Source organism: Nerophis ophidion, linkage group LG01 (genome assembly GCF_033978795.1).
Source record: "Nerophis ophidion isolate RoL-2023_Sa linkage group LG01, RoL_Noph_v1.0, whole genome shotgun sequence".
Classification (NCBI taxonomy): domain Eukaryota; kingdom Metazoa; phylum Chordata; class Actinopteri; order Syngnathiformes; family Syngnathidae; genus Nerophis; species Nerophis ophidion.
Genome location: NC_084611.1, coordinates 21,824,985 through 21,969,163, shown reverse-complemented (window position 1 = coordinate 21,969,163; position 144,179 = coordinate 21,824,985). Strand labels below are relative to the sequence as shown.

Genomic DNA, 144,179 nt, shown 5'->3' with positions numbered 1-144,179 from the left:
GCAGCGCAGAGATGTCCCCAGCCGATACACAGGCAAGCAGTACTTGGCCACCGGATCGGACCAGACCCCCTCCACAAGGGAGAGTGGGACATAGGAGAAAAAGAAAAGAAACGGCAGATCAACTGGTCTAAAAAGGGAGTCTATTTAAAGGCTAGAGTATACAAATGAGTTTTAAGGTGAGACTTTAATGCTTCTATTGATTTTACATGGCCTTTCCTTTTAACAACACTCAGTAAACTTTTGGGACCTGAGGAGACCAATTTTTGAAGCTTTTCAGGTGGAATTATTTCCCATTCTTGCTTGATGTTCTGCTTAAGTTGTTCAACAGTCCGGGGTGTCCGTTGTGGTATTTTAGGCTTCTAATTGCGCCACGCATTTTCAATGGGTCTGGACTACAAACAGGCCAGTCTAGTACCCACACTCTTTTACTATGAAGCCACGCTGTTGTAACACGTGGCTTGGCATTATCTTGCTGAAATAAGCAGGGGCGTCCATGATAACATGGCTTGGATGGCAACAAATGTTGCTACAAAACCCGTATGTACCTTTCAATGTTAATGGTGCCTTCACAGATGTGTAAGTTACCCATGCCTTGGGCCATACTTGCCAACCCTCCCGGATTTTCCGGGAGACTCCCGAAATTCAGCGCCTCTCCCGAAAACCTCCCGGGACAAATTTTCTCCCGAAAATTTCCGGAAATCAGGCGCAGCTGGAGGCCACGCCGCCTCCAGCTCCATGCGGACCCGAGTGACGTGTCGACCACCTGTTTTCACGTCCGCTTTCCCACAATATAAACAGAGTGCCTGCCCAATGACGTTATAACTGTAATCGAGGGTGAGTTTTTGGTTTCTTATGTGGGTTCATTGTTAGGCAGTCTCATTAATGTCAACACACAACAGTAGTCACGTTTTCGTTGACCGTAAAGCAGTTAGTCTGCCGTAAACAGCAATGTTGTGACACTCTTAAACAGGACAATACTGTCATCAACTGTGCATGCATATGTGACAATAACATCTATGGCTTTTAGAGCAGTGGTTCTCAACCTTTTTACAGAGATGTACCCCCTGTGAACATTTTTTTAATTCAAATACCCCCTAATCAGAGCAAAGCATTTTTGGTTGAAAAAAAAAGATACAGTTTTAAAATACAGAACAATGTCATCAGTTTCTGATTTATTAAATTGTATAACAGTGCAAAATATTGCTCATTTGTAGTGGTCTTTCTTGAACTATTTGGAAAAAAAGATATAAAAATAACTAAAAACTTGTTGAAAAATAAACAAGTGATTCAATTATAAATAAAAATTCCTACACATACTGCGATGAGGGGGAAACTTGTCCAGGGTGTACGCGCCTTCCGCCCGATTGTAGCTGAGATAGGCACCAGCGCCCCCCTTGACCCCAAAGGGAATAAGCGGTAGAAAATGGATGGATGGATGGATAGCTGTAAATATACTCCTCCCCTCTTAACCACGCCCCCAACCACGCCCCCACCCCTCGAAATCGGAGGTCTCAGGTTGGCAAGTATGCCTTGGGCACTAAAACACCCCCATACCAATACATGCACATTGTTCACAAAGTGGTGAACAATTGCATTAGCTCTTGCTAGTGCAGGATAAAAGAGCAATAAGGTGCAGATATTAATAAATAGAATACTGTACAGATATATATATATATATATATATATATATATATATATATATATATATATATATATATATATATATATATATATATATATATATATATATATATATTGCACTTTTGCATATGCATCCACGTTTATGGATGTATGTTTTATTGTCTTTAAATTTCAGCAAGTTAATCCATTTTGGGGGAAATTAAGGGGAATATTATGATCCGTTCAAGAGTCTTACGGCCTGAGGGAAGAAGCTGTTACAGAACCTGGAGGTTCTGCTACGGAGGCTGCGGAACCTCTTTCTAGAGTCCATCAGTGAAAACAGTCCTTGGTGGGGGTGGGAGGAGTCTCTGCAGATTTTCTGAGCCCTGGTCAGGCAGCGGCTTGTTGCGATCTCCTGAATAGGAGGAAGAGGAGTCCTGATGATCTTTTCTGCTGTCCTCACCACTCCCTGCAGAGACTACCAGTCCGAGGCACTGCAGGTTCCAGTCCAGACAGAGATGCAGTTGGTCAGTGGGCTCACCATAGTGCCTCTGATTAGCATCCCTCAACTTTGTCAGTCTCTTTTGCCATTTGTGCCAACTTTTTTTAAAACGTGTAGGAGTCATCAATTTCCAAATGAGCTAATATTTGCAAAAATAACTACATTTTCCCGTTTGAGTGTTAAGTATCTTGTCTTTGCAGTCTATTCAATTGAATATAGGTTGAAAAGGATTTGCAAATCATTGTATTCTGTTTGTCATTCACACATTTTTTACATCCGTACATAACACAGTATTTTGTATTTCTATAGTGTTTTGTATATTGTACAGGAGTGCTTATTATTTTTATTGGATAGTAGTCTGTTAGTTTCTTCCTTTATTACCTCTTGTGTTATTTATTTCACCCCATATTCGTTCCCACTACCGCACCTTAAGTTGGAGTCTTTAATCTCGTTATATGCAAATATAATGACAATAAAGTCCATTCTATTCCATTCTCTATTCTAACATGTGCATGCGCATTAGTATTGGGTGTAGTTACCTAATGACAGTGATTTGGATATTTAGCATAAGCTATCATTAAATATATATTCCATCATAACGACAATAATCAAGTTGCCTCCCTTCGACTGTTTTTGTATATGTGCACGCGCTTCCTGCGCGCACCTGTGGACGGGACAGGGTGAGTGACCACCATGAACACCAATCATTATTTGCAGGCCTCCGAAAAATTGCATTACATAAACTTTGAAAAAATATAAACAGTTTTAAAACTAATGTGTTATATTCAACTAGTCAACTGTGTTCATGTCGTATTTTTTTGCTTTGAAAAATGTAACTTTTAAGCGTTTTTTTTTTTTTCACAATTGAGTGCCAGAAATATACTTTAATACTGCTTATGCGAAATAAAGTGAACGAGAATGACAATTATGACAGTGAACAAGGATATGTTAATTATTATGTTTTGGTATTATATTTAATATCCATCCATCCATCCATTTTCTACCGCTTATTCCCTTTAGGGGTCGCGGGGGGCGCTGGCGCCTATCTCAGCTACAATCGGGCGGAAGGCGGTGTACACCCTGGACAAGTCGCCAACTTATCGCAGAAGTTTAATTTTCCATCCATCCATTTTCTACCGCTTATTCCCTTTTGGGGTCGCGGGGGGCACTGGCGCCTATCTCCGCTACAATCGGGCGGAAGGCGGTGTACACCCTAGACAAGTCGCCACCTCATCGCATAAGTTTAATTTTAGCATGAATAATTATACTTTTTCTATTCTAAGTCGCCACCTCATCGCAGAAGTTTAATTTTAGCATGGATAATTATACTTTTTCTATTCTAGTTTAAAAATTGAGAAAATACCTACACACACAATTTTGTTTCCATGATACTAAAGTTAAAATATATTGTAATTTTACAAGAATACAAAAAAGTCACGATGATACTGTATTATGATATTAATAATAATGTAAATATCCATCCATCCATTTTCTACCGCTTATTGCCTTTTTGGGTCGCGGGGGGCGCTGGCGCCTATCTCCGCTACAATCGGGCGGAAGGCGGTGTACACCCTGGACAAGTCGCCACCTCATCGCATAAGTTTAATTTTAGCATGAATAATTCTACTTGTTCTATTCTAAGTCGCCACCTCATCGCAGAAGTTTAATTTTAGCATGGATAATTATACTTTTTCTATTCTAGTTTAAAAATTGAGAAAATACCTACACACACAATTTTGTTTCCATGATACTAAAGTTAAAATATATTGTAATTTTACAAGAATACAAAAAAGTCACAATGAGACTGTATTATGATATTAATAATAATGTAAATATCCATCCATCCATTTTCTACCGCTTATTCCCTTTTGAGGTCGCGGGGGGCGCTGGCGCCGATCTCCGCTACAATCGGGCGGAAGGCGGTGTACACCCTGGACAAGTCCCCAACTTATCGCAGAAGTTTAATTTTCCATCCATCCATTTCCTACCGCGTATTCCCTTTTGGGGTGGCGGGGGGCGCTGGCGCCTATCTCCGCTACAATCGGGCGGAAGGCGGTGTACACCCTGGACAAGTCGCCATCTCATCGCATAAGTTTAATTTTAGCATGAATAATTATACTTTTTCTATTCTAAGTCGCCACCTCATCGAAGAAGTTTAATTTTAGCACGGATAATTATACTTTTTCTATTCTAGTTTAAAAATTGAGAAAATACCTACACACACAATGTTGTTTCCATGATACTAAAGTTAAAATATATTGTAATTTTACAAGAACACAAAAAAGTCACAATGATACTGTATTATGATATTAATAATAATGTAAATATTCTGAGAATATTTGTATACCTATGGTCATGGCAAGTTACACTTTTACATAGCTTTTTAGCAATAGCAGTAGAAATATTATTCGAATAAAGTCATTATACGAACAGAACAACGTTTTTATCTGTATTTAAATGTAATGGCAAGAAAAAATAGGTTCACGCTTTAAGGACGTTCATCAAAAATGTTGCCTTTTTGAACATAATACAGTGGTAGCATGGGATGCGAGTTGAATTGCTTCTTCAATGACCAGCTGCACTGAAGCGGACAAACAGGCGATTCAGAGGGTCATAAAGTCTGCACAAAAAATCATCGGCTGCCCCCTCCTCTCCCTGAAGGATTTACATAACGCTCGTTGCCTCGAGAAAGCAAAAACCATCACCAAAGACAGCACACACCCTGGCTACCACCTGTTTGACCTGCTACCATCGGGCAGGCGCTACAGGTGCATCAGAGCCAGTACAAACAGGCTCAGAGACAGCTTTTTTCCCAGAGCTGTCACCATGTTGAACTGTAACTTTTAATAATAATATTTCACCTCTGTACAATGTCATGCCCTAATACCCTACTCCATCTTTCAACTTTGACTTCTCCATTATTAATTGAACAAATTGCTAAAAATTCAGCACCACAGATGTCCAGAATACTGTTTGATTGCGCGATGAAAAGAGACGACTTTTAGCCACAAATAGTGCTGCACAAATATTTCCTGACAGTCCGTGACATCACGCGCCAAGTCATCATTCCGCGACGTTTTCAACAAGAAACTCTGCGGGAAATTTAAAATTGCAATTCAGTAAACTAAAAAAAAAAAAGGCCGTATTGGCATGTGTTGCAATGTTAATATTTCATAATTGATATATAAACTAGGGCTTCACGGTGGCTGAGGGGTTAGTGCGTCTGCCTCACAATACAGAGGTCCTGCAGTCCTGGGTTCAAATCCAGGCTCGGGATCTTTCTGTGTGGAGTTTGCATGTTCTCCCCGTGAATGCGTGGGTTCCCTACGGGTACTCCGGCTTCTTCCCACTTCCAAAGACATGCACCTGGGGATAGGTTGATTGGCAACACTAAAATTGGCCCTAGTGTGTGAATGTGAGTGTGAATGTTGTCTGTCTATCTGTGTTGGCCCTGCGATGAGGTGGTGACTTGTCCAGGGTGTACCCCGCCTTCCGCCCGATTGTAGCTGAGATAGGCGCCAGCGCCCCCCGCGACCCCGAACAGGAATAAGCGGCAGAAAATGGATGGATGGATATATAAACTATCAGACTGCGTGGTCGGTAGTAGTGGGTTCCAGTAGGTCTTTAAGCTGCATGCAAACACTAGGAATAAGAGCTAAATATTTATATTGTGTGTCCTTGCAAAAAAAAAAAGAATACAATCTACTGTACTGGTTCAGCAATGAAGAAAAATAAAATGGATGTAGTTTCACAGATCAAACACCCAATGGGGATGGTGTTTTTGTCACAGATGACTGAATGAGAGACAAAACAAATATTTTGGAAGTACAAAGCATCTGCCGGAGACAATGTTATTATTGTCTGTGGAGCGCAGTCGGAGCTGTGTTGATATTAAGATATGCTGCAGGTGACATGACACTGCTGGATCGTCTTCAAATGAGGCTGCTCGTGTTATCTGAGCCTTGATTGGTCTTTTGTCTGGCTCCAGGCGCTATTCAACACAGTTTGATTCCCCCATCTGTAGAGCCGAGTTCACCTCAAGCTCACGTTGGTCGGTGGCTTTAGTCGGCATTTGTTCAAACACGACTGATCTCAGTGGTCCTTTTTTTATTTTTTTGCAGCTACTGCGTGTATTTGAGGGTGAAACAAGCAAGCGCGCCGTGCAAACTCCAACTGTGGAGTGCTCAGCTGGTGAGAGAGAGGCTGGTGTGTGCCGAGTGCCAGAGTGACGCCATGTCCAAGTCAGACCGATGTGGAGGAGGCGGCTTTGAAGGCACCAGGTAATCTAAAACAATTTAATCAAACCATGACAAGAAATGGGACATCTTTTTGTCTAATTACATACACACGTATACAATGTTGCTCCTGGAGTGACCACACAATGAATGGTAAATGGGTTATACTTGTATAGCGCTTTTCTACCTTCAAGGTACTCAAAGCCCTTTGACACTATTTCCACATTCACCCATTCACACACACATTCACACACTGATGGCTGGAGCTGCCATGCAAGACCCAAACCACGACCCATCAGGAGCAAGGGTGAAGTGTCTTGTTCAGGGCCACAACGGACGTGACAAGATTGGTAGAAGGTGGGGATTGAACCAGGAACCCTCAGGTTGCTGGTACGGCCACTCTCCCAACTGCGCCACGCTGTGCCAATGAAATAAGTAATTAAAGCACCTTGGATATTAAACAGGAGTCATGTTATTTTCTTGTATGTACTGCAAGACATACTGTATTTGGTCGTCTTCTTTCTACAAACCCCGTTTCCATATGAGTTGGGAAATTGTGTTTGATGTAAATATCAACAGAATACAATGATTTGCAAATCCTTTTCAACCCATATTCAGTTAAATATGCTACAAAGACAACATATTTGATGTTCAAACTCATAAACATTTTTTTGTGCAAATAATCATTAACTTCAGAATTTGATGCCAGCAACACGTGACAAAGAAGTTGGGAAAGGTGGCAAGAAATACTGATAAAAGTTGAGGAATGCTCATCAAACATTTATTTGGAACATCCCACAGGTGTGCAGGCTAATTGGGAACAGGTGGGTGCCATGATTGGGTATAAAAACAGCTTCCCAAAAAATGCTCAGTCTTTCACAAGAGAGGTTGGGGCGAGGTACACCCCTTTGTCCACAACTGCGTGAGCAAATAGTCAAAGAGTTTAAGAACAACGTTTCTCAAAGTGCAATTGCAAGGAATTTAGGGATTTCAACATCTACGGTCCATAATATCATCAAAAGGTTCAGAGAATATGGAGAAATCCCTCCACGTAAGCGGCATGGCCGGAACCAACATTGAATGACCGTGACCTTCGATACCCGCACTGTATCAAAAACCGACATCAGTTCGTCGCTACATCTGCAAGTGCAAGTTAAAGCTCTACTATGCAAAGCGAAAGCCATTTATCAACAACATCCAGAAACGCCGCCGGCTTCTCTGGGCCCGAGATCATCTTAGATTGACTGATGCAAAGTGGAAAAGTGATCCATGGTCTGACGAGTCCACATTTCAAATTGTTTTTGGAAATATTCGACATTCTGTCATCCGGACCAAAGGGTAAGCGAACCATCCAGACTGTTATCCACGCAAAGTTCAAAAGCCAGCATCTGTGATGGTATGGGGGTGCATTAGTGCCCAAGGCATGGGTAACTTACACATCTGTGAAGGCACCATTAATGCTGAAAGGTACATACAGGTTTTGGAACAACATACGCTGCCATCTAAGCGCCGTCTTTTTCCTGGACGCCCCTGTTTATTTCAGCAAGACAATGCCAAGCCACATTCAGCACGTGTTACAACAGCGTGGCTTCGTAAAAAAAGAGTGCGGGTACTTTCCTGGCCCGCCTGCAGTCCAGACCTGTCTCTTATCGAAAATGTGTGGCCCATTATGAAGCGTAAAATACGACAGCAGAGACCCCGGACTGTTGAACGACTGAAGCTCTACATAAAACAAGAATGGGAAGAATTCCACTTTCAAAGCTTCAACAATTAGTTTCCTCAGTTCCCAGACGTTTATTGAGTGTTGTTAAAAGAAAAGGTGATGTAACACAGTGGTGAACATGCCCTTTCTCAACTACTTTGACACAAGTTGCAGTCATGATTTAAATATTTCACCTTTGAATTTAATTGTATACCCTCTTTGTTGAATTACAAGCCATCCTGCTGCCACATGGAAAATTATTTGTCCAAGTAGATGCCTCGAGATACGGCATATATTACAAACCCCGTTTCCGTATGAGTTGGGAAATTGTGTTAGAGGTAAATAAAAACAGATCACAATGATTTGGAAAACCTTTTCAACCCATATTCAATTGAATGCACTACAAAGACAAGATATTTGATGTTCAAACTCACAATTTTTTTTTTTTTTTTGCAACTAATAAGTAACTTGATTTTCATGGCTGCAACACGTGCCAAAGTAGTTGGGAAAGGGCATGTTCACCACTGTGTTACATCACCTTTTCTTTTAACAACACTCAATAAACGTTTGGGAACTGAGGAAACTAATTGTTGAAGCTTTGAAAGTGGAATTCTTTCCCATTCTTGTTTTATGTAGAGCTTCAGTCGTTCAACAGTCCGGGGTCTCCGCTGTCGTATTTTACGCTTCGTAATGCGCCACACATTTTTGATGGGAGACAGGTCTGGACTGCAGGCGGGCCAGGAAAGTACACGCACTCTTTTTTTACGAAGCCACGCTGTTGTAACATGTGCTGAATGTGGCTTGGCATTGTCTTGTTGAAATAAGCAGCAATAATAACCATGAAAAAGACGGCACTTAGATGGCAGCATATGTTGTTCCAAAATCTGTATGTACCTTTCAGCATTAATGGTGCCTTCACAGATGTGTAAGTTACCCATGCCTTGGGTAACTTAACTTTGAATATTTCCAAAAATAATTTGAAATGTGGACTCGACCGGGATCTTCAGCTCTCGCTGGATCGGTTCGCAGCCGAGTGTGAAGCGACCGGAATGAGAATCAGCACCTCCAAGTCCGAGTCCATGGTTCTCGCCCGGAAAAGGGTGGAATGCCATCTCTGGGTTGGGGAGGAGACCCTGCCCCAAGTGGAGGAGTTCAAGTACCTAGGAGTCTTGTTCACGAGTGAGGGAAGAGTGGATCGTGAGATCGACAGGCGGATCGGTGGGGCGTCTTCAGTAATGCGGACGTTGTACCGATCCGTTGTGGTGAAGAAGGAGCTGAGCCGGAAGACAAAGCTCTCAATTTACCGGTCGATCTACGTTCCCATCCTCACCTATGGTCATGAGCTTTGGGTCATGACCGAAAGGATAAAATCACGGGTACAAGCGGCCAAAATGAGTTTCCTCCGCCGTGTGGCGGGGCTCTCCCTTAGAGATAGGGTGAGAAGCTCTGCCATCCGGGAGGAACTCAAAGTAAAGCTGCTCCTCCTTCACATCGAGAGGAGCCAGATGAGGTGGTTCGGGCATCTGGTCAGGATGCCACCCGAACGCCTCCCTAGGGAGGTGTTTAGGGCACGTCCAGCTGGTAGGAGGCCACGGGGAAGACCCAGGACACGTTGAGAAGATTATGTCTCCCGGCTGGCCTGGGAACGCCTCGGGATCCCCCGGGAAGAGCTAGACGAAGTGGCTGGGGAGAGGGAAGTCTGGGTTTCCCTGCTGAGGCTGTTGCCCCCGCGACATCGACCCCGGATAAGCGGAAGATGATGGATGGATGGATGGATGGACTCATCAGACCACAGAACACTTTTCCACTTTGCATCAGTCCATCTTAGATGATCTTGTGCCAAGAGAAGCCGGCGTCGTTTCTGGATGTTGTTGATAAATGGCTTTCGCTTTGCATAGTAGAGCTTTAACTTGCACTTGCAGATGTAGCGACGAACTGTATTTTGTGACAGTGGTTTTCTGAATTGTTCCTGAGCCCATATCCTTTAGAGATTGATGTCGGTTTTTGATACAGTGCCGTCTGAGGGATCGAAGGTCACAGTCATTCAATGTTACTTTCCGGCCATGCCGCTTACGTGGAGTGATTTCTCCATATTCTCTGAACCTTTTGATGATATTATGGACCGTAGATGTTGAAATCCCTAAATTTCTTGCAATTGCACTTTGAGAAACTTTGTTATTAAACTGTTTGACTATTTGCTCCTGCGATGAGGTGGCGACTTGTCCAGGGTGTACCCCGCCTTCCGCCCAATTGTAGCTGAGATAAGCGCCAGCGCCCCCCGCGATCCCAAAAAGGGAATAAGCGGTAGAAAATGGATGGATGGATGGACTATTTGCTCACGCAGTTGTGGACAAAGGGGTGTACCTCGCCCCATCCTTTTTTGTGAAAGACTGAGCATTTTTTGGGAAGCTGTTTTTATACCCAATGATGGCACCCACCTGTTCCCAATTAGCCTGCACACCTGTAGGATGTTCCAAATAAGTGTTTAAAGAGCATTCCTCAACTTTATCAGTATTTATTGCCACCTTTGCCAACTTTTTTGTCACGTGTTGCTGAAATCAAATTCTAAAGTGAATGATTATATTGTCTTTGTAGCATTCAACTGAATATGGGTTGAAAATGATTTGCAAATCATTGTATTCCATTTATATTTACATCCAACACAATTTCCCAACTATATGGAAACCGGTTTTGTATGTAAAAACACTGTTTAAACATCTCAAAATGCCACAAATTCAGTCAGCCATTTTGAATATTCCGCTCCGAATACTTTCGTCTATTTTTGGAGATTGACATCACGGTTGTTACATTTCTCCGACCATGTTATCAGATCTGTCAGTCTAAAATATGCAAAAATTTTAAAAAGATCTGGTAGTGTTTATTATTCAGAATCCCTATTTAAAACAAGAACACACATGCTTGGCTTTTTTTATGCATTAGAAATCGAAAATGAATGATTGAGTAAACAGATCGAGGGTCCTCTTTTGCGCTCATCAATACTCTCTCTAAAAACATTCAGAAAGCGCTAACAATACTCCATTTACATGTCATGACTAAAAATCTAACCAAATATGAGTGATATTGTTATTATAAGCACAAATGCAGACAAACTATTGTAGCCGCGCAGCGATAGCCGTGAGCTAATGCGAGCTGTGGCTGCTATTGTTGACACACGACTGCTTCTGCTTGGTCTCAAACTTGCCAAAAATAAATTCAAGATTAAAATTCATGCATCTCTCGCCTGGTAGTAGACAAATGTGGCCATGGATCAACAGGCAAGACGACTTGCCTGTCCCTAAGATGGTGAAATAGACTTCAAAAGACGTTTCCTACAGGAAAAAATGTTAACCCTCCGTGAGGATTGTGATTGATCTGGAATTATGTGATTGTCCCGTCGGTCGGCAACTCAGCGCGAGTGGACATATTACAGTGTTTGTTTTATTTTGGTTTGTTATGCTTATTTTGTATGTTTAACACTTGCAATGCTGCGGATGCTATAGTGTCACAAGGGAACTGCCTCCATCACTCGGTTTATAAAACATATTGCTCGTCCTCATTGTGTTCGCGCTCAAAAATATAAGGTCCTGGATCATAGAATAAAATTCCTTTTATTACCCTATACACAGGTACAATGAGATTAAAATAAACTCCAATATCAGTGCGCCAGTCTACAAAATATGCAAAACATAAGACCCAGGACACGTTGGGAAGACTATGTCTCCCGGCTGGCCTGGGAACGCCTCGGGATCCCCCGGGAAGAGCTAGACGAAGTGGCTGGAGAGAGGGAAGTCTGGGCTTCCCTGCTTAGGCTGCTGCCCCCGCGACCCGACCTTAGATAAGCGGAAGATGATGGATGGATGGATGGATGGATGGAAAATAAAAATAAAAATAGTGCAAAAGAAGGTAAGGTGCACAGTCCAGTCCTGAGAATGATTTATGTTCAATGTGTTGTTTACAGGAAATAAATATTATATTATATACACGGCGTGGCACAGTGGGAGAGTGACCGTGCCGAACCAGAGGGTCCCTGGTTCAATCCCCACCAAGTACCAGCCTCGTCACGTCCGTTGTGTCCTTGAGCAAGACACTTCACCCTTGCTCCTGATGGGTACTGGTTAGCGCCTTGCATGGCAGCTCCCTCCATCAGTGTGTGAATGTGTGTGTGAATGGGTAAATGTGGAAGTAATGTAAAAGCGCTTTGAGTACCTTGAAGGTAGAAAGCGCTATACAAATACAACCCATTTATCATTTATATATACAGAAGCATTGAGATTGTGGGTGGAAAGTAAAAATTGCACACATGATCATAATTTTTCCAGACGTAATGGTTGTTGTGTTATGTTTAGACTAAGGTGAGGTGACGGCAACTGACACCAGAGGACTGTATGTTCAATAATTTATTATATGTATAGTCAATATATATATAATAATAATCAATACTATCCAATAAACTAAGGAAATGAAGTGTGACAAAACTTAAGAGTGTGTGGTGTAAGACTATGTGTAGAATTTAACTGAAGTGTATGTTACCAAGTGTTGTGTTGGGCGAGAGGAGGAACAAGGCAGGAAGACAGTCCGTTGAGCAGGCAGATGATCCAGGGCAGGAGCGAAAAGACAAGATCAGTTTCCAAGCGGGAGGTCAAGATCCCAGGGGGCAGTCCAAGTAGCAGGGGAACGACGACGAGGAATGACAAGACACACATAGACGTCAAACACGGGAACGGAGGGAGAATGGAAACTGAATACTATACTCCGGCGAGCGATGGCAGGTTGCCCAGGCTTAAGAAGAAAAGCATGATAATCCCCGGCAGGTGTGCTGATTATCGGTGAATGCTTGCAGCTGGTGGATGCTACAGGGCGGAGACGCGCGGCTGCGGACATGTCCCGAGGTGCTTTCACTTGAGCGCACAAAAAGATGAGCAGCGTTGGCAGGAGTCTGAGCCGTAACATGTTGTCTCTCACAAAGTCTGCTTGATTAGCATTGTTGTTGTTGGGTAAGTGCTCTATGGTTCCTAGCGCGATGTCCCGCGATCACGTGACCGGCTTCGTCATTATCTCTCAAAATGGCCCGGGAATCTCCGTGAGATTGACTTTGTAAGACTTGTGGTGTCATAAATCAAAAATACATGATCATAGCTTCAATATAGAGGAAACTTGTTTTTCCGCTCTACTGGTACTTTAAAGGGTACTGAAACCCACTACTACCGACCGACCACGCAGTCTGATAGTTTATATATCAATGATGAAATATTAACATTGCAACACTTGCCAATACGGCCTTTTTAGTTTACTAAAGTGTAATTTTAAATTTCCCGCGAGTTTCTTGTTGAAAACGTTGCGGAATGATGACGTGTATGCGTGATGTCACGGACTGTAAGGAAATATTAGCGCTGCACCAAACACGGCTAAAAGTCGTCTCGGTTCATGGCGTAATTACACAGTATTTTGAACATCTGTGTTGCTGAATCTTTTGCAATTTGTTCATTTAATAATGGAGACTATAAAGAACAATGCTGTTGGTGGAAAAAGGTGGATTGCAGCTGTCTTTAGCACCGAGACACAGCCGGTGTTTCTTTGTTTGTTGTGAAGCGGAGCGCTCAAGCGAGCATGTTTTCTCTACGTCAACCAGCATGTTTTTGGATGGGGAAATTGTGATGTATATATCTTACCGGAGACATCAATAGATTATTCGTCGTCCTGCAGCAGCTGTCATTACAAAAAAGACAGCTGTGAGCTTGGCTCCTCGGCTTCTCTCTGAGACACTTCGTGTTCACCCCAGCCATCCGACCTCGAGGTATGTCTTTACAATCTTTAAAATCTCACTAAAACACTATTGAAACAATAAGCAGATAAGGGATCTTCCAGAATTATCCTAGTAAATGTGCCTAAAAACATCTGAATCGCTTACAATGCAATCGCCTTTTTTTTTTTTTACTTTATTGAATTTTTTTTTTTTTTCTAGTCCTTCGCTATCAATATCCTCAGCCACGAATCTTTCATCCTCGCTCAAATTAATGGGGGAATTGTCGTTTTCTCTGTCCGAATAGCTCTTTTTGTTGGATGCTCCCATTATAAACAATGTGAGGACGTGAGGAGCCCTCACACGGGTGACGTCATCGTCTGTGACTTCCGGTACAGGCAGGGCTTTTTTATTAGCGACCAAAAGTTGCGAACTTTATCGTCGATGTTCTCTACTAAATCCTTTCAGCAAAAATATGGCAATATTGCGAAATGATCAAGTATGACACATAGAATGGACCTGCTATCCCCGTTTGAATAAGAAAATCAAATTTCAGTAGGCCTTTATCCTTAGTGATATTTTAACCAAAATGTCATTGACGTGGGCTAAAAAAAACACAAATCACCTAATTGATTACAGTCGTGTGGCAAGTAAGAGGCTGGAGACGTGAGGGTGCAGCTCACATATTAATCAGTGTGATGATTAAAAAAAATGCCTCATATTTTGTTTACTACAGTTAACTTCCGATACAAAATGTCCCCGCAGTTCCTTTCAATGCCTTACAACGCATCGTACTCTCTGCAGCTACAGTGGGGCAAAAAAGTATTTAGTCAGCCACCGATTGTGCAAGTTCTCCCACTTAAAATGATTACAGAGGTCTGTAATTTTCATCATAGGTACACTTCAACTGTGAGAGACAGAATGTGAAGAAAAAATATAGGAATTCACATTGTAGGAATTTTAAATAATTTATTTATAAATTATGGTGGAAAATAAGTATTTTGTCACTTCAAACAAGGAAGATCTCTGGCTCTCACAGACCTGTAACTTCTTCTTCAAGAAGGTCTTCTGTCCTCCACTCGTTACCTGTATTAATGACACCTGTTTGAACTTATCTGTACAAAAGACACCTGTCCACAGCCTCAAACAGTCAGACTCCAAACTCCACTATGGCCAAGACCAAAGAGCTGTCGAAGGACACCAGGGAAAGAATTGTAGACCTGCACCAGACTGGAAAGAGTGAATCTACAATAGGCAAGCAGCTTGGCGTGAAAAAAGCAACTGTGGGAGCAATTATCAGAAAATGGAAGACATACAAGACCACTGATAATCTTCCTCGATCTGGGGCTCCACGCAAGATCTCATCCCGTGGGGTCAAAATGATCATGAGAACGGTGAGCAAAAATCCCAGAACCACACGGGGGGAACTGGTGAATGACCTGCAGAGAGCTGGGACCAAAGTCATAAAGGTTACCATCAGTAACACACTACGCCGACAGGGAATCAAATCCTGCAGTGCCAGACGTGTCAGTGCATGTCCAGGCCCATCTGAAGTTTGCCAGAGAGCACATGGATGATACAGCAGAGGATTGGGATATTGTCATGTGGTCAGATGAAACCAAAATAGAACTTTTTGGTATAAACTCAACTTGTCGTGTTTGGAGGAAGAAGAATACTGAGTTGCATCCCAAGAACACCATACCTACTGTGAAGCATGGGGGTGAAAACATCATACTTTGGGGCTGTTTTTCTGCTAAGGGGACAGGACAATTGATCCGTGTAAAGGAAAGAATGAATGGGGCCATGTATCGTGAGATTTTGAGCCAAAACCTCCTTCCATCAGTGAGAGCTTTGAATGGTTGACCAAATACTTATTTTCCACCATAATTTACAAATAAATTCTTTAAAATTCCTACAATGTGAATTCCTGGGTTTTTTCACATTCTGTCTCTCACAGTTGAAGTGTACCTATGATGACAATTTCAGACCTCTGTCATCATTTTAAGTGGGAGAACTTGCACAATGGTGGCTGACTAAATACTTTTTTGCCCCACTGTAAGTGACTTAAAGCCCCTCATTCTTAGCCACAGTAAATAATTGGTGCCTCACCTCTGTTTTATCCCTTGTTCTAGAACTTTCTGGGCAGCAGCTTCAGTCATAGGCTGCCATGGCTCGTGGGTGCGAGAGTCGTCGTCCGAAGGCTGCCGATGTCCACCTTACTCTGTCCTCTTTGTGTGATCGGCCACACGGCCTAAGCACATCACCACTTCGAAGGACCAGTTTGTCCACAATCAGCTCCTGCAAAACTCTTGCAGGGCCTTTGTCAGTCAAGCCCCCAGATCCAGAATCTCTGGATGGATGGCTTCACTCAAGGAGATCAGCAGCATCCTGCCACTTGTATTCGTATTTTTCAGCTCATACTCGATTGTACTGCATTACTTAGTACGCACGCAGCGACCCGTGGTTCAGTTTTGACTGACACCTTGTTGTTACTTTCTTTCCTCCAAGCACAGCAAGCTTCATATGCATTGTTACCTCTTCTGCTATCTACCTCTATAAACGACATTGCCTAATATGCAAAAACAACAAAAAAAGATTTTGCTTTATGCATTTTCTACCCTTGATCGTTATGTTTATTGTGATATAGCTACAGTATATGTTTTTGTATCCTCACCTTTTTTACAGTTTAAGGCCTGATTGAAAGTTGTTTTTGTTTTTTATTACAAATGGGACACAGTCTGGTCCTTTTTTTGTCCATTTTAAACAGTGGAACCTCTAAAGTTTATTTCAAAGAAGCTACACCAGAATCCACAGACTTTCACCTCGACAATGACAATAGAACAAGAAATGAACCTTAAAGGGAAACATTATCACCAAACCTATGCAAGCGGCAATATATACCTTGATGTTGCAGAAAAAAGACCATGTATTTTTTTTAAACTGATTTCTGAACTCTAAAGGGGTGAATTTTGGCAAATTAAACACCTTTCTGTTTATCGGTCTTTTAGCGATGACGTCAGAACGTGACGTTACCGAGGTAATACAGCCGCCATTTTCATTTTCACATTACAAACACCGGGTCTCTGCTCTGTAATTTTCTGTTTTTTCGACTTTTTTGGAACCTTGGAGACATCATGCCTCGTCGGTGTGTTGTCGGAGGGTGTAACAACACTAACAGGGAGGGATTCAAGTTGCACCATTGGCAAGAAATCTGCTGCCAGACCCCCATTGAATTTGCCAGAGTGTCTGCACATTTTACCGGCGATGCTAAGACAGACATGGCACAGAGATGTATGGATAACCTGCAGATGCATTTGCAACGATTAAGTCAACGAAATCACAAAGGTGAGTTTTGTTAATGTTGTTGACTTATGTGCTAATCAGACATATTTGGTCGCAGCATGACTGCCAGCTAATCGATGCTAACATGCTACGCTAATCGATGCTAACATGCTATTTACGCTAGCTATAGGTACATTTGAAACTAGATACCCACATTTAATGCGAAACAAACACTTACCAATCAACGGATTCAAGTTGATCCAGTGTCACAAGATGCGAAAGTCCTGATCGTTTGGTCCGCACATTTTACCGGCGATGCTAATATTGCAGCCATGCTATGGGCCACTTCATTAGGTACACCCATGCTATGGCCGAATAGCGTCAATAGCTATTCGCTCAATAGCTTCAATTTCTTCTTCAATTTCGTTTTCGCTATCTGCCTCCATATTCCGACTATCTGTTTCAATACATGCGTAATCTGTTGAATCGCTTAAGCAGCTGAAATCCGAGTCTGAATCCGAGCTAATGTCGCTATATCTTGCTGTGGTAACCGCCATGTTGTTTGTATTGGCAGCCCTGTATGACGTCACAGGGAAATGGACAGTCGCATTGCAAATAGCGAAAATCAAGAACTTTAAAGCTTTTTTAGGGATATTCCGGGAGGTGTAAAATTTTGAAAAAAACTTTGAAAGATAAATCAAGCCACTGGTATCTGATTTTTATTATTTTTAAGCCTTTTGAAATTGTGATAATGTTCCCCTTTAAGAGACGCCGTAGAAAAGCGGTACACGCTGCTCAGTACAATATAGCTAAGTCGACACTTGTAGAAAAGAACGGAACAAAGTGCGATAGTTTTAAGTGAAGACACCAGCATGTTAGCATGTCTGTCATCAGTGGTCATCAAGGGTGGTTTTTATTGATTGGAAACTGTTAACTTCTTTTTACACATGTATGATAACGTCAAACAAAAAAATCTATGGCATTTTTATGACAATAATGGGTACTTCAACTTTAACTTTTTAAGCAGTCATCCTTTCTACCTCCATAAGCACGCGTACCGATTGCAATATTTTTCCTTTAATATTACAATCTAGTCATATTATAATATTGTTTTGAGCAAAATGTAAACTTTTTGGCAAAATTGATCTTTATTCATACTGTTATAGTTTGGCCCAAATGCTGTATTGACCTGAATATAAGACAACCACTTTTTCAAGCCCTATCTTGAATAGATTGAAGATTATTCTTTATGACAAAAATCAAATACTTTTTTTACAATCATATTTGTATATCAGTGAAATAACAGTATTCAAAATGGTTGTATTTCATATCATCCCTCCCCCATTTTGCTAACTTGCGTACAGCGGGCATCTCTCCAAGTTGTTGGGGTGTGCGTGAGTGCCAGTAAGAAAAGCTTCGCCTGGCTTTGTTGTTTGGTACTACCTGTTGGGTTCCATATTTACATATATACAGTAAACACAAAACTCAAAACCAGTGAAGTGGGCACGTTGTGTAAATCGTAAATACAAACATAATACAATAATTTGCAAATCCTTTTTAACCCATTTTCAATTGAATAGACTTCAAAGACAAAATATTTAACATTCGAACTTGAAAACGTAGTTATTTTTTGCAAATATTAGTTCATTTGTAATTTGATTCCTGCAACAAAAGCTGGCACAAGTGGCAAAAAAAGACTGACAAAGTGGAGGAATGCGCATCAAACACTCATTTGAAAGATCCCACAGGTGAACTGGCTAATTGGGAACAGGTGGGACCCATGATTGGGTATAAAAGCAGCTTCCATGAAATGCTCAGTCATTCACAAACAAGGATGGGGCGAGGGTCACCACTTTGAACAAACACTTTGAAATTGTTTAAGAACAACATTTCTCTACCAGCAAGGAATTTAGGGATTGCACCATCTACGGTCCGTAGTATCATCAAAATGTTCAGAGAATGTGGAGAAATCACTGCACTTAAGCACCAAGGCTGAAAACCAACATTGAATGCCTGCGACCTTCGATCCCTCAGGCGGTACTGCATCAAAAAGCCACATCAGTGTGTAAAGCCACATGGGCTGAGAAACACTTCAGAAAACCACTGTCAGTGACTACAGTTTTTTGCTACATTTGTAAGTGCAAGTTAAGACTATATGCAAAGCGGAAAGCCATTTATCAACAACACCCAGAAACGCAGCCGGCTTCGCTGGACCCGAGCTCATCTAAAATGGACTGATGCAAAGTTTAAAGGTGCTCTGTAGTTTGACGAGTTCACATTTTATATTGTTTTTAGAAGCTGTGGACATTGTGAACTCTGGACCAAAGAGGAAAAGAACCATCGGGATTGTTAGACGTGCAAAGTTTAAAAGCTGTGATGGTATGGGGGTGTATTAGTTGCCAGGGCATGGGAAACCTGCACATCTGTGGAGGCACCATTAATGCTAAAAGGAACATACAGGTTTTGGAGCAACATATCATGGACGCCCCTGCTTATTTCAGCCAGACAATGCCAAGCCAAGTGTTACAACAGCGTGCCTTCATAGTAAAAGAGTGCGGGTACCAGACTGGCCTACCTGTAGTCCAGACCTGTCTCCCATTGAAAATGTGTGGCACAATATGAAGCTTAAAACACCACAATGGAAACCCCGGACTGTTGAACAAATTAAGCTGTACATCAAGCAAGAATGGGAAAGAATTCCACCTAAAAAGCTTAAAAAAATTTGGTCTCTTCAGCTCCAAAACGTTTACTAATTGTTGTTTGAAGGAAAGGCCATGTCCCAACTTTTTTGCAATGTGTTGCTGCCATTAAATTCTAAGTTAATGATTATTTGCATAAAAAATAAATAAGTTTCTCAGTTTGAAAATTAAATAGTTTGTCTTTGTGGTCTATTCAATTGAATATAAGTTGTATTCTGTTTTATTTACGAATTACACATTGTGCCAACTTCACTGGTTTTAGGTTTTGTAAATGTATTATTATATTGAAATATCTGTTCTGTTTATAAGACGTTTTATCTTCGAAAACAATATTACATTTAGGTCAATACAGTACTTCTTTGTATTTCAAAAGTTAGGTTTGAGAACACGCCCTGCGATGAGGTGGCGACTTGTCCAGGGTGTACCCCGCCTTCCGCCCGATTGTAGCTGAGATAGGCGCCAGCGCCCCCCGCGACCCCAAAAGGGAATAAGTGGTAGAAAATGGATGGATGGGTTTGAGAACACTTTTTTTTTTTTACATCGAAAACGTGTGGCGCATAAAGAAGCATAAAATACGACAGCGGAGACCCCGGACGGTTGAACGACTAAAGCTCTACATAAAACAAGAATGAGAAAGAATTCCACTTTCAAAGCTTCAACAATTAGTTTCCTCAGTTCCCAAACATTTATTGAGTGTTGTTAAAAGAACAGGTGATGTAACACAGTGGTGAACATGCCCTTTCCCAACTACTTTAGCACATGTTGCAGCCATGAAATTCTAAGTTAATTATTATTTGCAAAAAAAAATTAAGTTTATGAGTTTTAACATAAAGTATATTGTCTTTGTAGTGCATTCAACTGAGTATATGTGTTGAAAAGGATTTGCAAATCATCGTTTACATTTACATCTAACACAATTTCCCAACTCATATGGAAACGCGGTTTGTACATTTCATATCGGCGGTAACTTCTTTTTACACATGTTGATTGTTAAAACTTTACTTAAAATACATGTCTGTACAGTTAATCCACTTTTTATGATGGTGACAGCTTGACCCTGAAATAAGTTATTTTTAATAACATTATTGCCCATGAGAAAATGTTGTTTTAAATAACCAAATATTTGATCTTAGAGGTTCCACAAGTGTTTCCGTTCAGTTAAATCCCATTATCAGGAATAATCGACTACTCAGGAGCTTACAGTAGATTTATTAGTCTTGGCTAAAATAAATCCAACAACTTTTTAGGCAGAATCTTGTAGGAGTGGGGAAAAAAAAGCCATTTAAAGGGGAACATTATCACCAGACCTATGTAAGCGCCAATATATACCTTGATGTTGCAGAAAAAAGACCAAATGTTTTTTTTAACCGATTTCCGAACTATAAAAGGGTGAATTTGGCGATGTAAACGCCTTTCAATTGTTTGCTGTCAGAGCAATGACCTTTCACCCGTGACGTCACATCATGAAGCGACCCGCCATTTTCTCAAACACATTACACACACCAAGTCAAATCAGCTCTGTTATTTTCCGTTTTATCGACTATTTTCCATACCTTGGAGAAATCATGCCTCGTCGGTGTGTTGTCGGAGGGTGTAACAACACGAACAGAAACAGATTCAAGTTGCACCAGTGGTTAAAAGATGCGGAAGTCCCTCGTTTGTTCTGCACACTGTACCGACGACAGCTATGCTACGACAGAAATGGCAAGAATGTGTGGATATCCTGCGACACTCAAAGCAGATGCATTTCCAACGATAAAGTCAACGAAATCACAAAGGTGAGTTTTGTTGATGTTATTGACTTATGTGGAGTGTGCTAATCAGACATATTTGGTCACGGCATTACTGCAAGCTAATCGATGCTAACATGTATTGAGGCTAGCTGTATGTACATATTGCATCATTATGCCTCATTTGTAGCTATATTTGCATCCAACCTTTCCCTCCACCCACATTTAATGCCAAACAAACACATACCAATCGTTGGTTAGAAGGCGATCGCCGAATTCGTCCGGCCTTCCTCACGTGCCACTGTCTGTCGTGATATGGCACAAAAGCTTCTGTTTCTTCTTTAATTTCGTTTTCTGTACCTGCCTCCACACTCCAACCATCCATGTCAATACATGCGTAATCCGTTGAATCGCTTACGGCGCTGAAATCCGAGTTACTATGCTATACATTTCTGTGTTAGTTTCTGGTGGCTTCACGCAGTGACGTCACAGAACAATAGACGGGTGGATATAGCGATGGTGTAAATCAGGCACTTTGAAGCAGTTTTTCGGGATATTGCGTGATGGGTAAAATTTTTGGAAAAACTTCGAAAAATTAAATAAGCCACTGGGAACTGATTTTTATTGGTTTTAACCCTTCAGAAATTGTGATAATTTTCCCCTTTAACAAAATGTCAACATCCTTAAAGGGGAACATTATCACCAGACCTATGTAAGCGTCAATATATACCATGATGTTGCAGAAAAAAGACCATATGTTTTTTTAACCGATTTCCGAACTCTAAAAGGGTGAATTTGGCGATTTAAACACCTTTCAATTGTTTGCTGTCAGAGCAATGACCTTTCACCCGTGACGTTACAACGGGAAGCAATCCGCCATTTTCTCGAACACATTACACACACAAGTCAAATCAGATTTGTTATTTTCCGTTTTTTCGACTGTTTTCTGTAGCTTGGAGACATCATGCCTCGTCGGTGTGTTGTCGGAGGCTGTTTCAAGTTGACTTACGTGGAGTGTGCTAATCAGACATATCAATGGTCACGACATGCTAGTCGATGCTAACATGCTATTTAGGCTAGCTCTATGTACATATTGGATCATTATGCCTCATTTGTAGCTATATTTGCAACCAGCCTTTCCCTCCACCCACATTTAATGCCAAACAAACACATACCAATCGACAGATTCAAGTACACCAGTGATCAAAAGATGCGAAAGTCCCTCGTTTGTTCTGCACATTTTACCGACGACAGCTATGTTATGACAGATGGCACAGAGATGTGTGGATATCCCGCGACACTCAAAGCAGATGCATTTCCAACGATAAAGTCAACAAAATCACGAAGGTGAGTTTTGTTGATGTTATTGACTTATGTGCTAATCAGACATATTTGGTCACGGCATGACTGCCAGCTAATCGATGCTAACATGCTATTTAGGCTAGCTGTATGTACATTTGTAGCTATTTCCCTCCACCCACATTGAATGCCAAACAAACACTTACCAATCGACGGATTCAAGTTGCACCAGTGGTCAAAAGATGCAATCGTTGGTTAGAAGGCGATCGTTGACTTCGTCCTCGTTACCATTGTATGTCGTGATATGGCTCAATAGCTATCAGTTTTTTCTTCAATTTCGTTTTCGCTATCTGCCTCCACACTCCAACCATCCGTTTCAATACATGCGTAATCTGTTCAATCGCTTAAGCCACTGAAATCCGAGTCTGAATCCGAGCTAATGTCACTATATCTTTCTGTTCTATCCGCCATGTTTGTTTGTATTGGCATCACTATGTGACGTCACAGGAAAATGGACGGGTGGAAATACAGATAGCGAAAATCAGGCACTTCATAGCCTTTTTTCGGGATATTCCACGATGGGTAAAATTTTGAAAAAAATTTTAAAAAATAAAATAAGCCACTGGGAACTGATTTTTATTGGTTTTAACCCTTCAGAAATTGTGATAATGTTCCCCTTTGAAGAATTTTCCCTCCCTTCCTCATTACACATTCAGTTACCGTCACATGGGACTTTTATCAATAACAATCCTGTTTTTTTTGTCCCTTTTTACTCCCAGTTTGTATTCATTAATGGCCCAAAAAGGTCAGACACGGCACTTCTTCATGTGTGTTTCTTCCTGCCAAAAAACAGCAGATTAACGTAACATTCTTGACTTGGACAACACAGCTCATTCAAGCGCACGAATCCCAGATACCACACACACATACCAGAACGTTCCTTTAAGTGCCAAAGCCGTGACTTGTTATCCCCCTCCCCACCACATGTCTGTGTTTGTGTGTATATATTATTATTAAACATTGCATTTATTGGTGCCGAGCATAATCCTCATGTTCACTCTCCATTAGTGAAAAAATAAACTATTTTATTGTCAACCCTCCTCTTCCTGTCATATTTTCTGATATCAGAGATAAAGTCTTCTAATTGAGGATTACAATGACTATTCTTTTTTATTTGTCACACACCACTGGCCAAGAACGATGTTGATTATATCCCTTACTTTGTGTTTACTTGCAGCAGTTAAAAAAAGAATGCAGTGGAGTGAATGTGTGGAAACATAGAGCCATCAATATGATTTTACTGCATTCTCTGCATTCTGGTTCCTAGCGTAAATGGAATGATGACAGGCCAAATGACACACTTGATTATATAATCATGTTTTAAAGGCCTACTAAAACCCACTACTACCGAGCACGCAGTCTGATAGTTTATATATCAATGATGAAATATTAACATTGCAACACATGCCAATATGGCCGGTTTAGTTTACAAAATTGCAATTTTAAATTTCCCGCGGAGTTTCTTATTGGAAACGTCGCGACATGATGACGCGTGCACGTGACGTCACGGACTGTGAGGAAATATTAGCCAGCACCATTTGCGGCTAAAAGTCGTCTCTTTTCATTGCGCAATTCTGGACATCTGTGTTGCTGAATCTTTTGCAATTTGTTCAATTAATAATGGAGAAGTCAAATTAGAAAGATGGAGTTGGGAAGCTTTAGCCTTTAGCCACACAAACACACGGTGATTCCTTGTTTAAAATTCCCGGAGGTGAAGCTTTACTATGAACCAGAGCAGTCAAGCGAACATGGCTCCCGACCACTTGTCAACCGGCAGGTTTCAGTGAGAAAATTGTGGTAAAAAGTCGCCTCTTACTGGAGATCAGCTGAGCTTGCGCCGTTCATGCAGCTGCAGTCGACTTCCCTCAGAGACTGGCCTCAAGACACCCGTGGACACACCCCTCCGACTATCAGGTACTATTTAATCTCACTAAAACACTAGCAACGCAATGTGTCTAAAAACACCTGAATCCGTCCCAACGCAGTCGCCTTTTTTTTTTTCTTTCTTTCTAGTCATTCGCTATCAATATCATCATCCACGAATCTTTCATCCTCGCTCAAATTAATGAAGAAATTGTCGTTTTCTCGGTCCGAATAGCTGTTTTTGTTGGAGGCTCCCATTATAAACAATGTGAGGACGTGAGGAGCCCTCACCCTTGTGACATCATCGTCTGCGACTTCCGGTAAAGGCAAGGCTTTTTTATTAGCGACCAAAAGTTGCGAACTTTATCGTCGATGTTCTCTACTAAATCCTTTCAGCAAAAATATGGCAATATCTCAAAATGATCGAGTGTGACACATAGAATGGACCTGCTATCCCCGTTTAAATAAGAAAAATCTCATTTCAGTAGGCTTTTAACAAATTATAGGAACTGTTTTAACAACCAAAGACATCATGTACCCCGCCTTCCGCCCGATTGTAGCTGAGATAGGCGCCAGCGTTCCGCCCAATTGTAGCTGAGATAGGCGCCAGCGCCCCCCGCGACCCCGAAAGGGAATAAGCGGTAGAAAATGGATGGATGGACAACATGAGGAAAGCACAGGCTAATTTAACACAAATTAAAAATGTTTTACGTGACAGGAAACTGGCCTATGTAACGCAAAATGATATTGTCCCATCCAACATATCCCAAAGTCTCATAACTGCTATTAATGTCTGTTCTGTTTAGTTTTGAATTCCCTAAGTTCCTGTCTTGAGCACCCCTTGGTTTGTGTTTTGGTTACCATGGGTGCTGATTAGTTTCACCTGCCTCTGATTGGTGTTCAGCATGCTCACCTGCTGCCGGGCACTAATCACAGAGCTACTTATTCACGTTGTTTGCCACACACTGTCTGGCTTCCCTATTTGCTTTCATGCATTTGGATTTCTGAGCTAAGCTTTGTCATGTGCTAAGCGTTTTTTATTTCTATTCCGTTAGCTTCCTGTGCTATCGGCACGCTGGTGCTCCTTATAGTCTTTGGTATGACTCGGCCGGGGTTTGAACTCCCAACCTACCGATCTCAAGGCGGACACTCAAACCACTACGCCACTAAGTAGGTGAGTAAATGCCAAAACGCCACCAGTTCATTACAATAAAAAAAGTACTGTGTTTTTTATTTAAAGAAAAATGCTGTAAAAACCACAGTTAATTTCACTATTTTGCCATCAAATCTATTGCTGCTTGTCAAGTCAAAAGACAGAGCAGAAAAAACTCCACTGATTTGCAAAGCACACTCCAGGCCTGAAGGGGCAACAGTGAGAGCTGAGGGCTGAACATCTCCTACTGCTTCCACCAGATTGGCTTGATTGAGTTCACCGGTTCACCTGCCCAGAGCACACGCTTAAAATGTTTGAGCTTCAGTCAGTCACCCCTTTTAGACATCCTGATAAGAGGAAGGAAGACATTTCTTGTGTGGACTCAGAAGACGCAACTGGTTAGAAAACCAAAGGAAAGAAGTGTTGGTTTGGACTGAGGGGAATGTTTAAAGAAAATAATTTCACTGGGGAAAATGTTTAAAGGAAATAATTTCACTGATGTTTACAAATTGTTTAAGTTGCTGAAAGTACATTTAAAAGTTATCAGTGATGTTTAAGTTTATTCTTGGATAGTTTGAATTTAATTTCATTCATATTATTGGAAATGTTTAAGTTTATTCTTAAACCTAGTCCCTATCAGTGGAAATTAATTGTTTGGATTGACGTTGTATCGATCCGTTGTGGTGGAGGAGCTGAGCCGGAAGGCAAAGCTCTCAATTTACCGGTCGATCTACGTTCCCATCCTCACCTGTGGTCATGAGCTTTGGGTCATGACCGAAAGGATAAGATCACGGGTACAAGCGGCCGAAATGAGTTTCCTCCGCCGTGTGGCGGGGCTCTCCCTTAGAGATAGGGTGAGAAGCTCTTCCATCCGGGAGGAGCTCAACGTAAATCCGCTGCTCCTCCACATCGAGAGGAGCCAGATGAGGTGGTTCGGGCATCTGGTCAGGATGCCACCCGAACGCCTCCCTAGGGATGTGTTTAGGGCACGTCCAGCTGGTAAGAGGCCACGGGGAAGACCCAGGACACGTTGGGAAGACTATGTCTCCCGGCTGGCCTGGGAACGCCTCGGGATCCCCCGGGAAGAGCTAGACGAAGTGGCTGGAGATAGGGAAGTCTGGGCTTCCCTGCTTAGGCTGCTCCCCCCGCGACCCGACCTCGGATAAGCGGAAGATGATGGATGGATGGATGGATGGATGGATTGATTTAAAAAGAAAGCAAAGCATGTATTTTGATGTTTATGAAACACTAATGTGTTTTTTTTTTCTGTTTGATTAAGGTTATCAACCTAATCGCCTAATCAACCCACCACTAATCGGCGATTTTAATCGGCTAATCAACCCACCACTAATCAACTATTCTACTATTTAACTACCGACTATTCGTTCGTTTCATCCATTCATTTACGCCGATAACCCAGTTTATTTGATTGCTTCAAATCAAATATCAATAAATCACAAGGAAAGAGGATTGAGTTGTCCCTTTGTGTCCTTTTTGAGTCCCACTGGCCCTTTCAAGTTTGGGCAGAGCTGCGAAAAAACCTGAAGAACTTGACACTGCTCTTACATTGCACAACTTGATGGATAACTTGCTTTGAAATCATTATTATTAGTATTTTATTTCCATTTTAAAAAATAGCTTCAATGTGTGATAATATATTTTTGCATAATTAGACAATATTTAAGTTCACATAATTTGCGACTACATGGAGTACATTTTTTTTCTCCTAAAATTATAAGGAAGAATAATTTTAGTAAGAAAAGTTACAGTAGTTTGATACATATTTGTGACGGATCTCCTGCCGTCCTTGTGCGGGTTGCAGTGACGATCGATACATGACGCATCATAGCAGGTTTGACTATGATTGATTATTTCAATACACCTTTCGTCTGGCCAGTCTGTCGCGCCAATTTCTGGCTTGCTGGCTCTTCCTGCTGGTCGCGGCACACCTTTCGGTGTCCGATAGTTGCGTCTGTTGCGGGGACTCATCTTGCTCGGGGTCGTTCGTGTCGGGTTGTTATTCTCCTACCTCTGCCCCGAATGTTCCTCCTTCGCCCCTTTTTATGCTGCAGCAGAAGGTGATGGGATTGAGCGCAGGTGTGTGGTATACGCACCTGACGCTGATGGCTGCAGTGTCGCTCCAGGCGTGCCCCGCCTCTCTGCTTCGCTGCATGCTCCGCCTTCTAGCCGCCATCTTGGGCCGGACTATTGTTTGTCCGAGTCCGCTGTCTGCTCCGTCTCTCCACAATATTATTTCCAGGCGTTTGAGGGCCAAATAAAATGAAGTGGCAGACCACATCAGGCCCCCAGGCCTTGAGTTTGACACCATGTTCTAAATGAATGTTTTCTACTTTTGCTTGTTTTGATGTTCATCTTGAACTTCACCTCCATCAATCTATTCAGCTGTCCTCCCCTCTTTTCCTCACATCCTCCCTCCCCTTACACAACTCCCCTCAGTCAGCACATCCTTTTCTTTTTTTCCCACTACAGTATATGCCGTTGTCCCAACTGTCTGTTTTCTCTGAAGCACCCTCTCCCCGCCCGAGCCAACTCCCCTGCTACTGCTGCTAACCTGATTTTCAAAGGAGCAGGAAGGCCCGTGTCTCTGGCATGGTGCCTAATGGGACTGACAACAGTGTGTTCTAGGATTAGGCCCAGTGAAAGGGGGGGCATACCAGTAGCGGCGGCTTTTGTCACAGGCGAGCCACTGTTTTCTTTCAACAAGACAGCTGTTCACAACCCTACCGCCAACTCCCGTAAAGGGATCGGACCCAAGGGTAACTTCCGTTTTTTGCTTTTGTTGCTGGTGGATAAGCAAGGAAGCTTCTGTACCTGACAAATTATTTGTCTCACCTCGGCTTCCAATGTGTAGTTTTAGAAAAAACACTTCTTGTTTAAAGTGGAATGTTGAGCCCCCCCCAGAGAAGTATATAATGTAAAAATATTAGGGTTGTTAAAGGCCTATTGAAATGAGATTTTCTTATTAAAACTGGGAAAGCAGGTCCATTCTATGTGTCATACTTGATCATTTTGCGATATTGCCATATTTTTGCTGAAAGGATTTAGTAGAAAACATCGACGATAACGTTCGCAACTTTTGTTGCTGATAAAAAAGCCTTGCCTTTACCGGAAGTCGCAGGCGATGACGTCACATGGGTGAGAGCTCCTCACGTCCTCACATTGTTTATAATGGGAGCCTCCAGCAGCAAGAGCTATTCGGACCGAGAAAACGACATTTTCCCCATTTAATTTGAGCGAGGATGAAAGATTCATGGATGATATTGGTAGCAAAGGACTAGAAAAAAAAAAAAAGGGCGATTGCATTGGGACGGATTCAGATGTTTTTAGACACATTTACTAGGATAATTCTGGGAGATCCCTTATCTATCTATTCTGTTGCTAGTGTTTTAGTGAGATTAAATAGTACCTGATAGTCGGAGGGGTGTGTCCACGGGTGTCTTGAGGCCAGTTTCTGAGGGAAGTGGACGGCAGACACAAGGACGGCGCAAACTCCACAGAGCTCCGGTAAGAGGCGACTTTTTACCACAATTTTCTCACCGAAAACTGCCAGTTCACAAGTGGTGGGGATCCATGTTCGCTTGACCGCTCTGATCCATAGTAAAGCTTCAGCTCCGGGAATTTTTAAACAAGGAATCACCGTGTGTTTGTGTGGCTGAAGCCTAAAGCTTCCCACCTCCATCTTTCTACTTTGACTTCTCCATTATTAATTGAACAAATTGCAAAAGATTCAGCAACACAGATGTCCAGAATACTGTTTAATTGCGCGATGAAAAGAGACGACTCTTAGCCGCAAATGGTGCTGCGCTTATATGTCCCCTGCAACCCGGACGTCATCATTCCGCGACGTTTTCAACAAGAAACCCAGCGGGAAATTTAAAATAGTAAGTTAGTAAACTAAACCGGCCGTATTGGCATGTGTTGCAATGTTAATATTTCATCATTGATATATAAACTATCAGACTGCGTGGTCGGTAGTAGTGGGTTTCAGTAGGCCTTTAAGTAAGGACCAGCGATCAATATCTCCCTGGATTCTGGACAACAGTGGAACAAACTTGGCTTTATAAAGCTCTGCAAGCATATGTGTCACTTGGACGCCCAAGTATTTGAAACTTTGCGAGGCAATTTTAAAGGAAACATTGTGCAGAGGAAATATTTCACTTTTATATAAGTTTAATTTGGGACCAGACACATGTCCAAAAGCTTGAATAATAATACTTAAAACAGCCGGGACTGAGATAGGGTTGTCCAAGACACATAAAAGGAGGTGATCTGCATGGAGTAAGGTTTTCACCTGCACATTGGGTCTACATATTACTGTAATATGCGGGTTAGTACAATTTGATATTGACAGAAACTCAATGGCAAAAACAAACATCAATGGGCTAAGGGGGCAGCCCTGCTGCTTTGAACGGTAAAGGCGAAAATATTTCAATTGAACTCTATGTCCTCATCAAGGCCTCAAGGGAATCCCTCTAGTACAGGGGTCACCAACCTTTTTGAAACCAAGAGCTACTTCTTGGGTACTGATTAATGTGAAGGGCTACCAGTTTGATACACACTTAAATTGCCAGAAATAGCCAATTTGCTCAATTTACCTTTAATAAAGAAATATATATTTAATAAAAGGGTATTTCTGTCTGTCATTCCGTCGTACATTTTTTTTCCTTTTATGGAAGGTTTTTTGTACAGAATAAATGATGAAAAAAACACTTAATTGCACAATTTAAAAGACTAAACACGAAAAAATTAAAATTTAATTTTGAAACATAGTTTATCTTCAATTTCGACTCTTTTTAAAATTCTAACTTCTACCGAAAAAAAATGAAAGGAAAAACTAGCTAATTCGAATCGTTTTGAAAAAATTAAAAAAAATAATTTTTGGAACATTAGTAATTTTTCCTGATTAAGATTAATTTTAGAATTTTGATGACATGTTTTAAATAGGTTAAAATCCAATCTGCACTTTGTTAGAATATATGACAAATTGGACCAAGCTATATTTCTAACAAAGACAAATCATTATTTCTTCTAAATTTTCCAGAACAAAAATTTTAAAAGAAACTCAAAAGACTTTTTGAAATAAGATTTAAATTTGATTCTACATATTTTCTAGATTTGCCAGAATAATTTTAATCATAAGTTTGAAGAAATATTTCACAAATATTCATCGAAAAAACAGAAGCTAAAATGAAGAATTAAATTAAAATGTATTTATTATTCTTTACAATAAAAAATAAATAAAAATACTTGAACATTGATGTGAATTGTCAGGAAAGAAGAGGAAGGAATTTAAAAGGTAAAAAGCTATGTGTTTAAAAATCCTAAAATCATTTTAAGGTTGTAATTTTTTTCTCTAAAATTGTCTTTCTGAAAGTTATAAGAAGCAAAGTAAAAAAATTTATGAATTTATTTAAACAATTGGAAGACCAAGTCTTTAAAATATTTTCTTGGATTTTCAAATTGTATTTGAGTTTTGTCTCTCTTAGAATTAAAAATGTCAAGCAAAGCGAGACCAGCTTGCTAGTAAGTACATTTTTTTTTTAAAAAGAGGCAGCTCACTGGTAAGTGCTGCAATTTGAGCTATTTTTAGAACAGGCCAGCGGGCGGCGACTCTGGTCCTTACAGGCTACCTGGTGCCCGTGGGCACCGCGTTGGAGACCCCTGCTCTGGGATATAACATTGAATATCCATTTGACTCAGTCAAATACCTTTTCAACATCCATAAATATCACTGCCTCTTCGATGTTAAGAGTTGCATCCCAAGAACACCAAACCTAGTGTGAAGCATGGGGGTGGAAACATCATGCTTTGGGGCTGTTTTTCTGCTAAGGGGACAGGACGATTGATCCGTGTTGAGGAAAGAATGAATGGGGCCATGTATCGTGAGATTTTGAGCCAAAACCTCCTTCAATCAGTGAGAGCTTTGAATGGTTGACCAAATACTTGTTTTCCACCATAATTTACAAATAAATTCTATAAAATTCCTACAATGTGAATTCCTGGATGTTTTTTTCACATTCTGTCTCTCACAGTTGAAGTGTACCTATGATGAAAATTACAGACCTCGGTCAACATTTTAAGTGGGAGAACTTGCACACTTTTTTGCCCCACTGTATGTATGTAAAACGCCGTGTTTTGATGTCCAATACACTTTTTTTCCTCAGAGACAATAAAGCTAAATATTATTATTATTATTAAAGTAAGGTGAGAACACCGTCCCTTGGGGAGCTCCTGTGATGCAAACTACTAGGATTAAGAGCGTAAAATCCACTCCATCCCATTTTAAGTATTGTTTTCATAATCGCTTATATAATTGCCTCTAAACCTTTTAAAACAAGCTTAAAACTGCACGGAGTCAGGTAAATAAACAGTAGCCTAATGTAGCTTGGCCATCGCCTGAAACTCTGAGGTGCCTCTAGGTCAGGTGATTGCAATCCACCAAATAAATAATCTGATCTAATACCATGTTACTATCGATGTGGTTTTCAAGCAAAAGGCTTGATTTAGATTACATAACATCAGAATTTTCTCTTTTTTTCGTGCAGCTCCATGCTCCACTCTGTTGGGTCTATGTGTGTTTGGGGAGTACTCAGCTGTAATTAAAGTAATTATGATGAAGGCTGCAACCTCTTGTTGCCAGCTGCTCCCAACACCCAAGAATGATAATGAATAGATGCCTGCATCAGGACTTAACATGACACAGCTGTTATATACACTTATCTTTCTTGTGGGGTGTGTTTGTCTTTAAAGTGCAAATGTTTTTCTACAAATAGGGCTGTAAATAAAGCAGCATCATTTGATGCATTATAAACCAAGCAAGTTGACACTGATTTAAAGCCAGAGCAGGGGTCGCCAAACTACGACCCACGGGCTGGATACGGCCCGCCAGCCTCCAAAATCCGGCCCACGGGAAGTCCCAAGTTAAAAATATATATATATATATATATATATTGAATTGTTTATCCTGTCATTTCTAATTAATTTTCTACCGCTTGTGACTTTTGGTGTCTCCTAGCCGCTCAGGCAAATCATGACATCATCATGCTTGGTGTGTGTGTGTGTGTGTGTGTGTGTGTATATATATTAGGGCTGCGAATCTTTGGGTGTCCCACGATTCGATTCAATATCGATTCTTGGGGTCACGATTCGATTCAAAATCGATTTATTCGATTCGAAAACGATATTTTTCCGATTCAAAACGATTCTGTATTCATTCAATACATAGGATTTCAGCAGGATCTACCCCAGTCTGCTGACATGCAAGCAGAGTAGTAGATTTAAAAAAAAAAAAAAAAAAAAAAGCTTTTATAGTTGTAAAGGTCAATGTTTTATCAACTGATTGCAATGATGTAAATTTGTTTTAACTATAAACAAACCAAAAATATGAATATATATTTTGAAAGAATTGGACACATTGAGTTGTCAAGCTTATGAGATGCGATGCAAGTGTAAGCCACTGACACTATTGTTCTTTTTTTATATAAATGTCTAATGATAATGTCAATGACAGATTTTTAATCACTGCTATGCTGAAATTATAACTAATATTGATACTGTTGATGATGATATTCATTTTTGATTCACTACTTTTGTTTTTATTCTGTGTCGTGCTTGTGTCTCCTCTCAATTGCTCTGTTTATTGCAGTTCTGAGTGTTGACGGGTAAGGTTTGGTTTTGGAATTGGATTGCATTGTTATGGTATTGCTGTGTAGTGCTTTGGATAAAAAAAGAAAAAAAAAAAAGAATCGATTCTGAATCGCACAACGTATTCGAATCAATTTTTTCCCACACCCCTGATATATATATTTATTGCAACACACTCATGCAAAGTATATTTAACATTTTGGCGCTATCTGGTGGGATTGCATTGTTATGGTATTGCTGCGTAGTGGTTTGTTGGATTGATTAAAAAAAAAAAAAGAATCGATTCTGAATCGCACAACTTATCCGAATCGATTTTTTTCCCACACCCCTAATATATGTGTGTGTGTGTGTGTGTGTGTGTGTATGTATATGTATATGTATATGTATATATATATATATATATATATATATATATATATATCTCACACAAAGTGTATATATAACACTTTGGCGCTATCTGGTGGCGTTTACCTCCTGCTGCATAAGCCTTGCCTTTGACCCATAGTGGTTTCGACTAGCTCGCCTTATTTAAAGGATGACAAATACAGTAAAGGTGTTTCTATGTTGTACCTTAGGGGCGGCATGGCGTAGTGGGTAGAGCGGCCGTGCCAGAAACCTGAGGGTTGCAGGTTCGCCCCCCACCTATTTACATCCAAATCGCTGCCGTTGTGTCCTTGGGCAGGACACTTCACCCTTGCCCCCGGTGCCTCTCACACTGGTGAATGAATGATTGGTGGTGGTCGGAGGGGCCATAGACGCAAACTGGCAGCCACGCTTCCGTCAGTCTACCCCAGGGCAGATGTGGCTACAGATGTAGCTTACCACCACCAGGTGTGAATGAATGATGGGTTCCCGCTTCTGTGAGCGAAGCGCGATATAAATCTAATCCATTATTATTATTAGATTACAACATATATATTTGATGCTTGTCATTCATGCAATTTTACATTCGATCATGTCATGTTGATCAAAACATTAAAAGCATACAAGGAGATCATGTTTTGAGACTCAAAATGCTTTATAAAACCTATGTACAAAGCAGTAAGGCAATGTGCTTTTGTACACATGTTGGTCTCACAATGTATTATAGAAGAGAAACATTGGGTCAAATATGGTGCCAAGAAATACAGGTGCAAGTGGTGAAAAGCGAACACATTTTAAAAGGAATATAACATTTTTAAAAAGATTCAAGAATAGGTTAGTGAGATGACTACTCATTAGATCACCGTGAGACCTCCAAGAAGTTTGTTCTACTTGAGCTTCTTAATCTGCTGGTTTGTGTTGTTGATCTTCATGTCCATCTTGTCCACCTTGTTCATCAAAGAATCAATGGAATCGTCCTGGCTGTCAATCTCAGACTGGAGACCCAATCCAAGATTCTTCAGCCTACTCAAACCACCTGCCATTTCATCTGGACAACGTAAGCACAGTAGTTAGATGGGCTAGACTATGTACATCTGCAGATATACATATATACATTAACAGTATAACCTCTTTAATCAAACAATCGGTTCTGTGATAGCTAACTTTTTTTTAATTTTCCATAATCACCGATTAGAATAAGAACAATCTGTTTCAGTACATGTGTAAATGTATTTCAACCAACCATATATTTGATAACCTGCGGGTATCAAAGTCACTTCATATCCATGCAGTTTATTAACGTTATTATTATTATTATTGACTTAGTCCAGAGGTGTCGAACTCAAATACAGAGTGGGCCGAAATTTTAAACTGAACAAAGCCGCGGGCCAAGGTTGAACAAATTAACCTTTTTAATAGGGACCCAAACAAGTTTTGCATTGAATATCGAACAAGCAAGGCTTATATAATATAGTGACATGCAAAATCCAGTTTCAAATAATAATTAAAAAATTTCAATGGCATATCAAATAAAATTTAAATAAAAATAGAGTGCCTCTTTTTTTATTTGCAGCCTTCTGAGGTGAATATCAAAATAAACTTTTTCCACAGGCTACTAATACATTTGAAAATAAAATAACAACAATAATGAATGAATCAAACATTCAAGCCTTGAAGTAGCAAGAGTGCATGAATAAATTAATTATTGCTCAGTTTGCTACACTGATTTGCTCTAACAATGAATATGCAACAAGCAATACTTATACAAATTAATAGTGCAAAAATCAACTTTCAAAAAACAAACGAAAAAAATCAATGGTCAAATAAATACAATTTAATTAAAACATTTGATGCCTATTTTCTATTTGCAGCCTTCTGAGGTAAATATCAACATTACATTTTTTCACAGGCTAATAACTCTTAAAATAAAATAACGAGATGGTTGGGGTGTGGGGCGGGGTTTGGTGGTAGCGGGGGGTTTATATTGTAGCGTCCCAGAACAGTTAGTGCTGTAAGGGGTTCTGGGTATTTGTTCTGTTGTGTTACGGTGCAGATGTTCTTCCAAAATATGTTTGTCATTCTTGTTTGGTGTGGGTTCACAGTGTGGCGCATATTTGTAGCAGTGATAAAGTTGTTTATACGGCCACCCTCAGTCTGACCTGTATGGCTGTTGAGCAAGTATGCATGGCATTCACTTAAGTGTATGTACAAGTCGCATATATCATGTGACTTGGCCGGCACGCTGTTTGTATGGAGTAAAAGCGGACAGACAACATATTGTAGTATGTTATTGTAGTAACGGCGGGCCAGCTCTGTTAATTTGATATTGCCTCAAAGGCCAAATAAAATTGTACGGTGGGCCAAATTTGGCCCGCGGGCCAGAGTTTGACACATGACTTAGTCGCTAATGTGCTTAGTCAGTTTGCAATGGATCCTATGGGAGTAGCTCTATTCTGCCTACAAACATTTAAACATCTGTAGATATAGAAACAGTAGTTTCTATATATACACACATGTTGCAAGTATGGATGCAATGTTGTATCGTGCACATTTATGATAACAATTCATATTTACATAGTTTGATCATTTTAAAATGCATCACAACATTCGCTGTTTTTTCCCCACTACATAACCGATTTCTACTCACTGCAGACTTCATGAGAGCCAACAAACCTAGAAAAACATCACTTACTGTATTACACAATGTCTGCTGTCTATAGGATGCCAACTGATACAATCTTATTATATTCCTATTTTATATTAAATCGTCATCGCAAAGAAAATGGGGGGTCTAACAAAGCGTCTTTTGGTGTTGTTCTTGCTATTTCCGGATCTAAATTGTCTAAGTGTACCAACATGTTGGATTACATCCTCGTCCTTTTACTATCCAGGTTAGAGGCATGATTTATGATCTACAAAATACAGATTCCTTTCTTTCATGAACACAATAATAGAAGTTGGTGTTTTACTTTATTCTGATGACTTGCATTGATTGGAGTCAGACAGGATTCGAAGTCGTGCTGATCACATTCACATTTTCGAATTTACATTTTGGAGGAAAAAAAAGTCCCCCTTTCTGTCCGATACCACATAAAATAGGTTGGTTTTTGGCATCTTTTTTCCCCCGCTTAATATTCATTCTTATACACTTTAAAATAAATACACTGATGACAAACTCCGTAGCTTGCAAACCTGCATGCGCTAGCTTTCTGAGACTCCTATTTAGTAGCACAGCCAGGATGGAGTAGCATTTTCATTCTGAAATTAGGAACTGTGCAGTTGGTCGTTAGGCTTTTGACAGCAGATAAGGCACAAGAGTCTGTTGAAATAAAAAAGAAATGTTCTTGCCTTCCTGACTATTTGTATTTTTCTTAATAGTGAGCTTAAAGCAGCTTGCATCTTCTCACAAGATCCTTGGGTGCCATGAATGTCCATCAAGTGACGAAAGTGACGTCACAGTGAATATTGACAATCGCAAATTTTTAGGCTAATTTTTTAATGCCTGACCAGCAAAAAAGGTTTTTTAACCATTTATTTTTTTTTTTTGCATTTTAGGGGAAGCTGAGCTTTTATTGCAGTCTTAAAGGGTTCATATTTGTTTTAACGCTTCTTTGTGGTCCACATAACCTGTAATGGGGGTGCGTTGCGTGCGGCGGTCCAAACTTGGCATAGATTTAATTTTACAAACCATCTTCAAGCCGCTTTTTGATTGTCTCTTCAGTGTGCGCTATTTTGTGGGTGTTCTTATTTACGAAGCGAAACCCTCTACCAGGCCAAGCCCCATTCAACTTTGCCCTAGCCTGTCAACCAAGTTGTAGTTTTTAGGATATTTCAGTATATGGAGTCTACTGACAGATATAACTTAAAACTATACATTGGGCTGAGCGATATGGCTCAAAACTGTATCGCGATATACGTTTTTTTTATATTGAATGATATCAGTAATTATTGACAGTTTTATGACCTTTTTAAGTCTGCCAATAAATACAGTTATACAATTTCCAACTTACTAGGGTGTTATCAGTGGAGAAGGTGTCTGGTAGACAGGTAGTAAAATAGCTGCAGTAAATTTGAAGGTAGTTTCAGTTTCGAGACAGTGGATGGTTGTCTGTAGTTTATAAGCTATTGAACACTGCACGATGTAGTTTAGGAAGCTGCTCATTAAACCGACACATTGGAAGTGTCAGGATGTTGCCACACCGTCTGTATAAAAACAAACAATACTAAAGACTAGGGATGGGAATCGAAAACCGGTTCCCCAGAGATAAAATCCTTGCCAGTTTGTCGAGCGATTATCTTAACAATTCTTCCGGGTGGGGATGATGTCATTACACAACGTGCTTAAAGACGTCAGCAACATGGCGGTGCCCAGGTGAAAAAGGATATTGATATCGTTCTATAGGCCCAGCCCTACTATATACTACTTTTTATTAGAAATGACAACAGCATAGCATGCATGTGCACGTACCAGCCAGCAAAAACAGGATAGCAAAATATTATAATCTATTGCCTACAACTGAATGAATAAAAGTGAATGAAAATGGCGGAGACACGCAAAGCTTTTTTGGGTGGGCTTCTACAATATATGGAGCTATCCGCTGACGTAACTAAGAAAATATGTCAAAAATATGTCATTAAATATAAAAATGTCACTAAAGTCTCAAATTCCAAACGGCTCGTTTGAAGCACGTTTGGAAGAAGGCAAGATTGTTTTGTAAATATCTCTGCCATACCTACATGGTTTGATTTCAGATGTTGGGACTTATGGGGATCCCAAGTACACAAAAACAGGTGCCAACAGGCTGTGTTAATTTTGTTGACGAAAAATTTTCTCCATAGTTATCGTCAACAACCTTTTTTTTTCTGACTAAAACGAGACAATTTACGTGGACTAAGACGATGACAAGGTGTATTGACATATTTGTCAACGAATAAAAACGAGAGGAAAATGTCTGCCAGAGACGAGATCCAATTGGAACTCATTTCGTTAGGAAGAGACGGGAGGAGTTGGGAAGAGAACCAATCAGAGCGACGTGGTGAGGCAGTTACGTAAACGTAGTTTGCGTTTGAGACTGACCCGGGAATGCGCTGCGGAAGACAACATGTCAACGCCGGGGAGGAATAGGAGAGAGGACATATGGGGAAATTTTATATTTGACGTCAAAGATAACAAGACGCAGTGTAAGAAATGTAGCGCGAGGATTACGGGGAAAAACAACAACTTGAAGCGACATTTACAGTTGAATCACCCTGAAATCCACACAAAGGTAAGCATTTTCCACAACATACAACTCACTCGACGTTATCCCGTTTATTACATGGCTTACTCGTGAATTACTAAATTTGAGACATGATTTTCATCAAAATACGACTTGTATCGGTGATTTTTCCGCTGTTTTGCTTTGACTTTCAGAAATTGAAGGGAAAGTTTACATATTACCCTTAAGTTGACTAAATCTACTGTAGTTTTCGTCGACTATAATCTTATATTTCGTCAACTAAACTAAAACTATTAACTAAATTATGACTAAAACTAAATTACATTTTAGTCAAAAAACTATGACTAAAACTAAATCAAATTTTGCTGTCAAAATTAACACTGCCAACAGGTATGTTGGTTTTGCATAATACTGCAGAACCCTTTTGAGACGGCAATCATATTTCTCCTCTTTGGCATAATTGATACCTTTTCAATGAAAAACAATTTTGTGGCGTCAATATTTCATGATTTGAACGTCACAAACACACAGTATTGGGTGTTGTGTGACTTTCAAAGGATATTTTCCCAGAGAACTAATAGACTTTGGAGGTTTTACTATATGGTAACAACATTATACCTAAGTTTCTGTCCAACGTCTGGTGTGCTTCCCGAAGGTGTTTGTTCTGATTATGTCCATTCTGTCTGGATGAGCCTCCGTTTTCTGATGCTGTGGCTCCAAACCCTAAAAAGTAGATGTCAAAGTACACTTAGTGAATTTGAGCCATAAATCACATTTATTCTTAGGTCCCCAGCAATTTGTACCTTCTGTCTCCAACTTTCTTAGGTTGGGATGACTTGCTTGGTATTTGTCTTCCTGCTCTTTACTAGTGGCCAATGCACTCTGTAATCTGAATAAAAAGAACATTTTCAGTGCATACAGTACGATCTGAATAAATTGGCTAAAAAACACTTCATCAGGGTATCAAGTGCATGCCAAAGCAACAGGTGGTGCCAGAGCCGCCTTAACCTAGGAGCCCACGCAAAAATAGCACCCATTTTAAAAATTATTTTGTTCATTAATACATCTCTTTTGCAACGGGCGCATGCACATTCTGTGCGGATGTAATAGAAGCCAGTCAACTTCATTTTAGGTCCTGGCAATCCAGGAGACTGCTTTTGTTTTTAGTTGAGCAGTAGTATGCTGGTCTCTCACACAGGCGACGTGGGTTCGAGCCCCGCACGGAGCAGTAGGAAGAAAACAAAGCAGTCGAGAGAGAGAGAGAGACAAAGCTGAGCAGTCTGTGATTGACAGATTTGAACACCAATCATTGCATTCCACCTCCAAAATTGGGGTCCATGATTGGGTGAGACCCAGCGTTTTTACCCGAGGTAAGCCTGTGCATTAAGACGGTCTTGGGTGATGCCATCACTCTACTGTAAGGTAGTTTTAGCCAACCATGATAAAGTAATTTTGGGAAAAAGACTGATAACACTGAGCAGCAAACTGAGGAAATAAGTGGCTGTATGGAGCAGCAATGGGCGCTATTTTGAATACAAAAGCAATACTACAAGAGATAACATTAAAAATGTCTCAGGTGAAAAACAGGGCAATATAGAGGAAAAAATCAAAAATGAAATGTTTTTAAGTGCAAATAATTGTTTGGAAACATCATCAGTCTCTCTTTTTGAAAAGCTGTGTCCGCTACAGTTTACTTTTTTTTTTATCAGTTTGGAAAATGCAGTTTCCTAGAAAACTTAACATACATTTTAACTTTTAAAATGTAAATACCTCACAAACTGATGTTTAACTTGGCTGGCTTCATCTTTTTTGAGGAATTGTAGACAGTATCAAATAGGTTTGGTGTGCAGCACATGATTTCTGTAGGCGCGGCGTGCCTTGACTGAGTCTTGGTTGGCTTGGAATACTCGAGAAGAACGTGGCCAGCTTTATTACCCCCGCCACAGAGGTTATGTTTTCGCCATGGTTTGTCTATCTTTGTTTTAGCAACATACCTCAAACAGTTATTGGGATTACAAAAATCAAACAATCACTCTTTTCTACTACAAAGTGAGGCAGCACGGTGGTAGAGGAGTTAGTGCGTCTGCCTCACAATACGAAGGTCCTGAGTAGTCCTGGGTTCAATCGCGGGCTCGGGATCTCTCTGTGTGGAGTTTGCATGTCCTCCCCGTGACTGCGTGGGTTCCCCCCGGGTACGCCGGCTCCCTCCCACTTCCAAAGACATGCACCTGGGGATAGGTTGATTGGCAACACTAAATTGGCCCTAGAGTGTGAATGTTGTATGTCTATCTGTGTTGGCCCTATGATGAGGTGGCGACTTGTCCAGGGTGTACCCCGCCTACCGCCCGATTGTAGCTGAGATAGGCTTTAGCGCCCCCCGCGACCCAGAAAAGAATTAGCGGTAGAAAATATATGGATGGATACTATGAAGTGGAACAGATTTAACTTCCCACTTTTATTCACATGTAATTGTGCTAAAATGTTCACCTGTCATTGGCCTCATAGGACTTAGGCTTTTCCAGTGGGGGTTTAGTCTCAGGTTTTCCCTTGAAGTAACTGACCAGTCCCCCCCAAACACTCTTGATACTGTTGATGTGCTTCTGGCTAGTCTTCAGGTCCTGCTCCATGTTGTCCAACATTTTGTCCGTTCTTTTTAGAACTTCTCCTTGACGCATCAGTTCCTATACAAACAACAGTGAGGAAGACGAGTCATTCATGACAATATAATTTTGTGCATGACTGAACAAATCTGATTAACGTGACATTACCTCTGCTGTTTCCACACCCATCTTCTCGGATTCATAGATCAGGCCAACAGAGCGGTAGCTGCTATCTACGGCAGATTGAGCTGTACGCATCACTTCCCGCTGGAGGTATCGCTGTCTCCTCTCCTCTTCACTCATACCGGGAGAATTGAAGTCTTCTTCGTCGTCATCGTCTTCAAATGGGTTGTGCGAATTCGGGTAGGCCATCTGAGTGGCACACAAGCTCTTTTCACCAAAAATGTCTAGCTTTCATGATACTTCCTGAATGAACTTTGTGTGACACACTATTCTGAATGGATTAAGCTCTTTATTGTCATTGCTTCAGCAGACAATGAAACAATAGAAGCACCGGCGATCAACAGAATCATGACAAATGATCATTTAAAAAAATAATAAAGAAAAACTGGAGAACACAATATAAAAATATAAACATGCAATATAAAAGATAAGTGGGATACTGTATACATACAATGTTAAGAGGTCATATAATATTCACACATTCCTAGTTTATTTTTACCTTTCTCCTTTTTAGCACGTACAAACCCCGTTTCCATATGAGTTGGGAAATTGTGTCAGATGTAAATATAAACGGAATACAATGAGTTGCAAATCATTTTCAACCCATTTTCAGTTGAATATGCTACAAAGACAACATATTTGATGTTAAATCTGATAAACATTTTTTGGGGGGGAAAATAATCATTAACTTTCGAATTTGATGCCAGCAACACGTGACAAATAAGTTGGGAAAGGTGGCAATACATACTGATAAAGTTGAGAAATGCTCATCAAACACTTATATGGAACATCCCACAGGTGTGCAGGCTAATTGGGAACAGTTGGGTGCCATGATTGGGTATAAAAACAGCTTCCATGAAATGCTCAGTAATTCACAAACAAGGATGGGGTGAGGGTCACCACTTTGTAAGCAAATTGTCAAACAGTTTTAGAACAATATTTTTCAACGAGCTATTGCAAGGAATTTAGGGATTTTACCATCTACGGGCCGTAAAATCATCAAAAAGTTCAGAGAATCTGGAGAAATCACTGAACGTGAGCAATGATATTACAGACTTTTGATCCCTCAGGCGGTACTGCATCAAAAACCGACAGAGTGTAAAGGATATCACCACATGGGCTCAGGAACACTTCCTAAAACCACTGTCAGTAACTACAGTTAGTCGCTACATCTGTAAGTGCAAGTTAAAACTCTACTATGCACAGCCAAACCCATGTATAAACAAAATCCTGATACGCCACCGGCTTGGCTGGGCCCGAGATCACCTAAGATGGACTGATGCAAAGTGGAAAGGTGTTCTGTGGTCTGACGAGTACACATTTATATTTGGAAACATGGATCCCGACCACATGTCAACCAGCAGGTTTCGGTGAGAAAATTGTGGTTAAAAAGTCAGTTCTTACCGGAGAAAAGTTGAGCTTGTGCCGTCCATAGCTGCCGTCGACTCCCCTGAGACACTGCGCGTCAAGACACCCTTCCGACTATCAGGTAATATTAAACTCACTAAAACACTAGCAACACAATAGAGGGATAAGGGATTTCCCTGAATTAACCAAGTATTTTTTTTATTTTTTTCCAGTCCGTTGCTATCAATAGCCTCAAACACGAATCTTTCATCCTCGCTCAAATTAATGGGGGAAATTGTCATTTTCTCGATCCTAATAGCTCTTACTGCTGGAGGCTCCCATTATAAACAATGTGAATATGTGAGGAGCCATCAAACATGTGACGTCATCGTCTGCTACTTCCGGTAGAGGCAGGGCATTTCTCTTAGCACCAAAAATTGCGAACTTTATCGTCGATGTTCTCTACAAAATTCTTTCAGGAAAAATATGGCAATATCGCGAAATGATCAAGTATGACACAAAGAATAGACCTGCTATCCCCGTTTGAATATGAAAATCTCATGTCAGTAGGCCTTTGTTTGATATTATGATAGTATTTTTTTTCCTGAGGTGGTACTCAGAGAAACAAGTTTGAGATCCATTGCTGTACATGCTTGTTATGAAGTAGCGACTTGTCCAGGGTGTACCTCGCCTTCCACCCGATTGTAGCTGATAGGCGCCAGCGCCCCCAAAGAGGAATAAGCGGTAGAAATTGGATGGATGGATGCTGTACATGCTAGCTACAACATTTCACGAAAAATAAAATTTGTCTCAAACATATTCTTTATGTAAAAGTCTATCCTATAAGATAAATAACAACAAAATCATTGCTGCTCTCATGTGCGAAAGTTGAAAACATAATTTGCATGCCCGTCAAACTAATTAACGAAAACAACCACACCCGAAGAACGGAAATAATTATCAATGTGACCAACCGATCCCCGTATTCATTAGAATAGATCATACCAAACATAACTCATTCAAACGATGAATAAGAATCATTAAAAAGATACCAACCTTTAACCGACGAGCTGCGGGAGTTAACTGCTGCTGCTCAGTCAGCTGACTTGACAGCGACTCAACACTTCCTGCCTTGTCGTGTGACGTCATCACGCAAAACCCACGCCGCGCAACTAAAACGCGATAATGAGAAAAAAATAGAAAATACATTTTACCTGTGTAACCTGAATATACTATTGGCTAAGTGTTATATTTATAAATGTATGTTTCTCAATACCCGACCTGTTTTTTGTGCCCTAAACAATAATTAGAAAAGTACTTTAAAACGCTTTCCACCTCTAACAACCCAAAAAACTGAAAACTATTATGCTGTGCTCCAAATATGGATTATTTACGGAACTTGTGTGAGTATATGGTTTTTACACATACCGTATTTCCTTGAATTGCCGCAGGGCATACAGCAGGGGTCACCAACGGCGGTGCCCGCTGGCACCAGGTAGCCAGATGATAGCCGCTGGCCTGTTCTATAAATAGCTCAAATAGCAGCGCTTACCAGTGAGCTGCCTCTATTTTTTAAATTGTATTTATGTACTAGCAAGCTGGTCTCACTTTGCTCGACATTTTTAATTTTAAGAGAGACAAAACTCAAATACAATTTGAAAATCCAAGAAAATATTTCAAAGACTTGGTCTTCACTTGCTTAAATAAATTCATTTATTTTTTTACTTTGCTTCTTATAACTTTCAGAAAGAAAATTTTAGAAAAAAAATACAACCTTAAAAATGATTTGGGGATTTTTAAACAAACATACCTTTTACCTTTAAATTCCTTCCTCTACTTTCCTGACAATTTAAATCAATGTACAAGTATTTTTTTATTTTTTTTGTAAGAATAATAAATACATTTTCATTTAATTCTTCATTTTAGCTTCTGTTTTTTCGACGAAGAATATTTGTGAAATATTTCTTCAAACTTATTAAGATTATAATTTAAAAAATGATTCTGGCAAATCCAGAAAATCTGTAGAATCAGATTTAAATTTTATTTCAAAGTGGATTTTAACTTATTTAAAAACATGTCATCAACATTCTAAAATAAATCTTAATCAGGAAAAATTACTAATGATGTTCCATAAATTATTTTTTTAATTTTTTCAAAAATATTTTTAATTAGCTATTTTTTCTCTTCATTTTTTGGTTGAATTTTGAATTTTAAAGAGTCAAAATTGAAGATAAACTATGTTTCAAAATTAAATTTTCATTTTTTTCATGTTTTCCTCTTTTAAACCGTTCAATTAAGTGTTTTTTTCATCATTTATTCTCTACAAAAAAAACCTTCCGTAAAGGAAAAAAAAATGTACGACTGAATGACAGACAGAAATACCCATTTTTTATACATATATAGAGATTTATTTATCAAAGGTAAATTGGGCAAATTGGCTATTTCTAGCAATTTATTTAAGTGTGTATAAAAAATGGTAGCCCTTCGCATTAATCAGTACCCAAGAAGTAGCTCTTGGTTTCAAAAAGGTGGTGACCCCTGGCATATAGTATGCACCTGTCTTGAATTACTGCCGGGTCAAACTCTCTTCCCAAAATAATTAGCGCATGCTTACTATTACCGCCTGGTCAAACTCGTGATGTCACGAGTGACACTTCCCCTGTCATCATTTTCAAAATGGAGGAAGCTGATTTCAATACCGGTAATTTGAAACCGCATAAAGGGAAGAAGATTAAGAGCTATTCAGTAGGATTTAAGGTCCAAGCTTACATCACACTCAAATTTTCACTGCATACCTTTGGTAAGTGCCAGAATGAGAAGAAGGTTTTAAAATAATCAGCGCATGCTTACTTTTACCGCATGCCTTTGGTAAGCGCAGGAGTGAGAAGAGGTTTTAAATTAATTAGCGCCCCGGTGGCAATTCAAGGAAATACGGTATATGTATTTTGCATTCTTCCCTGGCGCTGTTTTGTATACTGTTTCTGTACTTGATTTGATTACATGCTATAGTATGATTTTATTGCGAGATTTCTGTATCCCTTTAATTTAGGTAGCCAGGGACTGCAGAGGGGAAATTAGCTGTCATATTTGTCTTTAAACTTAATGTTTCTGTGCATTGTCCTCTTCAAATAAATATAAATGATAAATGGGTTGTACTTGTATAACGCTTTTCTACCTTCAAGGTACTCAGCGCTTTGACACTACTTCCACATTTACTAGGGGTGTAACGGTACGTGTATTTGTATTGAACTGTTTCGGTACGGGGGTTTTGGTTCGGTACGAGGGTGTATCGAACGAGTTTGTAACCTAAAGTCTAAACAAGCTGCTCTGCTTTCTGCCTCTGTCTAAGCAGTGAGCACCCAGCATTGTCCCGCCCACACAACCATCTGATTGGTTACATACAAAGCCAATCAGCAGTGCGTATTCAGAGCGATGTAACAGCCAATCAGCAGTGCGTATTCAGAAAGCATGGAGTCAGTGCTCCAGCGTCGAGATTAGCAGATATGTGTTTAGCAGGTGAGCAGCTGACATCGTACACTTCCCAAATTATGAAAAACACTTCCCAGTCACAACTATTACAAACATCACTATGAGCCCGTTGACCTTCTAGAAACTTAACTGGAGCTCAGCTCGCTCATAGTTCTGGGTTAAGCTGAAGGCTAATTAGCTTTTAGCGTTACGTTAGCTCATTTTGCTGTGTGCGTGTGTGTGTGTGTGTGTGTGTGTGTGTGTGTGTGTGTATAATAATAGTCAACTACAAGCTTCCCAAATGCTGTAATAAATTAAGCATGATGAGTTGACTTGAAACTGTTTAATGTTGCACTTTTTTATACGTAGAAAAAAGGTTTTGTCATTTTATTTAATCAAAGCAACAACTTGAGGCAGTTTAATGTGGATTAACGTGGGGTAGAATTATTATAGTGTTCCCAATGTTAAAAGGATAAAGCCATTGTTTACACATTTGGTAAATAAATTAAAAAAAAAGTGTATTTTGTTGTTTTCTTAATGTACCGAAAATGAACCGAACCGTGACCTCTAAACCGAGGTACGTACCGAACTGAAATTTTTGTGTACCGTTATACCCCTAACATTTACGCCATTCACACACTGATGGAGGGAGCTGCCATGCAAGGCGTTAACCAACACCCATCAGGAGCAAGGGTGAAGTGTTTTGCTCAGGACACAACGGACGTGACAAGGTTTGTGATATGTGGGATTGAACCAGGGACCTTGGGTTGTGCACGGCCACTCTTTCACTGCGCCACGCCATCCCGATAAATATCTTATAATAAATAAATATAATGAAGACTAACTAAAAAAATATATTATTAGTAGTATTTATTTACTATTATTAGTAGTATTTATTTGATTGATTGCATTCATTGTAATGATGCATATTATAAATACAGGCGACAAAATTGTTGCAACTAAGACCATCCATCCATTTTCTACCGCTTATTCCCTTTTTGGGGGCGCTGGCGCCTATCTCAGGCTACAATCGGGCGGAAGGCGGGGTACACCCTGGACAAGTCGCCACCTCATCGCAGGGCCAACACAGATAGACCAGACAACATTCACACTCACACACTAGGGCCAATTTGTTGTTGCCAATCAACCTATCCCCAGGTGCATGTCTTTGGAGGTGGGAGGAAGCCGGAGTACCCGGAGGGAACCCACGCATTCACGGGGAGAACATGCAAACTCCACACAGAAAGATCCCGAGCCTGGATTTGAACCAGGACTACTCAGGACCTTCGTTTTGTGAGGCAGACGCACTAACTCCTCTGCCACCGTGAAGCCCACTAAGACCATGTGTCAATTTAAAATATAATCATACTTTTAGTAAAACAAAAAAACTTTAAATACGAGGCCAACCAGACTCTTCATTCCACGAAAGGCGTATTTTTGACAAAACTGACCCTCCCGGCTTTCCGTAGAAGCTTAAACGAGGCTGTCGGTTGCTGGCTTGCTTTCTGTTTTTTCTTCCGCTGAGCGTCGCCTGACGTGGAGGTAAACATGTCGGTGACAGGAGGTGGTCAGAGAGGCTTTTATTTCAACACAGTCCTGTCACTGGCACGCTCCTTGGCCGCTCACCAACCCCGCACCAGTGGAGAAGGTGAGACAAATAACGCCCTTGTTTCGCTACAACTGACAATAATGTACACATGAGCAACAGCTTATATATGTCCGCTTCCGCACAGGGCGGCGGTGGCTTTATTTAGATGACTGACGTGACAGCCAAAGCCTACTTTGAACCTAATCTTATATAATGAAAAAAGAACTATTGAGCGTGATCACAACAGAAATATATACAATATAATTACAGGTCGAATAGCTGCTGCTGCTGGTTTCTGCGCCATGCGCACTGAATATAGTCCACTGCAGTCAAACTGTTTTCTGATCGAAGTGAAATTCTAACTTCTTTAACCACTTGTAATTATCTTCTAAAGCAGTGGGTTTTAACCTTGTTGGAGGTTCCAAACCCCAACAGTTTCATACGCGCATTCACCGAACCCTTCTTTTGTGATTTTTTTTTATTTTATTTTTTTTAATTCAAGACAAAGTTACCTGTATGTTTTTTTCCCTAGTGTACAAAATAACCGTTCATGAAACACAACATGCCCTGGGCTTCGCGGTGGAAGAGGGGTTAGTGCGTCTGCCTCACAATACGAAGGTCCTGCAGTCCCGGGTTCAATCCCGGCTCTGGATATTTCTGTGTGGAGTTTGTATGTCCTCCCCGTGAATGCGTGGGTTCCCTCCGGTACTCCGGCTTCCTCCTGCTTCCAAAGACATGCACCTGGGGATAGGTTCATTGGCAACACTAAATTGGGCCCTAGTGTGTGAATGTGAATGTTGTCTATCTGTGTTGGCCCTGCGATGAGGTGGCGACTTGTCCAGGGTGTACCCCGCCTTCCGCCCGATTGTAGCTGAGATAGGCGCCAGCGCCCCCGCGACCCTGAACGGGAATAAGCGGCAGAAAATGGAATGGATGGATGGAACTCACAACAAATTACACACCTGCAAATCAGTGTGACTTCTGCTGTAATACGCCGATATGGAGAAGTTTTTCATTTACACGATGAGTCCATACTTGGCTTCACGGTGGCAGAGGGGGTTAGTGCATCTGCCTCACAATACGAAGGTCCTGCAGTCCTGGGTTCAAATCCAGGCTCGGGATCTTTCTGTGTGGAGTTTGCATGTCCTCCACCCGTGAATGCGTGGGTTCCCTCCGGGTACTCCGGCTTCCCTCCCACTTCCAAAGACATGCACCTGGGGATAGGTTGATTGGCAACACTAAATTGGCCCTAGTGTGTGAATGTGAGTGGGAATGTTGTCTGTCTATCTGTGTTGGCCCTGCGATGAGGTGGCGACTTGTCCAGGTGTACCCCGCCTTCCGCCCGATTGTAGCTGAGATAGGCGCCAGCGCCCCCCGCGACCCCGACGGGAATAAGCGGCAGAAAATGGATGGATGGATGGAACTCACAACAAATTACACACCTGTAAATCAGTGTGACTTCTGCTGTAATACGCCGATATGGAGAAGTTTTTATTTACACGATGAGTCCATACTTGGCTCACGGTGGCAGAGGGGTTAGTGCATCTGCCTCACAATACGAAGGTCCTGCAGTCCTGGGTTCAAATCCAGGCTCGGGATCTTTCTGTGTGGAGTTTGCATGTTCTCCCGTGAATGCGGGGTTCCCTCGGGTACTCCGGCTTCCTCCCACTTCCAAAGACATGCACCTGGGGATAGGTTGATGGCAACACTAAAATTGGCCCTAGTGTTTGAATGTGAGTGTGAATGTTGTCTATCTGTGTTGACCCTGCGATGAGGTGGCGACTTGTCCAGGGTGTACCCCGCCTTCCACCCGATTGTAGCTGAGATAGGCGCTAGCGCCCCCCGCGACTCCGAAGGGGAATAAGCGGTAGAAAATGGATGGATGGATGGAGTCCATACTTGCTAACCCTCTCGATTTTTCCAGTAGAATCCCGGATTACTGTGCCCCTCCCGAAAATCTCACGGGGCAACCATTCTTCTTTATCGTCCTCTACAACCTGTCGTCACGTCCGATTTTCCTCCATACAAAACGGCGTGTCTGCACATTCACATCATTTTTGTAGCTTTTACACACACATAAATGAATGCAAGCATACTTGGTCAACAGCCATACAGGTCACGCTGAGGGCGGCCGTATAAACAACTTTAACACAAATATGCGCCACACTGTGAACCACACCAAACAAGAATGACAAACACATTTGGGGAGAACATTCGTACCGTAACATAACGTAACAAATACCCAGAACCCCCTTGCGGCACTAACTCTTCTGGAATCTACAATATACACCCACGCTACCACCTCACCCCCCACTTCCCCATCTCCCGAATTTGGAGGTCTCAAGGCTGGCAAGTATGGATCAGTCGGGTATGTCTTGACTGGCTCCGCCGAACCCCTGAGGCCAAATCACCGAACCCCTAGGGTTCGATCGAACCCAGGTCAAGTACCACTGTTCTAAAGTAAAGGTTAGAAGATAATTAAAACAATAAAGATCATATTTAATTGTATGGTTTATCTTTGTACTGTAACTATCAAGCAATGTCACGTGTGTATATATACGCTATATTGCCAAAAGTATTTGGCCACCTGCCTTGACTCACATACAGTGGGGCAAAACATTATTTAGTCAGCCACCAATTGTGCAAGTTCTCCCACTTAAAATGATGACAGAGGTCTGTAATTTTCACCATAGGTACACTTCAACTGTGAGAGACAGAATGTGTTTTTTTTCCCCCCAGGAATTCACATTGTAGGAATTTTAAAGAATTGATTTGTAAATTATGGTGGAAAATAAGTATTTGGTTAAGGACGTTTTGGCTCAAAATCTCACTACACATGGCCCCATTCATTCTTGCCTTAACACGGATCAATCGTCCTGTCCCCTTAGCAGAAAAACAGCCCCAAAGCATGATGTTTCCACCCCCATGCTTCACAGTAGGTTGGTGTTCTTGGGATGCAACTCAGTATTGTTCTTCCTCCAAACACGACGAGTTGAGTTTATACCAAAATGGATACATGGATGATACAGCAGAGGATTGGGAGAATGTCATGTGGTCAGATGAAACCAAAATAGAAATTTTTGCTATAAACTCAACTCGTCGTGTTTAGAGGAAGAAGAATACTGAGTTGAACACCATACCTACTGTGAATCATGGGGGTGGAAACATCATGCTTTGGGGCTGTTTTTCTACTAAGGGGACAGGACAATTGATCCGTGTTAAGTAAAGAATGAATGGGGTCATGTATCGTGAAATTTTGAGCCAAAACCTCCTTCCATCAGTGAGAGCTTTGAATGGTTGACCAAATATTTATTTTCCACCATAATTTACAAATACATTCTTTAAAATTCCTACAATGTGAATACCTGGATTTTTTTTTCACATTCTGTCTCTCACAGTTGAAGTGTACCTATGATGAAAATTACAGACCTCCTGTCATCATTTTAAGTGGGAGAACTTGCACAATCGGTGGCTGACTAAATACTTTTTTTGCCCCCCCCTCCGCCGCCCGACCACACCTCCACAAATAGATGCCTGACCTGAAGGAAACCTGATTCTGATCATTTGGATGGGTGGCCATATACTTTTGTTAATATAGTGTATGTTTGTGTGCAGGAATGCACACATTTTGGTTTTAGATATATAAATGGATAGACTTTTTTTCATCCCACAACGGGGGAAAACTAATGGTTGCAGTGCAGGTGTTTACATAAATTAACAGAAGTAAAATGTAATAACAAACTAAAAATTAGTCATACATATTACATTTTGCGCCCTAACAAAAATTAAACAAACACTATGTTAACGCTGGCATTGCACGCCAAGTAAAAAACATGAAAGCAAATCACATAAGTGCATTGTCAAGTCTTATGGCAATGGGTATTAAAGACCTGCCGTAGCGCTTCTTCTTGCACTGTGGGTGTAACAGTCTAAGAACCACTCAGGGCCTCCACAGTGCATGGGGACGGCGAGAGGGAATAAATATTATGGATGTCAATGTGGTAACCATCCTTCCTCTCAGCCACGTCCTCAATGCTGTCTAGTGGGTAGCCTAGGACAGAGTCAGCTCTTTTAACCAGTTTATTAGGTCTGTTCCTGTCTCTAACGTGCCCCAGCAAACAATGGCATGGAACACAGCAATGGTTTGCCGCCTATTTCTGATCAAGCACCTGGTCAAAGGATTATGCACGTTCAGTACTTGACTGTTTTTAAAATTAATGCTGCAAAATCATGCAATTTTCAGATCACTTGTCAGTGGAAGATGTTAGCTTTCCACCATAACGTATTATTTTTTAACGTTAACATGTTATGACAACTTTAGTTAAAAACTAATTGGTGATTTTCATATAGCCTACTGCAAATATGAGTGCTAAATTACAATGTTGTCAAAGTCACTCTTAAAGTTGGAGACCCTAGCTGTAAGTGTACCAGAATTAGGAAAGTTAATTTGCGTGATGTTTAGGCAAACTAAAATAGACATACAAAAACATTACAACAATACATCTTGCAATCCACTCATCTCCTACAGTGTACACTGTTTAATGCCGCAGCTGATTTCGGTTAAAAATGCGAACTACACCCTACACCGGTGTTCAGTCAGTCACAATATAAAGTAAAATGAGATTATCAATATGACAGATTCCCAGTTGTCGACTGTACTTATAACTATTTGTGTAAAAATTGTTGTAGACAAATTACTGATTTGCTAAATAATGCATTGAGTGACTTATTAATTCTGTATTTTATCAAACAAAAATATGGTGCCCACAAACATAACTTTTATGATGAAAATACAATTATATTAAAGGTATTTGAGATAATTGTACCAAGACATGCTATTTAACCAAAGATTCAGTGAATTTGAAAGCAAAATAAAATTTTCAAAATATTGTTGATATTCTACCCACAGATTCAGATTCAATTTCAGATTCACCTATGTTATCCTGGGGGGTTACAAGACTGGGGGGAGGGGTTCCCACAGACATAAGACACAAGATAAACACAAAGACATAACATGAAAGTGGCACTAAAAACAGAAAAAATTATATTAATGTTGTAAATGCCATGGGGAAAAAAAACCAAAGGGTAACACAATAAATATAAAATGTAAATACAAGAGTATTATTGTTTCGAGACGCGGGGGTATTTTACCTCAGGTTAGGGGTGTGCATGTCTGTGGGTGTTTGCAGTCCTGATGGCCCAGGAGAAGAAGCTGTTTGTCAGCGTGCTAGTGCAGGATTGTATGAACCTGTAACGTTTTCTCGTGCAGGACTGTATGAACCTGTAACGTTTTCTCGGCCGCAACAGCTTAAACAGGGAATGAGCATGGGGGAAGGGGTCTTCTGTGATGATTGCGGTTCTCCTAAAGCAGTGGGATGAGAAAATCTGTTCCAGTGTGGGCAGAGGGCACCCAAAGATTTTTTGGGGAAGTGTTCATGACCTCTTCAACACCCCTCTCAACTGTGGCGCCTGCGTACTATACTCCCAGACTGTAGGTCAGGACACTTTTCACAGAGGAGTTGTAGGAGGCCAGTAGCATGTTCGTGTCCAAGTTGTGCTTCCTGGGGATGCGCAGGAAGTACAACTGCTGCTGAGCCTTCTTCACGAGGGCCCCAACGTTAAAGATCCAGGAGCAGTCGGAGGAGATGTGGGTGCCCAGGAACCTGAAGGTAGTGACGGTTTCCACCTGTTTCACATTTGTGAGGAGGGGGCTATGGTTTTGTCAGTCTTTTGGACGTTCAGGGTCAGGTTTTTGTCTGAGCACCAGAGAGACAATTTGTGTTGCTTCGTCCTGGACGTTGTCTCGTCCTCACCATGGATAAGTCCAACCGCAGTTGTCCATCCGTCCATTTTCTACTGCTTATTCTCTTTGGAGTCGCGGGGGGCGCTGGTGCCTATCTCAGCTACAATCGGGCGGATGGCGGGGTACACCCTGGACAAGTTGCTACCTCATCGCAGGGCCAACACAGACAACATTCACACTCACATTTACACACTAGGGCCAATTTTTCGTGTTGCCAATCAACCTATCCCAGGGGCATGTCTTTGGAAGTGGGAGGAATGCTGGAGTACCCGGAGGGAACCCACGCATTCATGGGGAGGACAGGAAATCTCCACACAGAAGGATCCCGAGCCCGGGATTGAACCCTGACGACTCAGGACCTCCATATTGTGAGGCAGACACACTAACCCCTCTGCCACCGTGAAGCCCCAACCACAATGGTGTCGTCTGCATATTAATAACGATTAATAATAATTATCATTAAAACCTACTACCCTTCCACATATTCAAAGATAAACCTTGATGCAATTGGTGATGGAAAAAAAAAACAGTACTACTTATGAAGAAAAGTGTTTTTTTGTGAAGTTGTTCTTGGTATGAAACACACTTTACTCTCTGCATAGCCTTGAGTTTTCCTATTGTTCATCATTAATTTGTGTTTTTTTTAGGTCCAGAAGTTACAATGTATGTGTCCAGTGGAGGTGCGCGGCGTGTTCACACTGGATGGGCGTCGGAGAGATGCTGTCATAGCTCTGGCTGTGTTTCTGGTAGAGTCTGGCTTACAGGCGAGTGCTAGCTTTAATAACACTCATGTATCATAACTTGTAACCAGCCTCTCACGAGACTCCACATGTTTGTATTAACCACCATGATAAGCTCATACCTTTAATCTCATTAAACTGATTAGTCGCTCATCTGACTGTGTAAGCCTCTTTTATCATTGCATTAAAGGCCTACTGAAACCCATTACTACCGACCACGCAGTCTGATAGTTTATATATCAATGATGAAATATTAACATTGCAACACATGCCAATACGGCCTTTTTAGTTTACTAAATTGCAATTTTTAATTTCGCGCGATGTATTCTGATGAAAACGTCGCGGTATGATGACGCGTGTGTTTAACGTCACCGGTTGTAGCGGATATTTTTTTCCAGCCCTATCGAAGCTATAAGTAGTCTGCTTCAATCGCATAATTACACTGTATTCTGGACATTTGAGTTGCTGAATCTTTTGCAATTTGTTGAATTAATAATGGAGAAGTCAAAGTAAAAATATGGAGGTGGGAAGCAGTGTATTGCAGCTTTCTTTAGCAACACAAACACAGCCGGTGTTTCCTTGTTTAAAATTCCTGAAGGTGAAGCTTAACTATGGAAAAGAGCGGTCAAGCGAACATAGTCAACCGGCAGGTTTTGGTGAGAAAGTTGTGGTAATAAGTCGGCTCTTACCGTAGACATGAGCGCAGCTTGCGTCCTCCTGCAGCTGCGTGGCTTCCTCAGAGGCACTGGCGGTCACCACACCCGTGGCCACACCCCTCCGACTTTCAGGTACCATATAATCTCACTAAAACACTAGTAACACAATAAGCAGATAAGGGATTTTCCAGAATTATTCTATTAAATGTGTCTAACATCTGAATCGCTCCCACTGCCCCCGCCTTTTTTTTTATTTTTACATTTTTTATTTTGTTTTTATTTTTTTCTAGTCCTTCACTCTCACTATCCTCATCCACAAATCTTTCATCCTCGCTCAAATTAATGGGGGAAATTGTCGCTTTCTCGGTCCGAATCGCTCTATGATTGTAAACAATGTGAGGATGTGAGGAGCTCTACAACCAGTGACGTCACGCGCACATCGTCTGCTACTACCGGTACAGGCAAGGCTTTTTTATTATAAATCCTTTCAGCAAAAATATGGCAATATCGCGAAATGATCAAGTATGACACATAGAATGGACCTGCAATCCCCATTTAAATAATATCTCATTTCAGTAGGCCTTTAAGTCTGGCTGCAGGAATCTTCCCTAACATCCAAAAACCAAGAGATCTTTTATAAAATATTTATTTAATTTGGTTTGTTTCTGTGATGCAACCTGATAGTTATAATTGTCGTTGTGTAAAACAAAATGCAGTTGTTTGCTTCGTGTAATCATTTGCTTTGCACCAGCAGCACAAAGACACAGTTGTTTCCTACTTGTTGAGCCTACTGAGAGGCCTCCCGCGTGTCCAGTGGATCGAAGAGAGTTCAGGAAAGAAAGGAAAGGGTAAGGTCAATCCTCTTACAGGGGACTTATTGTAAGGGAAATTCAGTTTTATGCACGTTGCTGCATTTTTTACATGTGGCAGGATATCAGTTATCACTGTCATAAAAATGCTAGAAGCTAATAGATCCTATTGGCATGCACTAGGACACAAATCAAACACAAGGCCTATGTCATTGTATGTACATTACTTTTCATTATATCTTAATGGGGACCTATGGTATTTCAATGTCCATTTACCACACTTCCTTGTGGCCTCGTTAATATGTATTGGAAATATTTTGGTGTATATTTTGCTTAAAATTTGCTCCCCAGTCACAAGTATAACCCACTTACTGCATACATTTACAAGCTGCTTGTTTGTATAGGTGTTCTTTTTTAATTGCAATTGAATGCCCTGACCACTACAAAAGTAGCGGAATTCGTCGTTTTAAATGTACACTGTATATATATTGTTGGGTTTGTAGTGTGAAAGCAAGATAACTTTAAGTATCGTTTGTCACACAAAAAACGTGTGCGTCGTTTATTCCTCCAAAAACAGAATGAATGCCAACATCAAACACACTCAAAAATGGCGGAACAACAAACTCCCACCTTTGGGAGAATCTCCTGACGGCCACTTAAATGGGCACGCCGAATTACTCTCATATATGAATGCTAAACCACAACAACGTTGTTATACGCACAATCGAACAATACAGTGAATAATGACAAAGTCAAGTAACAGGTGTGGTGAATTATGTCCTTAAATCAACCGCTACCCACATCCCCCCAGAATTTGCCATCACAAAAATATAAATAAATAAACGGTCATTGGACGGGGGCACAGACGGGCCAACCATACCAGGTGCGCCGGACTGGTACTAACACCGGGGTGTCAGCAGGCAGGGTATCTGCACTGTCTAAGGTCCAGCGGGCCCGCGTAAAAGGATCCAAAACATTATTAAGGGGCCTATTTAGAGCGGGCCGAGGACCCCAGCGCGGGGTTGTGGAGTGACGGGCTGACTAAGATCCAAGTGGGCCACTTTAAGCCGGTCCACCGTGAGTTTTTCAGACCGAACCCCGAAATCCAACAGAAAATGCTTGTCTCCGCTCTCTAGAACGCGAAACGGCCCATCGTAAGGAGGCTGAAAGGGGCCACGGTGGGCGTCGTGGCTTACAAATGCTGCTCTTCTTAAAAAAGCGGGAACATGAGATGGTGTAAGGCCGTGTAGAGAAGTGGGGATGGAGGCAAAACCCTTGGCGGCATCAAGGAGAGCAGCTCGCTGCTCCCTGGCGTACCAAGGTGCCGTCGTGGTAGGAATAAAGTCATCTGGGAATCGCAAGGGCTGGCCATACACCAACTTTGCCGAGGAAGATTGCAGGCCTTCCTTGGGGGAAGTTTGAAGCTCCAACATCACCCAAGGGAGTTTGTCTACCCAAGCGTCGTCTTTTAGGGACGCCCTGAGCGCTGCTTTCATGGATCTGTGAAAACCGCTCACACATACCATTGGCCTGTGGGTGATACGCCGTCGTGTGGTGGAGTTTTACTCCTAAGCTCTCGGCCACAGCGGCCCAGAACTCGGAAGTGAACTGAGAGCCCACGATCGGCACACGCCACCTCTGCGGGTGTTGCTGACGTCAGAGGTACTGCCTCTGGCCAGCGGGTGTCCTGTCGACCATCGTGAGGATGTATGTGCAGCTGCGTGTGGATGGGAGAGGCCCGACCAGGTTCACGTTGACATGGTCAAAACGGCGCTCCGTAACCGTAAATGGTGCCAGTAGGGCCTGCGTGGAGCAGTGCACGTTTGAGTGGTGGTATGCCACACATGTGGAATCCAAGTCCTTAACGTCTTTCTTCATTCCACGCCAGACAAATTTTTGCAGCCACAAGCCGCTGGGAAGGTTTCCGCCCAGGGTGGGAAAGGCCGTGGATGGAGTCGAACACACGCCGCCTCCAAATGGCGGGCACAAGGGGCCCTGGCCGACCCGGTAGCAACGTCACAAAGGAGCGTAACCCCTGTGTCCTCAAATGGAACCTCAAACAACCGTAGCCCTGTGGTTACAACCTTCAGAGCTCTGATGTCCAGGTCGTCGGCCTGATCAACTGCCACTTGTGCAAAATCAGGCCCCACATGGACAGCGCCCGTGACGGCTCGGGAAAGGCAGTCAGCAACAACATTGCTCTTACCAGCAAAGGTGCTGGATGTCCGTCATAAACTCTGAGACGTAGGAGAGGTGCCTCTGTTCCCTAGCCGACCACGGTTCGGCCATCTTAGCCATCGTGAAAGTGAGAGGTTTGTGGGTCCACAAAAGCTGTGAAAGGCTGCCCTTCAAGCAGCGAACGGAAATGACATTTGAACAATTTGAACAGATAGAGCCCGAGGAGTTCACGGTCAAATGTGTTATATTTCCGCTTGCAGGGGTGCCACTGCCTGCTAAAGAAAGCCAAAGGTTGTCAAGTGCCACCCACCCACTGCCCATGCACTGCACCTACAGCATAGTCTGACGCGTCAGTGGTGATTGCAATAGGAGCAGGGTAGCATTAGCGAGAGGAGACTTTATCCCCACAAAAGCACTGTTCCCTGTGTCAGACCAGTCTTAACATGTGCTTGGGAGCAGCCCCTTTAAGAGCATCATTCAGCGGCTGCATGAGGTCAACTGCCCCGGGGATGAAACGATTGTAAAAATTTAGCATGCCAAGGAACTCCTGAAGAACCTTAACCGTGAGTGGGTGGGGGAAGTTTGCTATAGCAGCAACCTTCGCTGGGAGGGGAATTGCCCCGCACTTCGTGACACGATGTCCGAGGAAGTCGATTACAGACAACCCCGAACTGGGACTTAGCCGGGTTAACAATGAACCCGTTGTTGGTTAAGGCGCTGAAAAAGGGACCTGAGGTGGGTCACATGCTCGGCCTGAGAGGTGCTTGCTACCAGGATGTTGTCCAAGTAGACAAACGGAAATGGCAAGTCACATAAAACAGAGTCCATCAATCGCGGGAAAGTCTGTGCGGCGCTCTTAAGGCCAAAAGGCATTCGTAAAATTCGAACAGTCCAAATGGGGTAATGACCGATGTCTTCAGTATATCAGAGGGGTGGACCGGCACCTGATGATAGCCCCAGACGAGATCTACCTTGGAAAACACAATTTTCCCAGCCAGGTTGGCGAAAAAATCTTGTATGTTGGGGACCGGATAACGGTCCGGGGTAGTCACATCGTTGAGTTTGCGGTAATCACTGCATAGCCGCCAACCACCTCCGGGCACTCCACCATGTGGAGGAGTGACGCCCACGGGCTGTCTGAGCGGCGAATGATCCCGAGGCGTTCCATGGTCTCTAATTCAGCTCTAGCGATGGAGAGCTTAGCAGGGTCCATGCGCCGGGCTCGTGCGTGCACAGGGGGGCCCGTGGTGGCGTTGTGTGCGCCCGTGTCACTCAGGAACCGTCGTCCATAGAGGGAGTCCTGGATGAAGAGCAGCCTCTCAGAACTGCCGATGCTCATGGCCACTGCTGAGCACCAGCCCCAGCGTTTCCCGGCGGCGGTCCACCAAAACTGCATGGGGCACAGGCACCGCCTGACTTTGGTCCCAAATTTTGCGTGGAAAAAACATAGTCCGGAACCGCTTGCCGTCTGGGGGGCGTAGCAGCAGCAGCAGCAGTAGAGATAGTGGAAGAATCTGCCATGGGTCTTTCTGTCTCAGCCAGAAGGAAAGCAGCCACATAGGTCGGTTGGGAGGCTAAAAATAACTTATCAGCATCAGCAGCTAGTTCGTGGCAGTCCGAAATAGTGGTGTTGGCTAAAGCAGCCCGCAACTGAGAAGGCAGGAGTCTCAGGAAAAGCTGCACGAAGAGGCTATCTGGTCTGCTCACCTAAGAGGCCTAGCCTTTTGTCCATTAGTTCATAGGGCTTGCAATCGCCAAGCCCCTGCAACGAAAAAAGGCAAAGGAAAGGAAAGTTGAAATGTCTTTAAGAGGTGAGCCTTCAACGTGAGGTAGTTGTTTCTCTCCAGTGGCTGCGTAAAGGCGCTAACCACTCTGGTCGCCGTCGTACTCCCGAGGGAGGACACGACATAATAAAACTTAGTGTCGTCGTCGGTGATACAACGCAGGGCGAACTGTGCCTTGACCTGGGCGAACCATGTAGTCGCGGAAGATTGCCAGAACTCAGGCAGCTTTAGACCAACCGCATCCGGCGTCATGGTCGATAATATTCACTGAATCCGTTCAGTGAAGTGTCGGGGTCACCAGTGTTGGCTTGTAGCGTGAACGCAAGACAACTTAAAGCATCGTTTGACACGCAAAAACGTGTGCGTTGTTTAATAGTCCAAAAAACAGAATGAAAGGCAACATCACACACACTCAAAAATGGCGGGAACAACAAACCCCCACCTATTGGAGAATCTCCTGATGGCCACTTAAAGGGCTGCGCTGAATTATAGGCTCTTAACTGCATATATGAATGCTAAACCAGAACAACTCTTATTATTTTTATTTTGCAATTTTTTACGCTTATTTGACCCCTTTTACCATATTGCTTTTGCACTATCTTGTTTAGCTCATTCATTGTTTATGTTCTTTGTGTGTTTTTTGTTTAGTTTTTTTGCTCTATGATTTTTAATCTGTAAAGCACTTTGGTTCAATTTAAAATTTGTTGTAAATGTGCTATATAAATAAAGTTGCCTTGCCTAGCCATATGCACAATCGTACAATACAGTGAATAACGATGACAAAGTGAATTATGTATGTATATATATATATATATATATATATATGTGTGTATATATATATATATATATATATATATATATATATATATATATATATATATATATATATATATATATATGTGTGTATATATATATATATATATATATATATATATATATATATATATATGTGTGTGTATATATATATATATATATATATATATATATATATATATATATATGTGTGTGTATATATATATATATATGTATATATGTGTGTGTATATATATATATATATGTGTGTGTATATATATATATATGTGTGTATATATATATATATATATGTGTGTATATATATATATATATGTGTGTATATATATATATATATATATATATATGTGTGTGTATATATATATATATGTGTGTGTATATATATATATATATATATATATGTATATATATATATATATATATATATATATATATATATATGTATATGTGTGTATATACAAAGACAAACATTGATTGATTGAAACTTTTTTTAGTAGATTGCACAGTACATATTCCGTACAATTGACCACTAAATGGTAACACCCAAATAAGTTTTTCAACTTGTTTAAGTCGGGGTCCACGTTAATCAATTCATAATTAACGTGCCCATAACATGATGTTATGGGCTCTCAAATCCAGGAGAAATGTCACAACGGTGCCTTCATTTCCCTTTTGAGTTTATCGGCAAATCCAATTTGGTAGTGGCCCATATTGACAGAACAGTAACATGTAAATGTTGTGGACAAATTAAACACAGAGAAATTGGACATCAGAGCAGGTGCAAGGGCATGAGGTCAGAGGCATCTAAAACTGTCCACGAGCTCACACCTAAATGCATGACCCTTTTGATTTGACACTTTGCCACTGTGGATGTCGTTGAGGTTTGTGTTGTGGTTTGTGCAGCCCTTTGAGACACTAGTGATTTAGGGCTATATAAATAATCATTGATTGATTGATTGATTGATTGTTTGCCACGACTACCGTATTTCCTTGAATATCCGCCGGGGCGCTAATTAATTCAAAACCTCTTCTCACTCTTGCGCTTACCAAAGGCATGCGGTAAAAGTAAGCATGCGCTGATTATTTTAAAACCTCTTCTCCCTCCGGCACTTACCAAAGGTATGCCGTACAAATTTGAGTGTGATGTAAGCTTGGACCTTAAATCCTACTGAATAGCTCTTAATCTTCTTCCCTTTATGCGATTTCAAATTACCGGAACTGAAGTCAGCCTCCTCCATTTTGAAAATGATGACAGGGGAAGTGTCACTCGTGACGTCACAAGTTTGACAAGGCGGTAATACTAAGCATTTGCTAATTATTTTGCGAAGCGAGTTTGACCCCGCAGTAATTCAAGGCAGGCGTATACTATATGCCCTGCCAGCAATTCAAGGAAATACGGTATACAACATTGTGACAACATTTAGAAGTCAGAAAAGGCTCAAATGAGCATAGGTCCCCTTTAAGGATATCTGCTTAAATGCCCAACGGTAGTTTCTGTAATATTACTGCTTAGTAATGCCTTTCAATGTTCTGTAATTTTGATTACTATGTGCTCTCCAGAATTACTCCCGGTTGCAGAAAACTTCAGCTTTTGTTTAGTGACTCTTTTGGCAGATGTGGCCCAGATGGGCCAGGACTCAAGACAAGAGGTCAGTTTAATGGACACACAGGAATGGTGATTGCACCATAACAGTGATAAACTTTGGAGACTAAAGTCTTTAGACATACATCTAAATTGATGATATAGTCATCAACGCTTGGACGAGACACTTTAGTTACTTTTAAATCTTAAGTATCTTTCAACACACTAGTTTGAACAGTTGTATCCGTGAAGGTTAACTTGGATGGATTTGGTGTGGAAAAGGCCATCAGACACTATTGGATGAACTAAATTAGAAATTGTAATCATGGCCTCTCTCAAGTCCAATATCAGTGACCTTTGACCTCACAGACTTCACCCATGGGTGGAAGCTACTGTATTTTACCTCCAATTTTTCTGTCGATAGTCATCATAATAATAATAATAATGGATTTATTTTTATACAGCACTTTCTAGACACTCAAAACACTTCACAGAGAACTGAGAACCAATCATTTATTTACAGAGCCAAGCCTTTATAGGGCTCTGAGCAAAATTTAGATTTTGGGGCCCTCTATTGCTGATTTTAGGGCCCTCTGTTGATTTTTGGGTACTCTATTTCTGCCAATAATATTGATTGTTGATCATTCACACTCATGCAATCATTGCGGCTCTGGCAGTGTTGTTTACATTATCCTATTGTTAGCCTGGCATGTTTTTTCATGTGTATGACATTTCATTTATAAATATGTGGTGGTGGTCCAGTAAAGAACATATATATAATGCCAATGTCATAATAACACAACTAATAACAATGAATGAATGATGTCAATGTACAACATTCAGCTACAAGAGTGGCCCGGGGTTGAATATTCCAAGTGACAAAGCTTTGTATTTACAATAAAAGTGTCATCATGTCTCACCAGTCTTGTACAAATTAGTTTTAAATTAATAATGTTATTATTATTGCACAGTCCTAAAGTACATTTTTTTTGTGTGTTACTTTGATTTTTAAACATACACAACTATCTTGGCAGGTTATTCCTCCTCTTCCACTTTCTTTTTTCTGCACCTTTAGGATGTCCTTTTTTGTGACATTTTGCCTCTACCTTCACTTTGGATGCACAGTTACAGTGCGCACTGCATGGCCACGACAGAAAAACATTTAAGGGGGGCATCAAATGTTTTTTAGGGGTGCCCTTCCAAAAATGTATTCCCACTTGAGAGCATGCGCTTGCTAAAGCTGTACTGCTGGGACTTTGTCTGGAAACCAATGCAGGAAAACACTAAATGTATATTCGTGGTTATGGCAACAGTGTGTTTGACATGCTTTCAGCCTTTATTGTGTCCAAAAAATAATAGAGTTGGCCATTTCTATGATATTAAATCGTATTGTAAAGGACTGTTATCAACCTGATCTTAATGTGCTAAAACCTCTTTCTTGTTTAAAAGCTACAACATTTGTAACTGTTATTTTTGCATGCACATAATAAATATTAAAGAGTTTGGATGTATTAATTCAAAGTAATATTTTGATACTGACACATCTCGTCTGTTCATAAATTAATAGACTAACCTTAGGACAGAGGTGTCAAACATATTTTAGCTCAGGGGCCGCATGGAGGAAAATATATTACATTATGGGCCGGACGGGTAAAATCATGGCATAATAAGTTAAAAATACAACTACGACAACTTCAGATTGTTTTCTTTGTTTTATTTTGGCCCAAAATAGGACAAGCACATTCTGAAATGTACATATCTGAAATAATTCTCTTGACAAAACACTTCAAATTAGTTGAAACTTCTCAGGAAAATAATGCTGCAGTTTCAAAAACACTGAAGAACACAATGGAGTTAGACTTAATCCCAGTGTATCTACAAATCAATTAAACTTTAAGTCACAGCCCATCTAGGGTTGAACAAAAAACAAAATAAAGGATAGATAAACATGCTTCATTGTATCAACTCCTCTTTATCATTTCCACTGTTCACATTTTTTATTTGCACAGAAGAGATTAATTTTCACAGAACTATATCAATGTGCAGTGTCTCACGCAGCACTTTAAGTGGTGTTACCATTTGTTTATTTTAATCTGGTTTGTTTGTCAAGGGAAAAGAGTCGCAGCCCCGCTTTACCGTGTACCTCTCTTGCTTGGTATACTTGCTCGCCCTGGTGTAAATGATTTGCTTACCTAGCATAATTGCTTTTGCGACATCCAGTGGACACAATTAAAAAAAAAAGCAGTTTCTTTCATTTAAAAATGCAGCTCAATTTTACATGTAGCAAACTCATCTCGCTGGGTGGCTAGAACCTGTCGGCGGGCCAGATCGCATGTTTGACATCCCTGCCTTTAGGAATTGCAGAGTTAAGATTTATCAATATCAAAGTATTACTTTGAATCACTTTTTGAAAACCAATGATTTAATGAATGCATCCTAACACACTATTAATATTTATTATGTACATGAACAAATAACAGTTAATATTGTATGTAGCTTTGAAAGAAGAAAAAGGTTTTAGCACATCAACATCGGCTCAATAACAGTCCTTTTTACAATATTATTAATGTTATACAAATCGGAACTATTTGATTCCTCAGACACAATAAAGGCTTACATAGTTTCTAACAAGTATAGTTACAATAACCACAAATATAAGTGTTTGTCTTACATGAAGCAGTCCGTTGTGGTCCTGTGGACAGATGAAGCCCCAGCAGATAAGGTTTAGCGATAGATGCGGACTCACAAAGCGGCATAAAGTAATACATTTGACTCAACATTGTGATGTCACGATTGATGGCTAGACTACTGATGGCACCATACGATTAAAATCAAATGTGTCCTCTTCACTTTATCCCAGTTGCACACATAATACAATGGGAAAAATGTTAAAGCCACACATTTTGGTTTCGTTGTTGGCTGGGACTACTGAATTTCTCATCTGAAGAGGAAAAGCATTTGATTGGCTTCATAACTAACCCCCATCTCTTTCAATATACGCCATTATAGAGCTGTTATTGGATATACTCCGAAACTTGTCCCATCCATCGACAAGACAAAATGAAATACGACGGGATTTAATTTCTGTCAACCTTTTCGGCTCTTTTTCATACTAAACTAAATTGTTAGATAATTGGGTTGTCTACTTACTCAATGTGTTGGCCCTGCGATGAGGTGGCGACTTGTCCAGGGTGTACCCCGCCTTCCGCCCGATTGTAGCTGAGATAGGCGCCAGCGCCCCCCGCGACCCCGAAAGGGAATAAGCGGTAGGAAATGGATGGACTTACTCAATGTGCCTTTGCAATTGATTAGACATGTCCTATTTTTTCCTGCTGCTATGTAAAAAATAAATAAATAAATAAATAAATAAATAAAATGAACAGCTTCCAGCCCAGGGTGGGCACGGGCCGCCTGACTCTGTGGTGAGAAGGGGGGGCACAGCAATGATGGGTGCAGCAGAGGCAAAGGTTTTACATTTACAGAGAGGCAGTAAGAAATACTAGCAGCAGTAGCACTCAGTTGAACGAAAGTTGTGTCTTTATACAATAATATATATTTTGTTGGTAGAGTGGCTGTGCCAGAAATCTGAGGGTTACTGGTTCAATCCCCACCTTCTACCATCCTAGTCACGTCCGTTGTGTCCTTGGGCAAGACACTTCACCCTTGCTCCTGATGGGTCCTGGTGAGTGCCTTGCATGGCAGCTCCCGCCGTCAGTGTGTGAATGTGTGTGTCAATGGGCGAATGTGGAAATACTGTCAAAGCGCTTTGGGCCCCTTAAAAAGGGGTAGAAAAGCGCTATACAAGTACAACCCATTTATCATGTAGAAATCATCAATCGGATTCATTCACACAAAAACTAAAAAGTAATATTTTTTGTTAATTGCTCTTGGGGGCCCCCTAGTGGCCGCGAGGCCCTAAGCAAGTGCTCAGTTCGCTCTGTTTATTCCCTCCACATTTACACATTCATGGTGGCATAGGCGCCGATCCCGTGGGTGCTTCGGGGTCGAGCACCCAAGTGGGATTGATGGCAAATTAATTTTCAAAGTCACCACCAAGCAAAAACCGTGCATGCTCAGAAAAGTAGCACCACATTTACCGCCTGTCCGAAAACCCAATGGCAGACATGTAAATCAGCCCCTATGCATGGTGGTAATCTACATTTGTAGCCACAGCTGCCTTGGAGTAGATTGACAGAAGCTTGGCTGCCAATTTGCATCTACGGCCACCCCGACCAACACCAATCATTTATACACCATGTGAGCGGCACTCGAAGGGAGGCGGGTGAAATGTCTTGTAGTAGGACACAACAGCTGTGACCAGGCTCGGAAAGGTGATGACAATTCTGAGAGCTCATACAGCTCGCTAAGGCACAGACTCAGCCCAGAGTAGCCTCTATGACAAAATGATTAGGCATACACTGAACTAATACATATTCATATGAATGAATCCAAATTAAAAAAAAAAATCCACCAGTCATACAATATTTTATTTTTAATAATCCCTATGCCCCTTCTTAAAAAATGGTTTGTTGTATCATTTTTAATTGAAAAATTATTATTACTAGAGTCTGTTACAAATAACAAACACTCACCTGGATCTACCTGGTGAGTCTGTCTCTCACCAGCAAATGTGCTGCTGCTGCTTGTCTGAATAGAAGCTGTAGTGTAAAACACAAAATGGCACAAATATCATCGCTTTTTTCTAATATGATCCAAAATATTACATTCATATTGTAATTAGTGACAAAGAAAAATGAACGAATGAATGAATGAATGAATGGTTTATTTTGAGCCATGCAAACAAAACAAAAGAATGGCATGAAATACAAAAGATATATATATATATATATATATATATATATATATATATATATATACATACATTATTTTCACACCTACATTGAAAACATTACATGTGACTAATCTTTTGTAGATGTCAAGATTGGCTCAAAAGGGAGTGGGAAGAAGTAAACTTATTAAGTCCCACCCCTATACATATAAAATATATATATACAATATCAAATACAATAATATATATAATATAATTCAATTCAGTGGTTGCTGCGTAGATGCTATATATTATCTATATGTAATACATTTAAATTCACACACACTTACATATATACCTATATATACACAACACACACGTATACAATTTATATATAGTATACATATACATACATACAATACACATATATATATATACACACACATAATCACATACATACACACATAAATGCATATACCCAAAATACACACATATCCATCATATACATACACACACACACACACACACACGTAGATGATGGGAAGAAACTGCCCTCACTCTCAACTACAGACCTGCAGAGTATAATACCCCAGTTTGGTGCAAGAGCGTACACACATAAGCTTGACACCACATTCAAAGACACACTGAGGATTATCACTGGCTGCTTGTGGTTTACCACATCAAAGTTCCTGTCAGTGCTGGCTGACATTGCGCCAGCAGCCTTGTGCAAAGAGCATCTCACCCACAAACTTGAAAACAGAGCCTGACTGAACTCAGGACATCTTCCCCACAAGTTTGTTGTGAACTGAAAACTGGACCGCTGGCGCCTACTTTCCTGTCACCTTTTCTTCCTCCACGTGGCAACTCTTTGAAGCTCTGACTTCAACATGGTTGAAGCATGGAGAGCTAGCCGCTGGAAATCCAGCGCCCCAACCAATTTACACAATGTTGCTACCTGCCGCCAAACTACCCCGCAAGGAATGTGTCCCCCTAAATCGCCGACAAACTGGTGTTGGGCACTTCAATCACTATATGCGTTCATCGACCAGACCGCACAGCACATCAAATGTATTTGAGTGCCTAATTCTCAGCCAAACAACTATCTTAAAAAAACTCCAACTCAGATCCACACTGGACTTAACCACACTGTGTGGATGTTTCACAGACAAGAAGAAGAATACTAGCTTTATGTGATGAATTGGATAGATAAAATTAGCTATCATTTACTTTATATATAGCGTATCATAACAACAAGACTGCAAATTGTTACAGTAGTCGCTTCTCTTGGACAACCTTTTTGTATGTGCAAACACTCCCTTCGTTTACACGTAGACCAGATGGCAGTGAGTGACAAAAAAATCCTCAGGCATATATATATATATATATATATATATATATATATATATATATATATATATATATATATATATATATATATATATATATATATATATATATATATATATATATATATATATATATATATATATATATATATATATATATATATTTGAAAGATACATCTCTTGGATGCACTGGGACATGTAACCTGGATGATGTAACCTGGATTGATCAAGTGTTTCGGGTCTCGCAACATCAGACACCCTCGTCCAGGCGACCCAGCCGGGGTGATCTAGTCCCTGCTTGTGTCCCAGTAGCAACCCATGGATCTGCCCTTTTCAGCCACAACCACCTCGTGGCTTTCTCTGCCGCTTCACTCGCGGATTGAATGGCCCTCCTATTGGCCACCCCTGTGACTCCCAATCGGCCAAGCACTTTGCAGAGGGAGCGTCCTGCAAAGCCACGGCAGCCAACTTCTATTGGCTCGTAGAAAGTCCTCCAGCCCCTGCCCCTGCAGTCCTCCACCAGTTCCTGATACTTGGCACGTTTCCTTTCGTTGGCTTCCTCAGTCCGCTCCTCCCAAGGCACTGTTAGTTCCAGCATGATAAGATGTTTCGAAGCCTCTGAAATGATGATCATGTCTGGGCGTAGAGATGTTTTTACAATGTACTGGGGGAACCTCAGTTGTTTTCCCAGGTCAACGAGTAGCTGCAAATCAGGGGCTGTGTGAAGGAGTCCTGTTGTTGTCTTTGGACGGTCTCTCTCCAGCTTTGATAAAAGACATTGCCTTCTTTGGCTCATGATGTTGTTTGCTGGTGCTGATGGCGGAGGTTATGCCCTCAGCAACTGCTTTGAGTACCTAGTCATGACGCCAGCGATAGCGACCATCAGCCAGAGACTTTGGGTAACTGCTGAGGAGATGTCCCAAGGAGCTTCTTCCTCTTTTATATATATATATATATATATATATATATATATATATATATACACACACACAGTGGGGCAAAAAAGTATTTAGTCAGCCACCGATTGTGCAAGTTCTCCCACTTAAAATGATGACCGAGGTCTGTAATTTTCATCATAGGTACATTTCAACTGTGAGAGACAGAATGTGAAAAAAAAAATCCAGGAATTCACATTGTAGGAATTTTAAAGAATTTATTTGTAAATTATGGTGGAAAATAAGTATTTGGTCAACCATTCAAAGCTCTCACTGATGGAAGGAGGTTTTGCTCAAAATCTCACGATACATGGCCCCTTTAATTCTTTCCTTAACACGGATCAATCGTCCTGTCCCCTTAGCAGAAAAACAGCCCCAAAGCATGATGTTTCCACCCCCATGCTTCACAGTAGGTATGGTGTTCTTGGGATGCAACTCCGTATTCTTTTTCCTCCAAACACGACGAGTTGAGTTTATACCAAAAAGTTCTATTTTGGTTTAATCTGACCACATGACATTCTCCCAATCCTCTGCCGTATCATCCATGTATCCATTTTGGTATAAACTTAGCGCGTTTTGTGTGTGTATATATACAAAATCCTCAGGCGTATGTATGTATGTACAGTATGTGTGTGTGTGTGTGTGTGTATGCAGTATTCTGTTAAACCACTAATGGTAACTAATCAGCTAGCGTTCTCATTATATTTTTGGTTTAAAAAATGTTGAAAGGTTAAAAAAATGTAACTGAGCAACTTGCAAGCAGGCCTTTACATTCTTATGTATGCAAAGTGCATATAGGAGCACAACTTAACTGAGAAAGAACATCATCATAAAAAAAAAAGTCAAAATAAAATATTAAATAAGGACAAATGTTTAAAAGTGAAAATTGCAGGTGTATCAGTTTAAATCTGTTATTTTTCACATTTCCTCTCCAAAAAACAACTAGTGTCGTTCAATCGCATGTGTCAAATGCATGTCTAAGACATTTGAAAAACTATCCACTACCCATTTTTGGGCCCTGACTCCCGACCCACCAGTAGTAATAGTAGTGTGTTTTAGAGGTAGCACAGATTAATAGGGATGCTCTTTCGCTAATTTGTTCTGCTTTTACTCAGATCATGGACACCATCATGGAAGTCATGCAGACATTACAGGGAATGTGCCAAAAACCTGATAACCATGACAAAGGTAATAGTATACAAGTTTCCCCCACAATAGAAAAACAGTCCTGAAAAAATCATGACTCTCTTTCTCTCTGTTTCTTCTTCTGTAGTCTACCTGTGCCGACACATTGTTCCCAGCCTGCTGGGCATGACACGAGCATTTGGTCGCTACAGCGTCACCGACGAAGCCCTCCTGTCTAAGTTGTTTCCGAAAGACTCGCCTCAGGCCCGTTACGTCCCAGAGGAAACGGAAGGTGTGCGGCGCCGATCCTTCAATGACTTTCGTTCCATTATTCCGTCCTCCCTGCTGACAGTTTACCAAAGTGACACTCTGCGTCGACGCGCTGCCGCCAGCCAAGACCTCTCTGCACAGGTGTGTTTACATACATGTAAAATATTTCACCACCAATTTTTATATGCATTTGAGTTCTTTGCTTGATGTTAAAGTGGTGTTTCTCATAGGTTTGTGCAGACGCAGGGGGAAATTCACCATGCTCTCCCATAACACCTGGCCCACATTATTTTGAAGGTAAGAGACACAGAGGCTGATATATGCTACACAAACAAAATATTACATTAACCTGCACAACCTAATACAGGAGTTACAGCATACAGTACACTGTACAACATTTAAAGGTCTAAGGTAACAGTTCAACAATATGTGCATTGTTTTGGTTGTCGTTTACAGAGGTACAGTATACAATACAATTGCAGTGCACTGCCTCATTCTCAGAGTTGTTTCTGATATTTTGACTCTAACTCTAAATCAGAAAACACTTAGCTCTCCAAGTACCACCAAAATGACCAACGTACTCCTCTATTCTATTCTATTCTATTAAAATACAGTAGCAGGGTAGGCCTAAGTATTCATTAAAAATAAGGCAGTGGTTTTATTTAACAAGTATATTCAATATTTTTGGCCACTCTAACATTACACACTGTTTGCACGGTAACTCTGTTATGCTATAGGAAAATAAAACACTGTACTTTTATCAAGTGATTCTTTGGTATACCATTAGATCAGCGGTCAGCAACCTTTAACACTCCAAGAGCCATTTTGACCCGTTTCACAAAATAAACAAAATAATGGGAGCCGCAAAACTCTTTTGAAATTTAAAATGAAATAACACTGCATACTGAGTTTGTTTTTTTTTTGCTTTGTGCTATATATAAACCAGGGGTCTCAGACACGCGGCCCGAACCTTAATGAGAAAATTTAATGTTAGTGCGGCCCGCGGGTTTTACATGAATGCCTCTTGACAGCATTACACTTATGTTGAAGAGTTTCATTTAGTCTACTGACGTGTATTTATAAATGGTTGATTTATATAGGCTAGTAAGATACCTTACTAGCCTATACAAATCAACCATTTATAAATAAAATCATTACACTTGCCAACCCTCCCATATTTTCCGGAGGTTCCCGAATTCTCAAAGTATCTATTCTCGCAAATATCTGATGATATTCATCCAAACAACAATAATAAGGGAGTGGAATGAAAGCGCTGCCTTTAACACCCTCTACAACATGCACAAAGAGCTTACCAGCCCAGTTACACGTTGTATGTGGCTTCTGCAGACGCACGCACACCGCTGCAAGACATACTTGTTCAACAGCCATAGAGGTTACACTGAGGGTTGTAATATAAACAACTTTAACACTCTTACTAATATGTGTCACACTGTGAACACACACCAAACAAGAATGACAAACACATTTCGGGAGAACATCCGCACTGTAAGGCAACATAAACACAACAGTACAAATACCCAGAATCTCATGCATCCCTGACTCTTCCTGGCTACATTATACACATGTTAGCACTAACCCCCCCCGCCCCTCCTCCATGCGTCGGTTGAGGTGGGCGGGTTTGGGGGGGCGGGGTTTGGTGGTAGCGTGTGTATAATGTAGCCAGGAATAGTCAGGGATGCATGGGATTCTGGGTATTTGTACTGTTGTGTTTATGTTGTCTTACAGTGTGGATGTTCTCCCTAAATGTGTTTGTCATTCTTGTTTGGTGTGGGTTCAGTGTGGTGCACATTAGTAAGAGTGTTAAAGTTGTTTATATTACAACCCTCAGTGTAACCTGTACGGCTGTTGAACAAGTATGTCTTGCGTGAGTTTACTGGAGCTGTGTATAGCATGCGACCGGCCGATAAGCAGATAGCATTGTGTAAAAGCGGGTGCGACGACATGTTAAAAGCATTGCCATCACGGCATCGAATGCACTCAATATTGTAGACCGGGTGAAGACCGCGCCTCGAGTGATTCCCGGGAGAGGCACCAAACTGCGTAAACCTCCCGAAATAATCGGTGGGGGTCGTTGATTATGCAGCTGAGCCACATCAGAGTGACCAAAGAGCCGCATGTGGGTTGCCGACCCCTGCACTAGATGGACACGCTAGTGGCACACACACCACAGTTTGAGAAACACTGCTCTAAATAAATGACCCCGAATACTTAAAAACAGTATGTTTCAGGACAGTTCTTTACTATTACACACTACAACCACAATAATAAACCTTGTTTATATTCATGATTTGGGGAACCCTGTAATTAGAAATATTTCATGTAGTAATATTTTGTTAAATATTTTGTTAACATTAGGGTCACGGACTCAACTCGTCTATTTCTTTCCAGGTGCTTACCTTCCTGACAGCACGGTAATGGATCCTGGCTACTATTTTTCCACCATCAGCTCCAGTTTGTCACTGTCTCCTCTCTTCCTGGTAGAGGGAGAGAAACACATTGAGGTACCCAACCATCTTCTTCACCAGCTCCTCAGCATGGTAGGTTTCTACTGTAACTTTAACGCCTACAGCATGCGTTTGCTTTACCTTGGGTATTTTGTCCTCGCTAGGTGAAGGTGTTTGTTTCGGAATCTTTTTTGAAAACCCTTGACGCCACCATAGCTGAAGCAACAGAGGTAAATGTCATGTGGAACTGCCAATGAAGTCAAAACTGTGTCGTTTTATTCATCTAATTTATATTTGTCTTTCCTGTGTGCTCTGCCAAAGTCTAACCCTGGAATCAACCTCTATTACAAAAACTTCAGTGACCCTCTCTATGTATGCGTATTCAAAATGCTGCGAGACACACTATACAACATGAATGGTAAATCCATCAAGTGTTTTAAATCCATGTTTATTCCAAAAGAAGTCATGTTCAAATCAACCCACATACTGGTTTACTCCTCCCTTTGTGCATCGCAGCCTTGCAACCGGCGTTTGTGCGGGAAGTCCATGACTTTGTTTTAGAACAATTTAGCAGTAGTCAGTCAGAGCTGCAACGGGTACTTCATGAAGCGGGAGGGTTGCCAGGAGAACAGAGCCCCCTAAAGCTCCGTTGCCAAGCCAACGCTGCCTGCGTTGACCTCATGGTGTGGGCCGTCAAAGATGAGCAAGGTAATCGATTATTAGCCTGGAGGGTGACCATCACACTGTTTCGCTATAGCCCAATCAGTAATCAGATGAATATTTGTGTGTTTGGCTTTCCACATGTCAGGAGCTGAGAACTTGTGCAGCAAACTGACCGAGAAGCTGCAGTCAAAAACCTCAAGTAAAGTAGTTATTGCTCACATGCCCCTGCTCATCTGTTGCCTGCAGGTAAATGAATGCACTTCACTTGTAACTAGAATACAATCAGAGGCAAAATATTAGGAACACAGTTTTGTATCACCACCACAACACTATTCATTTATCCATTCACTTACATCCATTTTCTTTACAGTTGTTGTAGCATTGTTAAAGGGGAACATTATCACAATTTCTGAAGGGTTAAAACCAATAAAAATCAGTTCCCAGTGGCTTATTTTATTTTTCGAAGTTCTCAAAATTTTTCGGCTTCAAAGTGCCTGATTTTAACCTTCGTTACATCCACCCGTCTATTGTCCTGTGATGTCACTGCGTGAAGCCACCAGAAACAAACATGGCGGATAGTACAGAAAGGTATAGCATAGTAGTTCGGATTCAGACTCGGATTTCAGCGGCGCAAGCGATTCAACAGATTACGAATGTATTGAAACGGATGGTTGGAGTGTGGAGGCAGATAGCGAAAACGAAATTGAAGAAGAAACTGAAGCTATAGAGCCATATCACGACAGACAGCGGCGCGGACGAATTTGGCGATCGCCTTCTAACCAACGATTGGTATGTGTTTGTTTGGCATTAAATGTGGGTGGAGGGAAAGGCTGGATGCAAATATAGCTACAAATGAGGCATAATGATGCAATATGTACATACAGCTAGCCTAAATAGCATGTTAGCATCGATTAGCTTGCAGTCATGCCGTGACCAAATATGTCTGATTAGCACTCCACATAAGTCAATAACATCAACAAAACTCACCTTTGTGATTTCGTTGACTTTATCGTTGGAAATGCATCTACTTTGAGTGTCGCAGGATATCCACACATTCTTTCCATCTCTGTCGTGGCATAGCTGTCGTCGGTACAGTGTGCAGAACAAACGAGGGACTTTCACATCTTTTGGCCACTGATGCAACTTGAATCCGTCTCTGTTAGTGGTTACACCCTCCGAAAACACACTGACGAGGCATGATTTCTCCAAGGTACGGGAAAACAGTCGAAAAAACGGAAAATAACAGAGCGGATTTGACTTGGTGCATGTAGTAAGATCGAGAAAATGGCGGATTGCTTCATGTTGTGATGTCACGGGTGAAAAGTTATCGCTCGACAGGCTATCAATTGAAAGGCGTTTAAATCGCCAAATTCACCCTTTTAGAGTTCGGAAATCAGTTAAAAAAACATATGGTCTTTTTTCTCCAACATCAAGGTATATATTGACGCTTACATAGGTCTGGTGATAATGTCCCCCTTTAAATAAATACATATCTGACTGTCAATTAAAACCGAACAGTATGATATCTCTTGTATTGGATCATAGTATAATATACAGTTGTATTTGAGTGTATCTAGTGCAATATAATTATACATTTCCCTTAAGTTTTGCTTGGATTAATGTTAATTTTACATATCAATGCTGCCCTTCTATTTTGCAGGGCCTGGGGCGTCTTTGTGAGAGGTTTCCTGTGGTGGCTCACTCTGCTTCAACATCTCTCAGGGACTTCCTGGTGGTTCCTTCCCCTGTTCTCACAAAGCTTTACAAGTACCACAGCCAGTACAATTCAGGTACCAGGACACAAGTAAACCTGCTACCATAATATTTATTGCTGCAAAGAGTATTATTTTAAACAGGTGTTGAGGTGGATTAGAACCCAGCTATGAGCTAAGGGCAGTGCAACAAAAGTCATTATATAACACTGTCATTACCACATCAATGTCTTTTCACCATTGATCAGTACACTGTGTTCATTAGTGAAGAGCTATACAATTAATCAACTCCAAACTTGTCATGTGGTCAAAGCAAAAATGGCCCTGAGATTAAACACAAAGCCGCTCCATTTTTTTCAGATTTACAAAAATGTTAAAATTGTAGAAAAAAGTGGCAATATTTAGGAAAACTGTAACTATAACCTCTACAGATGCAATGCTTTTCTCAACTGTCGTACGAGACGACTAAAATGTAACTAATGGGAGTCATCTATTCTGCTCAAAAAGCCCTCTAAAAAACCTCCAAAATTTAACATTTATATGACGTAATCTGCACCTTACCCAGGTTCAACACTGTTATTGTAAGAATTAAAGCTGAGGAACTACTTTTAGTAACACAGGGCATTGACCGCCAAGGTCGCTAACTACTGCAGCTAATGACATACTGAGAGGGTGAGCTGCTGCATTGCCTCTGAGTTGTAAAATGTTAGTGCTAGATTATAAATCATGACTCACACCTGTACAGTAGAAGTTTTTGGCCATAAGCCGAGAAGTTGGTCAACTTTAAAATTCACCTTTGAACTGAAAACATTACGAGGTAGCCATGACAAGATGCTCATTTGCGCCCACCTTTTTTTAATTTTTTTTTTTTTTTACCTGAGTGAGGATTACAATTAATTCATCATCTAAAATTGAACACAAGTCTTGTGCTGAAAGATATAGATATCCAATCAGTTGGCCATCCAACCATCCATCTATCTTCTTCCGCTTATCCGAGGTCAGGTCGCGTGGGCAGCAGCCTAAGCAGGGAAGCCCAGACTTCCCTCTCCCCAGCCACTTCGTCCAGCCCCTTCCGGGGGATCCCGAGGTGTTCCCAGGCCAGCCGGGAGAGATAGTCTGACCAGATGCCCGAACTACCTCATCTGGCTCGTGTCGATGTGGAGGGGTAGCGGCTTTACTTTGAGCCCCTCCTGGATGACAGAGCTTCTCACCCTATCTCTAAGGGAGAACCCCGCCACCCGGCGGAGGACACTCATTTCGGCCGCTTGTACCCGTGATCGTGTCCAGTAAATTGAGAGTTTTGCCTTCCGGCTCAGCTCCTTCTTCACCACAACGGATCGATACAGCGTCCGCATTACTGAAGACGACGCACCGATCTGCCTGTCGATCTCACGATCCACTCTTCCCTCACTCGTGAACAAGACTCCGAGGTACTTGAACTCCTCCACTTGGGGCAAGATCTCCTCCCCAACCCGGAGATGGCACTCCACCCTTCCCCGGGCGAGAACCATGGACTCAGACTTGGAGGTGCTGATTCTCATCCTGGTCGCTTCACATTCTGCTGCGAACTGATCTGCTGAAGATCTTGGCCAGACGAAGCCATTAGGACCACATCATCTGAAAATAGCAGAGACCTAATCCTGCAGCCACCAAACCAGATACCCTCAACGCCCTGACTGTGCCTAGAAATTCTGTCCATAAAAGTTATGAACAGAATCAGTTACAAAGGGCAGCCTTGGCAGAGTCCAACACTCACTGGAAACGGGTCCGACTTACTTCCGGTAATGCGGACCAAGCTCTGACACTGATTATACAGGGAGGGAACCGCCACAATAAGACAGTCCGTTACCCAATATTCTCTGAGCACTCTCCAAGTCCACAAAGCACATGTCGACTGGTTGGGCAAACTCCCATGCACTCTCAAGGACTCTGCCGAGAGTATAGAGCTGGTTCACAGTTCCACGACCAGAACGAAAACCACACTGTTCCTCCTGAATCCGAGGTTCGACTATCCGGCGTAACCTCCTCTCTAGTACACCTGAATAGACCTTACCGGGAAGGCTGAGAAGTGTGATCCCACGATAGTAGGAACACACCCTCCGGTTTCCCTTCTTAAAGAGAAGAACCACCTCCCCGGTCTGCCAATCCAGAGGTACCGCCCCCGATGTCCACATGATGTTGCAGAGTCTTGTCAACCAAGACAGCCCCACAGCATCCAGAGCCTTAAGGAACTCCGGGCGGGTCTCATCCACAGTCGGGGATTAGCCACCGAGGAGCTTTTTAACTACCTCGGAAACCTCAACCACAGAAATAGGAGAGCCTACCACAGATTCCCCAGGCACTGCTTCCTCATAGGAAGACGTGCTGGTCGGATTGAGGAGGTCTTCGAAGTATTCCCTCCACCGATCCACAACTTCCGCAGTCGACGTCAGCAGAACAACATCCCCACCATACACGGTGTTGACATTGCACTGCTTCGCTTTCCTGGGGCGGCGGATGGTGGTCCAGAATAGCTTCGAAGCTGTCCGGACCTCGTTTTCCATGGCTTCCCCAAACTCCTCCCATTTACTCTGAGCTGCTGCCTGGCGCGTAAGCGCAAACAGTCAGGACCCTTTCCCGCACCCGAAGGTGGAGGGAAGCTACCCTCTCGTCCACTGGATTGAACTCCAACGTGAGGCTTTGAGCCAGGGGGGCAACAAGAATTGCTACTCCAGCTCGCCGCCCCTCACTGCGTGCAACGCTAATGTGGAAGAGAGTCTTGCATCTCTCTAGACAACTGGTTCCAGAGCCCTTGCTGTGCGTTGAAGTGAGTCCGACTATATCCAGCCGGAAATTTTCCACCTCGCGCACTAGCTCTGGCTCCTTCACCCCCCAGCGAGGTGACATTTCACTTCCCAAGAGCTCGCTTATGTAGCCCAGGATCGGACTGCCAAGTGCCCTGCCTTTGGCTGCCGCCCAGCTCACAACGCACCCGAACTCTATGGCCCCTCCCATGATTGGCTGGGCCCCATGGGGACAGCCCCGGCCACCAGGCACTCGCTATCGTGCCCCAACTCCGGGCCTGGCTCTAGAGTCCCCCGTTGACCCGCATCCGGGCAAGGGAAATCTGAGTCTTTGTTCCTGCATTCCCATAGAACTCTTCGAGTTGCTCTTTGTCTGATCCCTCACTTAGGACCCGTTTGTCTTGGTAGACCCTACCAGGGGGCATGGAAGCCCCCGGATAACATAGCTCCTAGGATCATTGGGACATGCAAACTGCTCTATGAGGTGGCAGCTCAGAGAGGAGTCTGTGAAATTAATGCACATCAAAATATTCTGGTAAAGTTTAAAATGACAAATACGGTAAATTTGAAATGTTAGGAATTTGCCGGCTCCGACATTACATGTATACTTACACTATATATATTAATTGTGTAGGTTGTTTTTGTGGGCGGTATAGATCGAATCTCCATTACCTTCATTATTAGCTGACTCTTTCCTAGTGTTTGTTTATGATTTAGAATGCATTAAAAAAGAACAATACGTTTGCTTATCTCACATAGGGATTGTAAATGATCTGTCAAGTTAAAAAAATGCAGTTCCCCTTTACCCCCTTAATCATTCGAAATGTGTTTTCATTGTCAAGGCACAGGAGAAATTAGGATCAGTGTGACCAATGAGCACTCTCAGTCCACATTCAACATCCTGTCCAACAAGAAAGACCAACCTTCCATGTACGAGCAGCTCCGAGATATTTCCATCGACAACATCTGCAGGTCTAAAGCAAAAGGCTTACATAACTTCAACAAGAGAAATGCTTGTAGCAAAACAAAAAAACACATGGATTCCTTTTTTGTCCGCACAGATGTCTAATAGCTGGTCTGACTATGGACAATGTCATTGTGGAGGCCTTTCTTGCTAGCTTGTCCAACCGTCTTTACATTTCACAGGAAAATGATAAGTAAGCAACAGCTCTGCATTGTATGAGACGGTTCAAAATGTTTGCGAACAAACAATAAGCTCCTATAACACCATTTGTTTTTTCTGCCAGGGATGCACATCTTATCCCAGATCACACCATACGGGCGCTGGGCCACATCGCTGTGGCTCTGAGAGACACGCCTAAAGTGATGGAGCACATACTGCAGATCTTGCAGCAAAAGTTCTGTCAGCCTCCGTCCCAGTTGGACGTGCTCATAATAGACCAGCTGGGCTGCATGGTCATTACAGGAAATGTAAGTCTGAATGAGGCAGCCATCTGTTTGGCTCAGACAAGTGTCAGAGTTTATTCTGAAATTAGCTTAAAACAAGGCTGTTAAATATTGTTAATTTCATGTCATTTAGCAATACATCTACCAGGAAGTGTGGAACCTGTTTCAGCAAATTAGTGTGAAGGCCAGTTCAGTCGTATACTCCGCTACCAAGGACTCCAGAGATCATGGCTACAGGTAAGTGTTAATGTCAGGGCTTCTCACATTGAATGGTTACTACTGTATATCAATTTCTAAAACGATGCCAAATCTGTGTGAATCCATTGCCACTTTTATGTGACCACAATAGTAGAAAAACCAAGTGTTTTTATTTTTGTAATTGTAAATTAATTTGTTTATTTAAATGTTGTAAATATTTATTTGTTATTATTTCATCAACACCCTATTTATCAACAACGTTCTAGTTTGTACTTATTTAATCAACAGCCCTCATCATAAAGCATTGTAGTTTTAGAAACTACAATTACAAATAAACATAGTTTGAGTTGTGTGTAGTACCATATCATACATGTCTGATTTTTGTAGTACAAGTGAAACTCAAAAAATTTGAATATCGTGCAAAAGTTTGTTTCTTTTAGCAATTTGATTTACAGCATTAGACTAATATTAGAAGAGAGAGTCAAACATGAATATAAATACAAATAGACTGAGTAAACTTTGGCAGAGTAAATTAAACCACATTTTGGGTGTAATCATATAAGTTAAGTTAAAGTACCAATGATTGTCATACACATACTAGATGTGGCGAAATTATTCTCTGCATTTGACCCATCACCCTTGATCACCCCCTGGGAGGTGAGGGGAGCCATGGGCAGCAGCGGTGCCGCGCCCGGGAATCATTTATGGTGATTTAACCCCCAATTCCAACCCTTAATGCTGAGTGCCCAGCAGGGAGGTAATGGGTCCCATTTTTATAGTCTTTGGTATGACTCGGCTGGGATTTGAAATCACGACCTACCGATCTCAGGGCGGACACTCTAACCGCTAGGCTACTGAGGTGGCCAGAACTACATCAGTAATGAACAAAGCAAAATATGTTGTGGATCAAAAATTGTTCCATATTCTCTACTGCTCGGTAGTTTTACCATATCTGAGTTATTGTGTAGAAATACGGGCTAATAAGTACAAAAGTGTACTTCTTTCACTAAGTCTATGAATATTCTCATTCATCCGGGTCATTATAATCTCAGGGCATTCAATCAATCGCAACTGAACTGTTTGGTTTCACTAACCATCTTACAAATGAGGTGAGTTAGAATAATATATAATAATGTTGGCTATAGAGAACATTCAAACCAGTTAATTACTGAATAAAAAAATATTGAAACCCAATGATTTGGTGCATTTGCAACCAACTAAAATTATGTACAAGTACAAAGCAAACTAAAACCTCTCTCGAAAAATGTACAACAACTAATTCTAAACGAAAGAGGATACATTTAACCATAGAGAAAACTATCAATTAAAATAATTAAATGCACTAACAACACTTAAGACATTTAATCAGTATCAAATTAAATTATGGAGTGGATTAAGCAAAGAAGACAAAGAAAGTACTAACGTGGTCCAGTTTAAGAAACTGTTGCGAACTCAAAATAATTACAAAGTAGAAGGAAAAAGAATCCTGATAAACATTTTAAACTTTATTGAAACAAAGGGGTAGCAATCTTATTCATTCCATTATGTGAATTACAACAAATTTAAATATTGATTTAGAACTTTATAATATAAAATTTGTGGATTTAAATTGAGTACAAACTGAGAACAGGAAGTAAGCAAATGTTTTAGTAATTGCTATGGAATGAAAAAGGTGTAGACTTAAATAAGCTCTGCTTCTTCCCACTCCTTTTTAAGACATGCAATCAGAAACTGTAAATATCAATCAATCAATCAATGTTTACTTATATAGCCCTAAATCATGAGTGTCTTAAAGGGCTGCACAAGCCAGGACATCCTCTGCTCAGATCCCACCTCAGGGCAAGAAAAAACTCAACTCAATGGGATAAATATGTGATGTATCAAACAAACTGTTTCCATATGAGTTGGGAAATTGTGTTAGATGTAAATATAAACGAATACAATGATTTGCAAATCCTTTTCAACCCATATTCAATTGAATGCACTACAAAGACGAGATATTTGATGTTCAAACTCATAAACTTTTTGTTTTTTTTGCAATTAATAGTTAACTTAGAATTTCATGGCTGCAACACATGCCAAAGTAGTTGGGAAAGGGCATGTTCAGCACTGTGTTACATCACCTTTTCTTTTAACAACACTCAATAAACGTTTGGGAACTGAGGAAACTAATTGTTGAAGCTTTGAAAGTGGAATTCTTTCCCATTCTTGTTTTATGTAGAGCTTCAGTCGTTCAACAGTCCGGGGTCTCTGCTGTCGTATTTTACGCTTCATAATGCACCACACATTTTCGATGGGAGACAGGTCTGGACTGCAGGCGGGCCAGGAATGTACCTGCACTCTCTTTTTACGAAGCCATGCTGTTGTAACACGTGCTGAATGTGGCTTGGCATTGTCTTGCTGAAATAAGCAGGGGCGTCCATGAAAAAGTCTGCGCTTAGATGGCAGCTTATGTGGTTCCAAAACCTGTATGTACCTTTCAGCATTAATGGTGCTTTCACAGATGTGTAAGTTACCCATGCCTTGGGCACTAATGCACCACCATAGCATCACACATGCTGGCTTTTGAACTTTGCGTCGATAACAGTCTGGATGGTTCGCTTCCCCTTTGGTCTGGATGACACGATGTTGAATATTTCCAAAAACAGTTTGAAATGTGGACTTGTCAGACCACAGAACACTTTTCCACTTTGCATCAGTCCATCTTCGGTGATTTCGGGCCCACAGAAGCCAGCGGCGTTTCTGTATGTTGTTGATAAATGGCTTTCGCTTTGCATAGTAGAACTTAAACTTGCACTTACAGATGTAGCGACGAACTGTATTTAGTGACCGTGGTTTTCTGAAGTGTTCCTGAGCCCATGTGGTGATATCCTTTAGAGATTGATGTCGGTTTTTGATACAGTTAATATTGAGGGATCGAAGGTTACAGTCATTCAATGTTGGTTTCCGGCCATGCCGCTTACATGGAGTGATTTCTCCAGATTCTCTGAACATTTTGATGATATTATGGAACTTAGATGTTGAAATGCCTAAATTTCTTGCAATTGCACTTTAAGAAACGTTCTTAAACTGTTTGACTATTTGCACACGCAGTTGTGGACAAAGGGGTGTACCTTGCCCCATCTGTGAAAGACTGAGCATTTTTTGGGAAGCTGTTTTTAAACCCAATCATGGCACCCACCTGTTCCCAATTAGCCTGCACACCTGTGGGATGTTCCAAATAAGTGTTTGATGAGCATTCCTCAACTTTATCAGTATTTATTGCGACTTTCCCAACTTATTTGTCACGTGTTGCTGGCATCAAATTTTAAAGTAAATGATTTTTTGCAAAAAAAAAAAAAAAAAGTTTATCCGTTTGAACATCAAATATGTTGTCTTTGTAGCATATTCAACTGAATATGGGTTGAATATGATTTGCAAATCATTGTATTCCATTTATATTTACATCTAACACAATTTCCCAACTCATATGGAAACGGTGTCTGTATTTTTAACTGTATCCATATTCAAAATAAACTTACACCATGAACCATAATATATGATTTGGCTCATAACATGCAATTCAAGCCTTTTATTGATATAATGTTGATGATTATGGTTTAATTCTTATGAAGAGCTCAAAAATTTTACGCCATGATCATAACAATTAGGACTGCAAATCTTTGGGAGTCCCACGATGCGATTCAATATCAATTCTAGGGGTCACGATTCGATAATATATCGATTTTTTTTCGATTCGATTAGATTCGATTCTCAATTCAAAAACGATATTTTTCCGATTCAAAACGATTCTGTATTCATTCAATACATAGGGTTTCAGCAGGATCTACCCCAGTCTGCTGACATGCTAGCAGAGTAGTAGATTCTTAAAAAAAAGCTTTTATAATTGTAAAGGACAATGTTTTATCAACTGATTGCAATAATGTAAATGTGTTTTAACTATTAAACGAACCAAAAATATGACTCATTTTATCTTTGTGAAAACATTGGACACAGTGTGTTGTCAAGCTTATGAGATGTAATGCAAGTGTAAGCCACTGTGACACTATTGTCCTTTTTTTTAATTTTTATAAATGTCTAATGATAATGTCAATGAGGGATTTTTAATCACTGCTATGCTGAAATGATAACTAATATTGATACTGTTGTTGATAATATTAATTTCCGTTTCACTACTTTTGGTTTGTTCTGTGTCGTGTTTGTGTCTGCTCTCAATTGCTCTGTTTATTGCAGTTCTGAGTGTTGCTGGGTCAGGTTTGGTTTTGGAATTGGTTTGCATTGTTATGGTATTGCTGTGTAGTGGTTTGTGGGATTGATAAAAAAATAAATAAATTAATTAAAAAATCGGTTTTTAAAAAATGAGAATCGATTCTGAATCGCACAACGTATTCGATTCGATTCAATTCATATTCGAATCGATTTTTTACCACACCCCTAATAACAATTATAACAATTAATTGCATGACATATCTCAGTTTGCATGCAATGAGTTTATATAACATATTTGTTTCATATTTAAAGTAGAAATTCTGACATGGATGGACTTAAGCACAGTTTTCTAATTTTTTGAGGTTCACCTGTAGTGCATGCATTCCGGTGTTTAAAGCACTTAATGAAAATATGTATAAAAACCATTCAAATAGTTTCTTCACAGAGGGTATCTGATAGGTAAACTGCTAATGATGGGAATAATGCAGTAACACTTACCCACCTTTGTTGTATTTCCACTCAAGGCACTGCTCATTGGCAGTGATAAACGCTTTGGCCAACATTGCTGCCAACCTGCAGGGGGAGCAGCTGGTGGATGAACTCATGATGAACCTCCTGGAACTTTTTGTACAACTGGGCCTAGAAGGGAAGCGAGCCAGTGAGCGGGCATCAGATAAGGGGCAAGCATTCAAAGTACATATTTGGATACTTCTCCATGCATGTACTTTCTTTGGTAATGGGATGTAAAAAACACAATTCTGTCTTCTCGTCTCTGCAGTCTTCAAGTAGTGCTGGGAATCTCGGTGTTCTCATCCCAGTGATTGCTGTGGTGAGTTGTTGTCTTTAAAGGGGACCTGTTATGCAAAACAAACTTTCCTTACATATTAGTACCTGTTTTTGTGTATCTGCGTAAGTCCTGAAAATTTGAAATCAAGCCATGGTGGCATTATAGAGATATTTATAAAAAAATCTTGGCCTTCCTTGATATATCCTCCAAACGAGCTGTTTGGAATTTGCACAACCGATGGCGTTTTTCCAACATGTGACGTCAGCGGATATCTCCATATATGGTAGAGATTTACTCAACGAGTTTTGATAGTCATTGTAGTCCGATATTGTAGTCAATTGACTGGCTCTACATGCAAATGCATCATCCACGGTTGCCATGTCTAATACCAAGTAGTGTATATTTCGAACTTATATATGTCAGTATACTCATTATGGAAGCGCTAAAAACTACAACATGGCTGCATGGTGTGGCGAAGACGCAGTTGAACTGGATGTAAATAAGACTGCAAACAAAATGGCGCATCCTGAAGAGACTTTCCAAAAGCGATTTGAAGATGGTCTGTAAAACATAATCAATACAAAATTTAGACCAATGAACCACCATTACATGTTATGTAGATCACACAGAAGTGTTTTATATGTAGAAAAACATCATAACATGACTCTTTTAAGACAAGCTGGCTTGAACCAGAGTTCAGTTAAATGATCTACATGACTGGTGAAACTTTTAGTTACATGCAAGACGATGAACAAATATTTACCAATTTGGTTAGCTGAGAGCGAACATCTGCTGAATGGTTGTACTCTCACTTGCCACAGTGTTAGGTACACCTGCACACTCTACTGCACTCAAACAAATATTTAACAAGACAGTGATGCACAGCTTTGATTGTCACTGTTAAATAGGTGTTAATTTAACAATATTTAAGCTCTACACGTTAACCAAAATATTAGAAACGGCTCTGAATATGATGTGGTTTTGTTCTGTAAAACCGCAAGCTGCATTCACAATAGTACACATCAATCCATCCATTTTCTACCGCTTATTCCCTTTTGGGGTCGCGGGGGGCGCTGGCGCCTATCTCAGCTACAATCGGGCGGAAGGCGGCGTACACCCTGGACAAGTCGCCACCTCATCACAGGGCCAACACAGACAGACAACATTCACACTCACATTCACACACTAGGGCCAATTTACTGTTGCCAATCAACCTATCCCCAGGTGCATGTCTTTGGAGTGTAGTACACATAGTACACATATTGTTATTTAAAATATTTTATTTGTTCTTTTTGTATTTAGGTCTTATTAGTTCCTCTGCAATCAGTACAGCAGTAACCCCTTGAAGGTCACCAAAGTACATATCGCTAAAAAAACATTGCAAAAAAAAAAAAAAAGAGTTAAAACATTAACAGACAGGATAACATCCATTGACTCATTTGGACAAGCTCAGTGTTTAGTAAAACAACACACAGACATAAATGTTTATTGCTTCCCATTGCTTTCTCATTTTGCACCAATAAAGTGTAGTAAAACACATTCAAGCTCCTGTGACATTGAAATTGTAGGGAACAGTCGAAATGCGTTATTCAAATTTTAGTTCTGTGCCGGATTGACCACCCGGCCCATGAACACAAAGCACTGCGTGCGGCGCTCGTAGATGAGGAAGAGGAAGGGATGATCTACAACAAAGCGGATCTGGGAGGACAGAGGCATGAATCCCACCTGGGTCAGAGCAGCAGCCTCTGTGCCTTCCTCATTCACTGTGATGGTTCCCTGGTGCTTCAGCTATATGAGGATACAAAAAAAGCAGTCAGACAAAGCTGCCTCAACCCCTTAGACTTTAAAATAAATTCTATTAACTCACCCAGTTCATGGCAACCTTGTCTGAGGTCATTCCAGAGAAGTCTGCACTGTCCTGGAACAAGTCAGTGAGCCCCATCTCCTTCAAATTGACTACCAAGTCGTAGTTCTGCTCCAGTTTGAAACGAGGTATCACCACCTCACGAGTCCTGCAAAACTCCTGAAATTAGTTTCACTGAATACCCCTGTTAAATGTGGCCAGACCTTCACAGAACCATGGCTGAGCTCCCAGTCTGAATTGCACTTCCCATTTTTTATTGTGAACCCTCTCAGCTCAAAAGCAGTTAGTGGGTGAAGGTTTTTTGTTGTTGATAAAAACAATGTCCAGTTACTAACTATACTATCAGGGGTTTAACGAAACATATCATTTTAAAGTGGCTCTATTTTTTACATTTACTAATTATACTGAATACAAATTTCTTGGCCCTCTGAGGATTTTGTCTGGAGTTCATGTTTGTCACTTACAGCTGCCTCGTCCACACGATAGCGCAGAGAGGGTGTACACATACAAAAAGTCGTCCCAGGGACGGAATTTGCAGTCACGTTGTTTTGACCATCTATACATTCTATGATTGCTAATATTATTAGCTAAAATCTACTAAATCGGTTTTATTAGCTAACAACATGAATCAAGTTGAAAGCATATAAAAGCATAAATAACAGGAGATCAGTTGATACTGAGTCACTTCATCCGGTGCTATTTTCGTTCAAGTCCTGGATAGGTTTTGACTTTTACACTGTATTTTTGACATTTTTTGGGGAAATTCTTAAAGCTGAACTATTCAATTTTCAAATGTCCTCAGTATCCCCCGAGGGTTTGTTATATTTGAGCCCCTGGTAATGCCACATATATTTGATCACAAGTTCTCAGTTGTTGCATCTGGTTTGTTGGAAGAAAACCACTCACCTGTTGGTCATGTTTTGGAGCCACTTGTTGACCACTGTGGGCGAGATCTCTTGTTCCAAAGTTCTCATGCCGGTTATCTTCCTCGGCAAAGCGATGAGCATGCTGATGTCTCCTGAGTATGGTAGCTGAAAACAGCAGCATGGCACTGCTCAGTTGAACTTTAACTAGACTGGAATTAACCTTTTTGACCTCGGGCCCAGCTTTCCCACCACATAGGGGCCCGGGGCCCACTTGAATATTAACACTGAATTAGTAATCTTACTTTTGATTTGAATTGTATTCAGTAATTGTATATAACCTACTTAAAGTTTAACATGATAAACCTTGTCCAATTATATAAAACCATGTGTTAATAACAAAGATTAGGTCAGGCTTAGTACAAAAATGAAAAAATTAATACTAATCAAAAGAAGACTGATAATAACCAACACAAATTGATTTACATAAAATTACACAGTTCCAAAACAAAAAAATTCTAACTAAATTAATAACAAAATCATACCACTATTATTAACTATTAACTGTTTAAAATGATATTAAACCATGTCTTAATCAGAAAAAATATTATTTATTTAACACATAATATACCTTAGGTTTAGGTCAGACTGATTAGAAAAAGAAGTACAATTCAAACATACTGCATAAGAAGTGACTCATAAATAACTGACAAACAATAAAATGCACATATACAGTTATGTTGTGCTGAAATAAATACGCTGAATTAATAATGAATGATTCTTAACTAAACTGTCAATAAAATTAAAGTGCAAATGAAAATACAGCTACACCATTTTAGTCATAATTTTTGCACTTAAGAAACTTCCTTATGTCTTTAGCTCCAGACTTCTCTTTGTTTGATTTTGTAATTAATGCCACAAGTGGTGGAAAGGTGTATTGCAACTGACACCACTGAAGCCCATAGCTGAGAAAAATATTTTTTGGCGGCCCACCGTCGTAACACACCTGTAGGACATCACAGTCAAGTTCGTGGTCAGCAGCGGCCAAGTAGTTTCCCTTGTTGGTCATCATCGGCACTCTTACATTTGTCTTTTCATTCACTCTAAAGTTTCGATAATGGGTCATCTCTTTGGGAAATTTCTGTTCCCATGTGCCTGGTAATGTAAGAAATTGCAAATATGGGGTCTATCTGTTGGGGTGGAAACATTTTTGAAGAGTCCGTGTACACTCACCTTTGAAGTAGAGGTAGTTTAGCAACATCAGGACCATATTTGGATCAACACTCTTAAGCGGCTCCTGGATTAACCCCTTTGTGATCTTTAGGATGCGTCTGTTAGCCTTTGTCAAAAATGAAGGATCACTAAAGTCCACCGACTGCGGCTCTGCAAAATAATATGCCTTTGTCTCTGCACGGAAAGTATCTTTCACTGAGATGTCCTTCTTTACGTACACATCGTTCACGGAGCGCAGCGTGTAGCCAAAGTTTCTTCGGAATAACCTGTGGGTCAATTTCCTGAAGAGCTTATGCACTGTTGTATTGTCATAGTGGCTGCTGGCATTGACAAAATCAGCAAATCCCAGAACCTTATAGAGTTGATCGTGGGTTCCACTTGCACCTCCCAGAGACATCATCCCCATTGCGATGGAGATCCCAGCTGGCGCAAGCAGGATGTTGTCAGTCTGGTTGACGTCATTACGCAGACTTCGATACAGGTTAAAGCCGAAACGGGCGTTGATTATGTTGAGACGTTGGAGGCGGGAACGACCGTGGAAGAGCCGCAGGAGTCTGGCCCGGCGTATCTTTGGATCGGACGGTTCAGCAAATATGTCGATGTCAGGTGCAGGAGTGGCAATTTCATCAATTTCATCCCCCTCACTGAAAAATTGTGTTAACTCATCATCCAGCATTTACATTGTATTGCCCCAAGTCCTCCTACCAATACTCACATGTAGTCGTCACTGCCCGCTAATAGAATTTTATCAAAATCTATGTAATCTTCGTCCTCAAAGCCATCGAAAACCAGGTCGTTGGTAATAGTGTTTTCTTTGTGGAACTCCAAAGGGATAGCTTCCATATCCCCAGCACCTTGAGCTTGAATACCCCTCGGGTCTGGGTTAGGATCCTCAAAGTGCCCAGCAAGGTCTTTGATGCCAGCCAGTGTTGGACTGACCAGCAGGCAGGCCACTGAGACCACCGTAACTATCACTTGCATCCTGAAGGCTTCACTGGAGAATTAAACAAACATACACAATCACCCGCATAACAAACATTTAACTTCATTTTTAATAACATTTGTTTGAATGTCTAAACGTGAAAGTATAAGTTGAAAATGTCTGCTCTCCGCTTGTCTTACCTTCGCTGTGTGCTTCTGTGTGTTTTTGTGGTGCTAAGAGTAGAGAATTGAATACAAAACTGAACTTTGACGTCGTCTCCTCCAAAACAAATAGCCCAGATCAAATAGACCCAAAAGTCATGTGGCTCAATAACATCTTTTGCTTGGAACTTAATTTGGCATCATTGTTAACAATATTGGTCACTGCTTTTCAATTTTAACAACAAAGAGCTGTCTAGTTGTTAATTTATAGTAACTTATTTCACAATTTGATTGATTATAATTTATTTCAGGTTAGGTGTGCTTTCACATGTGTTACACTTTGTATTACTCTTTTTAAATGTTAAATGGTCCCTACTTGCACTTCTATTTTTCTTCCTGAACCATATATATTTCTCTAATTTACAGTTGACCAGACGGCTTCCGCCCATCAAAGAGGCTAAGCCCCGCCTCCAGAAGCTGTTTCGAGACTTCTGGTTGTACTCAGTGGTCATGGGTTTTGCTGTGGAAGGATCAGGTTGGATCAAGTTGATAATGCCAAATCTTTGATTTTATCATTAAGTACAAGACAACCTTAATATTTATTGAGTTTTGTGTATGTATAGTGTGTGTGTGTGTGTGTATATATATATATATATATATATATATATATATATGTATATATATATATATATATATATATATATATATATATATATATATATATATATACTTATACTTGTTGGCCCCTTATATAATTTGTTGTGCTCAAGTAGCTAAAGCAGGGCTGTTGAACTACATTGTTTTGTGGGGCGCATTCCAAAGAGCTATGGATCCATGACTGTTCTTATTTTGTTTATTCCTTTGAACCAGGAACCTCTGAAATGGACATTTGATGTTTGTATATTTATTTTGGCAGAGTTACGAAATTCAAACAAAAGTGCTTTAGGACCCTGGCACACAAGTTAGCCAAAGAGCATATATATGACAGCATTTAAGCGCTCGGGTGTTTAAGAATCTGCTGTAAAAATCTTCGTCTTTTCCAAATTTATTGAACTGAACTTGTGGGCCGGTCTGCTGTCATCACCAGGCCAAATTTTGCTCGCGGGATGCCAGTTGAATAGCCATGAATTAGCAACTCTGTGTTTCTCTTCGTGACTGTGCAGTTCAATCAAAACACTTTTACTACTGTGTTACTAAGTACTTGTTAAAAGTCATACACAGTTTGTTACAAAGTTATGTTAGGCTACACTGAAATGAAAAACAATAGTACAATGGAATAAGGTCGTAATTACTAGCGTAATCTGACAATATAACAAACTAAGGATTTGACGGTGTTTACTATTAACACTTTATTATACATTTTAAGTAATGAAGGTTTATATATTTAACATAGATGACCACTGTGTCGTTGCAGGACTGTGGCCCAAAGAATGGTTTGAGGGTGTTTGTGAGATTGCCACCAAGTCTCCTCTCCTGACCTTCCCCAGTGGGGAGCCCCTTCGCTCTGAACTGCAGTACAACTCTGCTCTAAAAAACGACACAGTCACACCGGTAGTGAAAAAGCAAAATATTTCTTCATATGAAAAAATCTCAACATATGTTGGCTATGAAACCTTTTGCATTCTCCAGGCAGAATTGAGCGAGTTACGAGCGACCATCAACAATCTCCTGGACCCTTCACCTGAAGCATCTGCCCTTATTAACAAGCTGGACTTTGCTATGTCCACATACTTACTTTCAGTCTACAGATTAGAGTACATGAGGTTTGTACCATGACTCTGCTCCTCTAATATTGTGTGCTTAAGCTAGTGTGCACTCTTTCTTTTTTTCTGGCATTCTAATAGGATGCTTCGATCCAATGATCCCGACCGCTTCCAGGTCATGTTTCGTTACCTTGAAGACAGAGCGATACAGAAAGACAAATCTGGTGAGGGTTTTTTGAGCTGTATGTCGTCCTTTTCACGCATATTCCTCAGCTGTCTCTTTTTATCATCTCAGGAATGATGCAGTGCATCATTTGTGTCGGTGACAAGGTGTTTGAAGTATTCCTCCAAATGATGGCTGAGAAGGTGGGTGTAACTGCAGGACGGCATAGAACAGAACATCTGATTCTTCAACATAGGTGCATATTTCTATTGTATTGTAGCCGAAGACCAAAGAGCATGAGGAGGAACTCGAGCGTCATGCCCAATTCCTTCTTATCAACTTTAATCACACTCACAAGAGAATTCGCAGAGTGGCAGATAAATATCTTTCTGGGTTGGCAGAGACGTGAGTGAACCTCCTCTTCCTGTTGCCCTGATCATTATGAACACAATGGATGTTTTTGTAAGCACTTAAACACTTTTACCAGATTCCCTCATCTGCTTTGGAACGGGCGTGTGTTGAAGACCATGCTGGACATTTTGCAGACCCTCTCTTTGTCTCTAAGTGCAGTAAGTATCAGGAAATAGCTTCTTTGTTGTCTCTATAATCAGAAGTGATGTTTCTGTATTCCACTTGTTAAGGACATCCACAAGGACCAACCGTATTATGACATTCCCGATACCCCATACCGAATCACTGTTCCGGACACATATGAGGCCAGGGAGGTAAATTACAACAGGAGGCAGCACACTTTAGATTTTAAAATAAATATCTGTTTCTGTGCCACATACCCTTCTTAGTGGTTCTCTTTGTTTGTACACACAATGTGATTATTAACATATCTTATATCCTCAGAGCATAGTGAAGGACTTTGCTGCTCGCTGTGGTGAGATCCTAAAGGAAGCAATGAAATGGGCCCCTTCAGTCACAAAGTCCCACCTACAGGTTAGTGTTTTCCCTTTAGGGTGATTCAATTAGTACTTCATTAAAGATATATAATTATTTGAAAGTAAAACTAATGCAAAAACAAATGCTTGTTTCCGTGAACTGACTTTCTGGTTTTAACGACAAAGTCAATAAAATGTCATGCAGGAGTACTTGAACAAGCATCAGAACTGGGTATCAGGTCTGTCCCAGCACACGGGTCTGGCTATGGCCACAGAGAGCATCCTGCACTTTGCAGGCTACAACAGGCAGAGTACAACACTGGGCGTGAGTTAAATAAACACACACACACACAAACACACAACACAGGCTCCATTTCAGTCTGTAAGTAAACCCTTTGTCATAATCACAATCAGTATTGCATCCAAGTGGAATTAGATTTTTTTAAACATCTTAAGTGAAATCTTCAAAGCTGATTTGATGCATCAAATCCAGCCTTCTATAAAACGCCAAGGCTTATGATAATGATCCTACCTATATTGCTTTTAACCTTGCAGTAACAAGGTTAACATGCCATTTAGCTGCTTGTGTAGGCCATTTGTGGGCTGCATTAACACCTTGCTCCTATTATTTTTGCACGTTGGTGTGTTCTTTGGGAGTTTTGTGCCTAACCTTTGCTCATCTTGATCACCTTATGTCTGTTTGTGCTAATTTACTTTGGAGGTGTGGGTCATATTGATTTGATCTATTATCTAGGGATAATATCTGGTGATGTGATTCCCACCGACCCTACTTACAGTACTTACCATTGCGTATGCACACGAGTGTCGGGGTGTGGCCATTTGTGGTGTATGTGTTTTTCAGCTTGCTTTCATTTGCTTCATTTGTTTTATTTGTGTCTATTAAACCGTATCCAACTACTTGCTGGTTGGCTGTTTTACGGATTTTGCTGGTTACCTGATTACTTGCCTGCAATCGACTGGTGGGTTGTTTTGGCTGGATGGTTGCCCATATGGCTAACTGGCTATGCTCACGCCCTCCTCGGCTACCCGACCAACTGTAGGCTGCATTCCTACAGGTTGGTTTGAATACTGATAAATGGGGCATGATGCATATGTTGCATGCTGAGCCACAAATTACATTGTGTTTTCCTTTTCAGACTACCCAGCTGACAGAGAGACCAGCCTGTGTGAAAAAAGATTACTCCAACTTCATGGCATCGCTCAACTTGCGCAATCGTTACACTGGAGAGGTATATAAATGTGTAAAAATGAGGTGTGCAAAATCTACCCCTCCCACATTTCCACAAACATTTCTATTACAGTATTTATTTTCAAGGATCCATTTTATAGAAAGTAAATTTGAATATACTGAAGAGTATCCAGTGTAAAGTTTAAATAGCAGAAAATATCATCACATCCACTAAAGTCTTAACTAACTGGCAACACAGGTTAGTACCAAAATAATTGTGCCTTACAGCATGGTCGGGGGCTGCATGAGTGCTGTTTTAATTGGTGAGTTTTGTTTTTTGTGGGAAACAAAAAATCATACATTACTGTAACATTGTAAAGCAAAGCAGGATCCCTTCATTTGTGATACTGGTTCACATGGCCGTTTTCTACTATGACAGAGATTCCAAACAACTGAACTTGTCTGTAGCAATATTCTTAGGTATTTTGAGCAAGATTTGTTGTTTTTTTGATCATTTTTGTATGTTGAAAATTATATCATAGTTTAAAATATCTACAGATCTTATATTGTGAATAGTATTTAGGGTGCTACTTGTCAATCATAGCTTTATAAACTCTAATTAAGTGAAAAAAAATTCTTAAGAATAATGAATTCCCCCAATAGTTCTATAACTCCATTTTATTATTTTTGATAAACAATTAAATGCTAAGTTGGCTGTTTTAGGGTCTTCTTAACCTTTACTGTGTTTTGTATTGCATTGTATATTATTTTTTTCTCTTTCTGTGAAAAAAAATAAATAAATAAAAACATTAAAAAATAGATCCCAATGGTGATCACTAGTGGTTGTTAGTGTTTTTTTGTTTTGTTTGTTTTTTTGTGTATTATAAATCTATCAGCTGACTACTCAAGTTTTGTTCCTGGAAATGTTTTTCTTCTGAAAATATAATACTGAAAATTGAAAATGTCTATCAATCAGGTGGCCGGTATGATCCAGTTTTCTGAAGCAACACACAGTCAATCAGACCTGAATAAGATGATGATCGAGCAGATGACGAGTGCTCTGGACAGCCAGGATCCAGAGGTCTTCACCCAGGCCATGTTCAAAATGGCTGCCTTGCTTATAATCACCAAAAGTGTGTCCTTTCAACAGAAACTGTTGTAAGATAATTTTGTCCTCATTTATTTAATGCACCTATCTTTTCAGAGTGCAACCCTCAGCTGCTGCACCATCTGTGCTGGTCGCCATTGAAGATGTTTACAGAACACTGCATGGAAACAGCCATTGCGTGCTGGGAGTGGCTGCTTGCTGCTCACAATGGGGTTGAAGTGCCAGTGGGTTTCACTCTTCACATATTTGCTTTTGAGACTTACAACCTTAATGCACTTTTTGTGTGTCCAGTTTATGCGCGAGATGGCAGGCGCTTGGCAGATGACGGTGGAGCTGAAGATGGGTTTGTTCTCTGTCACCAAGGAGGAGACGGGCCCTTTGGCTGTATCAGAGGAGAGCCAGCCGGCACCCTGTGCACCTGATGTCATCCCTCACTTTCTGTGGATAGAAGTCAGTAATTTATCACACTCATGATATATTCATATTCATTCATATTGAGTTCATACACATGATCAACTCAACATTCTTAAAGTTTAATCCATATAGTAATATAGCTGTCACACAACTATTATTGCATCACTTAAACAGTAAAAACACGTAAATAATTTGTCCTTTCTGCAATCATTATCTTTTTCTGTAGTTTCTAGTGCAGCGGTTCGAAATAGCCAAGTACAGCAGTTCGGACCAGGTGGAGATTTTCACAGCCATCCTGCAGAGGTCACTGTCTCTGAGCGTAGGAGGAGCAAAAAACAGCTTGAACACGCACGTCGCTGCCATTGGACCAAGATTTAGGTGTGTTGCATGACTACCACATCAAATGTGGGAGATTCTTAAACACAATACGACTACTATTGTCTTTTCTTTGCTTAATTACAGAATGCTCACTCTTGGTTTAACTCTTCTGCATGCCGATGTGGTGACAAACACCACCATCAAAAATGTACTGCGAGAAAAGATCTATTCCACAACTTTTGACTACTTCAGGTAGAAAGAATGAGAGTTGCAGGATAGAAGACCACAATGAATACTGACCCTTTTACTCTTTCTCATTGTAGCGTCAATCCAAAATTTCCCACTCAGACCGATAAAAGGCTGAGAGAGGACATCAGCATAATGATCAAGTTCTATGCCAGCCTCCAGTCTGACAAAAAGTATCTTGCTGCCAACCAGCTGGTTCCCCCAGGTTCTTTGTTAACTTTTTTAAAACTATACACTCACTTGTCACAGCATTAGGTACAGTTTACAACCGGTGTTTCTGATACAGATCTTAATTAGGATTCGGTACCCCAACTGGTTTTATAATCATTGTTTCATAATGACACAAGTGTCGACAAAAACAGTTGTAACCACACCGAAAAAGAAGAAGTTTATGTGCTGTGTTTTGGTGCTAAATGAATGCAAACTGAGCAACGTAAAACAAGTGCTTGAAAGTGATACTGTGCAAGTAACGTCTTGTAGGTAATGCAAAGTTTTGACAGATTCTGATGCTCTATTTAAACGTATTACCGGCCTTAGTACGTTCAATGACTGTACACGCATTTCACTGTCGTGGTCGCTGTAACAGCAACGCAGCACTTTCTCATTATGGGCCAGTCATTGTCTCCACGAGCAGAGGTGGGTGGAGTAGCCAAAATTTGTAGTCAAGTAAGAGTACCATTACAAGTAACATCACTCAGGTAAAAGAAACAATCAGCCCTCCAAATATTTACTTGAGGAAAATGTTGTATTCGGTGACCGACTTAATTATTGAGTAATTAGTGAGTACATTCTACTGTAAATTTCTCAGGAAGCTATTTTGTAATGGTACTTGCAATGCAAACACAGTTGGTGTCACCCACGATGTTATGACGGGGATGGTGTTAGCGTATGCACACCTAAAACACAAAAACAACTGCAACTTATTGCATTGTTTTTTTTCTATTTTCAATTTAATTTATGTAGGCTGAAATACGATCATTTCTACTGACACAGATGACAGCATATGATATAAATGTTCTTTTTCAGAGTTTGTGGTGTAAATAATGAAGAATGGCGCTTCCTTGACGTCATGTCACCTTTTACAATTATGAGTGCAGCCATGTGACTAACAGGCTCCGTTTGATTTGTAACATGGAGTCAAAAGGCAGTAGTGCTTTCTTTGGATTGGTGAAACAAAGTCATGTGACCATGCCCGCGGGAAAATGTCTCCAAGAAGCCAAATGAGTTTGTCTTTGCAAGCAGTATTCCATGGGTTATAAATAAATATAACAATGTTTGTTATAAATGCATTTAGTGATCAGAATGAAACTCAATTTCTTGGAATGCTCAAAAGTAGAAAGTATGTGGCATTAAAACTACTCTTTACAAATGTATCCACAAAGTTACTTAAGTAAATGACAGTGAGCAAGTTGAATTTGCAAACCCTGGAATACGGCGCACAACACAAGCATCTGGGTTTTTTTACGCCTTCTGTGTTTTGTAATGTTTTTGGTCTTGCTGTAATAATGATAAAAAAGTGTTACAGAATTTTTTGGGGCGAGATTATGTCTCCCAGCTCATTGAAGTCAGTGCTTTTCTACTTAAGCTACTTAAGCCCACGACCCGACTTTTAGATAAGAGGAATGGATGATGGAAATGAATGGATGGATTTTATTTTTTATTCTTGAATTTATTTTGTAGTTATTTTATTTATATTATTAAAATATTTAAATTATATTTGTGTTCAGCTCGCATGGCACAAAATTCCATAAAAATAAAAGAGGCACGGTTTTTAAACAAAATCTGTATGTTTTCCATTTTTTTAAGTATCAGTTTGGGCATGTATACGATATCAATCAATCAATCAATGATTATTTATATAGCCCTAAATCACTAGTGTCTCAAAGGGCTGCACAAACCACAACGACATCCTCGGTAGAGCCCACATAAGGGCAACAAAAACTCACACCCAGTGGGACGTCGGTGACAATGATCACTATGAGAAACCTTGGAGAGGACCGCATTTGTGGGCAACCCCCCCCCCCCCCCCTTCCCCCCCTCTAGGGGAACCGAAAGCAATGGATATCCATTCTTACTATTTATGCTGATACACTATATTGTGCAAGTGTACGTAAAATTGAGTCTCTTATGTTCTTGGTTGAAGATTTGACATCCTAAACGCATACACTAATGTATCTTGGCCTTGTTTAGATGCACAAGACATGTCTGTGAATAGCTTGGCTGTAATAGCAGGGACAGACAGCAGGAGTAACCTGGATGCAGCGCTGGGTCAGAGGCAGCAGGTGGCTCAGGGATGGATTAACACCTACCCTCTGTCCTCTGGGATGTCCACCATATCCAAGAAATCAGGTAAAAACACTCAGACTGATTCATTATTTAAAAACAAATATTTTATATTGCTGATATTTTTCATCTGTCTTGTTTAAGGACTATCAAAAAAAAGCAACCGAGGCATTCAACTGCATAAGTACTACATGAAACGTCGAACCCTGTTATTGGCTTTACTGGTAACCAACCATGTTTTATCAAGCGTGACTGAATTCACAAATACCACAATAAGTACTTACAGCTAATGGGACATTCCTGTATTGTAGGCCAGTGAGATAGAGCGCTTGACAACGTGGTACAACCCGTTGTCAACTCAAGAGCTCGCCATCGCCACTGAACAGTCGGTAGAGACTAGCATCGCTAACTGGAGGTCCAAATACATCAACTTGACAGAAAAACAGTGGAAGGACAACGTCAACCTCGCGTGGAGCATCGCACCTTATCTGGCGCTGCAGCTGCCTGCCAGGTAGGCCAAGGCCTAGTAATGCAAGTCAGCTGTTTAGATAGGATGCTTGGATGTTGCAGCATTAGTATTATTAATAGAAATCATTACCAGACAAAGACAAAGCTGATTCATGATTAGATGTATTGTAAGGCAATGGCAATGGAACGGCAGAATAATGTTTTACCTCAACTAATGAATATACTGTTTTGTTATGAAGTGATATCACCTATTCCTACTGGCTTGCAAATTAAAGCATGCATGTTTGCTGGTACAGATAGGCAGGGACATACCTACATAATGTTTACTTTATTAAATGGCGCTCAGGTTCAAACACACTGAAGCAATCGTGTCAGAGGTGACTCATCTGGTGCGTCTGGATCCAGCTGCTGTGTGTGACATTCCTGAGGCAGTCAAGGTAAGATCCATTAATAAAGTATTTCAGATTCTGATTCTGATCCTATTAAAGGCCTAGTGAAATGAGCTTTTCTTATTTAAACGGGGACAGCAGGTCCATTCTATGTGTCATACTTGATAATTTCGCGATATTGCCATATTTTTGCTGAAAGGATTTAGTAGAGAACATTGACGATAAAGTTTGCAACTTTTAGTCGCTAATAGAAAAGCCCTGCCTTTACCGGAAGTCGCAGACGATGACGTCACAACGGTGAGGGCTCCTCACATCCTCACATTGTTTTTAATGGGAGCCTCCAACAAAAAGAGCTATTCGGACCGAGAAAACGACCATTTCCCCATTAATTTGAGCGAGGATGAAAGATTTGTGATTGAGGATATTGATAGCGACGGACTAGAAAAAAAAAAAAAGTAAAAAAAAAAAAAAAGGCGATTGCATTTGGACGGATTCAGATGTTTTTAGACACATTTACTAGGATAATTCTGGGAAATCCCTTATCTTTCTATTGTGTTGCTAGTGTTTTAGTGAGTTAAATAGTACCTGATAGTTGGAAGTGTGTGTCCACGGGTGTCTTGAGGCCAGTGTCTGATAAGTCAACGGCAGCTGTAATGACGGCACGAGCTCAGCTGATCTCCGGTAAGTGGCGCCTTTTTAACACAATTTTCTCACCGAAAACTGCTGGTTGAAATTTGGTCGGGATCCATGTTCGCTTGACCGCTCTGATCCATAGGAAAGCTTCACCTCTTTGAATTTTAAACAAGGAATCACCATGTGTTTGTGTGGCTAAAGGGTAAAGCTTCCCAACGCCATCTTTCTACTTTGACTTCTCCATTATTAATTGAACAAATTGCAAAAGATTCATCAACACAGATGTCCAAAACACTGTGTAATTATGCAGTTAAAGCAGACGACCTTTAGCTGTGTGTTTGCGCAGCGCTAATATTTCCAAACAGTCCGTGAAATCACGCGTAGACGTCATCATTCCGCGACATTTTCAACAAGAAACTCCCGGGAAATTTAAAATTGCAATTTAGTAAACTAAAAAGGCCGTATTGGCATGTGTTGCAATGTTAATATTTCATCATTGATATATAAACTATCAGACTGCGTGGTCGGTAGTAGTGGGTTTCAGTAGGCCTCTAAATACCATTTAGAAAAAAAAAATTGTCCATTCATTCCAAATAACATTTGTGATGTCAAAGATCACGGATGTTACCTGAGAGAGGAGCTGCTGGCTCACAATTTCCATTGTGGTTTATTTAGCATGCAGTTTATTTAACATTGCTTTGCTGTACCAATGAGTTGGTGCTGCACTCCCTCCAGAGTCTATCCACTTAGCGTATGTCCTAATGAGCCTCTCACCTGTGTAATAAAGAACATGAGCACATAGCATTTCCCTGCTGGCCCTCATTCATTCCGTGGAGGATCCTCCTTGACATCCTCTAGTTCTTTACTTATTAATGATTAGACCACTATTTTGTGTGTTTAACAAAAAACAAACGTGATGTGTCATCTTCTCTCCAGTTCCTGGTGACATGGCACACCATCGACGCAGACTCTCCTGAGCTGAGTCACATCTTATGCTGGGCACCAGCAGATCCACCGACTGGACTGTCTTACTTCTCCTCCATGTACCCTCCTCACCCACTCACAGCACAGTATGGCGTCAAAGTGCTTCGGTCATTTCCTCCTGTATGCCCACTGTTGTCTTTGTGTTTTTTTAGCTGGTGGTTACAATCCCTGACATATCTTTTATTTTACCTTTTGTAGGATGCCATCTTGTTTTACATTCCTCAAATTGTACAAGCACTTCGTTATGACAAGGTGATTATACAACTTTTGGTTTCTAACATGTGGAATGCATATATGGGACGGCGTAGCTCTAATGGTTGACCAGTTGTGCCAGCAACTTCAGGGTTCCAGGTTTAAATCCAGCTTTTGCCATCCTAGTCACTGTTGATGTGTCCTTGGCCAAGACTGTTAACCCACGTTTCTCCAAGTGTTGCTCCCACTAAAGTATGAATGTGAATGAACGTTTTGGTGGTGGTTTGAGTGGCCTAAGCGCGAATTGGCTGCTACGCTTCTGTCAGTCTACCCCACGGGCAACTGTGGCTACAGATGTAGCTCACCAGCATCAATGTGTGAATGTGGAGTGAAATAATGATGAATTCTCAGTTCTCTGTGAATCACTTTCAGTGTTTACAAAAGTCTCATAAAATTCTAATCCATTATCATTATTATATGGAGTTTTATGTGCTTTTTCCTTGGACGTCTATCCAGATGGGTTACGTGAGGGAGTACATCATGTGGGCCGCTCAGAAATCGCAGCTACTTGCCCATCAATTCATCTGGAACATGAAGACCAACATCTATCTAGATGAGGAGGCCCACCAGAAAGACCGTGAGATCTTTTTAACAGGCACAAGGTATGCACACAAGCATGAACACCGTCTGTATTGTGCTGTTTCGTCTGAAGCCGACATTGGCGAGCTATTGGAACAAATGGTTGAAGAGATCACCAGCTCCTTGTCCGGACCGGCCAAGGACTTCTACCAGAGAGAGTTTGACTTCTTCAACAAGATCACCAACGTATCCGCCACTATCAAGTATGAACTCACAGCTGTTAAAAAGCTGGTTTTGAGAACACAGCAGTAAAAAATAAGTGTATAGAATACAATTCTAAAAGTATAAAATCAGGGCATGATTATTAAAGTCCATCTGTTAAGATGCCCGACTTGTCCAGGGTGTACGCCGCCTTCCGCCCAATTGTAGCTGAGATAGGCACCAACGGTAATAAGCGGTAGAAAATGGACGGATGTTAAGATTCCTATTGACAACGCAATATTATGCCACATTTAGGAGTAATGGAGGCAAAATGCAGTATAGTAAACAGCAGAGGGCGCTCTTGAGGAGATCCCAGGCTTCAGTCTCCACTAGTTCCCTTGCTAAAAGAGGTCATATTATGATCTTTTTGTCTACATTCAAAACACTTTCTTGTGGTTTACATAACATGTAATGGTGGTAATTTGGTCAAAATGTTGGATAGATTATAGATAGATAGATGGATAGATAGTACTTTATTGATTCCTTCAGGAGAGTTCCTTCAGGAAAATTAAAATTCCAGCAGCAGTGTACAGAGTTGAGATCAATTTAAATAAAAGTAAAAAGTAAATAATGGGGGTTTAAATGGAAACAAAATAGAGAAATATTACAATAAGAATAAAAACTAAAAAGCAACAATGGGAATAAAAATATAACAGTAAAATAAGACTATAACAAGACAAAGTAGGCAGTAGTGACCATGTTATGAAAAAGTATTGCACTGTTATTGTTTTGCATCCCCTGTCATCCTAGTACCCCCCGCCCACGCCCCAGAGAGGAGTTGTACAGTCTAATGGCGTGTGGGACAAAGGAGTTTTTGAGTCTATTAGTCAATTATGTTTAACCATCATTTTTAAGATGCTTTCTGACAGTCTCCTCAGGATGCGCCCTTTTGTAGGCGGTTTTCTTTAAGTGGCTCCACTTTGACTGGGTCTCCACACTGTCATCTTAGTTGTAGTTTTTAGCGCTTCCATAGCAAGTCTGCTGACAAATTAAGTTCTAACTATAGTTGAACTCAGTATTAGAAATGGCAAAAGCTGAGAATGCATGTGCATGTACAAGCGGGCCTGCCACACAACAAGAGGATAGAGAAAAATAACGAACTTATTGACTACAGCATTGGACTACAATGTCGTACGCGAGCAAACCCCTTTGATTAAAAGTCTACCATATATGTATAATCCACTGACGTCACGCCAGGGAAAAAAGTCACACCAAGGCTAATTCCAAACGGCTTGTTTGGAGGAAGTATGAAGAAAGCAATATTGTTTTATAAATATCTCCACAATGACTCCACGGTTTGATTTCAAGTTTTCGGGACTTATGCAGATTCCAAACACACCACAGCAGGTACCAATAGGTAAAAAAAAGTTGGTTTTGCGTAATAGGGCCGTGGTTAGGTGGCCATTAGTTAAGTGGGCTGCAAGAAATGTAACATCGCTCAGAACAATACTGGCACTGAAACAGAAGAACTGTCTTAGACCCTGCAGAAATAAATTGCCATGTGAACAACAAGTAAGCTAATAAGTCTTTTAAAGAGTGTTGGTCATTAGAATCGATTTTCTATCGGCTTTTCGTTTTATTTTTTTACTCTGTTCAAACAAAAGATGTCTACTTGCAGTTTTTGTTATATTCCATGCCATCTAAAATTTATTTTTAAACTCCAAAAAAGATAAAGCTGTGCTCTTGAATTATGTAACTGTGTTGTTTGATGTGACTATTGAACTACTAGATAAAAATGTAAACAGCCAACCAACCACGCCTAAATTATAATTGCTTTGTTTACGACATTAAGATTTCCCATGTGTTCCAATGTTTTGCTCGTTTCCTGCCTTGAGCTACCTGTGCTCCCCTCCTGAAACGCTTTGGTTGATCATTTCTGAACTGTTGTTTGCTTCAACGTCACTCTGATTAAGCATTGGTCTGGAAGCCTCTCAGTTAAGCTAATTATTTGCCCTCTTGAAAAATCCCATTCGGCTGGTAGAACTCCCCTCAGTCCTCATTAGGACAATAATAACAATTATCCAGTGGTGAATCTTCCTCCTATGTGAATAACAACTGTGGGTAGCTGTCACCTGTACTGTGCAATCATTCCATGAGACACCCATGATGCATGGATGCATGCTCACTTTGTTGATTTGTCTCAAACAGACCTGTTCCCAAAGGGGAGGAACGAAAAAAGGCCTGCTTGGAAGCTTTGTCCCAAATCCAAGTACAGCCTGGCTGCTATCTACCCAGTAACCCAGAGGCCATTGTCTTAGATATTGACTACAAATCAGGGACCCCAATGCAAAGGTGGGGCTTTTGTGTGTACTGTGTGACGGTCAATGATCTCTGAAGAAAATAATGTAGAACATTGTCAAAACATTTCTTCAGTGCTGCCAAAGCTCCTTACCTGGCCAAATTCAAAGTGAAGAGATGTGGAGTCAGTGAGCTGGAAAAAGAAGGTATTTAATGAACAATTTTTATGACGCCATTTGTAAACAAGTGTTTAATAAAATTTTGCATAAAGGAGGGATTTTCAAATTGTAACACAGTACACCTCCACTCAGAGAACATAATACGACTGGAGCCTCTCCTACTCTCACTATATATTTTTAGAGCATTTTTTGTAGAATTTTCTGCACACCCTGGACTCTGTTTATTCTTACTGTTGGAACTAAAATCAGGCTTGTGCAAATTTCAAATTGAATTTAGAATGTCTCCTAAAATTCCGATAATGTCCGTGAATTTTAATTGAATTTGAACTAAGGTTGCAAAAAGTAGTGCGGACGTTGTACTGATCCGTTGTGGTGAAGGAGCTGAGCCGGAAGGCAAAGCTCTCAATTTACCGGTCGATCTACGTTCCCACCCTCACCTATGGTCATGAGCTTTGGATCATGGCCGAAAGGATAAGATCACGGGTACAAGCGGCCGAAATGAGTTTCCTCCGCCTTGTGGCGGGGCTCTCCCTTAGAGATAGGGTGAGAAGCTCTGCCATCCGGGAGGAGCTCAAAGTAAAGCCGCTGCTCCTCCACATCGAGAGGAGCCAGATGAGGTGGTTCGGGCATCTGGTCAGGATGCCACCCGAACGCCTCCCTAGGGAGGTGTTTAGGGCACGTCCAACCGGTGGGAGACCACGGGGAAGACCCAGGACACGTTGGGAAGACTATGTTTCCCGGTTGGCCTGGATCCCCCGGGAAGAGCTGGGCTTCCCTGCTTAGGCTGCTGCCCCCGCGACCCGACCTCGGATAAGCGGAAGAAGATGAATGGATGGATGGTTGCAAAAAGGAAGAATAATTGCAATTATTATAACCTCTATTCAACCAGATGAGAAACTCATTGAGATCAAATGGTAAATGGTTTGTACTTGTATAGCGCTTTTCTACCCCTTTTTAAGGAGCCCAAAGCGCTTTGACAATATTTCCACATTCGCCCATTCACACACACATTCACACACTGACGGTGGGAGCTGCCATGCAAGGCGCTCACCAGGACCCATCAAGAGCAAAGGTTAAAGTGTCTTGCCCAAGGACACAACTGGCGTGACTAGGATGGTAGAAGGTGGGGATTGAACCAGTAACCCTCAGATTGCTGTCACAGCCACTCTACCAACTTCGCCACGCCATCAACATCTCTTTCCCAAGGGTGACCTGGCCAAAAGGTCAACAAACACATGTCACAGAGCAGTTTCAGAAACGTACTACATTAAGACATACATTTTAAAATGCATAAAAGAGAACTGTAAATCAATAAAGATTTACACCTTTTAAAAACACAGGCACTGTGCAAATGTCTCTCGCTGTCTGTCCCTCAGGACAAAATGAAAGGCTCCAAATGGAAGTATTTCAGAGAGTTTTGTCTGCAATTCATTCCACGCCAGAGGGGCAGCAAAGCCAAAAGCTCTTTCGCAAAATTCAGTCCGTACATGGGGAACAGGGGCGGTATAGCTCAGTTGGTAGAGTTGCTGTGCCAGAAACTTCAGGGTTCCAGGTTCGATCCCCGCTTCCGCCATCCTAGTCACTGCCATTGTGTCCTTGGGCAAGATACTTTACCCACCTGCTCCCAGTGCCACCCACACTGGTTTAAATGTAACTTAGATATTGGGTTCCACTATATAAAAGTGCTTTGTGTCATTAAAGAAAAGCGCTATGTAAAAAATAATTCACTTCACAACAGTTAAAACAATTAAAATTTGAATGAGAGAAAGTGGAATATAAATTCACTGCAATACCAATTGATAGCTTTAATGTAACATGTAGATCTCAAAAATATTTCGAAAAATTATCATATCAGTTCCCTCCCTTTCCAGAGAGCGACCAACATAACTGCCATACAGGCACGCATTTTAATCCTTGAACTCCCTTGTATATCTTGCTACTCTCCAGGCATGCACTCCGCTGGCACCAGCCTCGAGCTCAGCACCTGAAACCTGCACAATGCTCCTGCGGCGAGACACCAGCTTGCCCCGTATACCTTTGTCACATGACGTGCACATCCAAAAAATCATTGTGTCGTGGCAACGTGAAGCGTTAAGGCTGACAGTTGTAATGCATCATCAACCTCCCGCTCCATGACACTTGCACGCTTCCCTCAACCCCCAAGCCAAATAGGTTACTATCAGGGCCAATATAACACGTGCCAAGCCCCAAAGAAGAGCCACAAAGCCAGTGATGCCCATGGATTGGTTTTCATTGGTTCCTGGCACAGTGTAGAAACATAATTAAACGAAATGAAAAAAACAGAGCAAAAGGCGCATTGAGGAAAAACCCACATTGCTGACACCAATTACTCAAACTTATCACATTTTTAAGCCTTTTAACAAAATTACATATATATACTGTACTAATATCATGTTAGGGGTTAGATGTTGCCTTGGTTCTTGGCCAAGACCAAGGATTAAGACCATATCGAGCTTGGAGAGAACTGTTTTACACTGTATTTAATATATGACTGTTTTACATATTTCATAGAATACACATTATATGTTCAGTTTCTTATATTCAGACACGTTTAAGGTATAATAAATAGAGGGTTTTGGGTTTTTTTATACCTTATGTACACATTGTATTGTAATAGCAAATAATGTGTTTCATTGACTCACAAAAATAAAAACCTATATCCAACAAATAGTTCAATTTGATGTACAGTATTAGAATGGAAAATGGTGGGAAAATACTTAATTTCACAGTTTCCAAGTGTTCAAAAAAGGGAAACATTGCCTTATGTGATTGTAAACTATTTGTAGTATTTAAACCAGGGATCACCAACGCGGTGCCCGCAGGCACCAGGTCGCCCGTAAGGACCAGATGAGTAGCCCGCTGGCCTGTTCTAAAAATAGCTCAAATAGCAGCACTTACCAGTGAGCTGCCTCTATTTTTTAAATGTTATTTATTTACTAGCAAGCTGGTCTCGCTTTGCTCAACATTTTTAATTCTAAGAGAGACAAAACTCAAATAGAATTTGAAAATCCACTTGTTTAAATAAATTCATTTATTTTTTTCCTTTGCTTCTTATAACTTTCAGAAAGACAATTTTAGAGAAAAAATACAACCTTTAAAAATGATTTTAGGATTTTCAAACACCTTCCTCTTATTTCCTGACAATTAAAGCAATGTTCAAGTATTTTTTTATTTTTCTATTGTAAAGAATAATAAATACATTTTAATTTAATTCTTCATTTTAACTTCTGTTTTTTCGACAAAGAATATTTGTGAAATATTTCTTCAAACTTATTATGATTACAATTCAAAAAAAATATTCTGGCAAATCTACAAAATCTATAAAATCAAATGTAAATCTTATTTTAAAGTCTTTTGAATTTCCTTTAAAATTTTTGTTCTGGAAAATCTAGAAGAAATAATGATTGGTCTTTGTTAGAAATATAGCTTGGTCCAATTTGTTATATATTCTAACAAATTGCAGATTGGATTTTAACCTATTTAAAACATGTCATCAAAATTCTAAAATTAATCTTAATCAGGAAAAATGACTAATGATGTTCCATGAATTCTTTTTTTAATTTTTTCAAAAAGATTCGAATTAGCTAGTTTTTCTCCATTTTTTTCGGTTGAATTTTGAATTTTAAAGAGTCGAAATTGAAGATAAACTATGTTTCAAATTTTAATTTTAATTTTTTCTGTTTTCTCCTCTTTTAAACCATTCAATTAATTGTTATTTTTCATCATTTATTCTCTACAAAAAAACTTCTGTAAAAGGAAAAAAATGTACGACGGAATGACACAGAAATACCCTTTTTTATATATATATATATATATATATATATGGATTTATTTATTAAAGGTAAATTGAGCAAATTGGCTATTTCTGGCAATTAATTTAAGTGTGTATCAAACTGGTAGCCCTGTGCATTAAACAGTACCCAAGAAGTAGCTCTTGGTTTCAAAAAGATTGGTGACCCCTTATTTAAACCAACTGTATCTGAATTTAAATGAATTAAATTCCACTTCCTGTAGTTTTGGTACAACGTCCTTAGAGATGAAGCCAATTTAATTTTTTTAATATTAAAAATGAATTGAATTGAAACTCCAAATTTGGAATTGTGCACAAGCCTGCTGAAAATCAACTGACTCGTCAAACATTTCATATGATGGATGTTAGCTTAACTGTTTGCAAAAATAGTTTTCTTTATTTCTCTGAAGTTGCTGTGCTTCCCTCAATATATATATATATATATATATATATAGCACAACTTTAAAGTTCTGGGAAAGCTTAAGAAAGCATCCTAAATGTGACCTAAATGTTTTTATTTTTGTCACTGGTCTTCTCTCCTTGAGGTCTCCGATGTTGCTCTGACGTTGTAGAAGACGAAAAAAGTGAAGAGGAGGTTAAGAAAATTTGCTGGCAGGCAGCCATCTTTAAAGTGGGCGATGACTGCAGACAAGTACTTACCTTTTAATGAATGACCTTAATGGAACATTCCCATCATTTCACTCAATGGTGGTTTCTCCATTTGCTTTACTTCCTTTGTGTTTAGGACATGCTGGCTCTTCAGATCATCAGCCTGTTTAAGAACATCTTCCAGCTGGTGGGCTTGGACCTCTATGTGTTCCCTTACAGGGTGGTGGCCACGGCTCCGGGAGTAAGACCTCTCCCTTTAAATGTGTTTTTATGGTAGCGATCCATATAACAAAGCTGAATACAATATGTACCAACTCTTTGCTGGACCACAGTGCGGCGTGATTGAGTGCATCCCGGACTGCAAGTCTCGGGATCAGCTTGGCCGTCAGACGGATTTTGGCATGTACGATTATTTCCGTAACCAGTACGGGGATGAATCGACACTTGCATTTCAGAAGGTACAGAAGTTTATTGCTTATTTCCAGCAATGCTCCTGCTTCTTAGTTACGGATGTGACTGGCTTCCATGTGTTTTTGCAGGCACGCTACAACTTCATCCGCAGCATGGCGGCATACAGCCTGCTGCTCTTCCTGCTGCAGATCAAAGACCGACACAATGGCAACATAATGCTGGACAGCCAGGGACACATCATCCACATTGGTGTGTAATTGTTTATTGTGGTGTTAGACTGTGGACATGCACAACAATGTAGATCAGGGGTCACCAACCTTTTTGAAACCAAGAGTTACTTCTTGGGTACTGTTTAATGCGAAGGGCTACCAGTTTTATACACACTTAAATAAATTGCCACAAATAGCCAATTTGCTCAATTTACCTGTAATAAATAAATCTATGTATATATATATATATATATATATATATATATATATATATATATATATATATATATATATATATATATATATATAAAAAAATTGGTATTTCTGTCTGTCAGTCCGTCGTACATTTTTTTTCCTTATACGGAAGGTTTTTTGGTAAAGAATAAATGATGAAAAAAACACTTAATTGAACGGTTTAAAAGGGGAAAAAAACAGGAAAAAAATGAACATTTAATTTTGAAACATCGTTTATCTTCAATCTCGACTCTTTAAAATTCAAAATTCAACCGAAAAAAAGAGAAAAACTAGCTAATTCAAAACTTTTTGAAAAAATAAAAAATAATAATTTATGTAACATCATTAGTAATTTTTCCTGATTTAAATTAATTTTAGAATTTTGATGACATGTTTTAAATCCAAACTGCATTTTGTTAGAATATATAACAAATTGGACCAAGTTATATTTCTAACAAAGAAAAATCATTATTTCTTCTAGATTTTCCAGAACAAAAATTTTAAAAGAAATTCAAAAGACTTTAAAATGAGATTTACATTTGATTTTATAGATTTTCTACATTTGCCAGAAATTTTTTTTTGAATTTTAATCATAATAAGTTTGAAAAAATATTTCACAAATATTCTTCGTCGAAAAAACAGAAGCTAAAATGAAGAATTAAATTAACTTTTATTTATTATTCTTTACAATAAAAAAATGTATTTTCTTGAACGTTGATTTAAATTATAAGGAAAGAAGAGGAAGGAAACTAAAAGGTAAAAAGGTATATGTGTTTAAAAATCCTAAAATAATTTTTAACGTTGTATTTTTTTCTCTAAAATTGTCTTTCTGAAAGTTTTAAGAAGCAAATTAAAAAAATAAATGAATTTATTTAAATAAGTGAAGACCAAGTCTTTAAAATATTTTCTTGGATTTTCAAATTCTATTTGAGTTTTGTCTCTCTTAGAATCCAAACTGTTGAGGAAAGCGAGACCAACTTGCTAGTAAATAAATAAAATTAAAACAAATAGAGGCAGCTCACTGGTAAGTGCTGCTCTTTGAGCTATTTTTAGAACAGGCCAGCGGGCTACTCATCTGGTCCTTACGGGCTACCTGGTGCCCACGGGCACCGCGTTGGTAACCCCTGATGTACATAATGTAGTGACAGACCGCATACAAAAAAAAGTGTTTTGATTCCCAGACTTTGGCTTCATGTTCGAGAGCTCTCCTGGTGGCAACCTGGGCTGGGAACCGGACATCAAGCTGACAGACGAGATGGTGATGATCATGGGTGGCAAGATGGAGGCAACACCCTTCAAGTGGTTCATGGAGATGTGTGTCAGGGGTTACTTGGCAGTCAGGTGAGTAGTTTTCTAAAAATCATGCCTGCAGAGAGCAGACACTAAATAAGACTCATGTTCCTGTGGTGAATTAGACCCTACATGGACGGCGTGGTCTCTTTGGTGAACCTCATGTTGGACACCGGTCTGCCTTGCTTCAGAGGACAAACCATCAAGTTGCTTAAGTGAGTGTGCAGATATCTAAAGGGTGTCATACTTTGAATACTAATTGATTAGTAGGAATTTGCTAAATTGATCAATTGATTGAGTCAGTTGACTCCCAGGTGGAGGAGTTCAAGTACCTAGGAGTCTTGTTCACGAGTGAGGGAAGAGTGGATCGTGAGATCGACAGGCGGATCGGTGCGGCGTCTTCAGCAATACGAACGTTGTACCGATCCGTTGTGGTGAAGAAGGAGCTGAGCCGGAAGGCAAAGCTCTCAATTTACCGGTCGATCTACGTTCCCATCCTCACCTATGGTCATGAGCTTTGGATCATGGCCGAAAGGATAAGATCACGGGTACAAGCGGCCGAAATGAGTTTCCTCCGCCGTGTGGCGGGGCTCTCCCTTAGAGATAGGGTGAGAAGCTCTGCCATCCGGGAGGAGCTCAAAGTAAAGCCGCTGCTCCTCCACATCGAGAGGAGCCAGATGAGGTGGTTTGGGCATCTGGTCAGGATACCACCCGAATGCCTCCCTAGGGAGGTGTTTAGGGCATGTCCAACCGGTGGGAGGCCACGGGGAAGACCCAGGACACGTTGGGAAGACTATGTCTCCCGGCTGGCCTGGGAACACCTCGGGATCCCCTGAGAAGAGCTAGACAAAGTGGCTGGGGAGAAGGAAGTCTGGGTTTCCCTGCTTAGGCTGCTGCCCCCGTGACCCGACCTCGGATAAGCGGAAGAAGATGGATGAATGGATGGATGGACTCTAAATGGAGTGCACTGCTTGAGAGTTTGAGTTTATTTCGAACATGCCAGCCTACAACATGATACATCACGATTTCCAGTTTCTTTTTTCAACATGTTAAAAAAGGAGTAGGAAGAAACAGAGCTTATTTAATCTTTGTTGCTTAGCTGCAACCAGCAGAGGTGCTATTTATTCAGTCTCAATAGAGAGAATATGGCCAACTCGGTTTCAGGCGATCTCCTCAATGATTGGTCAAAAGGGCGCATTGACTGCTACTAACTTTGAGCTACTTGCTTTGAGCTGATCCTATGTGTTTGGCAAAACGTCTGCGTTCTGTTCAGGAGAGAACACATCAAAGTTAATACAAATGTAAATAAAGAAATTAATACATTTAAGAGATGGTTTGACAAAATCAGACTATTGAATCGCAGTAAAATACAAAACAACAATACTGAAATAAACCGCAACAAAAACAGTGCAATATACATTTTTATAACATGGTCACTACTGCCTAGTTTCTCTTGTTATACAGTGAGGCAAAAAAGTGTTTAGTCAGCCACCGATTGTGCAAGTTCTCCCACTTAAAATGATGACAGAGGTCTGTAATTTTCATCATAGGTACACTTCAACTCTGAGAGACAGAATGTGAAGAAAAAAAAACAACCCAGGAATTCACATTGTAGGAATTTTAAAGAATTTATTTGTAAATTATGGTGGAAAATAAGTATTTGGTCAACCATTCAAAGCTCTCACTGTTGGAAGGAGGTTTTGGCTCAAAATCTCACGATACATGGCCCCTTTCATTCTTTGCTTAACACGGATCAATCGTCCTGTCCCCTTAGCAGAAAAACAGCCCCAAAGCATGATGTTTCCACCCCCATGCTTCACAGTAGGTATGGTGTTCTTGGGATGCAACTCAGTATTCTTCTTCCTCCTAACACGACAAGTTCAGTTTATACCAAAAAGTTCTATTTTGGTTTCATCTGACCACATGACATTCTCCCAATCCTCTGCTGTATCATCCATGTATCCATTTTGGTATAAACTCAACTTGTCATGTTTGGAGGAGGAAGAATACTGAGTTGCATCCCAAGAACACCAAACCTACTGTGAAGCATGGGGGTGGAAACATCATGCTTTGGGGCTGTTTTTCTGCTAAGGGGACAGGACGATTGATCCCTGTTAAGGAAAGAATGAATGGGGCCATGTATCGTGAGATTTTGAGTCAAAACCTCCTTCCATCAGTAAGCGCTTTGAATGGTTGACCAAATACTTATTTTCCAACATAATTTACAAATAAATTCTTTAAAATTCCTACTATGTGAATTCCTGGATTTTTTTGTCATATTCCGTCTTTAACAGTTGAAGTGTACCTATGATGAAAATTACAGACCTCTGTCATCAATTTAAGTGGGAGAACTTGCAAAATCGGTGGCTGACTAAATACTTTTTTGCTCCACTGTAACTTGACTTAGTTCTCCATGTCATGTCCTCAGGCAGCGTTTCAACCCAGGTTTGAGCGAGAAAGAAGCAGCTTCCTTCATCATCAAGATCATCCAGAACTGCTTCCTCAGCAGCAGGTTGCTACCAAACCAAACAATTCCACACCAAATAGTCATACTGTGCCTCCATCCGTCTAATCCCTCTCTTCCGCAGGAGTCGAACCTACGACATGATCCAGTTTTACCAAAACCAAATCCCGTACTAAATGTTTGGGACTTAGCATGTGCACTTGAGTATGCGGCGTATATGTGCCTTTTATGTTCTACACTGATTGCAGATTGTTACTAGAGTTAATAGTCTTTTGATGTATTTCTCATTTTAGTCACTATTTTGTTGGATGTAATTTATTGTTGTTTTTCATGGATATTGGCATCTTGACTTGTGTGCACTTAAATTTGATGTTCACTTCATACTTGGTGGCCATTTGCAATGATCTGTTACATTTTTTTGTTGATTTCTCTGGAGCATACATGTACTGAGATACAGTGGGGCAAAAAAGTATTTAGTCAGCCACCGATTGTGCAAGTTCTCCCACTTAAAATGATGACAGAGGTCTGTAATTTTCATCATAGGTACACTTCAACTGTGAGAGACAGAATGTGAAAAAAATCCAGGAATTCACATTGTAGGAATTTTAAAGAATTTATTTGTAAATTATGGTGGAAAATAAGTATTTGGTCAACCATTCAAAGCTCTCACTGATGGAGGGAGGTTTTGGCTCAAAATCTCACAGTAAATGGCCCCATTCATTCTTTCCTTAACACGGATCAATCGTCCTGTCCCTTTAGCAGAAAAACTGCCCCAAAGCATGATGTTTCCACCCCCATGCTTCACAGAAGGTCTGGTGTTCTTGGGATGCAACTCAGTATTCTTCTTCCTCCAAACACGACAAGTGGAGTTTATACCAAAAAGGATACATGGATGATACAGCAGAGGATTGGGAGAATGTCATGTGGTCAGATGAAACCAAAATAGAACTTTTTGGTATAAACTCAACTTGTCGTGTTTGGAGGAAGAAGAATACGGAGTTGCATCCCAAGAACACCATACCTACTGTAAAGCATGGGGGTGGAAACATCATACTTTGGGGCTTTTTTTCTGCTAAGGAGACAGGACGATTGATCCGTGTTAAGGAAAGAATGAAAGGGGCCATGTATCGTGAGATTTTGAGCCCAAACCTCCTTCCATCAGTGAGAGCTTTCAATGGTTGACCACATACTTATTTTCCACCATAATTTACAAATAAATTCTTTAAAATTCCTACAATGTGAATTCCTGGATTTTTTTCACATTCTGTCTCTCACAGTTGAAGTGTACCTATAATGAAAATTACAGACCTCTGTCATCATTTTAAGTGGGAGAACTTGCACAATCCGTGGCTGACTAAATACTTTTTTGCCCCACTGTACTTAAGAATGTGGCCTGCCGGCGTGTCGTACTTGATCACACTGTTGTGCTTGTTTTTTAACGGACCAATTGGTCGCTTTGAAGATGGTACTTGTTTTTTCTTTGAACACCGTGGACTTGCTTGTATTGACGTTAGGCACAGTTACCATGGTGATGATGCACTAAATACTAGGTTCATGTATATCTCAATGCCAAAAGGGGAGGGAGGTATTGTCTATACACTTCATTGTTCTTTTTGGATGAAGGTGACATTTTGAATGTTGTTGCATGAAGTTCTCCATCGTCACAAAGCTCTTTGGTGATTTATTGTTATTTTTTGGGTATTAAGTCAAACTTGCAGTGCCCTCCGTCTTCGTCATTGTAATGTTACTGATTGTAGAGATTCTGCCTCTTTGTACATTCATGGCCTATTTTCTGTCTTCTTTTCTATATATTTATGAATCACGATGCACAAGATGTGAAATCAAATAAAGATATATTCATTTTAAAAATCAGTTCTTGTTTCACATGAACGGTACACCAGTTTTACATAGTACTTTGAACAAATGTAGCGAAAATAAAGATAATTGTACATATTGCTTTCAATGTACAAAATTGTTTTGCAGCGGTGTCAAACGGATCAGGCTCACGAACAGGTTTCATCCGGCTCGCGGGATGAGTTTGCCAAGTATAAAAATGAACCAACATTTTTTGAGTGAAAGAAACTGCAGTTGTAAATGTGTCCACTAAGTGTCGCAAAAGCAAATATTTGTAATTTAGTAGATGATGATCATGCTACATATGTAAATCAAATAAACCACAAGATGTTAGTGCGCCAGTCGAGGAAAATGAGAAAACTTCATAAATAAAATCCTGAAGTTGGATTTTGATATTTGTTTTATCTTGATAGATTAAAAATTAACACCAAAGAGTTGACTGATGAACATTATAACAAAAGCGCCAGTCGAGGAAAATGAGAAAACTACATAAATAAAATCCTGCAAATGGATTTTGATATTTTTTTTTATCTTGATAGATTAAAAATGAACACCAAAGAGTTGACTGATGAACATTATAACATAATTTATTCAGAAAGTATAAATAACGACAAATAAAAATAGAATACTATTAACCGCAACATGTAAGGGTAGAAAAAAAAACAACAACCAACAAAATTATAATTTGTACATTTTCAGAAAGTGCTTGTTCTATTTTTAAACAAACAATCTGAAGTTGTCTTTATTTTTAAGTTATCGTGCCGGGTGGCCCCGATCTAAAATGAGTTTGACACCCGTGAATTAAACCGTAAATAGATTTATTGTTGCAAAAACATTTTATATTGTTTCTATTTTTTAATGAGTCAATTTAAAAAAAAATATATATATATATTTTTTTTTTTATGAGTCAATTTCCCTGCGATGAGAGGGCAACTTGTCCAGGGTGTACGCCACCTTCCGCCCGATTGTAGCTGAGATAGGCGCCAGCGCCCCCCCCCCCCCCCCCCCCCGCTACCCCAAAAGGGAATAAGCAGTAGAAATGGATGGATGAGTCAATTTCATTATCTTAACCATCTTTGAGCATGCTAAAATAAAACAAAAATAAATCCTATTTGGGTTTTTTTAAAAATAATATTTAGATAAGAAAAGCTCAGTGAAGCATATGTTTAACGTGGTCCAAATTAATGATACATTTATTATTCCAAAAACTCTCCACTAGAGGGCGGCATACTACAAACTACCGTTCATTAAAAATAACTAGGTTGTTCTTCTGTTAGTTTCGGAATTTTGCTGTGACTTTCCGTCTTCTGAAGTGAATTATTCATATTTATATTATTTAAAAACAACATCAGCCAATGAGGAGGCAATATAAGGTAAGCAAGATGAGAGGGAAAATTAAAAAGTGCTGATGCTTGTTTGACAGTGTCACATTTGATGAATATTTCCACCATGATGTATTTATGAGGAGACTAACTTATTGCATCACACATGACAACACTATATGTGTGTTTTGCTGAGGCTTATTTACAACTACAATATCGAATTGTCCTCAAACAATATAACTCCCACTTGCATTAAGTTATGTTCTGATATAATATGTGTAATCAATTATGATGATGATTTGTTACAGTCAGTATTTAAAGTCTATTCGTCATTCAGCAACATTCAGTAAAATTTATAATATGCCACCCCGGCATAGGTCGTTGGTAGAGCGGCTGTGCCAGCAACTTCAGGGTTGCAGGTTCGATTCCTGCTCCCATCATCCTACTCACTGACGTTGTGTCCTTGGGCAAGACACTTTACCCACCAGCTCCCAGTGCCACCCACACTGGTTCAAATGTAACTTAGATATTGGGTTTAACTTTATAAAGTCATTTGAGTCACTCGAGAAAAGCGCTATATAAATACAATTCACTTCACTAATATTGTATATTTATTTTGGGTGTGGGAGGCCCCTGGCTACTCAGAGATGCAGTACGGCTGTGGTAAATCGAACACTAGTTTAGCTGGTTTGTTTTGGTCAAATCCTTATTTATTAGAAATATTATTTTGGTTATGAGGACATGATTTTTTATTTTGTTACAGAATAGCCTTATCATAATGCTATTATCACATGGAAATTAGATGCAGTACAATTAAAATATCTACAACAGTCGAGTTTTTTACGAACTGTAGACCAGTGATTCTTAAAGGGGAATTTTTTGAAGTTTTTTTCAAAATTTTACCGGTCCCCGGAATATCCCTAAATAAAGCTTTAAAGTGCCTTATTTTTGCTATCTTCGAAACGACTATCCATTTCCCTGTGACGTCGTACAGGGCTGCCAATACAAATAACATGGCGGTTACCACAGCAAGATATAGCGACATTAGCTCGGATTCAGACTCGGATTTCAGCGGTTTAAGCGATTCAACAGATTGCGCATGTAGTGAAACAGATGGTCGGAGTATGGAGGCAGATAGCGAAAGCGAAATTGGAGAAGAAATTGAAGCTATTGAGCGAATAGCTATTGACGCTATTCGGCCATAGCGTGGGTGTACCTAATGAAGTGGCCCATAGCATGGCTGCCTTATTAGCATCGCCGGTAAAATGTGCGGACCAAACGATCAGGACTTTCGCATCTTGTGACACTGGAGCAACTTAAATCCGTCGATTGGTAACTGTTTGTTTCGCATTAAATGTGGGTATCTAGTTTCAAATGTACATACAGCTAGCGTAAATAGCATGTTAGCATCCATTAGCTGGCAGTCATGCCGTGACCAAATATGTCTGATTAGCACATAAGTCAACAACATTAACAAAATTCACCTTGGTGATTTCGTTGACTTAATCGTTGCAAATGCACCTGCAGGTTATCCATACATCTCTGTGCCATGTCTGTCTTAGCATCGCCGGTCAAATGTGAAGACACTTTGGTACATTCAATGGGGGTCTGGCGGCAGATTTCTTGCCAGTGGTGCAACTTGAATCCCTCCCTGTTAGTGTTGTTACACCCTCCGACAACACACCGACGAGGCATGATGTCTCCAAGGTTCCAAAAAATAGTCGAAATAACGGAAAATAACAGGGCTGAGACCCGGTGTTTGTAATGTGAAAATGGATATGGCGGGTGTGTTACCTCGGTAACGACACTTTCTGACGTCATCGCTAAAAGACCGATAAACAGAAAGGCGTTTAAATTGCCAAAATTCACCCATTTAGAGTTCGGAAATCGGTTAAAAAAATACATGGTCTTTTTTCTGCAACATCAAGGTATACAGTATATTGACGCTTGCATAGGTTTGGTGATAATGTTCCCCTTTAACCTTGTTGGAGGTTCCGAACCCCACCAGTTACATACGCGCATTTACTGAACCCTTCTTTTGTAAAAAAAAAAAAAAAATTCAAATTCAAGACAAAGTTATATGTTTTTTTTTTCCTGGTGTACAAAATGAACAGTGCATGAACTCACAACAAATTACACACCTGCAAATCAGTGTGACTTCGTAATATGCCGATATGGAGAAGTTTTTTTTGACACGGTGAATCCATACTTGCCAACCCTCCCGATTTTTCCGGAAGAATCCCGAATTCCAGTGGCCCACCCGAAAATCTCCTGGGGCAACCATTCTTCCTTTAGCTCCGCCGAACCCCTGAGGCCGACTCACCGATCGAACCCAGGTTAAGAACCACTGCTGTAGATATTTGATGTTCTTTTTGGGTAGGCCAGAGAGCAGGGCGATAGTCTAAACCAGGGGTAGGGAACCTATGGCTCTAGAGCCGCATCTTTGATGACTGCATCTGGCTCTCAGATAAATTTTAGCTCAGGGTTCGGGAACCTTTTTGGCTGAGAGAGCCATAAAAGCAAAATATTATAAAATGTATTTCCGAGAGAGCCATATAATAATTTTTAACACTGAATACAAATAAATGTGTGCACTTTTAATTAAGACCAACATTTTAAGAATATATTAAGTATCTTCTTCTTTTTAATAACATTGTTATTCTGAAGCTAATGAATAAAATAGTTCTTACCATTAATGCGACTTCTTGAACAGGAACGGTAGAAAACGGATGGATGGATTTAAATGCATGAGAATGTTTTATATTTTGAACGTTATTTTTAACACTGTGATTAGCAGCGGAATTATTCATTACTTATCGCTGGTGTGTCGTGGGAGAGATTATGTAATTTCACCTAATTGGGTTGATAATATTTTTTGCAAACCTGTAACTATAATTAAAAAATGTGCTGTTATTGAGTGTCTGTGCTGTCTAGAGCTCGGCAGCGTAAGCGAGTAATACTCTTCCATATCAGTAGGTGGCAGCAAGTAGCTAATTGCTTTTGTAGATGTCGGGAACATGGTATGTCGTGATCACAATATGCGGGAGGCAGCATGTAGGTAAAAAAGTATCCAACACTTAAACTAAAAATAAACAAAAGGCGAGTGCCGCTAAGAAAAGGCATTGAGGCAAAAAAAAACTAAAACTGAACTGGCTGCAAAGTAAACAAAAACAGAATGCTGGACGACAGAAAAGACTTACAGTGTGCGGAGCAGACGGCGTCCATAAAGTACATCCGTACATGGCATGACAATCAACAATGTCCACACAAAGAAGGAGTGCGTCCGCACAACTTAAATCGTCTTGATTGTAAAAACAAAGCAGGTGCCATGAATAGCATTCAAGGAGGACATGAAACTGCTACAGGAAAATACCAACAAAAGAAGAAAAGCCACCAAAATAGGAGCGCAAGTCACACAGGAAAACACTGAAAAAACTCAAATAAGTTACGGCTTGACAGTACACCTACTTAGAGACAAGAGCTATTGCGAGAACATTTTTTTTTTTGTCAATATCGGCTACTGAGTTTAATTTTTTTAATGTTTTCTGCTGGTGGTGCGCCTCAGAATTCTTTCAATGAAAAAAATGTGTTTTGGCTCAGAAAAAGATGAAAAACACTGACTTATCGTGTTAAGCAATGCCAGCTAAGATTTATCTGAGAGCCAGATGCAGTCATCAAAAGAGCCACATCTGGCTCTAGAGCCATAGGTTCCCTACCCCTGTCTTAGCTTAACACGATGAGTAAGTAATAATTCCGCTGGTAATCACAGTGTTAAAAATAACATTCAAATTATCAAACATTTTCATCCATTTTAATCCATCCATCCATTTTCTATCACATCTGTTCAAGATGTCGCATTAATGGTAAGACGTATTATATTTATTATTGGTTAACTTTTAGAATAACAATGTTATTATAAAGAATAAGAAACTCATTATACTCTGAAAATGTTGGTGTTAAAAATGCACCCATTTAGTTGTATTCAGTGTTAAAAAATATGATATGGCTCTCACGGAAATACATTTTGAAATATTTGGCTTTCAAGGCTCTCTCAGCCAAAAAGGTTCCCGACCCCTGGTCTAAACCAATGGTTCTCAAATAGGGGTACGCGCACCCCTGGGGGTACTTGAAGGTATGCCAAGGGGTACGTGAGATTTTTTTTTTAAATATTCTAAAAAAAAATAGCAACAATGAAAAAAATGGTTATAAATATATTTATTAAATTATACTTCAACAATATATGAATGTAAGTTCATAAACCGTGAAAATAAATGCAACAATGCTAGATTTGTGTGGACATGTTCCATAAATATTGATGTTAAAAGATTTTTTTTTTGTGAAGAAATGTTTAGAATGAAGTTGATGAATCCAGATGGATCTCTATTACAATCCCCAAAGAGGGAACTTTAAGTTGATTATTACTTCTATGTGTAGAAATCTTTATTTATAATTGAATCACTTGTTTATTTTTCAACAAGTTTTTAATTATTTTTACATCTTTTTTTCCCAAATAGTTCAAGAAAGACCACTACCAATGAGCAATATTTTTGCACTGTTATACAATTTAATGAATCAGAAACTGATGACATAGTGCTGTATTTTACTTCTTTATCTCTTTTTTTCAACCAAAAATGCTTTGCTCTGATTAGGGGGTACTTGAATTTAAAAAAATGCTCACAGGAGGTACATCACTGAAAAAAGGTTGAGAACCACTGGTTTAAACGACAGGAAATAAAAGCAATCATTAGCACCTCCGTGCTGGCCTGAGAAAAAAATGGGCGCACTAGCTATTTTTGTAATATTTTTTAAATTGTGGCATAAAAGTCAGCTCGCAGTCAAAAATCACGCTCAGATTTTTTATACACTGTGTATCACGTACGGGCCGCGCCGTGTGCGCGTGTTGAGTCACCTCCGGATGCACAAGGACCAGGACAAGCAGGGATTGCATGTAGGACTTTGGTTTAAAATGCAAAAACAAAAGAACACTGCTGCAAAACAGCAAAAGAAAGTGCGTGCCTTCGCACGGGAAGCTAACGCTGACAAGCATCGAGTTTAAAGAGTCCAAGACGCGCGTGCCGAGCGCACGGAAGCTAAGACGTAACTCAGCACAGATACAAAGCAAGCAGAATAACCCACGTGAAAATTGCATGTAGCAAACGACGAACCGAGACCGAACAAAGGGAGGAGGCAGGTTTAAATACAGAAACAATAATCATTAACGGGTGTGCGTAAAAGTCCAGTGCAGGTGGAACAAATGAGGTAACCATGGGGGGGACAGAGTAAACCAGGAAGTGCACACACAAACTCAAAAATCCAAACAACAAACGATCCGTGCCGCGGATCGCAACACTGTGTTGGTTTAAAATATTGTAATGTTTTTAAAAGGGAACATTAGCACAATTTCAGAAGGGTTAAAACCAATAAAAATCAGTTCACAGTGGTTTATTTCATTTTTTGAATTTTTTTTTTTAAATTTTACCCATCCCGGAATATCCCTATAAAAAGCTTTAAAGTGCCTGATTTTCGCTATCTGTGAAGCCATCGTCCATTTTCCTGTGATGCCAATAAGGAAAGCACAGAAAGAAATAGCGACATTAGCTCGGATTCAGACTCGGATTTCAGCGGCTTAAGTGATTCAACAGATTACGCATGTATTGAAACGGATGGTTGGAGTATGGAGGCAGATAGCTAAAATGAAATTGAAGAAGAAACTGAAGCTATTGAGCGAATAGCTATTGACGCTATTTGGCCATGTTTGCCTTAGCATCGACGGTAAAATGTGCAGACCAAACGATCGGAAGTTTCGCATCTTGTGACACTGGATCAACTTAAATTCATCGATTAGTAAGTGTTTGTTTGGCATTAAATGTAGGTGGAGGGAAACGCTGGATGTAAATATAGTTTCAAATGTACATACAGCTAGCCTAAATAGCATGTTAGCATTGATTAGCTGGCAGTCATGCCGCAACCAAATATGTCTGATTAGCACATAAGTCAACAACATCAACAAAACTCACCTTTGTGATTTTGTTGACTTTATCGTTGGAAATGCATCTGCAGGACATCTATACATCTCTGTGCCATGTCTGCCTTAGCATCGCCGGTAAAATGTGCAGACACTCCGGCACATTCGATGGGGGTCTGGCGGCAGATTTCTTTGACTTTATCGTTGGAAATGCATCTGCTTTGAGTGTCGCAGGATATCCACACAATCTTGCCATCTCTGTAGTAGCATAGCTTTCGTCGGTAAATTGTGCGGAACAAACGACTGACCATTTCGTCTGCTTTCCCCACACCCTGGTATTTTGAAAAAATTTCGTCCAATCTTTTGCCACTTTCGCATCTTTGGGCCAGTGGTGCAACTTGAATCCCTCCCTGTTCGTTTTGTTACACCCTCCGACAACACACCGACGAGGCACGATGTCTCCAAGGTTCCAGAAAATAGTCGAAAAAACGGAAAATAACAGAGCTGAGACGCAGTGTTTGTAATGTGTTTGAGAAAATGCCGGCTTTATTACCTAGGTGACGTCACGTTCTGACGTCATCGCTCCGAGAGCGATAAATAGAAAGGCGTTCACCCATTTAGAGTTCTGAAAAAGGTTAGAAAAATACATGGTCTTTTTTATGCAACATCAAGGTATATATTGACGCTTACATAGGTCTGGTGATAATGTTCCCCTTTAAAGCTCCCCTCCCCCTCTGCTCTTCAGGGCCTATAACTAAACCCTCTGTTTGATGTCTACAATGCAGTTTAAAAGGTAATGAATTAGTCATGTGTCATCAGGAGACACGGCAATGGACAACTATGTATCATCAGCATAGCCCTGTTTCCTGATGAGGCAGAATATGAAGATAAAAAAAAAAATTGGACCTAAAATTGAGCCCTGAGGAACCCCACATTTTATCTCTTGGGTTTCCGAAGAACATGCATTCATACTTGTATAAAAAAACATCTGTTTGTGAGATAAGAGCTGAACCAATTAAGAATAGTACCAGAGAGGCCCACCAGGTGTCTAAATCTCTTTAGTAAAATGTGATGGTCTACTTACTGTATCAAAAGCAGATCCAGCAGAACCAACATTGTCAGTTTGTTATTAGCTAAATTCCACTTGATGTCATTTCAAATCTTTAAAAGTGCTGTCTCGGTCCTGTGACTTGTCCTAAAACCAGACTGATTTCTTTCTAAAATGTTATTTATACAAACCCCATTTCCATATGAGTTGGGAAATTGTGTTAGATGTAAATATAAACAGAACACACTGATTTGCAAAGCCTTTTCAACCCATATTCCATTAATTGCACTACAAAGAGAAGATATTTGATGTTCAAACTCATAAACTTTATTTATTTTTTTTGCAAATAAAAATTAACTTAGAATTTCATGGCTGCAACACGTGCCAAAGTAGTTGGGAAAGGGCATGTTCACCACTGTGTTACATCACCTTTTCTTTTAACAACACTCAATAAATGTTTGGGAACTGAGGAAACTAATTGTTGCTGGCATCAAATTCTAAAGTTAATGATTATTTGCACAAAAAAAAATGTTTATCTGTTTGAACATCAAATATGTGGTCTTTGTAGCATATTCAACTGAATATGGGTTGAAAATGATTTGCAAATCATTGCATTCCATTTATATTTACAACAATTTCCCAACTTATATGGAAACAGGGTTTGTATTTAAAAAGACATTGTCTTAGTTGAAAAACAGTTTTTCTAAAATTTTACATAACAACTGTAAGTTGGATACAAGTCGGTAGTTATTGTAACGTTTGGGTCCAAACTGCTTTTCTTCAGAAGGGGCCTCACCACCGTCGCTTTGAAAGTGTCAGGGAAGACCCCAGTCTGAAGAAAGCAATTCATAATAGTTAAAAGCCGTTCTCAAAAGAACCTGTAAAATGATATGGGAATCGGATCTAAATAAATATGTTGGTCATAATGGTGGTCTTAGAGAGCGAAGTATTTTCCGAGGTTATACTCTGTGAGCAAAGTTTGAGAACCACTGCAGTAAGCATTAAGGCCATGAAAGACAACATTAGACTTATTATTGCATTTATCAATTATCACTCCCAGCATTGTAAGTTTTACAATACAACTAAAATAATTCATACTGACTAAACCGTCCAATGTGTGATGGCTGTAGGAGTGTTTTCATGCGTATTTGTACGTAATGCAATCAAGCTGGCGTCGTTAGCATTACTAAATATGCTAACAGGTTTACAAGTGTTAGTATTATTCTTTTTGTGTTGTTTCAATTTTGTAAATTCAACAGAACACCAGTCGGATCGGCTGTTTAGAGTGCTAGCTTCTGCAGCTAGAGGCTCCTTGACGGTGACTTCTGTTTTGTTGTACTCTCCTGTTAAAGACACCGTTTGGAAACAATTAAGGTATGTAAATAACCATTTACAAATCTTTCGTACCGGTATGTACAAAACCCAAAACCAATGAATTTGGCACGTTTTGTAAATCGTAAAAAAAAAAAATAAACAGAATAAAATGATTTGCCATTTATCCATCCATTCATTTAATGTAGCGACAAACCGTATGACAATCCTTCACACAATGATGTCGGTTTTTGATGCAGTACCACCCGAGGGATCGAAGGTCAAGGCTGTACCACTTACTTGCAGTGATTTTTCCAGCCTCTCTGAACCTTTTCACGGACCATAGATGGAGAAATCCCTAAATTCCTTGCAATAGCTCGTTGAGAAATGCTCTTAAACTGTTTGACAATTTGCTCACGCATTTCTTCACAAAGTGTGGACCCTCGACCCATCTTTGTTTGTGAATGACTGAGCATGTCATGGATGCTGCTTTTACACCCAATCAAGGCACCCACCTGTTCCCAATTAGCCTGCACACCTGTGTGATGCTCCAAATAAGTGTTTTGGTGAGCATTCCTCAACGTTCTCAGTCTTTTTTGCAACTTGTGCCAGCTTTTTTGAAACATGTAGCAGGCATCAAATTCCAAAAGAGCTAATATTTGCAAAAAATAACAAAGTCAACCAGGATGAACGGTAGGTACAGTGGGGCAAAAAAGTATTTAGTCAGCCACCGATTGTGCAAGTTCTCCCACTTAAAATGATGACAGAGGTCTGTAATTTTCATCACAGGTACACTTCAACTGTGAGAGGCAGAATATGAAGGAATTTCAAATAATTTGTTTGTAAATTATGGTGGAAAATAAGTATTTAGTCACTTCAAACAAGGAAGATCTCTGACTCTCACAGAGCTGTAACTTCTTTAAGAAGCTCTTCTGTCCTCCACTCGTTACCTTTATTAATGCAACCTGTTTGAACTTGTTATCCGTATAAAAGACACCTTTCCACAGCCTCAAACGGTCAGACTCCACACTCCACCATGGCCAAGACCAAAGAGCTGTCGAAGGACACCCAGGAAAAGAATTGTAGACCTGCACCAGACTGGGAAGAGTGAATCTACAATAGGCAAGCAGCTTGGTGTGAAAAAATCAACTGTGGGAGCAATTATCAGAAAATGGAAGACATAGAAGACCACTGATAATCTCCCTCGATCTGGGGCTCCACGCAAGATCTCATCCCGTGGGGTAAAAATGATCATGAGAAAGAACGGTGAGCAAAAATCCCATAACTGCACAGGGGGGACTTGGTGAATGACCTGCAGAGAGCTGAGACCAAGGTAACAAAGGTTACCATCAGTAACACACTATGCCGACAGGGAATAAAATCCTGCAGTGCCAGACGTGTCCCCTTGCTTAAGCCAGTGCATGTCTAGGCCCGTCTGAAGTTTGTCAGAGAGCACATGGGAGAATGTCATGTGGTCAGATGAAACCAAAATAGAACTTTTTGGTATAAACTCAACTCGTCATGTTTGGAGGAAGAAGAATACTGAGTTGCATCCCAAGAACACCATACCTACTGTGAAGCATGGGGGTGAAAACATGCTTTGGGGGCTTTTTTTCTGCTAAGGGGACAGGACGATTGATCCGTGTTAAGGAAAGAATGTATCGTGAGATTTTGAGCCAAAACTTCCTTCCATCAGTGAGAGCTTTGAATGGTTGACCAAATACTTATTTTCCACCTTAATTTACAAATAAATTCTTTAAAATTCCTACAATGTCAATTCCTGGATTTTTTTTCACATTCTGTCTCTCACAGTTGAAGTGTACCTATGATGAAAATTACAGACCTCTGTCATCATTTTAAGTGGGAGAACTTGCCCAATCGGTGGCTGACTAAATACTTTTTTGCCCCTCTGTATATCTGTCTTTGCAGTCTATTCAATTGACTCTAGGTTGAAAAGGATTTGCAAATCATTGTATTCCGTTTTTATTTACGTATTACCCGAACGCCTCCCGAGGGAGGTGTTTAGGGCACGTCCAACCGGTAGGAGGCCACGGGGAAGACCCAGGACACGTTGGGAAGACTATGTCTCCCGGCTGGCCTGGGAATGCCTCGGGATCCACCGGGAAGAGCTAGACGAAGTGGCTGGGGAGAGGGAAGTCTGGGCTTCCCTGCTTAGGCTGCTACCCCCGCGACCCGACCTCGGATAAGCGGAAGAAGATGGATGGATGGATAGATGGATATTACACAACCTGCCAACTTCACAGGTTTTGGGTTTTGTATAACAAACGAGGAAAATGACCGCTGACACAGCCTCAAATCCTCATATCTTTGAAAGACCAAAAGGATGTGACGTCATGCGGATGTAAACATGGTGTTTGCAGTATTGTGTTACAAGCTCCATGCCCAAAAGAGAACATTACAATGGCACAGCAATACCAACAAAGGCCTTCTAAGACCAGAGCATCGGAGAGTACGGCCAAAGTAAACATGTTTACCCCGCTGTGTGAAATCTGTGCAACTGTCTTGTGACACGTTCATGCTGCTCTGTGCCATAATGAACTGTCCTCTGACATTAGTCTGTACAGCCCTCAAAGCTGCAGACAGACACTGCATGGAGGAGAAAAGAGCCATTTGTTCAAAGGTTGTATGCAGACAGTCAGGCCCATTGATGACACGCTGCAGATAATCACAACACGGACCGCTTCCATGTCCCAAAAGCAGCGATTATTCATCTACGTGGTGTGTGTGTGTGTGTGTGCGCGCGCATCACGAGGTCGTGCTCCTCTAATCAAATATCACTCACAAAAGGAACAGATGAGAGATAACAATGTTGTTTCCTGAAACAAAAAGCATTATACTTGTTTGAATGTATTGTGGAGGGAAATAACTGTCTCCATGGTGACAGCCAGTAGTACAGGTAAAATCCTCACTTACTGCAATAAGTCTGCTCCACTTTTCCACACAGCGCCTGATGCATTACTTTTCCTTATAACCAGTGCTAATTGGCATGTGCAAACTTTAAAATTGTACACACTATGAGTGGGGGTGTTGCAGCTGATCTATTAAAACTCTGTCCGCAATTGATAACAAGTTGCTACACGTCTACTGTATGTCCTCCAACATATGGGCTTTTATGTTGTGGAACATGCACCACACAGCTACAGTGGGGCAAAAAGAGTATTTAGTCAGCCACCGATTGTGCAAGTTCTCCCACTTAAAATGATGACAGAGGTCTGTCATTTTCATCATAGGTACACTTCAACTGTGAGAGACGGAATGTGGAAAAAAAAACTTCCAGGAATTCACATTTTAGGAATTTTAAATAATTTATTTGTAAATTATGGTGGAAGATAAGTATTTGGTCAACCATTCAAAGCTCTCACTGATGGAAGGTTTTGGCTCAAAGTCTCACGATACATGGCCCCATTCATTCTTTCCTTAACACGGATCAATCGTCCTGTCCCCTTAGCAGAAAAACAGCCCCAAAGCATGATGTTTCCACGCCCATGCTTCACAGTAGGTATGGTGTTCTTGGGATGCAACTCAGTATTCTTCTTCCTCCAAACACGACAAGTTGAGTTTATACCAAAAAGTTCTATTTTGGTTTCATCTGACCACATGACATTCTCCCAATCCTCTGCTGTATCATCCATGTATCCATTTTGATTTCTAAAGATTTTCTAGATTTGCCAGAATACTTTTTTTGAATTTTAATCATAATAAGTTTGAAAAAATATTTCACAAATATTCTTCGTCAAAAAAACAGAAGCTAAAGTGAAGAATTAAATTAAAATGTATTTATTATTCTTTACAATGAAAAAAAATTATTTACTTAAACATTGATTTAAATTGTCAGGAAAGAAGAGGAAGGAATTTAAAAGGTAAAAAAGGTATATGTGATTAAAAATCCTAAAATCATTTTTAAGGTTGTATTTTTTCTCTAAAATTGTCTTTCTGAAAGTTTTAAAAAGCAAAGTAAAAAAATAAATGAATTTATTTCAATAAGTGAAGACCAAGTCTTTAAAATATTTTCTTGGATTTTCAAATTCTATTTGGGTTTTGTCTCTCTTAGAATCAAAAATGTTGAGGAAAGCGAGACCAACTTGCTAGTAAATAAATAAAATGTAAAAAAATAGAGGCAGCTCACTGGTAAGTGCTGCTATTTGAGCTATTTTTAGAACAGACCAGCGGGCGACTCATCTGGTCCTTACGGGCTACCTGGTGCCCGCGGGCACCGCGTTGGTGACCCCTGCTTTGAGTTTATTTTGAACATGCTATATATATATATATATATTGGGGGAACTGGGGGTTGAATTACTGGGAGTGTGCCACCGCTGCTGCCCACTGCTCCCCTCACCTTCAAGGGGCTGATCAAGGGTGATGGGTCAAATGCAGAGGATAATGTCACCACACCTAGTGTGTGCGTGTGTGTGTGTGTGTGTGTGTGTGTGTGTGTGTGTGTGTGTGTGTGTGTGTGTGTGTGTGGCAATCATCGGTACTTTAACTTTATATTTATATTTGAACAGCCAGTAAGTAGACCGATGAAGGGATCATGCAGACTCTAAAAATGACTCAGGATCATGCGGACTCTAAAAATGACTCTGGAAGTTTTCTGTATCGTGGTCTTTGTCTGCGTATGTGTTGGTGCCCACAACCAGTTTAGGCTGCTAAATGTGATCCAGTGTTGTCCCCCTCCTTATCATGTGACCTTTGATCGGTTTGGACAGCGTGACCAACAGACATGCAAACTGTAAAGCACAACTTTGTCCGATGTTTATGATATATGTTTATTAAGTTAACATCTGAGAATAAGAAAAAACATCAATGTGAAACCATAAAACAAATCTTTAAAAGAAACTTTTTTGGGGTTATTGTAGATCAGTGTTTTTCAACCACTGTGCCGCGGCACACTAGTATGCCGTGGGAGATTATCTAATTTCACCTATTTGGGTAATGGAAGTTTGCAAATGATGTGTTGTTGTTTTGTGTCGGTGCTGTCTAAAGATCGGCAGAGTAACCGTGTAATACTCTTCCATATCAGTAGGTGGCAGCATGTAGCTATCTGTTTTGTAGATGTCGGAAACAGCGGTAGGCAGGGTGCAGGTAAAAAGGTGTTTAATGCTTAAACAAAAAATAAACAAAAGGTGAGTGCCCCTAATAAAAGGCATTGAAGCTATGCAGAACAGAACTAAAACTGTACTGCCTACAAAGTGAACAAAAACAGAATGCTGGACGACAGCAAAGACTTACTGCGGAGCAGAGACGGCGTTCACAAAGTACATCCGAACATGACACGACAATCAACAATGTCCCCACAAAGAAGGATTAAAAACTATTGAAAAATTATTGATTGCTAAAACAAAGTATATGTGGGAAATATCGCTCAAAGGAAGACATGAAACTGCTACAGGAAAATACCAAAAAAAGAGGAAAAGCCATCAAAATAGGAGCACAAGTCATGAAATAAAACACTACACACAGGAAAACAGCAAAAAGGCCAAATAAATCACGGTCTGGTATGACAGGTGGTGACAGTACACCTACTTTGAGATGCTTGGTTATGATTAAAAGTCATATCCAAAAATTGCGACTTTTTACTGTCAACTGAGTTTCGTTTTTTTGTGATTTCTGCTGGTGGTGTGCCTCTGCATTTTTTCAACGCCAAAAATGTGGCTTGGCTCAAAAAAGGTTAAAAAACACTGTTGTAGATGACCACAATCTAAGATGGTTTACAAACGTAACCCAAATCTTTGAACCTTAACCCCAATCCCAAACCTAATATTAAACCAAACACGATTCCAAACCAAAACCATGATGTTAAAATGAATTGGAAACCTCATGTAAAAAATAGAAAACATAAAGTAGCAAGAAACATGTCAATAATGAATAAAGCGAAACATGTTCTAGACCAAAAATCACTTCATATTCTTTACTACTCACTAGTGTTACCATATCTGAGTTATTGTGGAGAAAAGTGCACTTCATTTACTAACGGTGTTACAAAAAAGTTCAATTAAAATACATGATGATCGATGTAGAGAACATACAAACCCTTTATTTATTTATTGAGTCACCAATATTGAAATTCAACAATTTGGTGCATTTGCAAACAGTTAAAATGATGTAAGGAAATTCTAATCTGCTACCCAAGAATGTACAACAATTCTTCTCAAAAAGAGAGGTGAAATATAATGTTTCAGGGAAATCTAATTGAAAACACTTGTATGCTCGTACAACAATTAAAACCTTCACATATCAGTATGTGGAATTAAATTATGGAATGGATTAACCAAATAAAATCAAACACAGCACCAATGTGATTCAGTTTAAAAAACTGTTCAAACTACAATCAATCAATCAATGTTTATTTATACAGCCCTAAATCACAAATGTCTCAAAGGACTGTACAAACCATTACGACTACGACATCCTCGGAAGAACCCACAAAAGGGCAAGGAAAACTCACACCCAGTGGGCAGGGAAAATTCACATCCAGTGGGACGCCAGTGACAATGCTGACTATGAGAAACCTTGGAGAGGACCTCAGAAGTGGGCAACCCCCCGCCCCTCTAAGGGACCGAAAGCAATGGATGTCGAGCGGGTCTAACATGATACTGTGAAAGTTCAATCCATTGTGGCTCCAACACAGCCGCGAGAGTTCAGTTCAAAGCGGATCCAAGACAGCAGCGAGAGTCCCGTCCACAGGAAACCATCCCAAGCGGAGGCGGATCAGCAGCGTAGAGATGTCCCCAACCGATACACAGGCGAGCGGTCCATCCTGGGTCTCGACTCTGGACAGCCAGTACTTCATCCATGGTCATCGGACCGGATCCCCTCCACAAGGGAGGGGGGGACATAGGAGAAAAAAGAAAAGAAGCGGCAGATCAACTGGTCTAAAAAGGAGGTCTATTTAAAGGCTAGAGTATACAGATGAGTTTTAAGGTGAGACTTAAATGCTTCTACTGAGGTAGCATCTCGAACTGTTACCGGGAGGGCATTCCAGAGTACTGGAGCCCGAACAGAAAACGCTCTATAGCCCGCAGACTTTTTTTGGGCTTTAGGAATCACTAATAAGCCGGAGTCTTTTGAACGCAGATTTCTTGCCGGGACATATGGTACAATACAATCGGCAAGATAGGATGGAGCTAGACTGTGTAGTATTTTATACGTAAGTAGTAAAACCTTAAAGTCACATCTTAAGTGCACAGGGAGCCAAGAACAAGAGTTCACAAAGTACATAGAACATTGTTTCTTTTTTTTTTTGAGACAAATATAATTTATGTATTTATTATGTGTTTACTTACTATGGTATATTATTTTGTGTATTATTTATTTCTTCACTGATATGTTATAGAGAACAAGGAAAAAGGATAAAATTGCTATGGTATGAAACGGGGTAGGATTAATTAAACTCAGCTTCTTCCTACTCCTTTTCGGATTTGCTGTAATGAAACAACTGGAAATATATGATGAATTACATTGTATCGTATGCCTGTTCGAAATAAACTGAAACTTAACTGAACTGAACCATAACCCTGTGCCGAACTAAACACAAATGAGGGATGTTCCGATCAGGGTTTTATGCTGCCGATTGCAAGACTGATCATCCTTGTATGAGATTAGTTGATATCAATTACATGTATTTTCTTAAAATGTATTCACAGTAAGTATTTTTGACAGATATCAAACAATATTTAAACAATATTTCGTAACATACAGTACTAGTGTTTTTGCAAAATAAAAAATATGGTACACAATACTCTAAGTAAACAAAAGTTAAAAACTATCATTTAAATCCTTTAGTTTCGGCTCTCGTTGTCCGCCTGTGTCCAATGACTTTTTGCCTGAATTTGTAGACAATAACAAAAACTACTGGAGGCGTGTCTTAATGAAATTAAACAATGGAAGTCCGTTAACTTTTTGCAACTCAACGCCAAAAAAACGGAAATGCTGATTATCGGTCCTGCTAGACACCGACCTCTATTTAATAATACAACTTGAACATTTGACAACCAAACAATTAAACAAGGCGACTCTGTAAAGAATTGGGTATTATCTTCGACCCAACTCTCTCCTTTGAGTCACACATGAAAAGCGTTACTAAAACGGCCTCCTTTCATCTCCGTAATATCGCTAAAATTCGCTCCATTTTGTCCACTAAAGACGCTGAGATCATGATCCATGCGTTTGTTACGTCTCGCCTCGATTACTGTAACGTATTATTTTCGGGTTTCCCCATGTCTAGTATTAAACGATTACAGTTGGTACAAAATGGGGCTGCTAGACTTTTGACAAGAACAAGAAAGTTTGATCACATTACGCCTGTACTGGCTCACCTGCACTGGCTTCCTGTGCACTTAAGATGTGACTTTAAGGTTTTACTACTTACGTATAAAATACTACACGGTCTAGGTCCAGCCTATCTTGTCGATTGTATTGTACCATATGTCCCGGCAAGAAATCTGCGTTCAAAGGACTCCGGCTTATTAGTGATTACCGGAGCCCAAAAAAAGTCTGCGGGCTATAGAGCGTTTTCTGTTCGGACTCCAATACTCAGGAATGCCCTCCCGGTTACAGTTTGAAATGCTACCTCAGTAGAAGCATTTAAGTCTCATCTTAAAACTCATTTGTATACTCTAGCCTTTAAATAGACCCCCTTTTTAGACCAGTTGATCTGCCGTTTCTTTTCTTTTTCTCTTCTGTCCCCCTCTCCCTTGTGGAGGGGATCTGGTCCGGTGGCCATGGATGAAGCACTGGCTGTCCAGAGTCGGGACCCAGAATGGACCGCTCGCCTGTGTATCGTTGGGGACATCTCTGCGATGCTGATCCGCCTCTGCTCGGGCTGGTTTCCTGCTGGCTCCACTTAGGACAGGACTCTCGCTACTATATTAGATCCACTTTGGACTGGACTCTCACGGTTATGTTGGATCCACTATGGATTGGACTTTCACAATATCATGTTAGACCCGCTCGACATCCATTGCTTTCGGTCCCCTAGGTTTTTCATAGTCATCTTTGCACTGTCACCGACGTCCCACTGGGGTGAGTTTTCCTTGTCCTTATGTGGGCTCTACCGAGGATGCCGTTATGGTTTGTGCAGCCCTTTGAGACACTGGTGATTTAGGGCGATTGATTATGTTTGTTGGCTCTCATAAAGTCTGCAGTGAGTCATAATCAGTGATGTTGTAGAAGTAAATAGTGAACGTTGTGGTACATTTCATAAATTAATGTTTGCCGCTGTATTCTTAAAATGAGCAAAATACGTAAATATTATATGTTATTATGAATGTGCTTACAGATATATTTACAGCCTGACGTATATAAAACATTAATGTAGGTGTTTGGATGTTTTTAAGCACTTTATAGGTGGAATAGAGCAATGTCTACAGGCTCTATTGTAAGCAGACTTTTGCGCGCGTTTATCTACTAGTTAGAATGCATTGAAAATAAAAAGAAACAAATATGTGTGCTTGTCTTACATAAGGATTGTGGATGATAGGCAACATTTTAAAAAGTGCAGTTCCCCTTGTGTAGCTGCTTACTTTATGCTGTAATTAAGTTCCACCTAGACTTCTTAAAGTTTACTAATCACTTATTTCATGTGTTGTTTCAAGCAGGTTTAGAGGCTCTCTTAGAGATTGAAGTAGATCTTGTTTGCTCCTCGGTATGCAATATGTTTAGCCTCGTCTCCAGTGATAAGGCTACTTGTAAATTAGTGTTGTTTATTCGTCGGAAGGAAGGTGATTATTAGAAAAAAATAAAGTTTCAGTAAGAGGGGATTGGCTTTTGTGATCAGCATTGAAATAAATAGTGTTGGCTGATCACATAGTTTTTCACGGAAATCTGTTGATACTGATCGATGTCCATTCGATTGTCGAATCTCAAACACAAACCATACTTCTTGTCTGAAAACAACAATGAACAATTAACTTAAAACCCTAACCCTAATTTGAAACCCTAGTCTAACACCAGCCACGACATAATCTTTAAAATGTTAACCCGGGGGTTTGTAATAGGTGACCAAATCTGTTTCGCAAAAACCTCTCTGAACAAGGTCACTGGGGAACAAAACCCAATCATTGGGAATGGTATTATGGACCATCTGTATTGTTTTTCATAGAAACCTTATTTCACAACAATATCTAGGTTTGAACCCAAGTGTGTAAAACACTAAGGTTTAGCAGTCCACTGCCTTAACCATCTAGGCCACCTCCCATTTATGGTATAGTGGGCTAAAAACAAGAATTTTTGTAGTATGGTGTACATCACAGAACGCACAACTGCCAAGTTGCATGTGTTCTCCAAGTTGTATTTTATGGATTTTTCCTGTCAATAAAAGGCTTCCGCTGTCTCAAAAAGTAAATACTGAGAATAATAATCCTGAGCCCCAGCTTGAAATTTATGGGAAAGAAGCTGTTCAACAATTGATTTTTTTCAGTTCAAAATAACAATTTTAACAATAATTTGAAACTCTTCTGGACAATTAGGACTGATCCAAGTCTTACAAGACAAATAATAGTACTGTTTGCTACATGGCCAGTGAATACATTTGTTGAAATGTGGCATTATATTCTTATCAGTGACAGAGTAAGAAGCGGCTAGATGTTTCGGCATCAAGTACCAGTCGCTGGCCCCCTGCCTGCGAGAGGCAATGATGAGATGTATAGCAGATTAGTCTATCTTAACAAGTGGCTGGCTAGTTCTTGCTGTGAACAGGCGCTAGCTTTTATTGATAATTGACCCTCTTTCTGGGGCAAACCGGGCTTGCTGAGGAGGAACGGCCTTCACCCTAACCGGGCAGGCACCAACACTCTTTCCAGAAATATAGACTATTATTTGAGTCACACTTGACTAACTACACGAGAGCAAGCTCGGACACAGGCAATTACAGTGTCTGTTAGTTCGGGTGAGGAGTCAGTTAAACTAGAACTAACCAGCGCCAGGATGGACAATTCCTGCACACATTGCATTTCCCGTAGAATAATACACAACTCACATGATGTTTGTTTTTTTTCTAAAATGACTGTGCCATAGGTGAACATGCATTCTACTGAGAAGGCAAATTATGGCGAGTTCAATCAATTGCAACACCAAGCAAATAATCTCAAAATCCCCATCATTTCAATTCCTAGATCTGATCAAAATCATGTGAGGCGCAGTACAAAAAATAAACGTAACGTTATTATTATCACTACGATGGATACCCTTAACAAAAATGCCTCACACAACAGCCCACTATACCTATAATATGGGCTTTTTAAACATCAGATCATTGTCTCCTAAAACGTTATTAGTTGATGAGGTCATCAGAGACAGCAATTTTAACGTAATTTGTCTCAGTGAAACTTGGCTAAAATCAGGTGAGTTTTTACCTGCTTAACGGGGCATCTCCTCTTAACTATTCGAGTGCACATATTGCCCGTCCCCTTAAAAGGGGCGGAAGGGTTGCAGTAATATCCAGTGGTATAAGTGACCTTAGCCCTAACCAAAGTAATAAATATAAATCATTTGAGGTGCTTACATTGAGGTCTGTTACACCGCTACCTTTCTATCTGGCTGTTATCTACCGCCCCCCTGTGCTCTATTTGGACTTTATCAGTTAACTTTTAGAGTTTGTCGCTGATCCAGTGATACACGCAGATAATATGATCATAATGAAGGATTTTATTATCCATATGAATACCCCGTCAGACCCTTCGTTTGTGGTGCTCCAGACTATAATTGATATTGGGGATTGAATTGGGGGTGTATAGCTCGGTTGGTAGAGTGGCCGTCCAAGCAACTTGAGGGTTCCAGGTTTGATCCCCGCTTCCGCCATCCTAGTCACTGCCGTTGTGTCCTTGGGCAAGACACTTTACCTACCTGTTCCCAGTGCCACCCACACTGGTTTAAATGGAACTTCGATATCGGGTTTCACTATGTAAAAGTGCTTTGTGTCACTAGAGAAAAGCGCTATGTAAAGATAATTCACTTCACTTCACTGCACAAATAATACATGAACCCACTCATCGCAACGGTAATACGATAGCAATAGATCTTGTCCGGGCTGCCACCACCCCCAAAGTTACGGTACTCCGGTACACTAAAGTAATGTCCGGTCTCTACCTTATAAAATTTGAAGTTCTGACTTATTGTCAACAAGCTAATAATAAACAATGCTTTAGCAGCCGTAACATTAATGCTGACACAACTACGACTCTTGCTGGCCTACTGCCTTCAGTAATGGCACCATTCCCAAATTATGTGGGCTCTATCGATAACCTCACTAACAACTTTAACGATGCCCTGCGCAACGCCATTGCTAGTATAGCACCACTAAGGCTAAAAAAAAAGCCCCTAAAAGGCGTACTCCTTAGTTCACCAAAGAAACCAGAGCTCATGTAGAAAGCAGGAACGCAAATGGTGTGCGACTAAACTTGAGGTTTTCCATCAAGCATAGAGTGATAGTTTAATAACTTATACTTTAAACATGCACTTACCTTAGCTAAAACTAATTACTATTACAATCTAATCTGCTTCAATAGAAACAATCCTAAATATTTGTTCAGCAGAGTAGCATCGCTAACACAACAAGGGACCCCCCCAGTAGCTCCACCCACTCGGCTGATGACTTAATGCAATTCTTTAATAAAAAAAATTGAACTCAATAGAAAGGAGATTGAAAATAACGTGCTCCAGCTCCAACTTTTCTTAATGCTGACACGAACGTTTGTACGATGGATATTTCCATACAAAATAATCTCTCTTTTTTTGAAGAAATAACATCAGAGGAACTCCTGTGACTTGTAAATGGGACAAAACAAACAAATTAACTTGACCCACTTCCTGGGAAACGTATCAAGGAGCTGTTTGTAATATTAGGATTATTAGTGCTAAATAATATAAACTTATCACGTACCTCTAGTACCTCTATCAATATCCTCAAACACAAATCTTTCATCGTCGCTCAAATTGATGGGTAAATTGTCGTTTTCTCGGTCCGAATAGCTCTTTTGGTTGGAGGCTCCAATTATAAACAATATGAAGACGTGAGGAGCCCTCACACGGGTGACGTCATCGTCTGCGACTTTCGGTAAAGGCAGGGCTTTTCTGTTAGCGACCAAAAGTTGCGAACTTTATCGTCAATGTTCTCTACTAAATCCTTTCAGCAAAAATATGGCAATATCGCGAAATGATCAAGTACGACACATAGAATGGACCTGCTATCCCCGTTTAAATAAGAACATTTCATTTCAGTAGGCCTTCAACACCAGCGAGATTTGAACACGTATGTGGAAATACGGTTTAGCCTTACCCTAATCTCAAGTTTGGTTGAGGTTGTTGGGCTGTCTTTTTTTTTTTTGTCTTGAAAATGTAAAACTGAAATACTTGTAAGAAACCCTGGCCACATTTTTACACCCAAATATGGAACCCCAAACCTAGTTTGAAACTTGAGGTAAACCTTTAACTGGCTGTAATCCTAAACCAAACTCAATTCTAACCCTGATGCCAACCAACCCCAACTAAAACTTAATCATATCCCAACATAATCACCCCACTGTACCAAAAATATCAACAGAGGGAAAAAAAATCTTCCTCTTCTGGACTAATGAAGCACTTAATTTAAAGGCCTACTGAAACCAACTACTACCGACCACGCAGTCTGATAGTTTATGTATCAATGATGAAATATTAAATTGCAATTTTAAATTTCCCGGGAGTTTCTTGTTGAAAACGTCGCGGAATGATGACGTGTACGCGTGACGTCACAGACTGTTTGGAAATATTAGCGCTGCACACACACACAGCCAAAAGTCGTCTGCTTTAACCGCGTAATTACACAGTATTCTGGACATCTGTGTTGCTGAATCTTTTGCAATTTGTTCAATTAATATTGGAGAAGTCAAAGTAGAAAGATGGAGTTGGAAAAGCTTTAGCCTTTAGCCACACAGACACACGGTGATTCCTTGTTTAAAATTCCCGGAGGTGAAGCGTTCCTATGGATCAGAGCGGTCAAGCGAACATGGATCACAACCAAATGTCAACCAGCAGTTTTTGGTGAGAAAATTGTGGTAAAAAGTCGCCACTTACCGGAGATCAGCTGAGCTTGAGCCGTCCATACTGCTGCCGTTGACTTCCATCAGACACTGGCCTCAAGACACCCGTGGACAAAACCCTCCGACTATCAGGTACTATCAAACTCACTAAAACACTAGCAACACGAATCTATCATCCTCGCTCAAATTGATGGGTAAATTTTCTTGGTCCGAATAGCTCTTTTGGTCGGAGGCTCCAATTATAAACAATATGAAGACGTGAGGAGCCCTCACATGGGTGACGTCATCGTCTGCGACTTCCGGTAAAAGCAGGGCTTTTCCGTTAGCGACCAAAAGTTGCGAACTTTATCGTCAATGTTCTCTACTAAATCTTCCTCTTCTGGACTAATGAAGAACTTAAACAGACCCCCTTTTTAGACCAGTTGATCTGCCGTTTCTTTTCTTTTTCTCCTATGTCCCCCCATCCCTTGTGGAGGGGGTCAGGTCCGGTGGCCATGGATGAAGTACTGGCTGTCCAAAATCGGGACCTAGGATGGACCGCTCATCTGTGTATCGGTTGGGGACATCTCTGTGCTGCTGATCCTCCTCCGCTTGGGGTGGTTTCCTGCTGGCTCCACTTTGGATTGGACTCTCGCTACTATATTGGATCTACTTTGGACTTGATTTTCACGGTTACGTTAGATCCACTATGGATTGGACTTTCACAATATCATGTTAGATCCGCTCGACATCCATTGCTTTGGGCGGCATAGCTCGGTTGGTAGAGTGGCCGTGCCAGCAACTTGAGGGTTGCAGGTTTGATTCCCGCTTCCGCCATCCTAGTCACTGCTGTTGTGTCCTTGGGCAAGGCACTTTACCCACTGCTCCCAGTGCCACCCACACTGGTTTAAATGTAACTTAGATATATTGGGTTTCACTATGTAAAGGGCTTTGAGTCACTAGAGAAAAAGCGCTATATAGATATAATTCACTTCACTTCACTTTCGGTCCCCTAGGGAATTGGGGGAGTTGCCCACATATGTGGTCCTCTCCAAGGTTTCTCATAGTCATCATGGTCTACGTCCCACTGGGGTGAGTTTTTCCTTGCCCTTATGTGGGCCCTACCTAGGATGTCGTTGTGGTTTGTGCAGCCCTTTGAGGCACTTGTGATTTAGGGCTATATAAATAAACATTGATTGCAACACTAAATTGGCCCTAGTGTGTGAATGTGAGTGTGAATGTTGTTTGTCTATCTGTGTTGGCCCTGCGATGAGGTGGCGACTTGTCCAGGGTGTACCCCGCCTTCCGCCCGATTGTAGCTGAGATAGGCGCCAGCGCCCCCCGCGACCCCAAAAGGGAATAAGCGGTAGAAAATGGATGGATGGATGGATGATTTATTTTAATAAATGCAAAGTGGTTGCTGCTTTGCAAGCGCTAATAATAAATATTGTAGTAAAAAATATACAATAAATAACAGCCAGACCAAATAATACAAGGATGACCCCTCTACTTCTCAACAAAAACAGAATCCCTCAAACAAGCAGGAAACTTATCCCGTCCTCCACTCAAAACTGTTTACATCAATCTTGGCGATCAACTTTAAGGATAGTGTGTCAAATTTGAGATTCACTGAGCGTTGTCCATGGCAACCGTGCAGGCAACAGCAACAACAACAAAAAAAACCTCTGCCACTCTCCCTAAACCCATCCAGTTGCCACGGAGACCCATTCGAGGTGCCCGGTTGTGACCTCCTGACCCGAGGGAAGGCTGGTGAATGTAGCTGAAAAAAGGGGGAGGCCGGTCCAGGGCATCTGGGGTATCATCTGGCGCCTAACAAAGACCCCTCGCCAGCTGGGGAGGAGGGCAGGAGAGGGAGCTGTAGGACGGGGCACCAAAAAGCGAGAGAGAAGCCTTTTTTTTTTTCTTCTTCTTCTCTTCAGAGAGAGTGGCCATTGACACTGTTCATCTCATTAAGATCCCCCCGCCCCCATCCCCCGTCTTTATGTGGGTTTGGAGCGCTGGGTCCTGACAGCTGCTTGTACCATTCAAGCTCAAGTGCAGTCCACTGCAGGATGGCGAGGGAAAAGGGTCGGAAAGATGGGAAAAGAGAGGGGGGGTTCGACATATGCCACCACCGCGGAAACCATGATGGCGGACTGTTATGTTTTATTTTATTATAAACATGCTCAACAAAGTTGCATTGAAGTACATTGCTGGTTTACGCTCATGGAATTCAACCTGTCTGCAAAATAGTAGAAGAAGTGGACTTTATTTAACCCTATACTCATAAAGGGGCAGTTTGCTTCTCAAGGTTTACAAACAAATAACACCACCAGCTAGATTATGTTAATAAAGGTGTTAAATATACAGTGGGGCAAAAATTATTTAGTCAGCCACCGATTGTGCAAGTTCTCCCACTTAAAATGATGACAGAGGTCTGTAATTTTCATCATAGGTACACTTCAACTGTGAGAGACAGAATGTGAAAAAAAAAATCCCGGAATTCACATTGTAGGAATTTTAAATAATTTATTTGGAAATTATGGTGGAAAATAAGTATTTGGTCAACCATTCAAAGCTCTCACTGATGGAAGGAGGTTTTGGCTCAAAATCTCATGATACATGGCCCCGTTCATTCTTTCCTTGACACGGATCAATCGTCCTGTCCCCTTAGCAGAAAAAACAGCCCCAAAGCATGGTGTTTCCACCCCCATATTTCACAGTAGGTATGGTGTTCTTGGGATGCAACTCAGTATTCTTCTTCCTCCAAACACGACGAGTTGAGTTTATACCAAAAAGTTCTATTTTGGTTTCATCTGACCACATGACATTCTCCCAATCCTCTGCTGTATCATCCATGTATCCATTTTGGTCTAAACTCAACTCGTGGTGTTTGGAGGAAGAAGAATACTGAGTTGCATCCCAAGAACACCATACCTACTGTGAAGCATGGGGGTGGAAACATCATGCTTTGGGGCTGTTTTTTCTGCTAAGGGGACAGGACGATTGATCCGTGTTAAGGAAAGAATGAATGGGGCCATGTATCGTGAGATTTTGGGCCAACCTCCTTCCATCAGTGAGAGCTTTGAATGGTTGACCAAATACTTATTTTCCACCATAATTTACAAATAAATTATTTAAAATTCCTACAATGTGAATTCCTGGATTTTTTTTTTCACATTCTGTCTTTCACAGTTGAAGTGTACCTATGATGAAAATTACAGACCTCTGTCATCATTTTAAGTGGGAGAATTTGCACAATCGGTGGCTGACTGAATACTTTTTTGCCCCCACTGTATGTATGTGTGTGTGTGTGTGTGTGTGTGTGTGTATTGTATGGCTGCGTGAAAAGTGCTTTGGATTTTTCTAGAAAACCAAGCAGGGTCATTTTCTGCAGCATCCTGACTCGCTTCCTTTTTCATTTTCTTTGTAATATTTTCAGCTATTTCAAGTGATGCACGAGGGAAATGGCGTCACGCGGATGCCAGATGAAGGCTTTGCGGATGATAAAATGTGCAAACAGCTGCCGGGTGGCAACACGCGTAATCACAGCTAGCAAACAATGGCATGCACACACCCCCCTCGACCTTCCAGAACCCCCATCGGTGCCATTGCAAAAAAAAAAGTGGGAATATGCATAAGGTTCCCTAAAGGGTCATGGTCGTGTGTGCGTGCGTGTGTGTGCGCGTATGTGTGTGTGTGTGTGTGTGTGTGTGTGGGTGGGTGTATTCTTGTTTTTCTACACTTCTTGAGACATCAACAGGAAAAAGTACCTCCCTTATGAGGACCGGTGAACAAGTCAGGACATAAGTCATGGTACCGATAAGGAAAACCATTGCATCGAATAGAGCAGGGGTCACCAACGCGGTGCCCGCGGGCACCAGTTAGCCCGTAAGGACCAGATGAGTCGCCCGCTTGCCTGTTCTAAAAATAGCTCAAATAGCAGCACTTACCAGTGAACTGCCTCTATTTTTTAAATTGTATTTATTTACTAGCAAGCTGGACTCGCTTTGCTCGACATTTTTAATTCTAAGAGAGACAAAACTCAAATAGAATTTTAAAATCCAAGAAAATATTTTAAAGACTTGTCCTTCACTTGTTTAAATAAATTCATTTATTTTTTTACTTTGCTTCTTTTAACTTTCAGAAAGACAATTTTAGGTAAAAAACACAACCGTAAAAATTATTGGTATCCTGGTAGCCGTTCGCATTAATCAGTACCCAAGAAGTAGCTCTTGGTTTCAAAAAGCTTGGTGACCCCTGGAATAGAGAATTTCTCATTTGCACCCCTAGTGATGGAATCCATCAAATTTAGGGTAGTTCCAAAAAGGAGGGATTTTTCAAATTGGCTGTGTGTCGCTTTTAAAAGTGTTCACTCTCTGCTGAGCATTGTATGAGAAATAACAAGTGTGTGTGGTAATTTGAAGTGCTCCCCCTTTGGCCAACATATGTAATAACAAGTGTGTGTAAGAAATTAAAATGCGCCCCCTTTGGCCAAAATTTATTTAGAAAATGAAAAAATATGTATATAGGAACATACTGTAATAACATTAAGTAAGTAATAAAGATTAAAAGCCAATTATGAACAAAAATTATTTAAAAAACAAAACTAAAAGCAGTCTATTTCTCACAATGTGTCGACTTTTTTCTTGTAAAATTGGGAACAATTTCTCACATTCTTTCTGTTTCTGTAATGTTGCAATATTTTCTCATAAAATTATTACTTTTTTATGTAAACTGATTACTTTTTAATACAAAATGGTGACATTTGTCATCTAAAATTCTGACTTTTATCACAATATTGTAAATTACTTTTGTTGTTCTTGTAAAATAGTGACATCTTTTCTGTAAAATAATGACTTTACTCATAATGTTGCCAAGTAACATTCCGATTATAATTCTAATATTGCCAACATTTTTAAGTTTCCTTATAAAATAGTGACTTTTGTCCAGTAAAATTATTACTCTTTGCATAAAATTGCCAACATTTTAAGCTTAGTCTGTAAAATTG

At 40.5% G+C, this 144,179-nt stretch overlaps 4 protein-coding genes across 5 annotated transcripts in view; 2 read left to right on the top strand and 2 right to left on the bottom strand.

Annotated features, from left to right (window-relative positions):
* si:dkey-178e17.3 (somatomedin-B and thrombospondin type-1 domain-containing protein) overlaps window positions 1-23,904 on the top strand; it is a 76,867-nt gene extending 52,963 nt beyond the window's left edge. For both annotated transcript variants that reach the window (XM_061898304.1, XM_061898295.1), the window contains exons 4-5: window positions 6,244-6,402; window positions 15,932-23,904. In XM_061898304.1, the coding sequence (XP_061754288.1) occupies window positions 6,244-6,402; window positions 15,932-16,037 (265 nt within the window). In that variant the 3' untranslated portion in view covers window positions 16,038-23,904. The remainder of the gene's footprint in view (window positions 1-6,243; window positions 6,403-15,931) is intronic.
* Window positions 23,905-34,549: 10,645 nt separating this feature from the next.
* snap29 (synaptosome associated protein 29) lies at window positions 34,550-44,429 on the bottom strand. Its single transcript, XM_061898283.1, has 6 exons — window positions 44,319-44,429; window positions 41,901-42,104; window positions 41,620-41,813; window positions 39,936-40,021; window positions 39,751-39,855; window positions 34,550-34,961 (listed from the first exon to the last, which is right to left on the bottom strand). Exons 1-6 carry the CDS (start codon window positions 44,409-44,411, stop codon window positions 34,801-34,803), a joined length of 843 nt encoding a protein of 280 aa, XP_061754267.1. The 5' UTR covers window positions 44,412-44,429; the 3' UTR covers window positions 34,550-34,800.
* A 3,833-nt stretch (window positions 44,430-48,262) lies between these two features.
* On the top strand, window positions 48,263-114,330 carry pi4kab (phosphatidylinositol 4-kinase, catalytic, alpha b). The gene is given in 55 exon segments (XM_061898257.1): window positions 48,263-48,359; window positions 48,361-48,378; window positions 54,769-54,885; window positions 56,272-56,365; window positions 62,659-62,747; window positions 70,845-70,917; window positions 71,003-71,265; window positions 71,355-71,421; window positions 73,534-73,682; window positions 73,754-73,819; window positions 73,911-74,007; window positions 74,106-74,297; window positions 74,398-74,498; window positions 75,913-76,042; window positions 79,590-79,719; window positions 79,809-79,904; window positions 79,995-80,178; window positions 80,288-80,391; window positions 85,086-85,254; window positions 85,340-85,390; window positions 90,818-90,926; window positions 91,806-91,942; window positions 92,021-92,154; window positions 92,236-92,318; window positions 92,390-92,460; window positions 92,538-92,662; window positions 92,745-92,826; window positions 92,899-92,982; window positions 93,113-93,202; window positions 93,350-93,469; window positions 94,302-94,394; window positions 95,310-95,466; window positions 95,538-95,665; window positions 95,733-95,891; window positions 96,082-96,233; window positions 96,318-96,425; window positions 96,497-96,624; window positions 98,649-98,768; window positions 98,847-98,926; window positions 99,014-99,213; window positions 99,517-99,607; window positions 101,129-101,296; window positions 101,375-101,428; window positions 101,885-102,005; window positions 102,081-102,210; window positions 104,357-104,500; window positions 104,582-104,652; window positions 108,982-109,088; window positions 109,182-109,286; window positions 109,378-109,503; window positions 109,585-109,705; window positions 111,081-111,240; window positions 111,315-111,404; window positions 113,618-113,701; window positions 113,778-114,330. Coding segments are annotated over 55 exon segments (6,255 nt in total). The 5' UTR covers window positions 48,263-48,278; the 3' UTR covers window positions 113,830-114,330.
* serpind1 (serpin peptidase inhibitor, clade D (heparin cofactor), member 1) lies at window positions 86,611-90,561 on the bottom strand. The gene is made up of 7 exons (XM_061898270.1): window positions 90,431-90,561; window positions 90,024-90,302; window positions 89,309-89,952; window positions 89,082-89,230; window positions 88,119-88,243; window positions 87,216-87,360; window positions 86,611-87,136 (listed from the first exon to the last, which is right to left on the bottom strand). Exons 2-7 carry the CDS (start codon window positions 90,287-90,289, stop codon window positions 86,945-86,947), a joined length of 1,521 nt encoding a protein of 506 aa, XP_061754254.1. The 5' UTR covers window positions 90,290-90,302; window positions 90,431-90,561; the 3' UTR covers window positions 86,611-86,944.
* Window positions 114,331-144,179: the final 29,849 nt, after the last annotated feature.

What these genes read in the sequence shown, in the direction of transcription:
- snap29 (XM_061898283.1), bottom strand. Translation starts at nt 44,411, where the DNA reads ATGACGTCACACGACAAGGCAGGAAGTGTTGAGTCGCTGTCAAGTCAG. An exon ending in AAGAAAGTTGGAGACAGAAG is followed by an intron (nt 39,856 to 39,935) that starts GTACAAATTGCT and finishes TCTACTTTTTAG; the next exon opens with GGTTTGGAGCCACAGCATCA. An exon ending in GACGTTGGACAGAAACTTAG is followed by an intron (nt 34,962 to 39,750) that starts GTATAATGTTGT and finishes TACGTTGTCCAG; the next exon opens with ATGAAATGGCAGGTGGTTTG.
- serpind1 (XM_061898270.1), bottom strand. Translation starts at nt 90,289, where the DNA reads ATGCAAGTGATAGTTACGGTGGTCTCAGTGGCCTGCCTGCTGGTCAGT. An exon ending in GCGGGCAGTGACGACTACAT is followed by an intron (nt 89,953 to 90,023) that starts GTGAGTATTGGT and finishes ACAATTTTTCAG; the next exon opens with TGAGGGGGATGAAATTGATG. An exon ending in CTCCAAAACATGACCAACAG is followed by an intron (nt 87,361 to 88,118) that starts GTGAGTGGTTTT and finishes GGAGTTTTGCAG; the next exon opens with GACTCGTGAGGTGGTGATAC.